Here is a 144,179-nt window from a genome sequence, read left to right as displayed (position 1 = left end):
TGGTATGTATCTCGCCCTTAGATTAACAAAATTCCTTTCCTCGTACTGTCCATCTCCTCTGGGCACAATTCTATAACTGAAGTCTGGAGTAGGGGCATAGAGGGAGGAGCCAGCTCACGCCCATTAAAAGGTCTTAAAGTGCCCATGTCTCCTGCGGAGCCCGTCTATACCCCATGGTCCTTACGGAGTCCCCAGCATCCTCTACGGACTAGGAGAAAAAGATTTACCGTTAAGTTTAAAATCTTATTTTATTTTTTAGACAACATATATACTTTCCATATACCACATGTAATCCAAATCTGAGCTGGTGAGGTAAAATCTGTGTGCTGATTTGACAGGGAATGAAACCAGTAGTAAAAAAAAAAAAAAAAAAAAAAATATATATATATATATATATATATATATATATATATGTGTGTATATATATATATATATATATATATATATATATATATATATATATTGGGATTTACCCCCACATGGGCTTATACCCCCCAATGGAGATAGCGCGGCAGAGCGTGTGCATCATCAGTCCCGCCTGCTGTTGCTGCTATCTGCACTTGAAGAGATGAACTAAATTGTGCAGGGAGAGGAACGAAATTCCCTTCCATGCTCTGTGCCTCTCCGGAGCCTGCACTCCAGAATGCCGGCCACATGACATTCTGGGGCACAATTGCGGCAGTGATGACCGCCACATCACTGCCGGATACGGGCACAATGAAGGGGCAGCATAGGGGACAGCAAGTTGCATGTGATGCGACCAAGCCAGGTAATGGACTCCTGGCATCGGTCGCACAACATGTGACCAAGCCAGGTAAGTGGTTAAATATTTCATAATAAATATCATTGTATACCATTGGTTGCATGCAGGGCCGGCTTTACCGTTAGGCAAACCTATGCAACTGTCTAACCCTTACCTTTGAATATACCAAACAAAATAATTATACTTTAGATTCCATTTGACTGAAGAAATGATTCTGTCCAACGGTGTCCCTAACTGGAAGTAGGTCTAATGTTTTAGAACTTATTGTACACAGTACTACTTGGTTACTGTACAGCAGACGTTGGAGAGTTGGGTTTTTATTCTAACATTTTATTACTATTCTGCAGGTTTTGAATTCTTTGAAGCCAGCGCAAAAGACAACATTAATGTGAAGCAGACATTTGAACGTTTGGTGGACATAATCTGTGAAAAGATGTCAGAGAGTTTGGACACAGCTGATCCTGCTGTTACTGGAGTCAAACAAGGACCCCAGCTCACTGACCAGCAGGCACCACCACACCAGGACTGTGCCTGCTAAAGAACATGCCTTCCCCTTGTACACCTACACACACACAATACAGCATTCCGCACCCCTGTCCCTTACACCTGTATAGTGGTGACCTCACCCTCACTTACCTTGAAACCTGCATATCATTCGAAGATGACTTTGTCTGTTACAAACTTTTTAGTTAGGATCTATGTAGCAAAGCGAGCGTTTAAACTGCGTGGTTGAATAATATAGTTTCAAAAATTAATTATATATAAATAAATAAATAAATATATATATATATCTATAGAGAGAGAAAGTTTAACAAAGTTGAGTGGGTATAGCCAGCAGAGAAATGATTGAAGAAATGCAATCTTAGTACAGTAGTTTTCCAATGCAAGCATAGACAAGAACATATACTGGAGTATTCACTGCACAAAAAATGGTGTGGAAACAAAAAAGAAACGTACTGTACTAAAATTGTTTTTTTGTTTTTTGTTTTTTTCAACCATTTCTATGACAGCACCCACCAGAGACTCTATAAATGCGTTCGCATGAAACTTGAATGTTCTCAGTTCACCCAGAGTTGCTTTTTGTGTGTGTGTGTGTGTGTGTGCGCATACAAACACTTCCATATCGTAAACCTTTCACCACTCCTTTTTATGTTAAGAATATTTATATCTATATATATAATTTATTTATTATACTTCTGTTTTCCTGTGTCTGAATCTGCAATACGTATGTGAGAATTTATCTTCCTATTTTAAAGGAGTGTCCTGTTCTAGGTTCCCGCCACAAGGAGGCAGCTGCTTATAGAGGAGTGCTGTGGCCATTAATAGTCCTTTTAATGTCCTGATTTTAGGCAGTGAGAAAAATATCCTTTGAAATAAATGTTCTAGTTCTATTTAATTTTTTCGATCTCCTAGAGTATATAATCACATAAATATATAGCAAATTGTATGTTAAATATTATAGGCTTTTTAAATCTGCATCTGAGTGCTGTGAATTTCCTCTGCGATTTTGTTGATGTAGTTAAATAGAACAAGTGAAAAGAGGATCATTTTGTTTTAACAATTGTATTTCTAAGAAGAGCCAGCTCTTTATAAAACCTCTTTAAAGGTGCAACACCTCCATTTTTTTTTCTTCTTTAAAATAGTTTTTCCATACACAAAGTCCAAGTGGAATGAGCGAGAGCATCAGAGTATTACAATATCCATCTGCCAGTATCACTGCAGATATCTGAAAGGAACGTGTCAGACTGGCTGAGTAATAAGAGCAGTGTATGCCAAAATGTACTTTTTGCTTATTTTTAAATATATTTTACTTTCTCTAGAGAATCAGTTTTCCTTTGTTTCATATTCAAGCTCATTGTATTATTATTACGTCTTTAATGATGGAAAATAAGGATTGGGGAGTGAGCTAAGCATGATAAATTGGATGGCAGTACTCTTGCCGCACTCTAATTGGGGGTAATCTGGAGCTTCAAGCATGGAGACACAAAACAATAATTGTGTGGGATTGGCTGGGATGAAACAAGCATTGTTAGTTGCACCTTTAACAGAAGTGGTTTACTTGATTTTTCCAAGTTAAGAATAAAAGTCTTCAGTCTGCTGTAAATGTCTTTTAGTATATTTTTTTGTTTATTAACTGGAGTGGTAAGTTATTTATAGTGAATGTCTAGGGGACTCCAGAAGTCAGAAGTTTAGAGTCCTCCCGGGAGGAGAACTCCCATCCCAGTTCCCACTTTCCTATGCACAGATTTGCACAATGACACAGTTTATCAGAATTTCTTTCAATTACGTCTTTCTGTGTTACCCGAGGTTCTGTGTTACCCCTGCACTTTCCGACTTTTTTTTAGATCGAATCTGGATTCGACCTATTGAAGTCCAGTGCTGTTTTTCCGACTTATCAGAAAACACGTGGATCGGCGGATTAGCTCACGGATACACATATTTTGACGAATTTGTGGGTGTTTCCGACAGGTTTTTGGCCCGTTTTTGATAATGCCGATTCAACTTTAAAAAAAAAAGTAGGATCGGCATTGTCAAAAACGGGCAAAAACCTTTCGGAAATTCCCGCAAATTGAATATTAAAGTGTCTGATCCGTCGGAGAGGATCCGACACTAAGTGAATATATACCGCAAAGTGAACATTTATGTTATGGTTAACTAGGTGCTTGTAATGATCTACTGAGCAGACAGGAATAAGTGAAATAGTCCTGTATGTTTGTTTCTGCACAAACAGAGGCTGGAGAATAAGCACAGCAATAAATAAATGGCTGTTCCAGGATAAAAGCTCTGATTGCAGTATTCAAAAACACACTAAGGTATGGCAGGATGTATATGAATCAGTCTCGGAATACAAGGAGGAGCTTGGCACTTAAAAGGTTAAGGGACAGATTTGTATAATATCCGTATGAGGAGAACTTCTCAGATCATAGTGCCTGAAAAACAATCCATGAGCAGCAAAGTACACATTGAGGAGAGGGGTATATAAAGTGTGTGGTGCAGGTGTTCAAAGTAGAGAAAGAGATTACCTCCTCCAGGTAAGTAGTGATTGTCCAGATATCGGCAGCACTTATGGTAACACTGGTACTGCACAGCTTAATTCAAAGTACAGGGATCCTAACAATTTAGCTTTAAATTTCTTAACTACAGTGCATCCGGAAAGTATTCACAGCGCTTCACTTTTTCCACATTTTGTTATGTTACAGCCTTATTCCAAGCTGGAATAAATTTATTTTTTCTCTCAAAATTCGACACACAATACCCCATAATGACAACGTGAAAAAGGTTTTTTTTTTTTTTAGATTTAAAAATAAAAAACTAAGAAATCACATGTACATAAGTATTCACAGCCTTTGCTCAATACTTTGTTGATGCACCTTTGGCAGCAATTAAAGCCTCAGGTCTTTTTGAATATAATGCCACAAGCTTGGCACACCTATTTCTCCTTCATCCACTAGGGGCCACTGGAGCGTAGTTACAATGGGGTTATAGTTAGCAGTAATTGGGAGCTGGCACTTTAAAATTCTTCACTCTGTGGCTAGCTCCTCCCCTACTATCTCCCCTCCAAGCCAGTCTTAGTTAGTGCCCGAGGTAGCTGGTTCACTTGGGTTTAGCTGAAGAATTTTTCTTTTTTCTTTATTATTTTAATTTTTCTTACTTACACTCACAGACTGGCAGCTCTGCCACTGCCAGTCTGCACCGCGGGAGCTGCCGGCGGGGTCCCATCGCAGCTGCGTGCGGCTCGGGATGGGCCCCGGCTGAGGGAGACACTGAGCTCTCCTGAGTTGGCGGACACCGCTGCGTGCGGCGCGTGTCGCGGCCACTCCTCCCAGCAGAAGATTCCGGCAGCATGGCAGCGGTAAGTAACAGTGGTCGGACACCGCTGCGTGCGGCGCGTGTTGGGACCACTCCGTCAACAGAGGCCGGACACCGCTGCGTGCGGCGCGTGTTGGAGCCACTCCGTCAACAGAGGCCGGACACCGCTGCGTGCGGCGTGTGTCGGGGCCATTCCATCTGCAAACAGTGGTGAGTAAACACCCCCCATTCACATGGATGTATGGTTTATCTATTACATTGCACATTTACTGGTGCAATGTGCTCTAAGTAATATATTTATCCCTTCAGTGTGCCACTGTATGATCGCAGGAGTCAGATTATAATCAGAGGCGCCTTTTCTGATTCAAATTTGGCGCCTTTAAGGGGTGGGCGGAGCTTCAGTGCGCTATGCACAGCGCCCGCTCTGTACGGCGGCTCAGCACTCCCTGCTCCCCGCCCGCGACACACATTGCCGGGGGGGATGCAGGGCACTCAAGACGGAGGGGATACAGGGCGCTCACCGCTCTGGGTAAGTTACAGGCTTCCGCGCTGTACAGCGGACTCAGCGCCCCGCTCCCCAGCCACTGTATTTCCCGCTCTGTACAGCGGGCTCCTGGCTCACGCTTTGCCGGCAAGGGATACACACTCACCACTTCGGGTAAGCTACAGGCTCCCGCGCTGCACAGCGGGCTCAGCGCCCCGCTCCCCAGCCACTGCATTTCCCGCTCCCTGCACGCATTGCCGGAGGGAGTTACAGGTCGCTCACCGCTTCGTAAGGAACTGAAGCGGGTTAGTTAAATTTTGAGGGCCAGCCTAATTCCGCTCTGCACAGCGGGCTCCCTGCTTCATTTCATATAATGGGTTGTGTGTTCTAATCATGTGTAAGACACTTGTAAAATAAATGAAAAAGAATTGTGAAGATAGCTGTAATGCTTTTACATTGCTGGAGGGAGAGTCAGGGAGCTTACTGCTTCATTTAATGTTTGTACTGGGATAATCCCACTTTACTCAGCGGGCTCCCCACTCCCCAGCACACACACACATGGATTGGAGCCTGCTCTATATCAGGGGCTCATGAATGCATTGGTGGCCATAATGGTGGAGCAGATTATGCATAGGAACCCAGGTTCACATATCACCCTCTACCCAATTGGCTTAATTATGTATATATATATAGATATGTGGGTATATATATATGTATGGGTTTATGTATGGGTGTGTGTGTGTGTGTATATATCTGTATATATATATGTATATATATGTATACTGTTACACTACCATATATAGTGGCAATGTTTTTATTATAAGACCTGGTTTCACATTAGCTCCGCCTTGCCACATAACTTTTCCCCCCGGCGTTTCTCGCAGACTACACGCCATTTTGGGAAACCAACGGAGCCTCCGAGAAACATGTATTGCATCTTCCTAATTTAGCAGTACTCTACATACAGGGCGGGTGTTACCTTCCCTTTATTATTCCTTTGTTTCACTTAATAATAATAATACTGGTAGTAATTTGGGGAATGTGTGTGGCATCAGACAGTCGCTGTAGCGGGTATCTGAAGGGACCAGGGTTTGAATCCAAAAAAAAAAAAAGCTCCTATAGTCTAGTGGCTAAGACTCCTGTCCCACAGCGCAGCGCTACTGGTTCAGGTCTCCGCTGCTCCAGAAAGTTTATTTGCATCGTGTCGGTCACTACACATTATAGGCAGACCTTACATAGGGCTGTGTTTATTTAACCCACCTTTTTCTCCTTTCGTTTGTCTCACCTGGGATAGTCAAAGAATTCCCTCTTAGGTGTGAAGTATGCGGTGGAGCCATCTGCTTAGCCCTCCACGCACCTACAGGACACTCCTGTTTGACAAGCTCAGATTATGCAGGTAATGTCACTGTTAACCAGAGACCTTGTACGTCATTTCACCTCTCCAGGTTTCTAAAAGAGCCTTGATAACCTTCCATGTTACACAACTCAGCAGTGGAAAGACCTCTCCGGGAGGTGGAGAAAGATGTCCAGGATACTGATGAGGTCCGTTTTCTGTGGAGTCTGAACCAGTGTCTCAGAATATCCAGGTGCATTATACAGCAGTTCGTCTGGTACTGCAGGTAAAGGAGGCGGGCACGTCAGGCCATCGGGGTTCGACGCCGATGATGAAATGACAGCTACTGGTCCAGTTTCGGATGAGCTGGGTAGGCTCCGGGGGGCAGCCGACAGACACCCGAATACACAATTTCAGGCATCAAACAATGTTTGTTTTCCTATCCTTTCCCCGCAGACGGCAGGAAATGGTATCAGGACCTCTCCAGGGTATACCCCTCGATGTATAGCCGGTCCAACAAGCTGTTTTTGTTCCTGAGGCAACCTTGCTCAGAGATCCATCGAAGACACATATGTGGCAGCTGGGTTCTACCTTGTCCGGAGCAGGTAGGTTGTGGAACAATTGTCCTCTAGGTTACAGGATGTTTCGCATCCGGATCAATTGATACTTTGGTACGGGTCAGAATAACGATTCTGCTTTATGTTCTTTGGAGGTCTCCACGTCTGCAGACTCGGAACCTGCATTTTCATTTGGGCTGTCTTAACCCGACGACCTCGGGGGCTGCGACAGTGACAGGTGAACATGAAATCCTACGGGGCAGATGGTTCAGAGGAAGGAACTTTCTGCAGGATTTCTTGAGCCATTGGAGGTAAGTCCACTTTGCTTTATCCTACTACTGCCCCAGCTCCAAGACAGACCTTTACCGGTCTTTCCTTTAGATTTTTCCTTGCCCTTTCAAGCTTTCGACTCCACATGGGCGATATCTCAGTCGCCAGGGGATCTCAGGGTAAAAGGCTGAAGCAGAGGTTTAACAGCCTCGGTCCAGTCTGATTTTAGGTCATCCTATACACCCACTACAGGTCAGACCTTCCTACCACCTGGAGGGTCCCAGGATAGGCGCATGTCAGTGGGAGAAGGCTTGGGCGGTTACAGTCTAGATTTTGGAGTACAACCGTCTCAGGAGTCCCTCGGCATGGGTCGGACGATTTACGATGACAAGAGTCATACTGCAGGCGGTGCTTCATATGCTCCTAACCGCAAAGGGTGTTGATTCCTGTTTTTCACATATCATTTGAATCGGGACAGTTCTCAGGTCTTTGTTTTCTTTTCACGTTTCGAAGCCAGTGGGCTTGGCCAGGCATATTCTGGCCTTAGACTCCTTTCAATCTGTGATTGCTAGTTTGAACAAGAAAGGGAGCTTTACGTGTCCCTTGTCTTCAGAGATGCCTGTTTACTGATTTCGGTTGGGTTTCCTCATCGGGCTTTTCTCAGATTCGCATTACAGGATTCTCATTTTCACTGTCGGTCCTTTCCTTTCGGTCTCGCTTCCGATCCCACAGGGTTCTGGAAGTTCGCAGAATAACTTTTTCAAAGGCAGGAGGTGACGTTGGTTCCCTAATGGGACAATCTACTTCTACTATCCCACTCTGTACATTAGGTGGCGTCTGAATATCCGGAGGATCCAGGAGCTTCTGGTTCGACACAGATCCAAGTTATGCTCCTCGTAGACGTTTTCACAACACGGTCCGTCAAAGGATTTTTCCTTCCTCGGCACCAGGTACTCTATTTCTTCAGTCAAGTTGTGACGCAATGAGTGGTCGCCTACATTCCCCTCTGAGCGGGGGACAGCAATCTTCTTTCCAGGTCAGGCCACCAGGTCAGACTCCTGGGTGAGGGAACATTCCCCAGAGTTTTGTCAACTGGTCTGCTGTGGGCGGAGATTCCGAATCGACCTCAGGCCGTTCTGACTGACTCTTTAACCCTTTACTACTCAGGGACGTGAGCTCTGGTGGCAGTAGCCGAGGATGCCCTCAGGGCTCCTGGGAGTTTTCTGGTTATTCTATCTTGCCTCCTTTTCTATTTTTACCTCACTTTCGGTAACACAGGAGGAGAATATGCGTGCTAGTCCTCTCGGTGGCTCTGGTGGGGCCACCCATGACTTGAAGATCCAGCCTGCACCTGTTGTCAGTAGAGGAGCATTGGCTCCTACCTAGACTGGACAATAGGGTCCTTTTACTTGTTCAATCGTGTGACTGTCCACGAGACCTCAGAAGGGAGGAGTTCCCTAGTTCGGTTAGGCCTACTGGGCCCTGATTTCAGAAGTCTGTTACCTTTCCTCGCTTTTGCCACTTTCGGAAAACTGTATGGGACATGATAAGGATAAAAGAGGGTTTTCCCCTTCTTTCGGTTACCATTCAGCCGTCATCTTTGGTTTCTCTGGGAGGTTTTGCTCCGCTGCGCTTAAAACCACATTGACCTGAAGTTTAGGTCTCTGCCTTTTTTCGGTTTTCTTCCAAAAGAGATTAGCCTGGTGGCCGTAAGTTTGGCCTCTCTTTCAGGGAGTACTCTATTGGCAACTCCCCCGGCTGACCTTAGGCCTCAGAGGTCGTTTCTTCCAAAGGGGATGTCCGTTTTTCATATAAATCTGACACTAGTGTTTTTCAGTTACTAGTTGACTGTTGTCAAGGCTCGCCGACTCTCTCTACAGAGGTCTTCGGCTATTCGACAAAGGGTTTTTCTTCTTTGTTAGGTACGATGCTCCCGTACTAAATAGCCGGGGTCCCAGCATATGCTGGGCTGTTGGATACATCTGATCATCAGACAGGCTTCTTGGCGGTGGCTCGGGAGCCTCCGTTTTTCCATTTCAACGCACTTTACGCGCGTTATGGGACCTTAGTGGGCAGCTGCCAGTGGGGTCTCCATGAATACTTTGTCGGGCGGCTACTTGGTTGGACCGACATTAGTTTTGTCAAATTCTACAAGTTTGACACTTTTGCGGCCTCTGCATCACAGTTTGGCCGAGCGGTTTTACAGGACTCTCAGCGCTCTCCCACCCGTTTTGGGAGCTCTGGGACGTCCCCATTGTAACTACGCTCCAGTGGCCCCTAGTGGATGAAGGAGAAATCAGGATTTTGGTACTTACCGATAAATCCCTTTCTCCGATTCCACAGGGGCCACTGGACGCCCGCCCAGCGCTGTTCCTCCTTGTTTTTTGCTTAACGGTTTGCAGATCACCATATGACTGCTTGTTGAGTTCGGGCTAGCCGGTTGGTTGTTAGGTTCTGTTCCAGGTTTAGTTTGTGTTATCCTGGTTTACAGGGCGTCATTAACCTCCTCTACCTTACGGTTTGGTTTTTTCCAGCTCTCCTCGGGCACAGTTTTACGTAGACTGGCTTGGAGGGGAGATAGTAGGGGAGGAGCTAGCCACAGAGTGAAGAATTTTAAAGTGCCAGCTCCCAATTACTGCCTACTATATCCCCATTGTAACTACGCTCCAGTGGCCCCTGTGGAATCGGAGAAAGGGATTTATCGGTAAGTACCAAAATCCTGATATTTGGGCAGTTTCGCCCATTTACTCTTTGCAGCACCTCTCAAGCTCCATCAGGTTGGATGGGAAGTGTCGGTGCACAGCCATTTTCAGATCTCTCCAGAGATGTTCAATCAGATTCAAGTCTGTTCTCAGTCTGGGCCTCTCAAGGACATTCAGCGTTGTCCTGAAGTTACTCCTTTGATATCTTGGCTGGGTGCTTAGGGTCGTTGTCTTGCTGAAAAATGAACCGTCGCCCCAGTCTGAGGTCAAGAGCGCTCTGGAGCAGGTTTTCATCCAGGATTAGGGAGGGTAATCCCGGGCCGTTTTTTCAATCCCGGGTTTGAAAAATGGTCAATCCTGGGATTGGCGTTGCCCTGTGTAGCCGCCCCTATCGCCCCGCACACATAACTTGCCATACACCGGGGGTGGACGGGTGGGACACTTCATCTGCTCTCTCCCAGCGGCGTGTGACGGCGCAACGTGACCTCTCGCTGCACATCACGCTGTGCTGTGGAGCCAGGAGGAGGAAGCTGGGCAGCATCTGAGCATCCTGAGGACGCTCAACGATGATCCCTGAATCCCCGGGATTGGAGCTTCCAATCCCTGAAATTGAATCCCAGCCATCTTTGACCCTAAATCCCGGGCACCCGCCGATCCCAATCCTGGGAGTGGCCTCCCTATCCAGGATGTCTCTGTACATTGCTGCATTCATCTTTCCCTCTATCCTGACTAGTCTTCCAGTTCCTGCCACTGAAAAACATCTCCACAACATAATGCTGCCACCACCATGCTTCACTGTAGGGATGGTATTGGCCTGGTGATGAGCGGTGCCTGGTTTCCACCAAACATGACGCCTGGCATACACGCCAAAGAGTTCGATCTTTGTCTCATCAGACCAGAGAATTTTGTTAATACATATAATTCACTATGTTCATTATGATACCTTCAGTAAATAATCGCAAATATAAAGAAGTTAAATCTTAATGAACAGGCTAAGACGATTCAATAACCATCTGAGATCCCGTTTAGTGCCCACATCATGACTCAAGTATAACCACTGACGACATTCTATTTGGTGCTGGTCAGAGGAATTAGCAATCAGGATTTATTATGAATATCAATGATAGAGAAAAATGCATGTTATAGGAAATGTGTAAGAAAATGCATTATTTTATAACCTTGGAAGTAGACATTACAAAAGAAAACAGGATTTTCAAGGGGAGGATAGATTTTATATATATGTTTTCAAATTGAATGTTCTTCATCGCCTTACACACAGGCCCCACACATCCTGTGCACCTACTATTTGGTCATCTAAATTTAAGTTGATGATCACATGAGGCATGTGTCTGGACTTTGCAGGTGAGTGCTGGGTAAGAGAACCAGGAGAAGTGGCAGATTGCCATTCTCTAACCTGGCAACATGTCTCTCAGAAACTGGGCCAAGAGGAGATTTAGGACCATCCCAGCAACTGTCCACACAAGCAACACAGAGTGTTTGGTATCCCTCATGGCACCTGTGTAGCTAATCTGACCCGCTTGCTCCCCCTAATATGAGATGAAACACAAAGAGTGCTTTCAGACGCTCCACTGTTTGACATGGGAGATATAGTCCGGACTGCAGGTTTCCTACAGCTGTAGAGACCAGGCAGATCAGACACAATGTTGCATTCTTATCGGCAGATCATACACAAGTAATTTTAGTGAATAAGTCATGAATGAAAGGTATATTCTTTACTACAGTATGTAAATTCTGAAGTCTCTATGGAGCAGTCATATTACAGTGGTTAAATAGAAAGTGTATATACCCTATTTTACGTGGCATGGCCTCAGGTGTAGGAATACTGTAGAGTTGTTATATTTAGGATTACTTGTTAAATTGAAATCTCCTGTGATCAAATCTACGGTCTCCAATTCATGAGTAAATTTTAAAAACATTTATAAAAAGTACTTAAGATCTGGGAAAACAAGTTAAGAATTGTAATTTTTTTATCCATTGCTTGTAATACGCCACAAGATGTATCAACCCATAGTCACCATATTCATAATTGTAGATAGCAATTGTTTACTTAGTAGAATGAGTATACGCCTCTTTTTTTTATGTAAGCAGCAGATACATTATTGTCTTCAGTTGTTTTAAATTGTAGCAGCAGAGCAATCAACTCAGTGGTTCTCAAACTCGGTCATCAGGATCCCAAGCAAGTCACATTTTCCAGGTCTCCTGGCAGGTGCACAGGTGTGTTGTTATCTCTGCCATTTAAAAGAGCCACATGTGACCTGGAAACATGACTGTTTGGGTTCCTGAGGACTGAGTTTAAAAACCACTGATCTGACCTAATGTACTGGTGGAAAAAGATAAGGTGCGCATTACTTTTTTCCTTTTGCTGCAGAATTTAGCCCCCTAATATTGCACACAATAAATACCAGAGAATTGGAGGTCAGGATACGGTCAGGTTGCTGTGGGTGAGTCACTTAAGTCACCACCCTATTCCCTGTCGATGCATATAAGAGAAATGATCTACAGGTCTGCAAAAAAATAAGATTTTACTTACCGATAAATCTATTTCTCGTAGTCCGTAGTGGATGCTGGGGACTCCGTCAGGACCATGGGGATTAGCGGCTCCGAAGGAGACAGGGCACAAAAATAAAGCTTTAGGATCAGGTGGTGTGCACTGGCTCCTCCCCCTATGACCCTCCTCCAAGCCTCAGTTAGGATACTGTGCCCGGACGAGCGTACACAATAAGGAAGGATTTTGAATCCCGGGTAAGACTCATACCAGCCACACCAATCACACCGTACAACTTGTGATCTGAACCCAGTTAACAGTATGACAACGTAGGAGCCTCTGAACAGACGGCTCACAACAATAACAACCCGATTTTTTTTTTTGTAACAATAACTATGTACAAGTATTGCAGACAATCCGCACTTGGGATGGGCGCCCAGCATCCACTACGGACTACGAGAAATAGATTTATCGGTAAGTAAAATCTTATTTTCTCTAACGTCCTAGTGGATGCTGGGGACTCCGTCAGGACCATGGGGATTATACCAAAGCTCCCAAACGGGCGGGAGAGTGCGGATGACTCTGCAGCACCGAATGAGAGAACTCCAGGTCCTCTTTAGCCAGGGTATCAAATTTGTAGAATTTTACAAACGTGTTCTCCCCCCGACCACGTAGTTGCTCGGCAGAGTTGTAATGCCGAGACCCCTCGGGCAGCCGCCCAGGATGAGCCCACCTTCCTTGTGGAATGGGCATTTACATATTTTGGCTGTGGCAGGCCTGCCACATAATGTGCAAGCTGAATTGTACTACACATCCAACTAGCAATCGTCTGCTTAGAAGCAAGAGCACCCAGTTTGTTGGGTGCATACAGGATAACAGCAAGTCAGTTTTCCTGACTCCAGCCGTCCTGGAAACCGATATTTTCAGGGCCCTGACAACATCTAGCAACTTGGAGTCCTCCAAGTCCCTAGTAGCCGCAGGTACCACAATAAGCTGGTTCAGGTGAAACACTGACACCACCTTAGGGAGAAACTGGGGACGAGTCCGCAGCTCTGCCCTGTCCGAATGGACAATCAGATATGGGCTTTTGTGAGACAAAGCCGCCAATTCTGACACTCGCCTGGCCGAGGCCAGGGCCAACATCATGGTCACTTTCCATGTGAGATATTTCAAATCCACAGATTTGAGCGGTTTAAACCAATGTGATTTGAGGAATCCCAGCACTACGTTGAGATCCCACAGTGCCACTGGAGGCACAAAAGGGGGTTGTATATGCAGTACTCCCTTGACAAACTTCTGGACTTCAGGAACTGAAGCCAATTTTTTCTGGAAGAAAATCGACAGGGCCGAAATTTGAACCTTAATGGACCCCAATCTGAGGCCCATAGACACTCCTGTTTTCAGGAAATGCAGGAATCGACCGAGTTGAAATTTCGTCGTGGAGCCTTCCTGGCCTCACACCACGCAACATATTTTCGCCACATGTGGTGATAATGTTGTGCGGTCACGTCCTTCCTGGCTTTGACCATGGTAGGAAAGACCTCTTCCGGAATGCCTTTTTCCCTTAGGATCCGGCGTTCAACCGCCATGCCGTCAAACGCAGCCGCGGTAAGTCTTGGAACAGACATGGTACGTGCTGAAGCAAGTCCCTTCTTAGCGGCAGAGGTCATGAGTCCTCTGTGAGTATCTCTTGAAGTTCCGGGTACCAAGTCCTTCTTGGCCAATCCGGAGCCACGAGTACAGTTCTTACTCCTCTACGTCTTATAATTCTCAATACCTTGGGTATGAGAAGCAGAGGAGGAAACACATACACCGACTGGTACGCCCACGGTGTTACCAGAACGTCCACAGCTATTGCCTGAAAGTCTCTTGACCTGGCGCAATACCTGTCCAGTTTTTTGTTCAGGCTGGACGCCATCATGTACACCTTTGGTCTTTCCCAACGGTTCACAATCATGTGGAAAACTTCCCGATGAAGTCCCCACTCTCCCGGGTGGAGGTCGTGTCTGCTGAGGAAGTCTACTTCCCAGTTGTCCACTCCCGGAATGAACACTGCTGACAGTGCTATCACATGATTTTCCGCCCAGCGAAAAATCCTTGCAGTTTTTGTCATTGCCCTCCTGCTTCTTGTGCCGCCCTGTCTGTTTACGTGGGCGACTGCCGTGATGTTGTCCCACTGGATCAATACCGGCTGACCTTAAAGCAGAGGTCTTGCTAAGCTTAGAGCATCATAAATTGCCCTTAGCTCCAGTATATTTATGTGGAGAAAAGTCTCCAGACTTGATCACACTCCCTGGAAATTTTTTCCCTGTGTGACTGCTCCCCAGCCTCTCAGGCTGGTCTCCGTGGTCACCAGCATCCAATCCTGAATGCCGAATCTGCGGCCCTCTAGAAGATGAGCACTCTGTAACCACCACAGGAGAGACACCCTTGTCCTTGGAGATAGGGTTATCCGCCGATGCATCTGAAGATGCGATCCGGACCATTTTTCCAGCAGATCCCACTGAAAAGTTCTTGCGTGAAATCTGCCGAATGGAATCGCTTCGTAAGAAGCCACCATTTTTCCCAGGACCCTTGTGCAATGATGCACTGACACTTTTCCTGGTTTTAGGAGGTTCCTGACTAGCTCGGATAACTCCCTGGCTTTCTCCTCCGGGAGAAACACCTTTTTCTGGACTGTGTCCAGAATCATCCCTAGGAACAGCAGACGTGTCGTCGGAAACAACTGCGGTTTTGGAATATTTAGAATCCACCCGTGCTGTCGTAGAACTACTTGAGATAGTGCTACTCCGACCTCCAACTGTTCTCTGGACCTTGCTCTTATCAGGAGGTCGTCCATTTTCTTCGAAGAAGAATCATCATTTCGGGCATTACCTTGGTAAAGACCCGGAGTGCCGTGGACAATCCAAACGGCAGCGTCTGAAACTGATAGTGACAGTTCTGTACCACGAACCTGAGATACCCTTGGTGAGAAGGGCAAATTTGGACATGGAGGTAAGCATCCCTGATGTCCCGGGACACCATATAGTCCCCTTCTTCCTGGTTCGCTATCACTGCTCTGAGTGACTCCATCTTGATTTGAACCTTTGTAAGTGTTCAAATATTTCAGATTTAGAATAGGTCTCACCGAGCCTTCTGGTTTCAGTACCACAATATAGTGTGGAATAATACCCCTTTCCTTGTTGTAGGAGGGGTACTTTGATTATCACCTGCTGGGAATACAGCTTGTGAATTGTTTCCAATACTGGCTCCCTGTCGGAGGGAGACGTTGGTAAAGCAGACTTCAGGAACCTGCGAGGGGAAATGTCTCGACTTTCCAATCTGTACCCCTGGGATACTACTTGTAGGATCCAGGGGTCCTGTACGGCTCCAGCGTCATGCTGAGAACTTGGCAGAAGCGGTGGAAGGCTTCTGTTCCTGGGAATGGGCTGCCTGCTGCAGTCTTCTTCCCTTTTCTCTATCCCTGGGCAGATATGCTTATGGGGACGAAAGGACTGAGGCTGAAAAGACGGTGTCTTTTTCTGCATAGATGTGACTTAGGGTAAAAACGGTGGATTTCCCAGCAGTTGCCGTGGCCACCAGGTCCGATGGACCGACCCCAAATAACTCCTCCCCTTTATACGGCAATACATCTTTGTGCCGTTTGGAATCTGCATCACCTGACCACTGTCGTGTCCATAAACATCTTATTGGCAGATATGGACATCGCACTTATTCTTGATGCCAGAGTACAAATATCCCCCTGTGCATCTCGCATATATAGAAATGCATTTTTTAAATGCTCTATAGTAAATAAATACTGTCCCTGTCAAGGGTATCAATATTTTCAGTCAGGGAATCCGACCAAGCCACCCCCGCGCTGCACATCCAGGCTGAGGCGATCGCTGGTCGCAGTATAACACCAGTATGTGTGTATATACTTTTTAGGATATTTTCCAGCCTCCTATCAGCTGGCTCCTTGAGGGCGGCCGTATCTGGAGACGGTACCGCCACTTGTTTTGATAAGCGTGTGAGCGCCTTATCCACCCTAAGGGGTGTTTCCCAACGCGCCCTAACTTCTGGCGGGAAAAGGTATACCGCCAATAATTTTCTATCTGGGGAACCCCGCGCCTCATCACACACTTCATTTAATTTATCTGATTCAGGAAAATCTATAGGTAGTTTTTCCACACCCCACATAATACCCTTTTTTGTGGTACTTGTAGTATCAGAAATATGTAACACCTCCTTCATTGCCCTTAACAAGTAACGTGTGGCCCTAAAGGAAAATACGTTTGTTTTTTTCACCGTCGACACTGGAGTCAGTGTCCGTGTCTGTGTCGACCGACTGAGGTAAAATGGGCATTATAACGTCCCTGACGGTGTTCTAGACGCCTGGACAGATACTAATATGTTTGCCGGCTGTCTCATGTCGTCAATCGACTTGCAGCGTGTTGACATTATCACGTAATTCCTTAAATAAGCCATCTATTCCGGTGTCGACTCCCTAGAGAGTGACATCACCATTACAGGCAATTTGCTCCGCCTCCCAACATCGTCCTCATACATGTCGACACACACGTACCGACACACAGCACACACACAGGGAATGCTCTGATAGAGGACAGGACCCACTAGTCCTTTGGGGAGACAGAGGGAGAGTTTGCCAGCACACACCAAAAACGCTATAATTATACAGGGACAACCTTTATATAAGTGCTTTTCCCTTATAGCATTTTAATATATGTAGTCATATCGCCAAATCAGTGCCACCCCTCTCTGTTTTAACCCTGTTTCTGTAGTGCAGTGCAGGGGAGAGCCTGGGAGCCTTCCCACCAGCATTTCTGTGAGGGAAAATGGCGGTGTGCTGAGGAGAATAGGCCCCGCCCCCTTTTCGGCGGGCTTCTTCTCCCGTTTTTCTGAGACCTGGCAGGGGTTAAATACATCCATATAGCCCCCAGGGGCTATATGTGATGTATTTTTAGCCATAAAAAATGTATTATACATTGCTGCCCAGGGCGCCCCCCCAGCGCCCTGCACCCTCCGTGACCGCTGTGTGAAGTGTGCTGACAACAATGGCGCACAGCTGAAGTGCTGTGCGCTACCTCAGGAAAACTGAAAAGTCTTCTGCCGCCTGCTTCTGGACCTCTTCCATCTTCGGCATCTGCAAGGGGGGTCGGCGGCGCGGCTTCGGGACGAACCCCAGGGTGAGACCTGTGTTCCGACTCCCTCTGGAGCTAATGGTGTCCAGTAGCCTAAGAAGCCAATCCATCCTGCACGCAGGTGAGTTCACTTCTCTCCCCTAAGCTCGATGCAGTGAGCCTGTTGCCAGCAGGACTCACTGAAAATAAAAAACCTAAAAACTTTTTCTAAGCAGCTCTTTAGGAGAGCCACCTAGATTGCACCCTGCTCGGACGGGCACAAAAACCTAACTGAGGCTTGGAGGAGGGTCATAGGGGGAGGAGCCAGTGCACACCATCTGATCCTAAAGCTTTATTTTTGTGCCCTGTCTCCTGCGGAGCCGCTAATCCCCATGGTCCTGACGGAGTCCCCAGCATCCACTAGGACGTTAGAGAAAAAAGAGTTGCTGTATCTCAGTGTGCTGGGCAAATTGAGTCCCCATCAGCATCAAATTGCTGAAAGCTACTGAGGTGCCTGCAAAACTCTGAGCTTTATATATACAGTAGTAATCACCGCAGCATTAACCACTTGGGATAATATATATATATTTTTTTAATCACATTATGTAAATAATTAATCCCTATGCCTAATTAATGCCTAATTCAGCATGGATCGTTATTCTGAGAAATTGCAGTTGTCTGCGAGTAGAAGGGCGCCGCCCTGACAGGAAAAAATAACGCCCCATGTAAAATTGCGACTGCATCACAGATCACTATCCGCTCGCAGATGCATACGCAGTTCCCGGAACATCAAAGAATCTTTGCCGTGTGAGTAGGTTGCCACGAATCTGCAACTGAGATGGCCTGGAAGTGATCTGCGCTTACGTCGGACCCTCCCCAAAAATGCCTACGTATTTTCTAACACACCCAAAAAAACAACAGGTTTCGCCACGGAAACACTGGATTCCTGTCGGTCAAACAGCAGCTACATTGCAATTATGATCTGTATGTCATTTCTGTCACTATTACCCCTCATGCGTGTGCAATGCGAACAAAACGCATGCGCAGTTGTTCGACAATCACTCAATTTGCAATTTCTCTGAATAGCGATTCATGCAGAGTTAGGCCCTCAGCCAGTTTGATTATACAATCTGTGCACAAGCATGGATATCCTTAAAACCTGGACTGTTAGGGTGCCTTAAGAACAGAGTTTTGGAAACTCTAGGCTAGAATAAGAATGAATTGGAAACCTATCATCCATTTTCAAGTGCTAATTCATTTGTAAGAGAACCAGATTGTGGAAGGTAAATGCACTCTGGCTCTCTGGGGGTATACAAAGACTTTGTTTGCTGTCAACAATAACTCATTTTGGGCAGATAAAAGAGAGCAAATCTAGTTTTCTGCTCAATGAGATAACAAATTGCGGTACATATTTTCCTCCTTTAAGATACAATGGTAGAAAAATCTCCCACCATCATTGTTTCTTGTGATAAGCTTTTCAAAGATATTCTAAATCACGATAATCCCCAAATTTCCTGATAACTGGATGAGGACTCAATCTCAGTTCACTCTATCAGGATAAATACTGTGCCTGCTCCATGTGGTGAGCATCTGATATTGTGGTAACCTACAATGTATGGTTCAGGTCAACACTAACGCTAGGTACACACCATGCCCGATTTCTCTGCCAACCCACAGATTTGCCAATAAAGCAGCAGATTGGTAAAGCTATACACGCTTCCCAATCAGTCGTTTGAGATCTCTGGCCAGACATCACAACTGGGCGTGCATTTAAATTTGGCCACCCAGTTGTGATGTCATTGTCCGTTCCTACGGCCTATGGGCCGGCTAGCTGTACACACAGCCAGATGTACCCGATATATTGGCTTTGGATGTGCTGCAGGGCTGACACAATAGGTCTGTAAACATCGTTCACAGACATATCTTCTGTACACATAGACAGATGCACTATGCGATATGTCGTTTGTCGGCTAAACAATTGTGTTTACCCAGCATTAGATGGTCAATGAAGTCAGACCCCTTAACGCTCTCTGGTATTCCAATAAAACTATAAATAGTTTGTTTCAATTATGAGTGAGATGACAAAGAATTCACCATATTTTTAGGATAACATCTTCATAGTCCTATGCTTTGTATCAGATGCTTGATACTAGAGTCCAAGTGTGAGACTAGCACATTAACGGAAGATTTGAAACCATCTATTTTATTCTCAATTTGTGCCATTAATATTAGTGTTTTCTCTTATACAGTTTCAGCTGCATTAGAGAGGAGCACACTTCCTGGAGAGAGTCTGCTAAAGAATCTGTGATGAGTAAGGGAGTCTCTGCAAGACACAGTCTGGGGAGTACTTTCTTTGATTTACCCATTTTATGGGGTTCTGTTCTTCCTAAGTCTTTGTCCGTAACACAGAAAACCAAGACAGCCAAACAGATTTCACCACCCTAGTCTATTTTGTGTAATTACATTATGAAATATTTGTAAAAAATATCTTGCGTAAATTAGATAATCAAACCTAATGGAGTATTAAATTTAGGGATAGAAGTATAGTATAGAGGCGAGCACTTAAAGTAGGATGGATAAAACTACAAGTCACAAGCTAGTGCAAGTCAAAATAACAATCTAAACAGTTAGGAAAAGAAAAAAAAAGAGAAAAACCAAGTAATAGTAGCCTTAATAGTCCCAAGTGGTACACAATGGACTCTTCCTACAGTCACTGTTTATTACTTTTCCTGTGCGAGAGAATTTACAGTAGTAGTAAGTTCCTTCTTTACACAAAAGTCTAAAGTAATATTATGTGTTGGAAATGTGTGCAGAGGTCATACAGACATACTTCCTGTTACACGTACACTGGTAGATGGAGTGGAGTGTGAGCGGAGTGGCCTGTCATACAGCCAGTGAGTGTATGTAGGTACTGGGTGGCAGTGCAGGATGCTGGAACAGGTAATCGCAGGTCTCCAAGGAGCCGAAACGTGTTGGTGAGGAAGACTTACCTGACAAACTACCCAGCCTTGGACTCTGATGGTGGATTCCTGTTCCCAGAAGGTACCAGAGAAACCTATATACCACAAATAAGATTTGGTGTATAATAAACACCGCTGTCTGAGGTACGCTGCCAGATTGTTGTTTTATCTTTTGCCTAAATAAAACTGTATTACACTATTTGGACCCTTCCCTGTTCCCAGTGGCGTAAGTTCGCCCCAGTCGCCCGGAGGCATGATAAATGTTGGTGCCCCCCCTACATACTGTATACACACACTTCAGATGTAGCTATCTGGCACTCCTGTTGAACAGTAGTAGCGTGCTCAGGTTCCTTTCCCAATAGTAATGTAGATACACATACAAAGTGGACGGCACTCCAAGTCAGTCATCACAATAAAATAGACACCAGCATACCTTTATAGCACACCTACAGTGCTCCCTCACCCACCAGCGTGTCACAATGTAGATGCTTTGGTGCAGTGGTGTGCCGATATACAGTATATATACACTGCTCAAAAAAATAAAGGGAACACTAAAATAACACATCCTAGATCTGAATGAATGAAATATTCTTATTAAATACAGGTTGAGTATCCCTTATCCAAAACGCTTGGGTCCAGACGTATTTTGGATATCGGATATTTCCGTATTTTGGAATAATTGCATACCATAATGAGATATCATGGTGATGGGACCCAAGTCTAAGCACAGAATGCATTTATGTTTCATATACACCTTATACACACATCCTGAAGGTAATTTTAGCCAATATTTTTAATAACTTTGTGCATTAAACAAAGTGTGTGTACATACACACAATTCATTTATGTTTTATATACACCTTATACACACAGCCTGAAGGTCATTTAATACAATATTTTTAATAACTTTGTGTATTAAACAATGTGTGTGTACATTGAGACATCAAAAAACAAAGATTTCACTATCTCACTCTCACTCAAAAAAGTCCGTATTTCGGAATATTCCGTATTTCGGAATATTTGGATATGGGATACTCAACCTGTACTTTGTTCTTTACATAGTTTAATGTGCTGACAACAAAATCACACAAAAATTATCAATGGAAATCAAATTTATTAACCCATGGAGGTCTGGATTTGGAGTCACCCTCAAAATTAAAGTGGAAAAACACACTACAGGCTGATCCAACTTTGATGTAATGTCCTTTAAAAACTCAAAATGAGGCTCAGTAGTGTGTGTGGCCTCCACGTGCCTGTATGACCTCCCTACAACCCACACAAGTGGCTCAGGTAGTGCAGCTCATCCAGGATGGCACATCAATGCGAGCTGTAGCAAGAAGGTTTGCTGTGTCTGTCAGCGCAGTGTCCAGAGCATGGAGGCGCTACCAGGAGACGTGGAGGAGGCCGTAGGAGGGCAACAACCCAGCAGCAGGACCGCTACCTCCGCCTTTGTGCAAGGAGGAACAGGAGGAGCACTGTCAGAGCCCTGCAAAATGACCTCCAGCAAGCCACAAATGTGCATGTGTCTACTCAAACGATCAGAAACAGACTCCATGAGGGTGGTATGAGGGCCCGACGCCCACAGGTGGGGGTTGTGCTTACAGCCCAACACCGTGCAGGATGTTTGGCATTTGCCAGAGAACACCAAGATTGGCAAATTTGCCACTGGCGCTCTGTGCTCTTTCACAGATGAAAGCAGGTTCTCACTGAGCACATGTGACAGACGTGACAGAGTCTGGAGACGCCAAGGAGAACGTTCTGCTGCCTGCAACATCCTCCAGCATGACCGGTTTGGCAGTGGGTCAGTAATGGTGTAGGGTGGCATTTCTTTGGGGGACCGCACAGCCCTCCATGTGCTCGCCAGAGGTAGACTGACTGCCATTAGGTACCGAGATGAGATCCTCAGACCCCTTGTGAGACCATATGCTGGTGCGGTTGGCCCTGGGTTCCTCCTAATGCAAGACAATGCTAGACCTCATGTGGCTGGAGTGTGTCAGCAGTTCCTGCAAGACAAAGGAATTGATGCTATGAACTGGCCCGCCCGTTTCCCAGACCTGAATCCAATTGAGCACATCTGGGACATCATGTCTAACTGCATCCACCAATGCCACGTTGCACCACAGACTGTCCAGGAGTTGGCGGATGCTTTAGTCCAGGTCTGGGAGGAGATCCCTCAGGAGACCATCCGCCACCTCATCAGGAGCATGCCCAGGCGTTGTAGGAGGGTCATACAGGCACGAGGAGGCCACAGACACTACTGAGCCTCATTTTGACTTGTTTTAAGGACATTACATCAAAGTTGGATCAGCCTGTAGTGTGTTTTTCCACTTAAAATTTGAGGGTGACTTCAAATCCAGACCTCCATGGGTTAATAAATTTGATTTCCATTGATAATGTTTGTGTAATTTTGTTATCAGCACATTCAACTATGTAAAGAACACAGTATTTAATAAGAATATTTCATTCATTCAGATCTAGGTTGTGTTATTTTAGTGTTCCCTTTATTTTTTTGAGCAGTGTATATATATATATATAAAAAACACACAAACGCCTTTCACTTAAACACACACACAAACGCCTCTTTCACTTAAACACACACACGCCTCTCACTTACTCACACCTCTTACTTACACATGCCTCCTTCGCTTAAACACACACGCCTCTCACTTACACACACGCCTCCCACTTACAAATGCTTCCTTCACTTAAACTCGCACACACACCTCCTTCATTTAAACTTACACACACACACGCTTCCTTAACTTATACTCACAAACATGCCTCTTTCACTTAAACACACACACAAACGCCTCTTTCACTTAAACACACACACGCCTCTCACTTACACTCACGCCTCTCACTTACACTCACGCCTCTTACTTACACATGCCTCCTTAGCTTAAACACACACACCTCCTTCATTTAAACACACACAGTCCTCACTTACACACACGCCTCTCACTTACACACACGTCTCTCACTTACACATGCTTCCTTCACTTAAACTCACACACACACACCTCCTTCATTTAAACTCACACACACACACACGCTTCCTTAACTTAAACTCACAGACATGCCTCTCGCACACACACACACACACACACACACACACACACACACACACACACACATGCCTTTCACTTAAACACACATATGCCTCTCTCACACATACACACACACACACACACACACTCACACACCTCTTTCACTTAAAAACACACACACGCACAAACAAAAACAAACACATGCTTCATTCACTTACACACACACCTCACGTAAACATGCACACATAAAACACAGTGCAGCCAACATTTATTAAAGACCCCCCAGCACCCCTCCCCTTTCCAACTACACACACCCCCACAGTGCAGCTTCAGCCCAACGGAGGAACAGAGAGCTTCACTCGGCCAGCTCATCTGGAAGGGCCTGGCAGGAGCTGCGTTCTGGAGCTCTCCCTAGCTGTAGCCACAGCCAGCTCTCTGTATATACTAGGAGGCAGCTTCCGTGTCACTGACACGAAAGCTCCTCGCAGAAAACGATCTTCAGGGTCAGGCAGCTGGAGACAATGGAGGAGATGTGCCCCCTTGAGGTCAGGAGCCCGGCGGCAGCCGACTCCACTGCCTCCCATAGTGTCGCCCCTGCCTGTTCCCCTTTTGTTCATATATGAAATATATTTCCTGTATGAGAGTCGTATAGAGGGAGAAACCTACAGTTTGAAATGTAAGAAATTGTTGGGCTACTTCGATATTTGCATATACTTCACTTTGAAGATTTCCTTCTATCGTCCTGGGAGACAGAAACATAAGACCACAAACGCGATTTGGTGTGAAATATATACCTTTCCCTAAGGTACGCTGCTAAATTTGTGTTTCCTTCCACTCTTACTATACAATATTACACTATTGGATCCCTCCTGTTCCTCTTTTTCATATCTGAGACACCATCTATGAATGAGAGGTGGAGGGAAGAGAAATTCACAGTTGTGAAACCTTGAAAGAATTGTTTGGCTACTTTGGAACTGTATAAACTCTGCGTTGAAGGTCTTCACCTATCGTGTTAGGAGACGTGAGAACTTTCTATATTTGTACTTCACCCGTACCACAATAAGAGTTCGCGCTAGACCTTATACTCTTTATAAATTCTATATTTTCTTGCCCTACAGGTGGGCAAAAAAGGTCTTAGCTGCACCAAACTTTTCCTATACTGTATAGCGCTGGACTTACTCAGCTGCTGCGATCACTTCAATCTTTTTGGTGCCGGAATTGATGTCAGACACCCGACCTGCAAACTCCTACGTTTTCCCAAACACTCCCAGAAAACGGTCAGTTGACACCCATAAACACCCTCTTTCTGTCAATCACCTTGCGTTTGGCTGTGCAAATGGAATCTTTGCTAAATCCATCGCCCAGCACTGAACCTCTTTGTACCCGTGCGACGCGCCTGCGCATTGTGGTGCATGCGCAGTTTTGCCATTTTTTTTACCTGATCGCTGCGCTGCGAAAATCGGCAGCGAGCGATCAACTCGAAATGACCCCCCAAATGTAGACAACAACCATTTTCAAGGACGTGTGTATCAGAGTCACACTGATAATTGTATTATTAGTCCCCACACAGCAGAGGCTCCATAATTATCATAGTTTCTGCCTCCAGTCATCTGGGAGCAGTGCTTGAATTAAAAACAAGCGGGGTATGGCACTTATCAACAAGAGATGTCGAAGCGAGCCCCTTAACAGTTCATGGCAAGCAGTCTGCCCTGCATTTTGTTCCCAGGGGAACTCATCATACCAACTGGATCATGCCAGCCTCAGATTGTTGTGGCCGGACTCTGGCGAGTATCCTCTCCACCATCCAGGTATCAGCTGCGAGAGAGAGAACAAACGCATCCGAAAAGATCAGATGATTTAATATTTTCTGTGTGGATAGGTATACTAGGAACGTGGCCAGTGGCGGAACTAGCGAGCGGTGGGCCCAGGTGCGACAAAATGCTTTGGGCCCCCCATCCCATCCAAGTCCACCCCCTCACCCCTGGAGAGGATCTGGTGAGGGGGACCTGCTCAGGGCCAGAGAAATGGATACCTAGCAACAGTGCCGTAACTAGACATTTTAGCACTGTGTGCAAGAAACGGCATCGGAGCCCCACCCCTGCATGGAAAACGGGCAGTGCGTGCCGTAGGCGCGCGCAAAAATACATAGTGGCGTGGCTTTGTGGGGAAGGGGTGTGGCCACAAAATAATACCAATTCATAAAACGGTGCACAGTAGTCTCCATTATTCAAATTACAACACACAGAAGCACCACTACACCAGGTAGAGACCCTTTTACACCTTACGGCGGACATATTCCTCTTTCTCTGACGTCCTAGTGGATGCTGGGAACTCCGTAAGGACCATGGGGAATAGACGGGCTCCGCAGGAGACTGGGCACTCTAAAAGAAAGATTAGGTACTATCTGGTGTGCACTGGCTCCTCCCTCTATGCCCCTCCTCCAGACCTCAGTTAGATTTCTGTGCCCGGCCGAGCTGGATGCACACTAGGGGCTCTCCTGAGCTCCTAGAAAGAAAGTATATGTTAGTTTTTTTATTTTACAGTGAGACCTGCTGGCAACAGGCTCACTGCAACGAGGGACTAAGGGGAGAAGAAGCGAACCTACCTGCTTGCAGCTAGCTTGGGCTTCTTAGGCTATTGGACACCATTAGCTCCAGAGGGATCGACCGCAGGACCCGTCCTTGGTGTTCGTTCCCGGAGCCGCGCCGCCGTCCCCCTTACAGAGCCAGAAGCATGAAGATGGTCCGGAAAATCGGCGGCAGAAGACTTCAGTCTTCACCAAGGTAGCGCACAGCACTGCAGCTGTGTGCCATTGCTCCTCATACACACTTCACACTCCGGTCACTGAGGGTGCAGGGCGCTGGGGGGGGGGCGCCCTGAGCAGCAATAAAAACACCTTGGCTGGCAAACTAATCACAATATATAGCCCCAGAGGCTATATATGTGATAATTACCCCTGCTAGAATCCATAAAAAAGCGGGAGAAAAGTCTGCGAAATAGGGGCGGAGCTATCTCCCTCGGCACACTGGCGCCATTTTCTCTTCACAGTGTAGCTGGAAGACAGCTCCCCAGGCTCTCCCCTGTAGTTTTCAGGCTCAAAGGGTTAAAAAGAGAGGGGGGGCACTAAATTTAGGCGCAATATTGTTTATACAAGCAGCTATTGGGGAAAATTCACTCAGTGATAGTGTTTATCCCTACATTATATAGCGCTCTGGTGTGTGCTGGCATACTCTCTCTCTGTCTCCCCAAAGGGCTGTGTGGGGTCCTGTCCTCAGTCAGAGCATTCCCTGTGTGTGTGCGGTGTGTCGGTACGGCTGTGTCGACATGTTGGATGAGGAGGCTTATGTGGAGGCGGAGCAGATGCCGATAAATGGGATGTCGCCCCCTGTGGGGCCGACACCAGAGTGGATGGATAGGTGGAAGGTATTAACCGACAGTGTCAACTCCTTACATAAAAGGCTGGATGACGTAACAGCTGTGGGACAGCCGGCTTCTAAGCCCGCGCCTGCCCAGGCGTCTCAAAGGCCATCAGGGGCTCAAAAAAACGCCCGTTACCTCAGATGGCAGACACAGATGTCGACACGGAGTCTGACTCCAGTGTCGACGAGGTTGAGACATATACACAATCCACTAGGAACATCCGTTGCATGATCTCGGCAATAAAAATTGTGTTACACATTTCTGACATTAACCCAAGTACCGCATAAAAGGGGTTTTATGTTTGGGGAGAAAAAGCAGCCGGTGTTTTGTTCCCCCATCAGATGAGTGAATGAAGTGTGTGAAGAAGCGTGGGTTCCCCCGATAAGAAACTGGTAATTTCAAAAAAATTACTGCTGGCGTACCCTTTCCCGCCAGAGGATAGGTCACGTTGGGAGATATCCCCTAGGGTGGATAAGGCGCTCACACGTTTGTCATAAAAGGTGGCACTGCCGTCTTAGGATACGGCCACTTTGAAGGAGCCTGCTGATAAAAAGCAGGAGGCTATCCTGAAGTCTGTATATACACACTCAGGTATTATACTGAGACCTGCAATTGGCTCAGCATGAATAGTGCTGCTGCAGCAGGGTCTGATACCCTGTCAGATAATATTAATACCCTAGACAGGGAGAATATGGTGCTAACATAGAGCATATTAAAGACGTAGTCTTATATATGAGGGATGCACAGAGGGATATTTGCCGGCTGGCGTCCAGAATTAATGCAAGGTCCATTCTGCCAGGAGGGTATTAGAGACCCGGCAGTGGACAGGTGATGTTGACTTTAAAAGGCACATGGAGATTATGCCTTATAAGGGTGAGGAATTGTTTGGGGATGGTCTCTGGGACCTTGTATCCACAGCAACAGCTGGGAAGAAAAATTTCTACCTCAGGTTTCCTCACACCCTAAGAAAGCACTGTATTATCGGGTACAGTCCTTTCGGCTTCAGAAAAGCAAGGGGGCCAAAGGCGCTTCCTTTCTGCACAAGGGAAGAAGGAAAAAGCTGCACAGACAGCCAGTTCCCAGGATCAAAAATCCTCCCCCGCTTCCTCTGAGTCCACAGCATGACGCTGGGGCTCCACAGACAGGTGCGGTGGGGGGCGCGTCTCGGGAACTTCAGGGACCAGTGGGCTTGCCCACAGGTGAATCACTGGGTTCTGCAAGTAGTATCACAGGGATACAAGCTGGAGTTCGAGGCGACTCCCCCTCGCCGTTACCTCACATCAGCCTTGCCTGCTGCCCTCGGATATAGGGAGTTAGTACTGGCGGCAATTCACAAGCTGTACTTCCAGCAGGTGAAATCAAGGTACCCCTCCTTCAACAAGGCCGGGGTTACTATTCCAAAAATGTTGTGGTACCGAAACCAGACGGTTCGGTGAGACCCATTGTAAAATTGAAATCCTTGAACACTTATATACGAAGGTTCAAGTTCAAAATGGAATCGCTCAGGGCGATTATTGCAAGCCTGGAGAATTTCAGGGTATCACTGGACATCAAGGATGCTTACCTGCATGTCCCTATTTACCCTCCTCACCAGGAGTACCTCAAAATTGTGGTACAGAATTGTCATTACCAATTCCAGACGTTGCCGTTGGTCTGTCCCCGGCACCGAGGGTATTTACCAAGGTAATGGCCGAAAGAATTATCCAGTACTTGGACAATCTCCTTATAAAGGCGAGGTCCAGGGAGCAGTTGTTTGTCAGAGTAGCACTATCTCGGGAAGTGCTACAACAGCACGGCTGGATTCTGAATATTCCAAAGTCGCAGCTGGTTCCTACGACGCATCTACTGTTCCTGGGGATGGTTCTGGACACAGAACAGAAAAAAGTGTTTCTCCCGCAGGAGAAAGCCAAGGAGCTGTCATCTCTAGTCAGAGGCCTCCTGAAACCAAAATAGGTGTCGGTGCATCACTGCACGCGAGTCCGGGAAAAAATGGTAGCTTCCTACGAAGCAGTTCCATTCGGCAGGTTCCATGCAAGAACTTTTCAGTGGGACCTCTTGGACGGGATCGCATCTTCAGATGCATCGGCTGATAACCCTGTCTCCAAGGACCAGGGTGTCTCTGCTGTGGTGGCTGCAGAGTGCTCATCTTCTAGAGGGCCGCAGATTCGGCATACAGGACTGGGTCCTGGTGATCACGGATGACAGCCTTCGAGGCTGGGGGGCAGTCACACAGGGAAAAAATTTCCAAGGACTTTGGTCAAGTCAGGAGTCGTCCCTACACATAAATATTCTGGAACTGAGGGCCATTTACAATACCCTAAGTCAGGCAAGACCTCTGCTTCAAAACCAGCCGGTACTGATCCAATCAGACAACATCACGGCAGTCGCCCATGTAAACCGACAGGGCGGCACAAGAAGCAGGATGGCGTGGCAGAAGCCACAAGGATTCTCCGATGGGCGGAAAATCACGTCTTAGCACTGTCAGCAGTGTTCATTCCGGGAGTGGACAACTGGGAAGCAGACTTCCTCAGCAGACACGACCTACACCCGGGAGAGTGGGGACTTCATCCAGAAGTCTTCAAACTGTTGGTAAACCGTTGGGAAAGGCCACAGGTGGACATGATGGCGTCCCGCCTCAACAAAAAGCTAAAGATATATTGCGCCAGGTCAAGGGACCCTCAGGCGATAGCTGTGGACGCTCTAGTGACACCGTGGGTGTACCAGTCGGTTTATGTGTTCCCTCCTCTGCCTCTCATACCAAAGGTACTGAGAATAATAAGAAGGCGAGGAGTAAGAACGATACTCGTGGTTCCGGATTGGCCAAGAAGAGCTTGGTACCCAGAACTTCAAGAAATGATATCAGAGGACCCATGGCCTCTACCGCTCAGACAGGATCTGTTACAGCAGGGGCCCTGTCTGTTCCAAGACTTCCCGCGGCTGCGTTTGACGGCATGGCGGTTGAATTCCGGATCCTAAAGGAAAAGGGCATTCCGGAGGAAGTCATTCCTACGCTGTTAAAAGCCAGGAAAGAAGTAACCGCAAACCATTATCACCGTATTTGGCGAAAATATGTTGCGTGGTGTGAGGCCAGGAAGGCCCCTACAGAGGAATTTCAGCTGGGTCGTTTTCTGCACTTCCTACAGTCGGGAGTGACTATGGGCCTAAAAATTGGGTTCCATTAAGGTCCAGATTTCGGCTCTGTCGATTTTCTTCCAGAAAGAACTGGCTTCACTGCCTGAAGTTCAGACATTTGTAAAGGGAGTGCTACATATTCAGCCCCTTTTGTGCCTCCTTTGGCACCTTGGGATCTCAACGTGGTGTTGAGTTTCCTGAAATCACATTGGTTTGAGCCACTTAAAACTGTGGATCTGAAATATCTCACGTGGAAAAAAGTGGTCATGTTATTGGCCTTGGCTTCGGCTAGGCGTGTGTCAGAATTGGCGGCTTTGTCATGTAAAAGCCCTTATCTGATTTTCCATATGGATAGGGCAGAATTGAGGACTCGTCCCCAGTTTCTCCCTAAGGTGGTATCAGCTTTTCACTTGAACCAACCTATTGTAGTGCCTGCGGCTACTAGGGGCTTGGAAGATTCCAAGTTACTGGACGTAGTCAGGGCCTTGAAAATTTATGTTTCCAGGACGGCTGGAGTCAGGAAAACTGACTCGCTTTTTATCCTGTAGGCACCCAACAAACTAGGTGCTCCTGCTTCTGAGCAGACTATTGCTCGCTGGATTTGTAGCACAATTCAGCTGGCGCATTCTGCGGCTGGATTGCCGCATCCTAAATCAGTAAAAGCCTATTCCACAAGGAAAGTGGGCTCATCTTGGGCGGCTGCCCGAGGGGTCTCGGCTTTACAATTTTGCCGAGCTGCAACTTGGTCAGGGGCAAACACGTTTGCTAAATTCTACAAATTTGATACCCTGGCTGAGGAGGACCTTGAGTTCTCTCATTCGGTGCTGCAGAGTCATCCGCACTCTCCCGCCCGTTTGGGAGCTTTGGTATAATCCCCATGGTCCTTACGGAGTTCCCAGCATCCACTAGGACGTCAGAGAAAATAAGATTTTACTCACCGGTAAATCTATTTCTCGTAGTCCGTAGTGGATGCTGGGCGCCCATCCCAAGTGCGGATTGTCTGCAATACTTGTATATAGTTATTGCTTAACTAAAGGGTTATTGTTGAGCCATCTGTTGAGAGGCTCAGTTATATTTCATACTGTTAACTGGGTATAGTATCACGAGTTATACGGTGTGATTGGTGTGGCTGGTATGAGTCTTACCCGGGATTCAAAATCCTTCCTTATTGTGTCAGCTCTTCCGGGCACAGTATCCTAACTGAGGTCTGGAGGAGGGGCATAGAGGGAGGAGCCAGTGCACACCAGATAGTACCTAATCTTTCTTTTAGAGTGCCCAGTCTCCTGCGGAGCCCGTCTATTCCCCATGGTCCTTACGGAGTTCCCAGCATCCACTATGGACTACGAGAAATAGATTTACCGGTGAGTAAAATCTTATTTTTTACACATTACAGCAGACAGCGTCCCCTTTTTACACATTACGGCAGATAGCGTCCCCCTTTTTACACATAACGGCAGACAGCGTGCCCTTTTTACACATAGCGGCAGACAGCGTGCCCTTGTTACATATTATGGCAGACAGCATCCCCCTTTTTACACATTGCGGCAGACAGTGTCCCCTTATTACACATTACGTCAGGCAGATTCCCCCTTTTTACACATCGCGTCAGGCAGATTCCCCCTTTTTACACATCGCGTCAGGCAGATTCCCCCTTTTTACACATCGCGTCAGGCAGATTCCCCCTTTTTACACATCATGTCAGGCAGATTCCCCCTTTTTACACATCGCGTCAGGCAGATCCCCCCTTTTTACACATCGCGGCAAGCAGATTCCCCCTTTTTACACATTGCGGCAGGCAGATTCCCCCTTTTTACACATTGCGGCAGACAGTCCCCCTTTTTGTAGAAAGAAAGAAAGAAAGAAAGAAAGAAAGAATGAATTATACTTACCCTCTCCGCTGGCTCAGGCTCCTCGGTGCAGCTTCTGATCACGATTCCCGGGCAGGAGAGAAGGAGGAGGAGGGAGGTGGAGGAGGGAGCCGCAGCAGCGCTGTTATTGGTGGAGGCGCTGCTGTCCCTCTGCTTCACTATAGGCTGTTCTCGGAAGACAGCCTATAGTGAAACAGAGGGACAGCAGCAGCAGCGCCTCAACCAGTAACAAAGCACTGCTGCGGCTCCCTCCTCCACCTTCTCCCCCCGTGCCGCTGCGCTGTTCTCTCCTGTCCGGGCGGCTGTGTGCTGCGGGCAACCGCACACAGCGGCATGTAATGAGTCAGTTTGACTCATTACATGCTTTGGGCCCCTGGACAGTGGCGGGCCCCAGTGCAACGCACTGGTTGCACTGGCGGTAGTTCCGCCTCTGAACGTGGCCATATACAATGTCTCATTCAGTGGAGGTCCAGTGTAGATTGATGGAAATCGAGCAGCAATTAATGGCTTGCACAGAGAAGAGTGTAAAAAAAACACCAAATAGCAGCACTGAGAGCTTGCTTATTACAATAAGAATAATGATTGCAAACCACTGATTAAATAGCCATGGATACACCAAAAAGTGATCTGATTTTTCTAGAACTGCGCACGTGTGGTGATTGACTAGCAATGGCGGATGCAGTGCAGATTTATTTGCAGATTAAGGGACAAGTAGTAAGCATTTGTAGGAGGTAACTGGGGTGGTTTCAAAGACACAGGCGTCTTTGCTTTCCACTCTCTGTTTAGTAATTTGCAATCACTGAATTGTGTGGTGTTAAGATTTAGTGATTGCAATCTATGAAGCGGACTCACGGGTGGCTGAGGTCCGATGGTTGACTGATGATGTGTGATCAGAGAGGCCGTCAGTGGGCATCTATGTACAAATCCCAGCAGCAGCATCATTAGCATATTTCCTCAGATCTGCTGTGTGCAAAAACTGCCACCTCTAAATCAGCACCATAGATTGCAATCACTGAATCTTAACCCAACAGAATTCAATGATTGTAAATTATTAAACAGTGAGTGAAAAGCAAAGCAATAGATGTTATAAGAAGCAGGGCAGTAGAGAGTCCGGCTGGGCCAAGGTACTTTTCAGGGGGTGTGGCCACACTGTAGCCCAGCATACAGCAACATGTGCTGGGCTAAGGAAAAGAGCTGCAGCTGCTGCTGCCAGGTAAGGAGGAGGGGGCCCGGGGCCCTCTCTGGGCCACTCCCAACAGACCTGGGCCTGGGTAATTTGTACCCTCTTCCCCCATTTCTCTCGGCACCACTGATGAGAAGTCGGGTTTCCTATCTTTCTAAGATACAAACATATTCAGTAAGTGCCCGAAACATACCTCCCAACATGACCCTCTCCAGGAGGGACAGAATGCTCTGCTTCTGGACTTCCCTCTTAACTTGTGATTTCCATCACCTGTGGTGAAACACCTTTCTTATCCATTAACCTGTTCAACACAGGTGATGGCAATCATAAATTAAGAGAAAAGTCCAGGAGTAGAGCATTATATCCCTCCTGGAGAGGGTCATGTTGGGAGGTATGCTGACATACTGCTCATGAATTAAGCAGGACATGGCTTGTCTCTTTGGCCTGTTTCAGATCTGATCGTAGCAGCATATTTGTTAGCAGATGGGCAGCCCCGCGCAACGCTATCGCTGGTGCTAGATTGGCATGCATGCAGGCCAATCTAGCGGGTCGCTCACTTCACCCGCTGGGTGAAGTGAGCAGCCCCCCGTCTCCCCACACACGCTCAGCACAGATCGCGCTGTGCTGAGCGGCGGGAGAGATGTGTGCTGAGCGGTTCGCTCAGTACACATCTCTCCTGCATCGGCCCGTCTATATGGGCCTTTAGTTTTGGGCGGGGTGTGTTCAAACTGAAATCTAAATTGCAGTGTACAAAATAAAGCAGACAGTATTTACCCTGCACAGAAACAATATAACCCACCCAAATCTAATTCTCTCTGCACATTACATCTGCCCCACCTGCAGTGCACATGGTTTTGCCCATTTGTTAACACATTTGCTGCTGAAATCAGGTATGAATTAGGCCCTTTGTGATATGTGGTATAAGGATGTTGGATGTCTGTAAAGTTGCATAGTATATAGCTACAGTGTAAAAGTGAGGACTCAATCCACTAGTTTAGTGTATATGTTTGGCCTTTTATTATACCCCTTTCACACTTCACAAATAACCCGGTATCGACCCGGCATATTGACGGGTCGACACGAGTCGGTGTGGTGTGAAAGGGTCATGGTCGAATTCCCGGGTCGCCTGATCCGGTAATTCAACCCGGGAATAAAGCAGTGTTATTCCCGGGTTGAATACCGGGTCAGTGGCAGCGTGAACGGGCTTCCGGGTCGATGCGGGGTCGGATGGGATTCGGCATTGGCGGTGTGAAAGGGGTATTAGATAACAACAAAGAACACCATTATACTATTTCAGCATACACCAGGATCATTATTGTAGGAGAAACAAGATTTTAATAGTTAAAAATGAGCTGAATAACTATATAAAACTGAAAATGCCCTCATAGCCTAAATATTGTTTCAACCAGAGGCAGTAATAAGTTAGAAGCAAGAAGAAGACCAGTACAGGAAACATAAAAATGCAATACAATTTATTTAATCTATCATCCACAAAAATTGACATGATTAATGCTAGTGCAATAAAAATACGGTGCTAATACATTCTGTGAAACATCTTAATGCTTGATAAAAAATCTTGACATTTCTCATCAGTCGGTCTTAAATTCTTTAGTTCATTGACCTGGATATGGGATCATTCACTAGCTGGCCAGAGCTAATTGTTAATTGTTCACCATCTGCCTAAATTCCCAAGAAAAATTAGAGTCAATTATTAAATGTTTAATTATGTGGGTTTGTTTAAAGCAATTCGGTCTCATACTTACCCTATGTTTGAGGTAGGAGAGGTAGATGTCCCAGCCCAGAGTTAGGACATTAACATACATTACTCTGTACTTTGTAGGTAGGAAGTAAAAGTTAATTAACTGAGCCGGTGGCCAGACGCACCATTCTGCCTGAAAATAACACAATTATGAAAGTAAAAAGTTGACAGATATGTCCAATACAGCATCATGCAGTTCCTTACTCACCTTATACATCTCCCAAAATTTTCCTTGAAATTCTTGCCAGGAACACCTTAGCGTTTGTCCTTCCATTGTGCCAAGACCTATTATTTATTAGAAGTGCAAGACTAGTCACAACAAATCCCTGCTTCCATCAGAAAAGTCTCAAAGATTAAAGAAAACCAATCGCCAGGTTATATATTGGCATTTTATGTACACATCACACAAAGCCTTGTGAACTATGAATGTATTCAATGAAAAGATTGGGCTGGGTATTTCATTATTCACTCTTAGGGGCCACCTTGCTACATACAGGTACTGGTAGCTGAGTGAGTTTTCAGTTCACAAGCAAATAGTTTTACAGGTGCACTCCTTAGCTAAATAAGGCCATGTAATATTACTACTATTTAACACGCCAAGGCACTATATGCGATGTATAAATTAACTGCAGTGCAGAATCCTATAACAGATTCTCTATAAATAACTTCTGAATATTAATTCAATTCTAAAGCTAATCTGTCACAGTAGGGTTGAAAAGTAAATCACTCCAGATCTATTGGAACAGACCATCGCTCCAATAGGCACATGTTGTAGAAGTGGCCCGACATGGTCAGCACAAGAGTATCGTCAGGGCTGCCATCAGAAATTGTGGGGCTTGGGACTGACAAAATAGGCAGGGCCCCCCACTAATAAAAATAAATATATTACATAGAAAAAGTAAAAAATTAAATAATAAGATTTTAAACCTACCGGTAAATCTTTTTCTCCTAGTCCGTAGAGGATGCTGGGGACTCCGTAAGGACCATGGTGAAAAGACGGGCTCCGCAGGAGACATGGGCTCTATAAAGAAACTTTAGAATGGGTGTGTACTGGCTCCTCCCTATATGCCCCTCCTCCAGACCTCAGTTAGAGAAACTGTGCCGAGGAGACGGACAGTACGAGGAAAGGATTTTTGTTAATCCAAGGGCAAGATACATACCAGCCCACACCATCCACACCGTATAACCTGGAATATACGAACCAGTCAACAGTATGAAACAGAACAGCATCAGTCAAAGACTGAACAAAACTGTAACATAACCCTTATGCAAGCAAATAACTATATACAAGTCTTGCAGAATGTTGTCCGCACTGGGACGGGCGCCCAGCATCCTCTACGGACTAGGAGAAAAAGATTTACCAGTAGGTTTAAAATCTTATTTTCTCTTACGTCCTAGAGGATGCTGGGGACTCCGTAAGGACCATGGGGATTATACCAAAGCTCCCAAACGGGCGGGAGAGTGCGGATGACTCTGCAGCACCGATTGAGCAAACATGAGGTCCTCCTCAGCCAGGGTATCAAACTTGTAGAATTTAGCAAAAGTGTTTGAACCCGACCAAGTCGCCGCTTGGCAAAGCTGTAATGCCGAGACGCCTCGGGCAGCCGCCCAAGAAGATCCCACCTTCCTAGTGGAATGGACCTTCACCAAATTAGGTAACTGCAATCCAGCCGTAGAATGAGCCTGCTGAATCGTGTTACAGATCCAGCGAGCAATAGTCTGCTTAGAAGCAGGAGCGCCAACCTTGTTGGCTGCATACAGGACAAACAGAGCTTCTGTTTTCCTAATTCGAGCCGTCCTGGCTACGTAAATTTTTAAGGCTCTGACTACATCAAGGGATTTGGAATCCTCCAAATCTCCCGTAGCCACAGGCACCACAATAGGTTGGTTCATATGAAAAGAGGAAACCACCTTAGGCAAAAACTGAGGACGAGTTCGCAACTCAGCTCTGTCCACAAGGAAAATCAGATAGGGGCTTTTGTGAGATAAAGCCGACAACTCAGACACTCGCCTTGCAGACGCCAAGGCCAACAACATAACCACTTTCCAAGTGAGATATTTTAATTACACGGTTTGAAGAGGCTCAAACCAATGAGACTTAAGGAACTGTAACACCACGTTAAGGTCACATGGTGCCACTGGGGGCACAAAAGGAGGCTGGATATGCAGCACTCCCTTCACAAAAGTCTGGACTTCTGGTAGAGAAGCCAATTCCATCTGAAAGAAAATAGACAGGCCCGAAATCTGTACCTTAATGGAACCTAATTTTAGGCCCAAATTCACTCCAGTCTGTAGGAAGTGGAGAAAACGGCCCAGATGGAATTCCTCCGAAGGAGCATTCTTGGTCTCACACCAAGACACATACTTTCTCCAGATACGGTGATAATGTTTCGCTGTCACCTCCTTCCTAGCCCTTATCAGAGTAGGAATGACCTCATCCGGAATGCCCTTTTCAGCTAGGATCCGGCGTTCAACCGCCATGCCATCAAACGCAGCCGCGGTAAGTCTTGGAACAGACAGGGCCCCTGTTGCAACAGGTCCTCTCTGAGAGGAAGAGGCCACAGATCTTCTGTGAGCATTTCCTGCAGCTCCGGATACTAGGCCCTTCGAGGCCAATCTGGAACAATGAGAATTGCCTGTACTCCTTTTCGTCTTATGATTCTCAATATTTTTGAGATAAGAGGAAGAGGAGGGAACACATAGACCGACTGGAACACCCACGGAGTCACCAGGGCGTCCACCGCTACTGCCTGAGGGTCCCTTGACCTGGCACAATACCTCGGGAGCTTATTGTTGAGGCGTGATGCCATCATGTCTATTTGAGGCAGTCCCCACTGACTTGCAATCTCTGCAAAGACTTCTTGATGAAGTCCCCACTCTCCTGGATGGAGATCGTGTCTGCTGAGGAAGTCTGCTTCCCAGTTGTCCACTCCCAGAATGAAGACTGCTGTCAGAGCGCTTACATGATTTTCCGCCCAGCGAAGAATTCTGGTGGCTTCTGCCATTGCCACTCTGCTCCTTGTTCCGCCATGGCGGTTTACATGAGCCACAGCCGTGACGTTGTCTGACTGAATCAGAACCGGTGGGTCGCGAAGAAAATTCTCTGCTTGACGTAGGCCGTTGTATATGGCCCTCAAATCCAGTACGTTGATGTGTAGACAAGCCTCCTGACTTGACCACAGACCCTGGAAGTTTCTTCCCTGTGTGACTGCTCCCCAGCCTCGGAGGCTCGCGTCCGTGGTCACCAGAACCCAGTCCTGAATGCCAAACCTGCGACCCTCTAGAAGGTGAGCACTCTGCAGCCACCACAAGAGAGATACCCTGGCCCTGGGGGACAGGCTGATGATCTGATGAATATGTAGATGTGACCCGGATCAGTTGTCCAGAAGGTCCCACTGAAAGGTCCTCGCATGGAACCTGCCGAATGGAATGGCCTTGTAAAACGCCACCATCTTTCCTAGAACTCGAGTGCATTGATGGACCGACACCCTTTGTGGCTTTAACAGGTCCCTGACCATGTTCTGGAGTTCCTGGGCTTTTTCCATCGGGAGAAAAACTCTTTTTCGTTCCGTATCCAGAATCATGCCTAAGAAAGGCAAATGGGTCGTTGGAACCAACTGTGACTTTGGTAGATTGAGAATCCAGCCGTGCTGTTGCAACACCCTCAGGGAGAGTGACACGCTGTTCAGCAACTGTTCTCTCGATCTCGCTTTTATTAGGAGATCGTCCAAGTATGGGATAATTGTGATATCCTGCTTGCGCAGGAGCACCATCATTTCCGCCATTACCTTGGTGAAAACCCTCGGGGCCGTGGAAAGCCCAAACGGCAACGTCTGAAAATAAGATTTTAAACCTACCGGTTAATCTATTTCTCCTAGTCCGTAGAGGATGCTGGGGACTCCGTAAGGACCATGGGGTATAGACGGGCTCCGCAGGAGATAGGGAACCTAAAAAGAACTTTGACTATGGGTGTGCACTGGCTCCTCCCTCTATGCCCCTCCTCCAGACCTCAGTTAGAGAACTGTGCCCAGAGGAGATGGACAATACAAGGCAGGATTTAGCAATCCAAGGGCAAGATTCATACCAGCCCACACCAATCATACCATGTAACCTGAAACATACATAACCAGTTAACAGTATGAACAAAAACAACAGTAACGGTCCAAGACCGATGTCAACTGTAACATAACCCTTATGTAAGCAACAACTATATACAAGTCTTGCAGAGTTTCCGCACTGGGACGGGTGCCCAGCATCCTCTACGGACTAGGAGAAATAGATTTACCGGTAGGTTTAAAATCTTATTTTCTCTTACGTCCTAGAGGATGCTAGGGACTCCGTAAGGACCATGGGGTTTATACCAAAGCATCCAATCGGGCGGGAGAGTGCGGACGACTCTGCAGCACCAACTGAGCAAACGCTAGGTCCTCATCAGCCAGGGTATCAAACTTGTAGAATTTAGCAAAAGTGTTTGACCCCGACCAAGTCGCCGCTCGGCAAAGTTGTAAAGCCGAGACGCCTCGGGCAGCTGCCCAAGAAGAGTCCACCTTCCTAGTGGAATGGGCCTTAACCGAATTTGGTACCGGCAATCCAGCCGTAGAGTGAGCCTGCTGAATCGTATTACAGATCCAGCGAGCAATAGTCTGCTTTGAAGCAGGAGCGCCAAGCTTATTGGCGCCTCTGTTTTCCTAATTCTAGCCGTCCTGGCTACATAAATTTTTAAGGCCCTGACTACGTCCAGGGATCTGGGTTGATTCATATGGAACGACGAAACCACTTTAGGCAAAAATTGCGGACGTGTCCTCAATTCAGCTCGATCCACATGAAAAATCAAGTAGGGGCTCTTGTGTGATAGAGCCGCCAATTCTGACACTCGCCTTGCTGATGCTAAGGCCAACAACATGACCACCTTCCAGGTAAGAAATTTCAACTCAACCTTGTTAAGCGGTTCAAACCAGTGTGATTTTAGGAACTGCAACACCACGTTCAGGTCCCATGGTGCCACTGGAGGCACAAAAGGGGGCTGGATGTGCAGCACTCCCTTTACAAACGTCTGGACTTCTGGAAGAGAAGCCAATTCCTTCTGAAAGAAAATAGAGAGGGCCGAAATCTGTACCTTAACCGAGCCTAATTTCAGGCCCATATCCACTCCTGTCTGTAGGAAGTGGAGAAGACGACCCAGATGAAAATCTTCCGTAGGTGCATTCTTGGTCTCACACCAAGACACATACTTTCGCCAGATACGGTGATAATGTTTTATCGTCACCTCCTTCCTAGCCTTTATTAAAGTAGGGATGACCTCTTCCGGAATCCCCTTTTTTGCTAGGATTCGGCGTTCAACCGCCATGCCGTCAAACGTAACCGCGGTAAGTCTTGAAATACACAGGGCCCCTGCTGCAACAGGTCTTCCCTCAGAGGAAGAGGCCAGGGGTCTCCTGTGAGCATCTCTTGTAGATCCGAGTACCAGGCCCTTCGAGGCCAGTCTGGGACAACGAGTATCGTCTGTACTCTTCTTCGTCTTATGATCCTCAACACTTTCGTGATGAGAGGAAGAGGAGGAAACACGTAGACCGATTCGAACACCCACGGTGTTACCAGTGCGTCTACTGCTACTGCCTGAGGGTCCCGAGACCTGGTTAAATACCTCCAAAGTTTTTTATTGATGCGTGACGCCATCATGTCTATTTGAGGAGTTCCCCAAAGACGTGTTACGTCTGCAAAGACTTCTTGATGAAGTCCCCACTCTCCTGGATGGAGATCATGTCTGCTGAGGAAGTCTGCTTCCCAGTTGTCCACTCCCGGAATGAAGACAGCCGACAGAGCGCTTACATGATTTTCCGCCCAGCGAAGGATCCTTGTGGCTTCCGCCATCGCGACTCTGCTTCTTGTCCCGCCTTGGCGGTTCACATGAGCCACTGCTGTGACATTGTCTGATTGAATCAGAACCGGAAGGTTTAGAAGAAAACTCTCCGCTTGTCGAAGGCCGTTGTAAATGGCCCTGAGTTCCAACACATAGATAGGACTCCTGGTCTGACCAAAGACCCTGAAAAGTCTTTCCCTGTGTGACCGCTCCCCATCCTCGGAGGCTCGCGTCCGTGGTAACCAGGATCCAGTCCTGAATCCCGAACCGGCGACCATCCAGCAGGTGAGCACTTTGCAACCACCACAGTAGGGACACTCTGGTTCCTGGGGACAGAGTTATTTTCCGATGTAAGTGCAGATGGGACCCGGATCACTTGTCCAGAAGGTCCCATTGAAAAGTCCTTGCATGGAACCTTCCGAAGGGAATGGCCTCGTAGGCCGCCACCATTTTCCCCAGAACTCGAGTGCATTGGTGAACTGACACCCTTTTCGGTTTTAGCAGGTCTCTGACCATGTTCTGGATGTCTTGGGCTTTCTCTATTGGGAGGAAGACCTTCATTTGTTCCGTATCCAGTATCATACCTAGGAACGGTAGTCGAGTTGTCGGAATCAACTGTGACTTCGGTAGATTTAGAATCCAACCGTGTTGCTGGAGCACTCTCAGAGAGAGCGCCACACTGCTCAGCAATTTCTCCCTTGATCTCGCTTTTATCAGGAGATCGTCCAAGTATGGGATAATTGTGACTCCATGCTTGCGCAGGACCACCATCATTTCCGCCATTATCTTGGTGAAAATCCTCGGGGCCGTGGAAAGTCCAAACGGCAACGTCTGAAATTGGTAATGACAATCCTGTACAGCGAATCTCAGGTATTCCTGATGGGGGGCATATATGGGGACATGAAGGTACGCATCCTTTATGTCCAGAGACACCATAAACTCCCCCTCTTCCATGTTGGCTATTATTGCTCTGAGAGATTCCATTTTGAATTTGAATCTTTTTATGTACAGGTTTAGGGATTTCAGATTCAAAATCGGTCTGACCGTACCGTCCGGTTTCGGGATCACAAATAGGGTTGAATAGTAACCTCTTCCCTGCTGGTGCAGGGGAACCTTGATTATCACTTGCTGTATACACAGCGTTTGAATTGCAGCAAACACTACATCCCTTTCCGATGTGGAAGCTGGTAGGGCCGATTTCAAAAAATCGGCTCGGGGGCACATCCTCGAATTCCAATTTGTAACCCTGAGAAACTATTTCCAACACCCAGGGATTCAGTTCCGAACTGACCCAGGCCTGACTGAAAAGTCGAAGACGTGCCCCCACCGGTGCGGACTCCCTCAGGGGAGTCCCAGCGTCATGCTGTGGTTTTTGGAGCAGCCGGGGAGGACTTTTGTTCCTGGGCACCTGCCGAAGCAGGTGCTCTCTTGCCTCTGCCCTTACCTCTGGCGAGGAAAGAGGATCCCCGACCTCTTTTGGACTTGTGCGACCGAAAGGACTGCATCTGATAGGGTGTTGCTTTCTTTTGCTGTTGGGGAATATATGGTAAAAAATTTGATTTACCTGCTGTAGCTGTGGAAACCAGGTCCGTCAGCCCATCCCCAAACAATACATCACCCTTATAGGGTAGTACTTCCATATGTTTTTTGGAATCCGCATCACCCGTCCATTGGCGAGTCCATAAGGATCTTCTCGCTGAGATAGACATGGCATTGGCCCTAGAAGCTAGCAATCCAATGTCCCTTTGAGCATCCCTCATAAATAAGACTGCGTCTTTTATATGGGCTAGAGTTAGGAATATAGTATCCTTATCCATAGTATCAAATTGATCTGTCAGCTCATCTGTCCAAGCTGCAATTGCGCTACACACCCATGCCGACGCAATCGTCGGTCTTAACACAGCACCCGTATGAGAATAAATACCCTTTAAGGTAGTTTCTTGCCTGCGATCTGCAGGGTCCTTAAGGGCCGCTGTGTCAGGAGACGGTAGCGCCACTTTCTTGGACAAGCGCGTCAGGGCCTTGTCCACAGTGGGAGGTGATTCCCAAATCTCCCTGTCCTGCTTAGGGAAAGGGTATGCCATAAAAATTCTTTTGGGGATCTGCGGTCTCTTATCCGGATTCTCCCAAGCTTTTCCAAAGAACTCATTTAATTCATGAGATGTGGGAAAATTAATAATCTGTTTCTTTTCCTTAAACATGTGTACCCTTGTGTCGGGGACCGAGGGTTCATCCACAATATGCAACACATCCCTTATTGCCACAATCATACACTGAATGGTTTTAGTCACCCTAGGGTGCAATTTTACTTCGTCATAGTCGACACTGGAATCAGAATCCGTGTCGGTAGTAGTGTCTTGTGTTAAGGGACGCTTTTGAGACCCCGACGGGCCATGTGAGTCGGTTCAATCTGATGATTGACCGCCTGATGTCCCCCTTAAACCAGCCTTATCAAGCCTTTTATGTAAAGATGCCACACTTGCATGCAACGTATGCCACATGTCCATCCAATCTGGAGTCGGCACAACCGACGGGGACACACCACTCATTTGCTCCACCTCCTCCTTGGAGAAGCCTTCCGCCTCAGACATGTCGACACACACGTACCGACACCCCCCACACACAGGGATTAACCTATAAGGGGACAAAACCCCAACCAGGTCCTAAGGAGAGACAGAGAAAGAGTATGCCAGCACACACCAGCGCTTAACAACACTGGAAAAAAAATATATATATCCAGATAGCGCTTTTTTATATATATATTATGTCAATTCCCACTCACTGCGTCGCCAAAGTGCCCCCCTCCTCTTTTTTCCAGCCTGTGTTCAGCAGGGGAGAGACCAGGGAGCCAGCGTTTTCTTTCTCATGCAGCTTCTGTGGAGAAAACGGCGCTGGTTAGTGCTGAGGATCAAGCCCCGCCCACCCGACTGCGGGCTTCGGTCCCAGTGATTTTTCAATAAAATGGCGGGGGATCAGCGATTTACTGCCTCCGCAGTCTAATCCCACTGTATTTGTGCCAAAATGTGAGGTTTATTGCTGCCCAGGGCGCCCCCCCCTGCGCCCTGCACCCTTCAGTGCTGCTCTGTGTGTGTGTGACTGGGAGCAATGGCGCGCAGCTTACCGCTGCACGCCTTACCTCATGAAGATCTGATGTCTTCTGCCGCCTAAGATGTCTTCTGTCTTCTCTATCCGCTTCTACCTTCGGCATCTGTGAGGAGGACGGCGGCGCGGCTCCGGGACGAACCCCAGGTGAGACCTGTGTTCCGACTCCCTCTGGAGCTAATGGTGTCCAGTAGCCTTAGAAGCAGTGCCCAACTTGACAAGCCAGCTCTGCTTCTCTCTCCTCGGTCCCACGATGCAGGGAGCCTGTTGCCAACAGGACTCCCTGAAAATAAAAAACCTAACAAAATTATTTTTCCACAGAAAACTCTGGAGAGCTCTCTGCAGTGCACCCATTCTCCTCTGGGCACAAGATCTAACTGAGGTCTGGAGGAGGGGCATAGAGGGAGGAGCCAGTGCACACCCATAGTCAAAGTTCTTTTTAGGTGCCCTATCTCCTGCGGAGCCCGTCTATACCCCATGGTCCTTACGGAGTCCCCAGCATCCTCTAGGACGTAAGAGAAAATAAGAATTTACTCACCGGTAATTCTATTTCTTGTAGTCCGTAGTGGATGCTGGGGACTCCGTAAGGACCATAGGGAATAGACGGGCTCCGCAGGAGACTGGGCACTCTAAAGAAAGATTAGGTACTATCTGGTGTGCACAAGCTCCTCCCTCTATGCCCCTCCTCCAGACCTCAGTTAGGGAAACTGTGCCCGGAAGAGCTGACATTACAAGGAAAGGATTTTGGAATCCAGGGTAAGACTCATACCAGCCACACCAATCACACCGCACAACTCGTGATAACCTTACCCAGTTAACAGTATGAACAACAACTGAGCATCACTCAACAGATGGCTCATAACAATAACCCTTTATTAAGCAATAACTATATACACGTATTGCAGAAAGTCCGCACTTGGGACGGGCGCCCAGCATCCACTACGGACTACGAGAAATAGAATTACCGGTGAGTAAATTCTTATTTTCTCTAACGTCATAGTGGATGCTGGGGACCCCGTAAGGACCATGGGGATTATACCAAAGCTCCCAAACGGGCGGGAGAGTGCGGATGACTCTGCAGCACCGAATGAGCAAACACAAGGTCCTCCTCAGCCAGGGTATCAAACTTGTAGAACTTTGCAAAAGTGTTTGAACCCGACCAAGTAGCCGCTCGGCAAAGCTGTAAAGCCGAGACCCCTCGGGCAGCCGCCCAAGAAGAGCCCACCTTCCTTGTGGAATGGGCTTTCACTGATTTTGGATGCAGCAATCCAGCCGCAGAATGAGCCAGCTGAATCGTGCTACAGATCCAGCGAGCAATAGTTTGCTTTGAAGCAGGAGCACCCAGCTTATTGGGTGCATACAGAATAAACAGCGAGTCAGTCTTCCTGACTCCAGCCGTTCTGGAAACATATATTTTCAAAGCCCGGACTACGTCCAGCAACTTGGAGTCCTCCAAGTCCCGAGTAGCCGCAGGGACCACAATAGGTTGGTTCAAATGAAATGATGGTACCACCTTTGGGAGAAATTGGGGACGAGTCCGCAATTCTGCACTGTCCATATGGAAGATCAAATAAGGGCTTTTACATGACAAAGCCGCCAATTCTGATACACGCCTCGCCGATGCTAAGGCCAACAGCATGACCACTTTCCACGTGAGATACTTTAGTTCCACGGTCTTAAGTGGTTCAAACCAGTGGGATTTCAGGAAATCCAACACAACGTTAAGATCCCAAGGTGCCACTGGTGGCACAAAAGGGGGCTGAATATGCAGCACTCCCTTTACAAACGTCTGAACCTCAGGCAGTGAAGCCAGTTCTTTTTGAAAGAAAATGGATAGGGCCGAAATCTGGACCTTTATGGACCCTAATTTCAGGCCCATAGTCACACCTGACTGTAGGAAGTGCAGAAATCGACCCAGCTGGAATTCCTCTGTAGGGGCCATCCTGGCCTCACACCAAGCAACATATCTTCGCCATATACGGTGATAATGCTTAGCTGTTACATCCTTCCTAGCCTTTATCAGCGTAGGAATCACTTCATCCGGGATGCCCTTTTCCGTTAGGATCCGGCGTTCAACCGCCATGCCGTCAAACGCAGCCGCAGTAAATCTTGGAACAGACAGGGCCCCTGTTGCAACAGGTCCTGTCTGAGAGGCAGAGGCCATGGGTCCTCTGTGATCATCTCTTGTAGTTCTGGGTACCAAGTCCTTCTTGGCCAATCCGGAACGATGAGTATTGTTCTCACTCCTCTTTTTCTTACTATTCTCAGTACCTTGGGTATGAGAGGAAGAGGAGGGAACACATATACCGACTGGAACACCCAGGGTGTCACTAGCGCGTCCACAGCTATCGCCTGAGGGTCCCTTGACCTGGCGCAATATCTTTTTAGCTTTTTGTTGAGGCGGGACGCCATCATGTCCACCTGTGGCAGTTCCCATCGATTTGCAATCTGTGTGAAGACTTCTTGATGAAGTCCCCACTCTCCCGGGTGGAGGTCGTGTCTGCTGAGGAAGTCTGCTTCCCAATTGTCCACTCCCGGAATGAACACTGCTGACTGTGCTTGTACGTGAATCTACGCCCAACGAAGAATCTCGCATGGAACCTGCCGAAGGGAATGGCTTCGTATGAGGCCACCATCTTTCCCAGGACTCGCGTGCAGTGATGCACCGACACCTGTTTTGGTTTTAGGAGGTCCCTGACCAGAGTCACTAACTCCTGGGCCTTCTCCTCCGGGAGAAACACCTTCTTCTGTTCTGTGTCCAGAATCATACCCAGGAAGGGCAGACGCGTCGTAGGAATCAGCTGCGACTTTGGAATATTCAGAATCCAGCCGTGCTGTTGCAACACTTCCTGAGAGTGTGCTACGCTGATCAACAACTGCTCCCTGGACCTCGCCCTTATGAGGAGATCGTCCAAGTACGGGATAACCGTAACTCCTTGCTTCCGAAGGAGTACCATCATTTCGGCCATTACCTTGGTAAATACTCTCGGTGCCGTGGACAGACCAAACGGCAACGTCTGGAATTGGTAATGCCAGTCCTGTACCACAAATCTGAGGTACTCCTGGTGAGGTGGATAAATGGGGACATGCAAGTAAGCATCCTTGATGTCCAGAGATATCATAAAATCCCCCTCTTCCAGGCTTGCAATGACCGCTCTGAGCGATTCCATTTTGAACTTGAATTTTTTCATATAAATGTTCAAGGATTTTAAATTCAGAATGGGTCTTACCGAACCGTCCGGTTTCGGTACCACAAACAGTGTGGAATAGTAACCCCTTCCCTGTTGAAGGAGGGGGACCATTATTATCACTTGCTGGAGGTACAGCTTGTGAATTGCCGCCAGGACTACCTCCCTTTCCGTGGGGGAAGCTGGCAAGGCTGATTTTAGGTAACGGTGAGGGGGAGTCACTTCGAACTCCAGCTTGTATCCCTGAGATACAATTTGTATAGCCCAAGGATCCACCTGTGAGCGAACCCACTGGTTGCTGAATTTTCGGAGACGCGCCCCCACCGCTCCTGGCTCAGCCTGTGGAGCCCCAGCGTCATGCGGTGGACTTAGTGGAAGCCGGGGAGGACTTTTGTTCCTGGGAACTAGCTGCATGGTGCAGCTTCTTTCCTCTACCCCTGCCTCTGGCAAGAAAGGATGCACCTCTGACCTTCTTGCTTCTCTGAGAACGAAAGGACTGCATTTGATAATACGGTGCTTTCTTAGGCTGTGAGGAAACCTGAGGCAAGAAAGTCGACTTTCCAGCTGTCGCTGTGGACACAAGGTCCGAGAGGCCGTCCCCAAACAATTCCTCACCCTTATAAGGCAAAACCTCCATGTGTTTTTTAGAATCGGCATCCCCTGTCCATTGCAGAGTCCATAAGACCCTCCTGGCAGAAATGGACATTGCATTAATTCTAGAGCCCAGCAGGCAAATGTCCCTCTGGGCATCCCGCATATATAAGACGGCGTCTTTTATATGTCCCAGGGTTAGCAAAACAGTATCCCTGTCCAGGGCTTCTATGTCCTCTGACAGAGTATCTGTCCATGCTGCTACAGCGCTACACATCCAGGCTGAAGCAATAGCTGGTCTCAGTAGAGTACCAGAGTGTGTATACACTGACTTCAAGATAGCTTCCTGCTTCCTATCCGCAGGATCCTTTAGGGCGGCCGTATCCTGAGACAGCAGGGCCACCTTCTTAGATAAGCGTGTCAGCGCCTTGTCTACCCTAGGGGAGGATTCCCAACGTAACCTGTCCGTTGGCGGGAAAGGGTACGCCAGCAGTAATTTTTTGGAAATCACCACTTTCTTATCAGGGGAACTCCACGCTTCTTCACATAACTCATTTAATTGATGTGACGGGGGAAAAGTCACTGCCTGCTTTTTCTCCCCAAACATATACACCCTCTTGTCAGGGACAGGGTTAACCTCTGAAATGTGCAATACATCTTTCATTGCAATAATCATGTAGCGGATGGCCTTGGTCATCTTAGGCTGTAATTGTGCCTCATCATCGTCGACACTGGAGTCGGACTCCGTGTCGGCATCTGTGTCAACCATCTGAGATAGTGGGCGTTTATGAGACCCTGACGGCCTCTGAGTCGCCTGGGCAGGCCCGGGTTGAGACCCCGGCTGTCCCAAGGCTGCAGCGTCATCAAACCTTTTATGCAAGGAGCTTACATTATCATTTAAGACCTTCCACATATCCATCCAATCAGGTGTCGGCCCCGACGGCGGCTACACCACATTTATCCGCACTTGCTCCGCCTCCACGTAACCCTCCTCATCAAACATGTCGACACAGCCGTACCGACACACAGCAGATACACAGGGAATGCTCTGACTGAGGACAGGACCCCACAAAGGCCTTTGGGGAGACAGAGAGAGAGTATGCCAGCACACACCACAGCGCTATATAACCCAGGGATATTCACTATAATAAGTGATTACCCAATAGCTGCCGATTTTATGTCTTTTGCGCCTAAATTTATGTGCCCCCCCTCTCTTTTTTACCCTTCTTGTACCTGGATACTGCAGGGGAGAGCCTGGGGAGCGTCCTTCCAGCGGAGCTGTGAAGAGAAAATGGCGCTGGTGTGCTGAGGAAGAAGGCCCCGCCCCCTCAGCGGCGGGCTTCTGTCCCGCTTCTGTGTGAAAAAAATGGCGGGGGTTTTTACATATATACAGTGCCTGACTGTATATATGTATGTTATGCCAAAAAGGTACTTCAATTGCTGCCCAGAGCGCCCCCCCCCCCCCCCCCCCAGCGCCCTGCACCCTACAGTGACCGGAGTGTGAAAGTGTGCTGGGAGCAATGGCGCACAGCTGCGGTGCTGTGCGCTACCTTAAATGAAGACAGGAGTCTTCAGCCGCCGTTTTCGCCGTCTTCAAGCTTCTGTTCTTCTGGCTCTGCGAGGGGGACGGCGGCGCGGCTCCGGGAACGGACGATCGAGGACAGATGCCTGTGTTTGAACCCTCTGGAGCTAATGGTGTCCAGTAGCCTAAGAAGCGCAACCTAGCTGTAGACAGGTAGGTTTGCTTCTCTCCCCTCAGTCCCTCGTAGCAGTGAGTCTGTTGCCAGCAGAAGCTCACTGAAAATAAAAAACCTAACAAATACTTTCTTTTACTAGCAGGCTCAGGAGAGCCCACTAGGAGCACCCAGCTCTGGCCGGGCACAGATTCTAACTGAGGTCTGGAGGAGGGGCATAGAGGGAGGAGCCAGTGCACACCAGATAGTACCTAATCTTTCTTTAGAGTGCCCAGTCTCCTGCGGAGCCCGTCTATTCCCCATGGTCCTTATGGAGTGCCCAGCATCCACTAGGACGTTAGAGAAATTGGTAATGACAATCCTGTACAGCAAATCTCAGGAACGCCTGATGAGAAGGATATATGGGGACATGAAGGTATGCATCCTTTATGTCCAGGGATACCATATAATCCCCCCCTTCAGGCTGGCGATGACCGCTCTGAGCGATTCCATCTTGAATTTGAACCTATTCAAGTATAGGTTTAAGGATTTTAAATTCAGAATGGGTCTGACCGAACCGTCCGGTTTCGGTACCACAAACATGGTTGAGTAGTACCCCGTCACCTGTTGAAGCAGGGGAACTTTGACCACCACTTGTTGAAGACACAGCTTTTGATTTGCATTTAAAACTACTTCCCTCTCCGGGGAAGAAGCTGGTAGGGCCGATTTGAAAAACCGGCGAGGAGGCACCTCTTCGAATTCCAGCTTGTAACCCTGGGAAACAATGTCTATTGCCCAGGGATCCACCTTTGATTGAATCCAGATGTGGCTGAAAAGTCGAAGACGTGCCCCCACTGGGGCGGACTCCCTCAGCGGAGCCCCAGCTTCATGTGGTGGATTTTGTAGAAGCCGGGGAGGACTTCTGTTCCTGGGAACTAGCTGTAGTTGGCAGCTTTTTACCCCTGCTCTTACCTCTGGCGAGAAAGGAAGATCCTCGTACTCTCTTGGATTTATGCGGCTGAAAGGACTGCATCTGATAATGTGGCATTTTCTTTTGCTGTGAGGAAACATAAGGTAAAAAGGTGGATTTACCTGCAGTAGCTGTGGAAACCAGGTCCGTGAGACCTTCCCCAAATAATTCCTCACCCTTGTAAGGCAAAACCTCCATGTGCTTCTTTGAGTCGGCATCACCCGTCCATGGTCAGGTCCACAGGGCTCGCCTAGCAGAAATCGCCATGGCGTTGGCTCTGGAACCCAGTAGGCCAGCGTCTCTCTGAGCATCTCTCATATATAGGATAGCATCCTTAATATGACCCAAGGTCAATAAAACGGTATCCTTATCCAGTGTATCAATTTCAGCAGACAAGGTATCTGTCCACGCTGCTACAGCGCTACAAACCCAAGCCGACGATATCGCCGGTCTGCGTAATGTACCAGTATGTGTGTAAATTGACTTCAACGTAGTCTCTTGCCTGTGATTAGCAGGATCCTTGAGGGTTGCGGTATCTTGAGACGGCAGCGCCACCTTTTTGGATAAGCACGTCAACGCTTTGTCCACCCTGGGAGAGGATTCCCACCGTATCCTGTCCTTAGCCGGGAAAGGATACGCCATAAGAATCCTTTTTGGAATCTGCAGTTTCTTGTCTGGAGTTTCCCAAGCCATTTCAAACAACTCATTTAGCTCATGTGAAGGGGGGAAAGTAACCTCAGGCTTCTTTTCTTTATACATGCACAGTCCGGGACCGAGGGGTCATCTGTGATATGCAACACATCTTTTATAGCAATAATCATATAATGAATACTTTTTGCCAATTTCGGCTGCAACCTTGCATCATCATAGTCGACACTGGAGTCAGAATCCGTGTCGGTATCAGTGTCTGCTACTTGGGATAGTGGGCGCTTTTGAGACCCAGAAGGGCCCTGTGACATAGTGAAAGGCAGGGATTGACTCCCTGTATTTCCCCTGGACTCCGCTTTGTCCAACCTTTTGTGTAATAAATTCACATTTGCATTTAAAACATTCCACATATCCAACCAATCAGGTGTCGGCGTTGCCGACGGAGACACCGCACTCATTTGCTCCACCTCCTCCCTAGAAGAGCCTTCCTCTTCAGACATGCCGACACACGCGTACCGACACCCCACACACTCAGGGAAATCTCTAATCTGGAGAAAGTTCCCCCAACCAGACCCTTTGGAGAGACAGAGAGAGAGTATGCCAGCACACACCCAGCGCCAATGACCCTGGAAACACAAGTCCCAGCTATATACAGCGCTTTTTTTTGTTTAATATATATATATATATATATATATATATATATATTTTGACTGTGCCCAAATTATGTGCGCCCCCCCCCTCCTTCAAAGCCCTCTGTCACCGTGTTCAGCAGGGGAGAGTCCGGGAAGCCAGCTTCTCAGCAGCGTGCTGTGGAGAAAATGGCGCTGGTTAGTGCTGTGGGATCAAGCTCCGCCCCCTCAGCGGCGGGCTTCGGTCTCGCTCAAAATACAAAAAAAACCTGGCGGGGGATTGTATATTATACTGCCATAGCTGAATATACCTGTAATGCCAGCCAAGAGGATTATTGCTGCCCAGGGCGCCCCCCCTGCGCCCTGCACCCACCTGTGCTGTGTGTGTGTGCGGGAGCAATGGCGCGCAGCGTTACCTCAGTGAAGATCCGAAGTCTTCTGCCGCCTGTGAAGTCTTCTTTCTTCGTATACTCACCCGGCTTCAATCTTCCGGCTCTGCAAGGAGGACGGCGGCGCAGCTCTGGGACGAACAGCAAGGGTGAGACCTGCGTTCCGATCTCTCTGGAGCTAATGGTGTCCAGTAGCCTAAGGAGCAGAGCCTATCATTTAAGTAGGTCTGCTTCTCTCTCCTCAGTCCCACGGCGCAGGGAGCCTGTTGCCAGCAGGACTCCCTGAAAATAAAAAACCTAACAAAATTCTTTATTACAAAGAAACTCAGGAGAGCTCCCCTGAAAGCACCCAGTCTCCTCTGGACACAGGATCTAACTGAGGTCTGGAGGAGGGGCATAGAGGGAGGAGCCGGTGCACACCCATTCTAAAGTTTCTTTATAGTGCCCATGTCTCCTGCGGAGCTGGTCTATTCCCCATGGTCCTTACGGAGTCCCCAGCATCCTCCAGGACGTAAGATAAATATATTTTAAAAATAAATAAATCCTGTGAACAGTAGCGGTGGCGCTTAATCATGCCTCCAATAGTAGCACCGCACCGCTTACACATAATGACCATACACACAGAGATACACACATACCCATACACACACAGATACACACCCTCAGATACACACATACCCATACACACACACAAACACACCTTCTCTCTCTTACTCTCCCTAACTTACCTATCACAGGAGCTGTTGCAGAGCATTCTCCTGTGACCTGTGGTAGCAGCCAGCCCGGTCCCGTGTAGCCCCGCCCCCTCCATTCTGGTAGCCCCGCACCTTTTGATACCCAAGTTCTGACACTCACAGGAGGGGGGGAGAGGATGCTGCAAACTTCAATTGAAAACGTCCCTCCCAAAATGGCCGCCGCCTCAGAGGAGACAGTTAATAAAGATACTAGAGGAGCCTCCTCTAGTATCTTTAATAACTGTATCCTATGAGGCAGCGGCCATTTTGGGAGGGACGCTTACAATTGATGCTTGCAGCGTCCTCTACCCCTCCTGTGACTGTCAGATCTCGGGCACGAAAAGGGGGCGGATGGCGGCATGAGCGGCCCGGGCCCTCTTTTCTCTGTTAGAGAGGCCGGGCCCGGAACTACTGTGCCTGCAGTACGCCCCTGATGGCGGGCCTGCAGAGATGGAATAACAGTATGAATGGGGACAATGCAGTGTACTCAGGGCTGGATTAAGGCTGGTGGGGGCCAGGGGCAACAAGGTGGTGGGGGCCCCCACTACTAAAATAGCTGACAAACGACCCTTCACTAACCCTCCCCCCTTGAAATGCACACACACACTGAAACAACACCACCACTACAAGGACAGCACAGCTCCGCTGTGTGCAGGGCCCCTGGGTCTGACCTCTATTGCAGGGAGAGGTGATGTGGGAGCGGGCAGTCCTCTGTTGCAGGGAGCCACGATGTAGAAGTGGGCAGCCCTCTGTTGCAGGGAGCCACGATGTGGGAGCGGGCAGCCCTCTGTTGCAGGGGGCCACGATGTAGGAGCGGGCAGCCCTCTGTTGCAGGGAGCTACGGTGTGGGAACGGGCAGCCCTCTGTTGCAGGGAGCCACGGTGTGGGAGCGGGCAGCCCTCTGTTGCAGGGAGCCGCGGTGTGGGAGCGGACAGCCCTCTGTTGCAGGGAACCGCGGTGTGGGAGCAGGCAGCCCTCTGTTGCAGGGAGCCACGATGTGGAGAGAGCAGCCCTCTGTTGCAGGGAGCCACGGTGTGGGAACGGGCAGCCCTCTGTTGCAGGCAGCCGTGGTGTGGAGAGAGCAGCCCTCTGTTGCAGGGAGCCGCGATGTGGAGAGAGCAGCCCTCTGTTGCAGGGAGCCTCGATGTGGGAGTGGGCAGCCCTCTATTGCAGAGAGCCGTGGTGTGGGAGCGGGCAGCCCTCTGTTGCAGGGAGCCACGATGTGGAGAGAGCAGCCCTCTGTTGCAGGGAGCCACGGTGTGGGAACGGGCAGCCCTCTGTTGCAGGCAGCCGTGGTGTGGAGAGAGCAGCCCTCTGTTGCAGGGAGCCGCGATGTGGAGAGAGCAGCCCTCTGTTGCAGGGAGCCTCGATGTGGGAGTGGGCAGCCCTCTGTTGCAGGGAGCCATGATGTGGGGGCAGGCAGCAGAGCAACGGAGGAGGAAGTAGCTGCAGCCAACTGCTGCAGGGAGTAGAATGTGGAGGTGGCAAGCGGAGCACCAGAGGAGGGACATGCTGCAGCGCACACACAGCAGCGGCCAACGGCACTTGACACCCACGGCTACAGTGGAAGCTGCGAGAAGCTGCAAACAGCTTTGTGTGGGGCACCGGGGACGCCCAACCCTGTTGCCTCTCCCTTAATCCGGCCATGAGTGTACTGAGTGCGGTAGGCTGCCTGTCATGTGGGGGTGGGGCCATGTGACAACACACAAAACAGGCCACACAGACACATAGGTCTACCAGGAATCTTCCTGGTGAGCCCTATGGCCAATCCGCCCCTGCAGGTTAGGCAATGCCTCACCTGCCAGACTTTTTACTCCAGAGTTTTGACTATGAAAATGATTAGGATAATACAAAGAAGATATTTATAATATATTCTTTGTATTTTTTTTATATACTTTATATAGTCAAAACTTGAGTATAACAGGAAAGACTCTGCCTCACCTCACCACACGTCACTAGATTCTACCTACCTTTTTATAGACAGTACTGGATAAAGGATAGCTAGAAGCTGACTGGTTACTTTAGGCAACTTATTCCCCTGTCCTTTTTAGAAGGTTTGATCCATCTTCCCTCTGAATCAAAAGTACCTGATTATATATTCTGATACAAAAATAGAATTAGAACAGAGTACTAGATGTGGGTGGACTGTGACTATAGTATCTGCTGTACCAGTATCTAAAAGTTATTTCTCTCCAACTCTGAGGCCATTCATTCATTTCTCTTTCTGACAGTATAACAGAGGAAAGACAGAAGCTCACATACAGTATACAGTGCCTTGCTAAAGTATTCACCACAGTTCGCTTTTTACCTATCTTGTTACATTACAACCTGTAATTTATTTATTTTTTTAATCTGAATTTTATGTGATGGATCTGCACAAAATAGTCTAAGTTGGTGAAGTGAAATGAAAAAAAATTATATAAAAAAAAGATTTTTTTATAAATAAAAATCTGAAATTGCCATGTGCATATGTATTCACCCCCTTTGCTATGAAGCCCCTCAAAAGTTCTGGTGCAACCAATTACCTTCAGAAGTCACATAATTAGTGAAATGAAGTCCACCTGTGTGCAATCTAAGTGTCACATGATCTGTCATAAACACACCTTTTCTAAAAGGCCCCAGAGGCTGCAACACCACTAAGCAAGAGGCATCACACCATGAAGACCAAGGAGCTCTCCAAACAAGTCAGGGACAAAGTTGACAAAGTCAGGGTTGGGTTATAAAAAAAATATCCAACTCTTTGATGATCCCCCGGAGCACCATCAAATCCATCATCTTCAAATGGAAAGAACATGGTACCACAAAAAAACCTACAATGTGAAGAAAGAAAAAGACAAAAAAACTCTTTTGGGAGCACTCTTTGTAATAATTCATAAATGTTACATGTCAGAAAACAGGTGAAAAAGTGGTAATGAATAAATTTAAAATTTAACTTTTATTCCATATAATTTTAAGATAGTGACATTAAGTTTGTACTGTCAATATACATGTTTGGAATCTTGATTTGACCAATGTACAATAAAATTAAAATTAGAAGGTGAAAATATGAGTTATTGAATATAGTACCCAATTGTACTCTGTTCTAAAGGTCTGTGCTAGTGAGTGAAAGATTTAGATGAGACAAAAGTGTGTGAAGAAATTCATCCAATGGAGAAAAATCCACAGTACCAGGTGTTCCCCGATTGGTCTCCCATCTAGGTACTGGCCAGGCCTGTCATGCTGAGCTTCCAAATTTATTGGGATCGGGCATATACAGGATAGTAAAACCGTGATCAATGAAATTGGATGAGGAAGCAGGGAAAAAGACCCACTTCTGCTGTCTGTACTTTGCCTTTGTCCAATTCCGAAGCTCAGCAGGACCTGTTTTCTGACATGTAACATTTATGAATTATTACAAAGAGTGCTCTCAAAAGAGTTTTTTTTGTCTTTTTCTTTCTTCACATTGTAGTCTAACCTACAAAATATTTGGGAGCACCGCCAAGGGGTAGCTGTTGTCGATTGTCTAATAATAGCGTTTACATTGGTTTATGATTAATTAATCTATATGTGATTGTTTGGTGCGGAACTATCAATTCTTAAAGTACCACTAAAAACCTGCCAAGAGAGGGCTGGCCACCAAAACTCACAGACCGGGCAAGAAGGGCATTAATCAGAGAGGCAGCACAGAGACCAAAAGGTAACCCTGAAGGAGCTGCAGAGTTCCACAGCAGAGACTGGTGTATCTGCGCATGTGACCACAATAAGCCGTACACTCCATAGAGCTGGCCTTTATGGAAGAGTGGCAAGAAAAAGCCATTACTTAGTGTTAAAAATAAGAAGGCACATTTGAGTTTGCCAAAAGGCATGTGGACGACTCCCCAAATGTATGGAGGAAGGTGCTCTGGTCAGATAAGACTAAAATTGAACTTTTCGGCCACCAAGGAAAACGCTATGGGGTATATGCAATTGCCAGCGAATCGCGGCAATTTTTCGCCCGTTTTTTAATTCGACACAATTCGACCATCGAATTCCGGCAGGTGGGTGCCAGAATTTAACATATTCAATAAAAAACGGATTCGACAGTCCCGCTGTCGAAAAACGGACGATTTGACGGATTTTGATTAGATTTTAAAAAATGTTAAAAAAACGGGAAAAAATGGGAAAAAACACGAAAAAAAATTGCGTGGGGTCCCCCCTCCTAAGCATAACCAGCCTCGGGCTCTTCGAGCCGGTCCTGGTTCTAAAAATCCGGGGGGAAAACTGACAGGGGATCCCCCGTATTTTTAAAACCAGCACCGGGCTCTGCGCCTGGTGCTGGTGCAAAAAATACGGGTGACAAAAAGGAGTAGGGGTCCCCCATATTTTTTACACCAGCATCGGGCTCCACTAGCTGGATAGATAATGCCACAGTCGGGGGTCACTTTTATACAGCGCCCTGCGGCCGTGGCATTAAATACGCAACTAGTCACCCCTGGCCGGGGTACCCTGGAGGAGTGGGGACCCCTTCAATCAAGGGGACCCCCCTCCAGCCACCCAAGGGCCAGGGGTGAAGCCCGAGGCTGTCCCCCCCCCATACAAGGGCTGCGGATGGGGGGCTGATAGCCTTTGGAAAAATTAAAGAATATTGTTTTTTCCAGTAGTACTACAAGTCCCAGCAAGCCTCCCCCGCAAGCTGGTACTTGGAGAACCACAAGTACCAGCATGCGGGAGAAAAACGGGCCCGCTGGTACCTGTAGTTCTACTGGAAAAAAAATACCCAAATAAAAACAGGACACAGACACCGTGAAAGTAAAAGTTCATTTCATACATGCCGACACACACATACTTACCTATGTTGACCCGCCGACTGCCACGTCTCCAATGTCGCCGACGATCCGGGGTACCTGTTAATAAAATTATACTCACCTGATCCAGTGTCCTGTGGTCTTTTATTATAATCCACGTACTTGGCAAAAAAAAAAAAACCGAACACCCGGACCAGGCGGACTGAAAGGCCTTTCCCCGAATGCAGAGACCCCCCATGACTCCTGTCACAGAAAGGTCCCTTCAGCCAATCAGGAAGCGCCACTTCGTGGCACTCACCTGATTGGCTCTGCGCGTCTAAGCTCAGACGCGCATTGCACAGCCCCCTCCATTACTTTCAATGGTGGGAACTTTGCGGTCAGCGGTGAGGTCACCCGCGGTCAGCGGCTGACCGCGGGTAATCCCACCGCTGACCGCAAAGTTCCCACCATTGAAACTAATGGAGGGAGCTGTGCGATGCGCTGTCTGCCAGCTCAGACGCGCATACAGCCAATCAGGAGAGTGCCACGAAGTGGCGCTTCCTGATTGGCTGAAGGGACCTTTCTGTGACAGGAGTCACGGGGGGTCTCTGCATTCGGGGAAAGGGGTCCCATGTGTAAACATGGGACCCCTTTCAGTCCGCCTGGTCCGGGTGTTCGTTTTTGTTTTTTTTGCCAAGTACGTGGATTATAATAAAAGACCACAGGACACTGGATCAGGTGAGTATAATTTTATTTTCAGGTACACCGTGGATTCTACTTGGACAAGTGGACAGAGGTCGGCGTGTGAACATAGGTAAGTATGTGTGTGTCGACATGTGTGAAATAAAGTTTTACTCTCACGGTGTGCGTGTCCTGTTTTTATTTGGGTATTTTTTTCCAGTAGAACTACAGGTACCAGCGGGCCCGTTTTTGTCCCGCATGCTGGTACTTGTGGTTCTCCAAGTACCAGCTTGCGGGGGAGGCTTGCTGGGACTTGTAGTACTACTGGAAAAAACAATATTCTTTCCATTTTCTCAAGGCTATCAGCCCCCCATCCGCAGCCCTTGGATGGGGGGGACAGCCTCGGGCTTCACCCCTGGCCCTTGGGTGGCTGGGGGGGGGACCCCTTGATTGAAGGGGTCCCCACTCCCCCAGGATACACCGGCCAGGGGTGACTAGTTGGATATTTAATGCCACGGCCGCAGGGCGCTGTATAAAAGTGACCCCCGGCTGTGGCATTATCTGTCCAGCTAGTGGAGCCCGATGCTGGTGTAAAAAATACGGGGGACCCCTACTCTTTTTGTCCCCCGTATTTTTTGCACCAGCACCAGGCGCAGAGCCCGGTGCTGGTTTTAAAAATACGGGGGATCCCCTGTCAGTTTTTCCCCCGGATTTTTAGAACCAGGACCGGCTCGAAGAGCCCGAGGCTGGTTATGCTTAGGAGGGGGGACCCCACGCATTTTTTTTCTTCAGATTTTTACCATTCCATTAAAAAAATAATAATAATAATAATATTTTTAAAAATATATAAATAATACTTGTGCCTCCAAAATAGACAAACCAAGTACCTAATCCCTTCTAATATAAATAGATATGCTATTACCAATTAAAAAAATACAAAAAAAAACATGTTTTAAATTTTTTTTATTAGATTCCGCCAGCAAAGTGTGGCGGATTGAAAATGACGAATTTACTGTCTAAAAGCACTGTTGTCGAATTTACAATCTTCAATTGAATATACTTTTGTCGAATTGCCGCATTTGTACCATTGCAGAAATGTCGAATTTGACAAATGTCGAATTTCGTAAAGTCGAATTTGGAAAGTCCGTTTTTTTGGCGAAAAGTACTGAATTGCATTGTCGAAATTTTTTTTTGCCGAAAATGTCCCGTTTTTCGACATTTTCGGGAATTCGACCGCAATTGCATATACCCCTATGTCTTGCGCAAACCAAACACATCCCAAGAGGTTCACCTTCCAGCAGGACAATGACCCGAAGCATACTGCTAAAGCAACACTCGAGTGGTTTAAGGAGAAACATTTAAATGTGTTGGAATGGCCTAATCAAAGGCCAGATCTCAATCCAATTGAGAATCTGTGGTCAGACTTGAAGATTGCTGTTCACAAGCAGAAACCATCCAACATGAAGGAGCTGGAGCAGTTTTGCCTTCAGGAATGGGCAAAAATCCCAGTGGCAAGATGTGGCAAGCTCATAGAGGTAAAAGGTGGCTCTACAAAGTACTGACTTTAGGGGGGTGAATAGTTATGCACGCTGAAGTTTTCTGTTATTTTGTCCTATTTGTTGTTTGCTTCACAAAAAAATAAATAAATCTTGCACTGTAAATTGATCTGCATGGAGAGACAGGATACAAGCCCATCTTTCCAAGGTGGATGACAGAACAGGCATGGGGGAACAAATAGAACATGTTCTGCAATCTGCTGTCCCTACTCTGTCACTCTTCTGGGTAACACCCCCATATGCACTATAGCAGCATTTCCCTATAGAGATGAATGATATCTCTCTGTGACTCTCCATATATTTTTGAGTTCAACTGTCACAAATGGAACAGAGAAACAAGTTAATTAATGCTCATGTGTAAAGGCCTTTAGCCAAGGTATTGATACTCATGAATATAGAATAGAATAGCATATGTGAACACTATACAGGTTGAGTATCCCATATCCAAATATTCCGAAATACGGAATCTTCTGAAATACGGACTTTTTTGAGTGAGACTGATATAGTGAAACCTTTGTTTTTTGATGGCTCAATGTACACAAACTTTGTTTAATACACAAAGTTATTAATAATATTGTATTAAATGACCTTCAGGCTGTGTGTATAAGGTGTATATGAAACATAAATGAATTGTGTGGATGTACACACACTTTGTTTAATGCACAAAGTTATAAAAAATATTGGCTAAAATGACCTTCAGGCTGTGTGTATAAGGTGTATATGTAACATAAATGCATTCTGTGCTTAGATTTAGGTCCCATCACCATGATATATCATTATGGTATGCAATTATTCCAAAATACGGGAAAATCCGATATCCAAAATACCTCTGGTCCCAAGCATTTTGGATAAGGGATACTCAACCTGTACACAAAACACAGGAACAACAGTTTTTTATGCAGTCAGTGTACACTGCAGAATATAAATATTTACCAATTACCAACTTACGTCTATAAATATTTCTTAGGCTGTAAGCTTGTTTGGCCATGGTCATATACACTGTCTGTTTCATGTCATAGTGTATGATACTTGTCTGTATCACAATCCCCTCAATGTACAGCACTGGTGCTTTATAAATAAAAGATAATATAAGTAAAATATCCCCATATATATGATGACTTCTTACATTGATCCATTTGACAGTAGTGGGATAATTTATTTCCATTACCATGTACTCACTTTTGTCTAAATATGTTTGCCAATATTGATGTTATTCACAGAGTAGCTAATCTGATATTTGTATATAGATTTTATTATTGTATGGATGCTGGCCAGCATATGACACCCTTCTCTCAGAGCTGCAGCACTATCATTTGTGTCTCCCAGAGCCATACAACTGATGTGTATAGCACTAATATAACATCAGTGGCGCACGCAGGGGAGGTTTCCGAGTACCTGGAAACCCCCCCTGATGAGCCGAGTTATCTTTTTGAGACGGAGACAGCTGTGTCTCCGTCTCGGCAAAAAAGCAGCGACCGCGGGTGCGGAGCTGCAGCAACTACAGAAAGCTAAAGGCAAGTACTCACGGCCCGATGCAGCTCTCTGCGTCTGCCCCTCTGCTCCCAGCCCACTGTGTACACTATATATAAGTTTTACTGTATATGTAAGTTTTAGTTTGTTTCTGTGTATATTTGTATGGTATGACAGTATGTATGTGGGTTTGTTTGTGCTTGTGTATGTATGTATGTACGTACGTACGTACGTGCGTTTGTTTGATTATATGTTTGTGTATGTATGTATTGTGTGTTAAATGTGTGTGTGTGTATATATATATATATATATATATATATATATATATATATATATATATACAAATTTTCCAGACACACCTGAGCCACAGGTGGGGAAGGCAACAGAAACTATATATATATATATATATATATATACATACATACATACAGTACATACATACATACATATACACATATACAGTTCAGATCAGATATGCAAGTGGTGATATCGGGACTCAATCTGCAGCAAAATAGATACAGTAGACGGCGGTGCTTACTATTTTCAAACTGTTTTCAAAGATACAAAAAAACAACCATACATGTTCTTACCTCTATAGGATAACATTCAGTGATCTCTATGCCGCTGTCCCTGCAAACGCTGTCCACTCCCGATGATGTCAGATATCACTGGGTGTTATCCTATAGAGGTAAGAACATGTATGGTTGCTTTTTTGTATGAAAACGGTTTGAAAATTAACTGAAACGTTGGAGTAAGCACCTCCGTCTACTGGATTTATTTTGCTGTAAATTACATCCTGAGAGTGCCACCCGCATATCTGAACTGTATTCTAGCCGACACCTGGGTATATATTTATGTATGGATGGAGTGCAGATTGTCTGGGACTAATATCTATCTATCTATCTATCTATCTATATATATATATATATACAACCTATATATATATATATGATGAATGGCACTCCTGACCAATACCACAGAATCAGAGGCAGGACGGCACTCATAGAGACTGGTAAATCATAGAAAATCAGTACAGGACGCTGTAGCTGTTTGACAACGTTTCAGAGTTACTGTAGACTCTGAAACGTCGACAAACAGCTACAGCGTGCTGTGCTGATTTTCTATGGTTTACCAGTCTCTATAAGTGCCGTTCTGTCTCCATATATATGTATGTGTGTGTATATATATATATATATATATATATATTACACATACATACACACCCAGCCACGGAAACACCCCTCGCTAAATCCTGCGTTTGCCCCTGAACATGAGGTGCTGCTAGAATAAACATGTCATAACTGTCTTCCTGCCCAGTTGCACTGTACAGTAGGGATGGACATCAGAAACCGATGTTTATCAACAATCAATGCTTTTATTCCGAAGGTAGTGGTTTTTCCATTCAATTGTGGCCTTCCGATGTTTGCCACCATGAAATGGTAATCATTTGATGGTGTTCCAATGGTGGCTTGTTTTTTGAATTCCTGTTAGCTATGCCTGCCCTGGCTCTTTCCTGGCTGCTGTGTCTGCATCAGGGGATCTCTATAGGTTCGTTCATTTTTATCACGTGAGAGATTGGTTGTTATCACCATGACAATGAGGGTTGTATATTGAGATAGCCAATCAGTGGCACTTCTTTAGAAAATAGGTATCATGTGACTACGATTATTAAAGGTGGGTACATTAAAATCAACTCAACTTAATACAGGTTGAACGCGATGGGCATTTTGCCTCTCTTCAACCTCGAATACTATGTTACTATGTTACTATCATGTGACCGGATCTAACTTTAATCCAAATGATAAAATAAAGGTTTTTCTGGTTTATAAACTTTGTTTTTAATTTAAAAATAATGATTATAGATGCTTTGCCTCCTTGCTGCTATTTGTGCAATATGAGACTATTTTATCCACATCATTATAATTGACAGTACACAGGTGTTAATTATGTGTCTTATTGCTACCCCTATCAGGGTGTTTAGCTCTCCAGCCTGGCGCCTACCTGCTCTACATCCCTTTGCTGAGCGGGTAGCGCCGGGCCTGCTCCCGGCCACAATTACTCCCTTCATCAGTGCAGCAGCCATGCTCATCTCCCCACAGCTGCCCTGTGAGCTCCTGTTCTCCCTGCTGGCAGCCCAAATTTCTCCAGTTCCACTCTGAAGCTCCTGTCATACAGCAACCCCCCACCACGCCAATACCCACTGTAGGTGCCCTGACCATTTTTCCCCAATTGCTTCCCCAATCAGGCCATTCCTCCAGCTGCAGCCTTGGCGTCAGCCACACTCCTGCACTGCTGCTACCCTGTCCATTCCCATTCCCCTATGCCGTGGCAGCCAGCCCATCCTGATATCTGCTCTAGTCCTCATTTGCCATTTCCCCATCACTTCCCCCCATATCTGTTGTTCCTAGAACTGCCCCATCACTTCCTTCCTCGCAGCTGCCCTGTCCACTCCTGTTCACCCTGCTGTGCCCTGCAGATCTCCTTTTCTCTAGAGCGCCTGTTGGCCAGCCCACACCAATGCCCATTGTAGCTGCCCTGATCACTTCTCCCAACTACTTTCCCAATCAGCCTATTCCCCCATACCAGCCTCAGTCAAACAAATCTGTGAATTAGCAGCTCCACCATTTAGTGAGTGACAGCAATCTCACTCCATAATGGTGCCGAAGCTGCAGTTACCCACAAGGTGTGATGGCATGCCATATCTGTATTGCGCAAGGAACACGTCCATTAAGGAGTCAGCCTTAATGATCAGAATTTCATTGCTTTTTAGAGATTGAGTTGAAAAGATTCTGTAGTTTTAGAAGATTTCAGATCATGTGTAAGAAGCCTTAATGGGACATGTGTAAGGCTTTTTGCCTATTGAATGTCATAGTTCTTTTCAATGAAAATTTTGAAGTTTACATTTACGTCACCCACTGTCCACCTACATTTCCCTCACATCACACCGGGTGCATATTAGCTTTTCCCTCACGCCAATGAGAATAGGATACACTGTAGGTGTGCAGGATAGCAATAAAAGTGTCATATTTGTGGGGTGTGCAGTACAAGGATGCCAGGACATTGAAAGCTGCCGCACATTGACAAAAGGACACGAGATCTGCAGAATGAGAGAACAGTACATGGGGAAGCATGGTTCTAGGTAGCCATTCCAAGTTTCAGCTCAGTGCATCAAATAACTTGATTTTTTTCTAATCTACTTAATGATGTTTGACTTCATTTCTGACAATGTAAGAGGACTCCACAATTTAGTATCTAGATAGAAAACAATGCTGTATCTTAAGTAGGAAAACAACACAAACAAAAAGGGAACATTTTACTGTACAGTGCAAAAAAGCAACATGACTTTACAGGGTGTTATAAAGGGAGGAAGCTTGGTGCAGAAAAATATAAAATTGCCAACATGCCATTCACCTCACGCAGTGGCAATGAAAGGCTCAGGCTTCGGCCTTTATTTCTGAGTGGTGGTTCTGCTGCCAGTGAGGCATCTTTTTCTGCCTCTCATGAGTCTAGAAGAGGTGTCAAATAAAACCACTAAGGGCAGTAGAACAAACTGTGCGTTCAGAACTATCACACATTCCTGAGGAGCGTTTAGGGATGTCCACGTTAGCTATGTGTAAGTCTGACATTTCTCACAATGTCCTCATAGAGATGCCTCTTTCACCTCCTTCCAACATTTCTGCACCATCTGCACATATGGGGAGCAGTACAAGTAAAGATGGCGATGAGGGCATAATAGAAATTGAGGATTCATGTGTGGAAATGGAACAGGATGAGGGGGAGATGTGTGTATTACTGCTATCTGACACTGAAGATGAGGATGTTGATGATGTTGTTTGTGTAAGTCAAGCACCAGTGGCTGCAGTTTTGCCTATGATAAAAAGAAAGCCATTGTGATGCCTGGGCATAAGACCAAAAAAGCCACCTCTTGGGTGTGGAATTATTTTTACCCAAATTCTGAAAAAGGTTTGTGAAGGCATCTGCTCCATTTGTGAGGCCAAAGTTGGTAGAGGTAGGGTCGTTAGCCATCTAGCCATGTCCTCCATGTTACGTCATTTGTGGCGAGTTCATGAAATTTGTTTCACAAGATTATAATGTAATTAACACCCTCATCATCAACCTTCTCATTAGTGATCGGAGGTAGTCCTTCCAAAAAACTGTCTAGTGGAGGCCCAAACAAAGCAAACTCTTCAGCCACAAAAGTGTCAGTCCTTGTCACTGAAGTGCTTGGTTTCTTAAACTGTGCATGTCCTTCTTAATATCCAACATAAGTGTGGGAGGGAGGGCCCAAGGACAATTCCATATTGCACCAACTTTCAATTCTGCCACTGCTGTGTGGCAATGTTGCATAGATGATCCATAAACTTCCACGTGTTTGTGCCGCTGCTCTGTCACTTAGTAACCAGCCAGGTAGCTGCAACCTTTGCCCAATAATGATGAAAACAATATTGTAAGCTGTGAGGTGCTCAAAATTAACTGGAAATGACTGGACATTAATGTTATTGAGGTAATAATACCCTAGAACAAAAGGCCCAAATTAAGTGATTTTAGCATTTTGTTTTAAATAAAAATCCAAAAATGGTCTGGTGCACATCTCTAATCCTGTGTGTGTGTGTGTGTGTGTGTGTGTGTGTGTGTGTGTGTGTGTGTGTGTGTGTGTGTGTGTGTACTTGTTTATATATCCTAATGGGGACAAGGGCCAGACAGCACACCAACACTGGCGGGACCTCCGACATGGTGGGGACCTAAAATGAGGTCCCCACGAGTCTGACCCTGGGAGGTGATAGGGGAGTCATGTCTCAACTACCCAGCATACAATTCTCGCAAGTCCCCGAGAATCACGTTTACCAGACTGGAATGGGTGTCGGTGTGTATGCAATGCAGAGTGTGTTTAAAGCATACAGTTCCCCAGCAGTGCTGGGGAGCATTCCCCGAATAATCTCCGGTGCTGCGGTGCCACGGGGGGGGGGGGGGGGCAGGGCGGCCTGCTTGCTCCGCGCCGGCGGGGGACTTGGACCGGGCGCCCTCGCTCTCCAGCCAAGTCCCGGCCGGGGGACTTGGCCGGAGGCACCCCGTCCGCCCGGCGCGTCAGCGCCTCCGAGCGCGGCGGAGCGCGGAAGGGGGGGTCCTTCCCTGGTCCGCCCGGGGGCCGACGTGGACTCCCTGGCCGGGCTTAATAGTCGGGGGCGGGTCCACCGGGAGGGGAGGAGGGGCCGGAAGGCAACCTCCCTCCCCGGGGCTTAAGCCTCGGGCCGTCCGGACGGGGGGAGCGAGTCCGGGCCTCGCCTCCTCCTCCTCGTACCGCCCAGCCCCAGCCGGGTCAACCCCCGGTCCGTCCGGCGGCTCCACGGCCTGGGCTTCCCGTCCAGCGGAGGACACCCCTCCTCTCGCCTGATCTTCACCCGGCGAGAGCCCGGGCTGCGGAAGCCGGCGGGAGCCCGGGTTGCTGAAGCCGGCGGGTGCCCGGGCCGCGGAAGCCGGCGGATGCCCGGGCTGCGGAAGCCGGCGAGAGCCCGGACTGTTCTTTTCTTCCATCCATCCATTATTTCATTTTCTATCTGTATGTATGGAGCCCGGGCTGCGGATGCCGGCGAGAGCCCGGGCTGGTTCTTCTCTTCCATCAATCCGTCCGTTATTTCATTTTCTGCCTGTATGTACGGAGCCCGGGCCGCGGAAGCCGGAGGGAGCCCGGGCCGCGGAAGCCGGCGGGTGCCCGGGCTGCGGAAGCCGGCGAGAGCCCGGGCTGGTCCATCCATCCATTATTTCATTTTCTATCTGTATGTACGGAGCCCGGGCCGCGGAAGCCGGAGGGAGCCCGGGCCGCGGAAGCCGGCGGGTGCCAGGGCTGCGGAAGCCGGCGAGAGCCCGGGCTGGTTCTTCTCTTCCATCCATCCGTCCGTTATTTCATTTTCTGCCTGTATGTACGGAGAACGGGCCGCGGAAGCCGGAGGGAGCCCGGGCTGTGGAAGCCGGCGAGAGCTCGGGCTGGTTCTTTTCTTCCATCCATCCATTATTTCATTTTCTATCTGTATGTATGGAGCCCGGGCTGCGGAAGCCGGCGAGAGCCCGGGCCGGGCTATTCTTCTCTTCCATCCATCCATCTGTGCATCCATTCATGCATCCATCCGTTCATTATTTCATTTTCTAACTGTAATGTAATTGAAATGATAATTAAAAAAAAATCTGTCTACATCTACTACCTACAGATACGGTAACGTATCTGTAGGTAGTAGATGTAGACACATTTTTTATTTTTTATTTATTTCTTTTTATCGTTTACAATTGTCTTGTCTTTACTGATCTCTTCCCTTTCCATTTTTGGAAGGACCCGTCTCTTTCCAAGAGCCCTCCGTGTCGCCAGGCGGCCAGCGGGGGGCGCCGCAGCGGGGACCGGGGGAGAAACGATCCGACCGACAGGCCAGGTAGTTCCTCCCTGGCTTTTTTTTTTTTTTGATAGAATTGTTTTTGTGGTATTCTTTTACCCCCCTTTTTTTCCCCTATTTTTTTTTTCTTTTCTTTTTTTTCCCTTTAATTTATTTCCCCCCACCAGGGGGCGCCGACGAGGGGAGACGCCTCCCCGCCGCCGCTGGCCCGGACACATCGCAAATTCACAACGGTGGATTATTTTATTATTTTTTTTTTACGCGGCCAGCAGGGGGCGCCGCGCGCGGACCTGCGTCCCGCTTACATTTGCCGGGCTTATATATTATTTATATTATTTCGGCCAAGTCAGCGGAGCTCGTGTGAGAAGGGCATTCGTCAGAAAAATCGCGGAGCCCGAAAACCGGGTCTGATATTAGTTCAATCCAGAGGGAAGGTTGCCCAAGTCCGCGGAGCTCAGGTGAGAAGGGCATTCGTCAGAAAAATCGCGGAGCCCGAAAACCGGGTCTGATATTAGTTCAATCCAGAGGGAAGGTTGCCCAAGTCCGCGGAGCTCAGGTGAGAAGGGCATTCGTCAGAAAAATCGCGGAGCCCGAAAACCGGGTCTGATATTAGTTCAATCCCGAGGGAAGGTTGCCCAAGTCCGCGGAGCTCAGGTGAGAAGGGCATTCGTCAGAAAAATCGCAGAGCCCGAAAACCGGGTCTGATATTAGTTCAATCCCGAGGGAAGGTTGCCCAAGTCCGCGGAGCTCAGGTGAGAAGGGCATTCGTCAGAAAAATCGCGGAGCCCGAAAACCGGGTCTGATATTAGTTCAATCCCGAGGGAAGGTTGCCCAAGTCCGCGGAGCTCAGGTGAGAAGGGCATTCGTCAGAAAATTTGCGGAGCCCGAAAACCGGGTCTGATATTAGTTTAATCCCGAGGGAAGGTTGCCCAAGTCCGCGGAGCTCAGGTGAAAAGGGCATTCGTCAGAAAATTTGCGGAGCTCGCAGCCGGGCTCTATACCTTCCCCCCTTGCCCATCGCAGCGCCCCCTGGTGGGCTTAATCCGGTACTACGATTTGTGGAAGTCTTGCCGATGAGTGGAGACTGGCACCCCTCGGGCCAGGACAGGCTTCCAGGAGCCTGGGGAAAATCGGAGCATGTGACGCAAAAGTGTCGCGCGCACCACCCGACACGTGACTCTAATAAGAACCACCTCTCCGGATGTGTAATAGGAAGCACGTGCTGGGGCCTGGGCCCTTGATTCCCTGAACCCTGTATTCACGGTGGGCGTGGTTAGACAGAAAGCGCGGGCTTGGTACGGTGTGTGCGCCACAAACCCCGGAAGTCCTGTGTCTGCTGGTCCCATTGAGGCAATGGACGGAACCGACAGCAGCGACGAAGACTATCTCCCTGACTCGTCAGAGTTGAGCAGCTCGGATGATAGTGGGGAGGAGACGTCTTTTCACGGCAGGCAGGATCTGGAAGTGTCCGGGGCTTGCTCCGCGGAGGCCGAACCAAGTCTCCATCCGTCCCGCGCAGTGTCGGTCCAGGTACTTACCCGAAAAGCAGATGGTTCGATTGCATGTAAAAAGAAAAATTTCTGCCTGTGGTGCGAGAGGCCATTCTCAAAAATTGCGAGACATGTGCAAGCTGTCCACCACAATGAGCATGAGGTAGCAAGGGCACTCAGCTTTCCGAAGCGCTCCAGGGAAAGGACAGTGCAGCTAGACCTGATTCGCACCCGGGGAAACTTTGCCCATAATGTCGGGGTTCTCCGTGAGGGCAGCGGAGTCCTCCTACCGTGCAAGCAGCCGGAAGAAGCAACGGCTCCCCAAGATTTCATGCACTGTGTAAAATGTAAAGGGCTATTCTCCAGGAAGCACCTGTGGCGCCATGTGAAGAGGTGCCCGCTCCGCAAAAGTGACAGCCCCAAACCTGGAAGAACCAGGGTGCAGGGTCTCTTCACTTACGCCACACCTCTCCCGAAGGATGTTGGCACCGGCCTCTGGAAGTTGCTGAGCGAAATGAATTATGATGATGTGGTACCGGTAATCAAAGGGGACCGCTGTATTATTCAGTTCGGTCAGCACCTCTACAACCGTCTGGGGTCTGATGTCAGCAAGCATGATTACATCCGTCAGAAGCTCAGAGAGGTGGGGCGGCTTCTGCTGAAGGCGATGAAGGTCACACCGTTGCGGTGTATGGAAGATTTCATTTGCCCACGGAATTTCCTGCAAGTGGTGCATGCTGTGAGGAGCCTGGCCGGTTACGATGACCGCACCAATACATATAAAATACCCTCGTTGGCTCTTAAGGTGGGACACAGCTTGCAGAAGATTTCTGCTATGGTGGAGTGTCAGGCATTGATGGAGGGCAGTGCCCTGACAGTGGAGCGTGCCCGAAACTTTCGGAAAATTTATGAGGCGAGGTGGAGCGAGCTCATCTCCACTGCTGCCCTGAAGACACTTCGAGAGATAAAATGGAATGCACCGCTGCTTCTGCCCTTCACTGATGATGTTAAGCGCTTGAACCTGTACCTCCTTGACCGTCAGCGAGAGTACATTGATGAGTTGTCCGCCCACCCTTCCAAAAAGCAGTGGTCCATGTTGGCCAAAGTTACCCTCAAGCAGCTGATTCTCTTCAACCGCAGGAGAGAAGGTGAGGTTTCCAAGATGCTGCTCTCCTCCTTCGATTTACGGCACACAGCCGATTTGCAGGGTGATGTGGCCCAGGCCCTGTCAGAGCTGGAGAAGGCACTCTGTCGTCACTTCTCCCGTATTGAGATTCCTGGGAAAAGAGGCAGGAAAGTCCCTGTCCTGTTATCCCCAAGCATGCAGAAAGCGATGGAGCTCCTCACAGAGAAGCGGACAGAATGTGGTGTGACCCCACACAATATCTACATGTTTGCTAGGCCAACAGCCATGTCCCATTATAGGGGATCCGACTGCATACGTCTCTACGCCCGGGAGTGTGGGGCCAAGCACCCCGAAGCATTATCTTCCACCCGCCTACGGAAGCATGTGGCTACACTTTCCAGGGTAGCCACATGCGCGACCTGAGCGATACAGAGATGGACCAGCTTGCTGATTTCCTTGGACATGATATCCGGGCATTATTACCGCCTCCCGGAGGGTACCCTTCAACTGGCCAAGTTGAGCAAGCTCTTTCTGGCTCTCGAGCAAGGGAGAATGGCTGAATTCTGGGGCCACAATCTGGAAAAGATCTCCATTGATCCAAACGGTAGGTATCACTTGACAGTGTGGCTCCAGGGACTGACTGTCTAAGTGGGCTGGTGTGATCGGTTTCCCTGTCCTTCTCTATCCACAGAGCCGATCCAGGTGGTGAGCGATGACTCTGGGGATGAGCCAGAGAGTCAAGATACTGAGGTTCCCATGGGGCACATGGAAAAAGAAGCCGGCAGCGTGGTGTTGGCGGCAGGTGGAGGTGCAGCTAAAGGTGGGTGTGACTGTCCATTCCATTTGAGATGCGTCCATGACTGGTGGTGGCGTTGCGTGGTGACTGACCTTTCTTCTCCCGCACAGGTGACAAAAGGGGTACCAAGCGCAATCCGTGGACCCCAGCAGAAGTGAAAGCTGTTGAACGTCACATGATTCGGTTCATTCGCTCATTCAAGGTGCCGGGCAAGAATGACTGTGATGCGTGCCTAAGGGCAGAACGACAAGCGCTGAAGGCTCGGAACTGGCTCTCGGTTAAGTTTTACATTAAGAACCGAATTACTGCTGAAATGAGAAAGAACCTTTCCTGAATAAAATGTATCTGCTGCTGAATACATGTTTCCTCTATCTCTAATTAACCCCGAAAATAAATCAGTTATGTGGGTGTCCTCATGAGGCATGTATTCCTGAATAGGTCCCCATGAGGAAGGTTCCAGACATAGGTCCCGATGCGGATAGAAAAACAAGTATGTGTGTGTGTGTGTGTGTGTGTGTGTGTATATATACATACACACACACACATATATAGTTTTAAAAAACAGTCCTATATAAGCTTAACTAGGACTCTAAACTTTAGCAAAGCCAACTTTGGCACGATGAAGGAAAGTTTAAGGGACATTAAATAGGAAAATATTGTTTCAAGGTAAAAATACTACAGAGAAATGGGAGGTATTAAAAACGCTGCTCGATAACTATACTCATAAATTTATTCCCTTGGGCAGCAAAAAAAGGAGTAAAAATTCCAAACCAATATGGCATAACAAAATGATTAAGAAACTAATGGCCAAACATTTTAGCTGCTCTTATTTCTTTTTTGCATATTTTGTTACAATCCTTATAGTACTGGAATGACTCCGCTTTTCCATCTGGTTTATATTTTTTGAATGCTCGTCTCTTATAAGGATTGTAACAAAAATAGGATTTTGGTTACCTACCGGTAAATCCTTTTCTCGTAGTCCGTAGAGGATGCTGGGGTCCACATTAGTACCATGGGGTATAGACGGGTCCACCAGGAGCCATTGGCACTTTAAGAGTTTGAGAGTGTGGGCTGGCTCCTCCCTCTATGCCCCTCTTACCAGACTCAGTCTAGAAACTGTGCCCGAGGAGACGGACATCTTTAAGAGAAGGATTTAACACAGATAGTGGCGAGATTCATACCAGCTCACACATACAAGGCACATCAAACTAACTAGCTTGAAAAACACAGCAACTGCTGAAACAGTACTTACCAAGTAACAATGCAGTACATGACTAAACAAAGATGTACTGAACCAGATAACGGTTGCAGGAAAACGAAGCGCTGGGCATGTAGGCTCCTGCAGAACTGATTGACTGAACTTCAGATCATCAGAGGCCAAAGTATTGAACTTGTAGAACTTAGCAAACGTGTTCGACCCCGACCAAGTTGCCGCTCTGCAAAGTTGTAACGCCAAGACACCTCGGGCAGCCGCCCAGGAAGACCCCACCTTACGAGTAGAGTGGGCCTTAACAGATTTTGGACACTGCAGTCCTGCCGTTGAATAAGCATGCTGGATAGTGAATCTAATCCAGCGAGATATAGTCTGCTTTGAAGCAGGACACCCAATTTTCTTGGGATCATACAGCACAAACAAAGAGTCCGATTTCCTGTGACAAGCAGTCCTCGTCATATAGATTCTCAAAGCCCTCACAACATCCAAGGACTTTGACGAAATAGAGGAGTCAGTAGCCACTGGCACCACAATAGGTTGGTTGAGATGAAATGTCAACACAACCTTTGGAAGAAACCGCTGACATATCCGGAGCTCAGCTCTATCTTCATGGAAGATCAAGTAAGGACTTTTACAAGACAAAGCCCCCAATTCTGACACACGTCTAGCAGAAGCTAAGGCCAACAACGTGACAGCCTTCCATGTAAGAAATTCGACCTCAACCTCCTGTAGAGGCTCAAACCAGTCTGACTGGATGAACTGCAACACCACGTTAAAGTCCCAAGGCACCGTAGGCGGTACAAAGGGAGGTTGAATGTGCAGAACTCTGTCAAAGTCGAAAAATATTGCAGTACACACATCACGTACAAACTACACACATATGGCCTCCGTGCGTGTACTTGTTCTGCCGTGCGTGCGCATATTCGCAATTTGCGTATGGTCGCTCCCGCGGTCCTGCGCATTAGCGCGTGGTATGAGTATTTACGGTAGAGTATGTGGACGCATGGAAAAGCTATCAAAACACATTACATATTTAATCCAAATAGTGCACAATGTACACATAATCTACCTGCACCACACCAGCAAGTTACAACAGTTTAAATGGTATCAGAACAAAGGGATTCACCTTTACAGGATAGGAGGGGACAGAACAAGGTTATAAGGTGGTGTTTGGTATCCAGCTGTAGGGTATTTTAAGGGTAACATTCCGGTGTTGGTTTGAAGAAGATCGCACGTTCCTGCGAATAGTTATGTGCAGGAGCAGAATATAGATATAAACTGTATTTACTGTACATTAAGTATGCGGCGGGAACCCAGAGGAGACCACCCACAAGTGCATCTGGAACAGACATCGCCCACCTATTCAAACCAACCTATGACCTCTCCTGTACTGTAAATGACCATCCCTGTGTCCAATGGACAAAGAGATTACAGTATCCATTGTGTTAAGTTTTGGAAGATTGTATAAAAGGAGCCAGCTGCAGGCCTGGTCACACAAGACTCTAAAAGTTATCTATCTAGATGACCGAGGACCAGACTGGGTAGCGCAACGAAAACCAAACACGTATGTACCATTGACTGTAGCCATTATTCTTTTGTATTGTATTGCTTTGTTATTGTAACCCCCTTACAGTAATAATATGTTGTGGTGTCGGAACCCGTCATTTTAAATACAATCTGGTGTCGTGTTTTCCTTTCCCTGCTAAGGTTTAAAGTGTATTACTATCGCATGCATAGCTGTTAAGGGTTCACGGTGTATCTTTGGGTGTGTACGCGCTGAGTGTACTTTGTACAGCCAGCGCGGCGTGTTTACGCAAAGTACGTACACTGTACGGGGCTCTGTACGCTAATGGTGTAATAGGTACGTAGGTTGAGGATTAAGTATAGCGCCCGCAGCGGTTCCATTTAAAGTGCATGAAATGTCTTTTTAAAGTGTTGCTTTTAGTCCTGTATGTAAATCAGCATTTACAACTCCCTTCAAAAAGGTCTGAACCTCAGGGAAGGCAGCAAATTGTTTCTGGAAGAAAATGGGCAGGGCTGAAATCTGGACCTTCACAGATCCCAACCTCAGGCCCATATCCACACCTGCTTGCAGGAAGAGGAGGAAACGTCCCAGTTAAAACTCCACCGTAGGAAACTTCTTGGACTCGCACCAAGAGACATATTTCTTCCAAATACGATGGTAATGCTTAGACGTTACCCCTTTCCTAGTCTGTATCAGGGTAGGAATGACCTTCTTCGAAATGCCCTTCCGAGCAAGTATCAGGCGCTCAACTTCCATGCCATGAAATGTAGCCGCGGTAAGTCTTGATAGGCGAACGGCCCCTGCTGCAGCAGGTCCTCCCGAAGAGGAAGAGGCCTCGGCTCTTCCTGCAAGAGATTCAGAAGGTCTGCGTACCAAGCCCACTTTGGCCAGTCTGTAGCACCAGGGTGTCCACTGACACTGCTTGTGGGTCCCTTGACCTGGAACAATAGCGTGGAAGCTTCTTGTTGAGACGAGAGGCAATCATATCTATTTAGGGTAACCCCCAAAGGTATGTTATTTCCTTGAACACCTCCGGATGGAGACCCCACTCCCCTGGATGGAGGTCGTGTCTGCTGAGGAAGTCTGCTTCCCAGTTGTCCACTCCTGGAATGAAGATTGCGGAGAGCGCCAACGCGTGTCTTTCTGCCCAGGGGATGATTCTTGTCACCTCTGACATTGCCGCTCTGCTCTTCGTTCCGCCCTGTTGGTTTATGAAAGCCACCATCGTTACATTGTCTGACTGTACTAAAATGGCCCGGCCTCTTAGAAGATGGGCCGCCTGAAGAAGACCGTTGTAGACGGCTCTTAGTTCCAGGAGGTTGATCGGCAGGCCGGCTTCCAGACTTGACCACGTTCCTTGGAAGGTTTCCCCTTGAGTGACTGCGCCCCAGCACCGAAGGCTCGCATCCATGGTTAGAAGGACCCAGTCCTGAATTCCGAACCTGCTGCCCTCCAGAAGGTGAGGCAATTGGAGCCACCAGAGGAGTGAAATCCTGGCCTTTGGCGACAGACGAATTCTCTAGTGCATGTGGAGATGAGATCCCGACCACTTGCCCAGGAGATCCAGTTGGAAGGCCCGAGCATGGAACCTCCCGTACTGGAGAGCCTCGTAAGAGGCCACCATCTTTCCCAAAAGGCGAATGCACTGATGAACCGACACCCGGGTTGGCTTCAGGACCATTGTTTATATCACCAACGCCTTTTCCTGCGGAAGAAACACCCTCTGCACTTCTGTGTCGAGGATCATCCCCAGAAAAGACAACCTCTGGGTTGATTCCAAATGTGATTTTGGAAGGTTCGGAATCCAACCGTGGAGTCTGAGTAGGTGGGTTGTGAGAACAATGGACTGCAACAGCTTCTCCTTGGACGATGCCTTTATCAGCAGATCGTCCAGATACGGAATGATGTTCACCCCTTGTTTGCGGAGGAGAATCATCATCTCTGCCATCACCTTGGTGAACACCCTCGGTGCTGTTGAGAGGCCGAATGGCAGGGCCTGGTACCGGAAATGACAGTCCAGTAATGCGAAACGGAGTTAAGCCTGATGCAGCAGCCAAATCGGAATGTGGAGGTATGCATCCTTGATATCCAGGGATACCAGGAATTCCTCCTCTTCCAAAACTGATATCACCGCCCGGAGAGACTCCATTTTGAACTTGAACTCCTGTAGAAAGGGGTTCAGTGATTTTAGGTTCAGAATGGGCCTGACCGAACCATCCGGTTTCGGTACCACGAAAAGGTTTGAATAGTAACCTGTGGTTTGCAAATGACAAGGAACTGGTACAATGACCTGTGCCTCCACCAACTTCTGGACGGCCTCTTGTAGGACAGTGCTGTCTGCCAGTAGAACTGGCAAGCCTGATTTGAAAAATCGGTGAGGTGGGAGATTCAGAAATTCCAGCCTGTATCCCTGGGACACAATATCTATCACCCAGGGATCCAGGCCGAACGATACCCAGACGTGACTGAACTGTCTGAGTCTCGCTCCCATTGGCCCCACCACCAGGCCGCGCAGTCCACCGTCATGCGGAGGACTTTAGCGTACCTGAAACAAGCTATTGTTCCTGGGAACCTGCAGCAGCAGGTTTCTTGGATTTAACGCGACCTCCCCTAAAGAAGGTATTGGACGTTTGGCCTTTCTAAGCTTGTTAGGCCAAAAGGACTGTGATGCTGATGAGGAGAAGGATTTTTTCGGAGCATGTGCAGCTGAGGGAAGAAACGCAGACTTATCCGCTGTATCTGTGGATATCAATGCATCCAAAGCTTCCCCAAAGAGAGTGTGTAGGGGACTCCACACTTTTCCTGGATTCCGCGTCGGCCGACCGCTGTCGCAGCCACAGTCCCCGACGAGCTGAAACAGACATGGAAGAGATTCCAGCAGCCATGGAACCCACCTTAAAACCTGCTGAATCGTGAATGTTATGCAAAAACAATTCAACATCAGCCTTATCCATCATATCCAAATCCTCAAGTAAGGTGCCTGACCACTTTACTATAGCTTTTGCAATCCATGCACTAAGCAATAGTGGGATGTACTATGGCCCCCGAAGCGGTGTACATTGATTTAAGTGTATAATCAATTTTACGATCAGCTGGCTCCTTTAAGGCGGTAGATCCCGGAACAGGTAAAACCACCTTTTTTGAGAGTCTGGACACAGATGCATCAACAATTAGCGGGTTTTCCCATTTTTTTTCTATTCTCCTCAGGGAAACGGAATGCCACCTCGACCCTTTTAGGGATCTGGAATTTTTTCTCAGGGTTTTCCCATGCTTTCTAAAATATAGCATTTAATTCCTTTGACGCAGGGAAGGTTAGCGAGGCTTTCTTATTTTCAGTGAAAAAGGCCTCCTCAATCTGCTCAGGTGTGATATCATTAATATTCAACAAATCCCTGATAGCCGCTATCATCAATTGCACCCCCTTTGCAAGAGAGGCAGACCCGCAACACATACCCATTACCGTCTGTGGTGTCAGAATCGGTATCCGTGTCATCTTGCATGACATGAACAAGCGCACACTTGTGGGGGTATATAGCGGAGCGTCATGAGGTACCAGAATCGGGCCATACTGCCATAGAGCTCTGTAATACCTTGGTTACAGATTCATTACTTGCAACCCTGTCTGAAATCTGAGAAATCCAAGATTTGATAGAGGAAAACCACTCAGGCTCCCTTGCTGGAATCTGTGCTAAACCAGTGCTATCCTGATTACATGGACATAGCTAAAGGAGACCACCAAACACTCCACACACACAGGGGAGGGCAGACAGAGTTTCCCCCCCAAGAATGGCAAGAGAGACACAGAGATTGGTGCCAACTCACACACAGCGCTTCTAACCAAAGGGAGACCCCTTGTCAGCGCTGACTGTGCACCTTAATAGGATACACAGTCGTATTGCAGCCTCCCCCCCCCCCCCCCCCTTCTACAACCCCCTGGTACCGTTTACAGATAGCTGGAGTTGCTGTGGAGGGACCTGTTTCTCCTGATCAGCGCCATTTTCCTGCCTGCACAGCGCTGAACGCTGCTGGCTCCGCTCTGAGGAGAAGCTCCGCCCCCAAAATGGCGCTGTCTTCTCGCTCTTCCACTGATTACACTGGCCTGAGGACTGAGTGCTGGCTGAGATCCGAGGACCCCGACAGGCTTTGGGACCAGTGTAGGGTGTAGCGCTGGCTCAGGGCGCCCCTCATAGCCCCGCACAATGTACCGCTGAGCCTCCCAGAGCGCAGTTAATACTGCGCTCCTACCCTGCTGCCGCCATCTTCACACCGACCCCCCGCTTGCTAGGGGGGTCGATGTCTCACTCGCCACCGATTCTTCAGCTCTGTAAGGGGGTTGGCGGTATGCTGCTGGGGCGAGCGATCCCCTGTGGCGGGGAGCGATCTGACCCCTCAGGAGCTCAGTGTCCTGTCAGCGGAGTAAGTGGCTCAGACCCCGCAGGGACACTACTCCCCCCCCTTAGTCCCACGAAGCAGGGAGGCTGTTGTCAGCAGCCTCCCTGTAAAATAATTAACTCTAAATAAAACTTTTCTAGGGAATCTCTGGAGAGCTACCCTAGCTGTGACCGACTCCTCCGGGCACATTTTCTAAACTGAGTCTGGTAGGAGGGGCATAGAAGGAGGAGCCAGCCCACACTCTCAAACTCTTAAAGTGCCAATGGCTCCTGGTGGATCTGTCTATACCCCATGGTACTAATGTGGACCCCAGCATCCTCTAGGACGTAAGAGAAATATGCAAAAAAGAAATAAGAGCAGCTAAAATTGAAACTGAAAAGCTAGAAGCAAAGGAAAGTAAATCAAACCACAAAAATTTTTTTTAAATACATCAACAGCAAAAGATTAATGAAGGAGAGTATAGACCCTTTAAAGGACAAGGTGGGCGTCTTAATCAAAAAGATGATAATGACATAGAGGAAAAAATAAGAATTTACTTACCGATAATTCTATTTCTCGGAGTCCGTAGTGGATGCTGGGGTTCCTGAAAGGACCATGGGGAATAGCGGCTCCGCAGGAGACAGGGCACAAAAAGTAAAGCTTTTCCAGATCAGGTGGTGTGCACTGGCTCCTCCCCCCATGACCCTCCTCCAGACTCCAGTTAGGTACCGTGCCCGGACGAGCGTACACAATAAGGGAGGATTTTGAATCCCGGGTAAGACTCATACCAGCCACACCAATCACACCGTACAACTTGTGATCTAAACCCAGTTAACAGTATGATAACAAAAGGAGCCTCTGAAAGACGGCTTCCTACAACAATAACCCGATTTTTGTAACAATAACTATGTACAAGTATTGCAGAATAATCCGCACTTGGGATGGGCGCCCAGCATCCACTACGGACTCCGAGAAATAGAATTATCGGTAAGTAAATTCTTATTTTCTCTATCGTCCTAGTGGATGCTGGGGTTCCTGAAAGGACCATGGGGATTATACCAAAGCTCCCAAACGGGCGGGAGAGTGCGGATGACTCTGCAGCACCGAATGAGAGAACTCCAGGTCCTCTTTTGCCAGGGTATCAAATTTGTAAAATTTTACAAACGTGTTCTCCCCCGACCACGTAGCTGCTCGGCAGAGTTGTAATGCCGAGACCCCTCGGGCAGCCGCCCAAGATGAGCCCACCGTCCTTGTGGAATGGGCATTTACATATTTTTTGCTGTGGCAAGCCTGCCACAGAATGTGCAAGCTGAATTGTACTACAAATCCAACGAGCAATAGTCTGCTTAGAAGCAGGAGCACCCAGCTTGTTGGGTGCATACAGGATAAACAGCAAGTCAGATTTCCTGACTCCAGCCGACCTGGAAACTATATTTTCAGGGTCCTGACAACATCCAGCAACTTGGAGTCCTCCAAGTCCCTAGTAGCCGCAGGCACCACAATAAGCTGGTTCAGGTGAAACGCTGACACCACCTTAGGGAGAAACTGGGGACGAGTCCACAGCTTTGCTCTGTCCGAATGGACAATCAGATATGGCTTTGTGAGATAAAGCCGCCAATTCTGACACTCGCCTGGCCGAGGCCAGGACCAACAGCATGGTCACTTTCCATGTGAGATATATCAAATCCACAGATTTGAGTTGTTTAAAACAATGTGATTTTAGGAATCCCAAACTACGTTGAGATCGCCCAGTGCCACTGGAGACATCAAAAAGGGGTTGTATATGCAGTACTCCCTTAACAACTTCTGGACTTCAGGAACTGAAGCCAATTTCTTTCTGGAAGAAAATCGACCGGTCGAAATTTGAACCTTAATGGACCCCAATTTGAGACCCATATACACTCCTGCTTGCAGGAAATGTAGGAATTAACCTAGTTGAAATTCTTCCGTGGAGCCTTCCTGGCCTCACACCATGGAACATATTTTCACCTAAGCGGTGATAATGTTGTGCGGTCACCTCCTTCCTGGCTCTGACCAGGGTAGGGATGACCTCTTCCGGAATGCCTTTTTCCCTTAGGATCCGGCGTTCACCCGCCCTGGCGTCAACGCAGCTGCGGTAAGTCATGGAACAGACATGATTCTTGCTGAATCAAGATCCTTTCTAGTATCTCTTGAAGTTCCGGGTACCAAGTTCTTCTTGGCCCAAACCGGAACCCCGAGTATAGTTCTTACTCCTCTCCTTCCTATCATTCTCCATACACTGGGTATGAAAGGCAGAGGAGGGAACACATACACCGACTGGTACACCCACGGTGTTACCAGAGCGTCCCAGCTATTGCCTGAGGGTCTCTAGACCTGGCGCTTCATGTGGGACGCCATCATAACCACCTTTGGTCTTTCCCAACGGTTTACAAACATGTGGAAACTTCCAGATGAAGTTCCCACTTTTCCGGGTGGAATTCATTTATGCTGAGGAAATCTTCCTAGTTGTCCACTCCCGGAATGAACACTGCTGACAGTGTTATCACATGATCTTTCGCCCAGCGAAGAATCCTTGCTGTCATTGCCCTCCTGCTTCTTGTGCCGCCCCGTCTATTTACGTGGGCGACTGCCATGATGATGTCCTACTGGATCAGCACCGGTTGACTTTGAAGCAGAGGTCTTCCTAGGCTCAGAGCATCGTAAATTGCCCTTAGCTCCAGTATATTCATGTGGAGAGAAATCTCCAGACTTGACCACACTTCCTTGGAAATTTCTTCCTTGTGTGACTGTTCCCCAGCCTCTCAGGCTGGCATCCGTGGTCACCAGAACACAGTCCTGAATGCTGAATGTGCTGCCCTCTAGAAGATGAGCACTCTGCAGCCCCCACAGAAGAGACACCCTTGTCCTTGGAGACAGGGTTATCCGCTGATGCATCTGAAGATGCGATCCGGACCATTCGTCCAGCAAATCCCCCTGAAAAGTTTTTGCGTGAGATCTGCCGAATGGAATCGCTTCGTAAGAAGCCACCATTTTTCCCAGGACTCCTGTGCATTGATGCACTGATACTGGATTTAGGAGGTTTCTGACTAGGTCGGATAACTCCCTGGCTTTCCCCTCCAGGAGAAATACCTCTTTCTGGACTATGCCCAGAATCATTCCTAGGAACAGCAGACGTATCATCGGAAAACAGCTGCGATTTTTGGAATATTTAGAATCCACTCGTGCTGTCGTAGAACTACTTTAGATAGTTCTTTTCCGACCTCCAACTGTTCTCTGGAAACTTGTCCCTTTCAGGATATCGTCCAAGTAAGGGATAATTTAGATGCCTTTCTTCTTTTAAGAATCATCTTTTCGGCCATTACCTTGGTAAAGGCCCGGGGTGCCGTGGATAATTCAACGGCAGCGTCTGAAACTGATATTGACAGTTCTGTATCACGAACCAGAGGTACCCTTGTTGAGAAGGGCAAATTTGGACATGGAGGTAATCCTTGATGTCCAAGGACACCATATAGTCCCCTTTTTTCCGGTTCTCTATCACTGCTCTGAGTGACTCCATCTTGATTTGAACCTTTTTATGTAAGTGTTCAAAGATTTCAGATTTAGACTATGTCTCACCAAGCCGTCTGGCTTCAGTACCACAATATAGTGTGGAGGACTAATACCCTTTTCCTTGTTGTAGGAGGGGTACTTTGATTATCACCTGCTGGAAATACAGCTTGTGAATTTTTTCCCAATACTGCCTCCTTGTCGGAGGGAGCCGTTGGTAAAGCAGGCTTCAGGAACCTGCGAGGAAAAAATGTCTCGACTCTCCAATCTGTACCCCTGGGATAATACTTGTATGATCTAGGGGTCAACTTGCGAGTGATCCCACTGCGCGCTGAGACTCTTGAGACTACCCCCCCACTGGTGGAGGGCTTCTTTTCCTGGGAAGGGGCTGCCTGCTGCAGTCTACTTCCCTTTCCTCTATGTCTGGGCAGATATGACTGGCCTTTTGCCCGCTTGCCCACATGGGAACGGAAGGATTGAGGCTGAAAAGACAGTGTCTTTTTCTGCTGAGATGTAACTTGGGGTAAAAAGGTTGGATTTCCCAGCTGTGGCCGTGGCCCCCAGGTCCGACGGACCGACCCCAAATAACTCCTTCCCTTTATACGGCAATACTTCCATGTGCCGTATGGGATCTGTATCACCTGACCACTGTCGTGTCCATGACATCTTCTGGGAGATATGGACAACGCACTTATCTTGATGCCAGAGTGCAAATATCCCTCTGTGCATCTCGCATACATATATATAGAATGCATCCTATTAAATGCTCTATATCAATAAAATATTTTTAGTCAGGGAATTCGACCAAGCCAACCCAGCACTGCATCTCCAGGCTGATGGCGATCGCTGGTCGCAGTATAACCACCGTCTGTGTGTATATACTTTTTAGGATATTTTTCCAGCTGCCTATCAGCTGGCTCCTTGAGGGCGGCCGTATTTGGAGACGGTAACGCCACTTGATAAGTGTGTGAGCGCCTTATCCACCCTAATGGGTGCTTCCCAACGCGCCCTAACTTCTGGCGGGAAAAGGTATAACGCCAATATTTGCTATCGGGGTAAACCCACGCATCATCACACACTTCATTTTATTTTATCTGATTCAGGAAAAACTACAGGTAGTTTTTTCACTTCCACATAATACCCTTTTCTGTGGTACTTGTAGTATCAGAAATATGTAACAGCTCCTTCATTGCCCTTAACGTGTGGCCCTAATGAGGAATACGTTTGTTTATTCACCGTCGACACTGGATTCAGTGTCCGTGTCTGTGTCTGTGTCGACCGACTGAGGTAAATGGGCGTTTTTTATAAAAAAACCCTGACGGTGTTTCTGAGACGCCTGGACCGTTACTAATTGTTTGTCGGTCGTCTCATGTCGTCAACCGACCTTGCAGCGTGTTGACATTCTCACGTAATTCCCTAAATAAGCCATCCATTCCGGTGTCGACTCCCTAGAGAGTGACATCACCATTACAGGCAATTTCTCCGCCTCCTCCAGCATCGTCCTCATACATGTCGACACACACGTACCGACACACAGCACACACACCTGGAATGCTCTGACAGAGGACAGGACCCCACTAGCCCTTTGGAGAGACAGAGGGAGAGTTTGCCAGCACACACCAAAAAACGCTATAATTACATAGGGACAACCTTATATAAGTGTTTCTCCCTAATAGTATCTTTATATATATATTTATATCGCCAATTTGTGCCCCCCCTCTCTGTTTAAACCCTGTTTCTGTAGTGCAGTGCAGGGGAGAGCCTGGGAGCCTTCTCTCCAGCCTTTCTGTGAGAGAAAAAATGGCGCTGTGTGCTGAGGAGATAGGCCCCGCCCCTTTTACGGCGGGCTCGTCTCCCGCTTTTTAGTGAAGTTTGGCAGGGGTTAAATATCTCCATATAGCCTCTGGGGGCTATATGTGAGGTATTTTTAGCCAGTATATAGGTTTACATTTGCCTCCCAGGGCGCCCCCCTCCCAGCGCCCTGCACCCTCAGTGACTGCGTGTGAAGTGTGCTGAGAGGAAACTGGCGCACAGCTGCAGTGCTGTGCGCTACCTTTAGAAGACTGTCAGAGTCTTCAGCCGCCGATTCTGGACCTCTTCTAACTTCAGCATCTGCAAGGGGGCCGGCGGCGCGGCTCCGGTGACCATCCAGGCTGTACCTGTGATCGTCCCTCTGGAGCTAATGTCCAGTAGCCAAGAAGCCAATCCATCCTGCACGCAGGTGAGTTCACTTCTTCTCCCCTCAGTCCCTCGTTGCAGTGATCCTGTTGCCAGCAGGACTCACTGTAAAATAAAAAACCTAAGCTAAACTTTCTCTAAGCAGCTCTTTAGGAGAGCCACCTAGATTGCACCCTTCTCGGCCGGGCACAAAAATCTAACTGGAGTCTGGAGGAGGGTCATGGGGGGAGGAGCCAGTGCACACCACCTGATCTGGAAAAGCTTTACTTTTTGTGCCCTGTCTCCTGCGGAGCCGCTATTCCCCATGGTCCTTTCAGGAACCCCAGCATCCACTAGGACGATAGAGAAACTAAATGAGTTTCCCATCAGTATTCACAATAGAGGGCCAGATGTTGGGATTATCAAATAACCTCAACAACGATAATGTCCCACTACTAAGTGCTTATTTAAGTGAGGAAGTAGTCAGTGACCGATTAAAAAAATTTAAGATTAACAAATCACCTGGTCCCGACGGAATTCACCCAAGGGTCCTCATGGAGCTACACACTATATTAGCAAGACCCCTATATTTGATTTTCGTTGACTCACTTACATCAGGCATGGTTATCAAAGATTGGCGTATAGCGGATGTAGTGACGATATTCAAGAAGGAAAGTAAATCTGAACCAGGTAACTATAGACCAGTTAGTTTTACATCTATAGTGGGGAAAGTACTGGAAGGTATTTTACAGGATAGTATACAGAAGTTCCTTGAAGCCAATAAGGTTATTAATTAGAACCAACATGGGTTTGTGAAGGATAGATCAGTCAAACAAATTTACTAGGCTTTTATGAAACAGTTTTGCGTGAACCTAGATCAGGGTAAGGAGGTGTATGTAATCTTTTTAGACTTTGCTAAAGCTTTCGACACAGTACCGTACATGAGACTTATCTATAAGTTACAAGAACTGGGGCTAGGAAGCACAATATGCACTTGGGTTAGAAATTCTTTGGATAATAGGGAGCAGCGCATTGTGGTAAATGGAACTTTTTCAAATTGGACTGAAGTACTTAGTGGTGAGCCTCAGGGGTCTCTACTTGGACCACTATTGTTCAACATTTTCATAAATGATCTAGCAGTAGGTCTAGAGAGCATGGTGGCAATTTTTGCAGACCATACTAAATTGTGTACGGTTATAAATTTGGTGGGGGATGCTGAGTCTCTTCAGAATGATTTATTTAAACTGGAAGCATGGACAGCAAAAATAAGAATTTACTTACCGATAATTCTATTTCTCGTAGTCCGTAGTGGATGCTGGGGACTCCGTCAGGACCATGGGGAATAGCGGCTCCGCAGGAGACAGGGCACAAAAGTAAAAGCTTTAGGATCAGGTGGTGTGCACTGGCTCCTCCCCCTATGACCCTCCTCCAAGCCTCAGTTAGGATACTGTGCCCGGACGAGCGTACACAATAAGGAAGGATTTTGAATCCCGGGTAAGACTCATACCAGCCACACCAATCACACTGTACAACCTGTGATCTGAACCCAGTTAACAGCATGATAACAGCGGAGCCTCTGAAAAGATGGCTCACAACAATAATAACCCGATTTTTGTAACAATAACTATGTACAAGTATTGCAGACAATCCGCACTTGGGATGGGCGCCCAGCATCCATTACGGACTACGAGAAATAGAATTATCGGTAAGTAAATTCTTATTTTCTCTGACGTCCTAAGTGGATGCTGGGGACTCCGTCAGGACCATGGGGATTATACCAAAGCTCCCAAACGGGCGGGAGAGTGCGGATGACTCTGCAGCACCGAGTGAGAGAACTCCAGATCCTCCTCAGCCAGGGTGTGCCCCTGGCCAAGTAGCAGCTCGGCAAAGTTGTAAAGCCGAGACCCCTCGGGCAGCCGCCCAAGATGAGCCCACCTTCCTTGTGGAATGGGCATTTACATATTTTGGCTGTGGCAGGCCTGCCACAGAATGTGCAAGCTGAATTGTACTACACATCCAACTAGCAATCGTCTGCTTAGAAGCAAGAGCACCCAGTTTGTTGGGTGCATACAGGATAACAGCAAGTCAGTTTTCCTGACTCCAGCCGTCCTGGAAACCTATATTTTCAGGGCCCTGACAACATCTAGCAACTTGGAGTCCTCCAAGTCCCTAGTAGCCGCAGGTACCACAATAAGCTGGTTCAGGTGAAACGCTGACACCACCTTAGGGAGAAACTGGGGACGAGTCCGCAGCTCTGCCCTGTCCGAATGGACAATCAGATATGGGCTTTTGTGAGACAAAGCCGCCAATTCGGACACTTGCCTGGCCGAGGCCAGGGCCAACATCATGGTCACTTTCCATGTGAGATATTTCAAATCCACAGATTTGAGCGGTTTAAACCAATGTGATTTGAGGAATCCCAGAACTACGTTGAGATCCCACAGTGCCACTGGAGGCACAAAAGGGGGTTGTATATGCAGTACTCCCTTGACAAACTTCTGGACTTCAGGAACTGAAGCCAATTCTTTCTGGAAGAAAATCGACAGGGCCGAAATTTGAACCTTAATGGACCCCAATTTGAGGCCCATAGACACTCCTGTTTGCAGGAAATGCAGGAATCGACCGAGTTGAAATTTCTTCGTGGGGCCTTCCTGGCCTCACACCACGCAACATATTTTCGCCACATGTGGTGATAATGTTGTGCGGTCACCTCCTTCCTGGCTTTGACCACGGTAGGAATGACCTCTTCCGGAATGCCTTTTTCCCTTAGGATCCGGCGTTCAACCGCCATGCCGTCAAACGCAGCCGCGGTAAGTCTTGGAACAGACATGGTACTTGCTGAAGCAAGTCCCTTCTTAGCGGCAGAGGCCATGAGTCCTCTGTGAGCATCTCTTGAAGTTCCGGGTACCAAGTCCTTCTTGGCCAATCCGGAGCCACGAGTATAGTTCTTACTCCTCTACGTCTTATAATTCTCAGTACCTTATGTATGAGAAGCAGAGGAGGGAACAAAGACTTCCCGATGAAGTCCCCACTCTCCCGGGTGGAGGTCGTGCTGAGGAAGTCTGCTTCCCAGTTGTCCACTCCCGGAATGAACACTGCTGACAATGCTATCACATGATTTTCCGCCCAGCGAAGAATCCTTGCAGTTTCTGCCATTGCCCTCCTGCTTCTTGTGCCGCCATGTCTGTTTACGTGGGCGACTGCCGTGATGTTGTCCCACTGGATCAATACCGGCTGACCTTGAAGCAGAGGTCTTGCTAAGCTTAGAGCATTGTAAATTGCTCTTAGCTCCAGTATATTTATGTGGAGAGAAGTCTCCAGACTTGATCACACTCCCTGGAAATTTTTTCCTTGTGTGACTGCTCCCCAGCCTTTCAGGCTGGCATCCGTGGTCACCAGGACCCAGTCCTGAATGCCGAATCTGTGGCCCTTTAGTAGATGAGCACTCTGCAGCCACCACAGAAGAGACACCCTTGTCCTTGGAGACAGGGTTATCCGCTGATGCATCTGAAGATGCGATCCGGACCATTTTTCCAGCAGATCCCACTGAAAAGTTCTTGCGTGAAATCTGCCGAATGGAATCGCTTCGTAAGAAGCCACCATTTTTCCCAGGACCCTTGTGCAATGATGCACTGACACTTTTCCTGGTTTTAGGAGGTTCCTGACTAGCTCGGATAACTCCCTGGCTTTCTCCTCCGGGAGAAACACCTTTTTCTGGACTGTGTCCAGAATCATCCCTAGGAACAGCAGACGTGTCGTCGGAGATAGCTGCGATTTTGGAATATTTAGAATCCACCCGTGCTGTCGTAGAACTACTTGAGATAGTGCTACTCCGACCTCCAACTGTTCTCTGGACCTTGCCCTTATCAGGAGATCGTCCAAGTAAGGGATAATTAAGATGCCTTTTCTTTGAAGAAGAATCATCATTTCGGCCATTACCTTGGTAAAGACCCGGGGTGCCGTGGACAATCCAAACGGCAGCGTCTGAAACTGATAGTGACAGTTTTGTACCACGAACCTGAGGTACCCTTGGTGAGAAGGGCAAATTGGGACATGGAGGTAAGCATCCTTGATGTCCCGGGACACCATATAGTCCCCTTCTTCCTGGTTCGCTATCACTGCTCTGAGTGACTCCATCTTGATTTGAACTTTTGTATGTAAGTGTTCAAATATTTCAGATTTAGAATAGGTCTCACCGAGCCGTCTGGCTTCAGTACCACAATATAGTGTGGAATAATACCCCTTTCCTTGTTGTAGGAGGGGTACTTTGATTATCACCTGCTGGGAATACAGCTTGTGAATTGTTTCCAATACTGCCTCCCTGTCGGAGGGAGACGTTGGTAAAGCAGACTTCAGGAACCTGCGAGGGGGAGACGTCTCGAATTTCCAATCTGTACCCCTGGGATACTACTTGTAGGATCCAGGGGTCCACTTGCGAGTGAGCCCACTGCGCGCTGAAACTCTTGAGACGACCCCCCACCGCACCTGAGTCCGCTTGTACGGCCCCAGCGTCATGCTGAGGACTTGGCAAAAGCGGTGGAGGGCTTCTGTTCCTGGGAATGGGCTGCCTGCTGCAGTCTTCTTCCCTTTCCTCTATCCCTGGGCAGATATGACTGACCTTTTGCCTGCTTGCCCTTATGGGGACGAAAGGACTGAGGCTGAAAAGACGGTGTCTTTTTCTGCTGAGATGTGACTTGGGGTAAAAAAGGTGGATTTTCCAGCTGTTGCCGTGGCCACCAGGTCCGATGGACCGACCCCAAATAACTCCTCCCCTTTATACGGCAATACTTCCATGTGCCGTTTGGAATCTGCATCACCTGACCACTGTCGTGTCCATAAACATCTTCTGGCAGATATGGACATCGCACTTACTCTTGATGCCAGAGTGCAAATATCCCTCTGTGCATCTCGCATATATAGAAATGCATCCTTTAAATGCTCTATAGTCAATAAAATACTGTCCCTGTCAAGGGTATCAATATTTTCAGTCAGGGAATCCGACCAAGCCACCCCAGCGCTGCACATCCAGGCTGAGGCGATCGCTGGTCGCAGTATAACACCAGTATGTGTGTATATACTTTTTAGGATATTTTCCAGCCTCCTATCAGCTGGCTCCTTGAGGGCGGCCGTATCTGGAGACGGTAACGCCACTTGTTTTGATAAGCGTGTGAGCGCCTTATCCACCCTAAGGGGTGTTTCCCAACGCGCCCTAACTTCTGGCGGGAAAGGGTATAACGCCAATAATTTTCTATCGGGGGAAACCCACGCATCATCACACACTTCATTTAATTTATCTGATTCAGGAAAAACTACAGGTAGTTTTTTCACACCCCACATAATACCCTCTTTTGTGGTACTTGTAGTATCAGAAATATGTAACACCTCCTTCATTGCCCTTAACATGTAACGTGTGGCCCAAATGGAAAATACGTTTGTTTCTTCACCGTCGACACTGGAGTCAGTGTCCGTGTCTGTGTCGACCGACTGAGGTAAATGGGCGTTTTAAAGCCCCTGACGGTGTTTGAGACGCCTGGACAGGTACTAATTGGTTTGCCGGCCGTCTCATGTCGCCAACCGACCTTGCAGCGTGTTGATATTATCACGTAATTCCCTAAATAAGCCATCCATTCCGGTGTCGACTCCCTAGAGAGTGACATCACCATTACAGGCAATTTGCTCCGCCTCCTCACCAACATCGTCCTCATACATGTCGACACACACGTACCGACACACAGCACACACACAGGGAATGCTCTGATAGAGGACAGGACCCCACTAGCCCTTTGGGGAGACAGAGGGAGAGTTTGCCAGCACACACCAAAACGCTATATTATACAGGGACAACCTTATATAAGTGTTTTCCCTTATAGCATCTTAATATATAATAATATCGCCAAATAAGTGCCCCCCCTCTCTGTTTTAACCCTGTTTCTGTAGTGCAGTGCAGGGGAGAGCCTGGGAGCCTTCCTAGCAGCGGAGCTGTGTAGGAAAATGGCACTGTGTGCTGAGGAGAATAGGCCCCGCCCCCTTTTCGGCGGGCTTCTTCTCCCGTTTTTCTGACAACCTGGCAGGGGTTAAATACATCCATATAGCCCCAGGGGCTATATGTGATGTATTTTTAGCCAGCATAGGTACTTTCATTGCTGCCCAGGGCGCCCCCCCAAGCGCCCTGCACCCTCAGTGACTGTTGGTGTGAAGTGTGCTGAGAGCAATGGCGCACAGCTGCAGTGCTGTGCGCTACCTCATGAAGACTGAGAAGTCTTCAGCCGCCGATTTCTGGACCTCTTCTCTCTTCAGCATCTGCAAGGGGGTCGGCGGCGCGGCTCCGGTGACCCATCCAGGCTGTACCTGTGATCGTCCCTCTGGAGCTAGTGTCCAGTAGCCTAAGAAGCCAATCCATCCTGCACGCAGGTGAGTTCACTTCTTCTCCCCTAAGTCCCTCGTTGCAGTGAGCCTGTTGCCAGCAGGACTCACTGAAAATAAAAAACCTAACAAAACTTTTACTCTAAGCAGCTCTTTAGGAGAGCCACCTAGATTGCACCCTTCTCGGCCGGGCACAAAAACCTAACTGAGGCTTGGAGGAGGGTCATAGGGGGAGGAGCCAGTGCACACCACCTGATCCTAAAGTTTTTACTTTTGTGCCCTGTCTCCTGCGGAGCCGCTATTCCCCATGGTCCTGACGGAGTCCCCAGCATCCACTTAGGACGTCAGAGAAATGGAGAATGAGGTTTAACACAGACAAGTGTAAGGTAATGCTCTTTGGTAGCAAGGATAAAAATACCACCTACACACTAAATGGGTTAAAATTAGGGGATTCTGTACTGGAAAAGGACTTAGGTGTTCACATAGATAGCAAACTAAGCAGCAGTACCCAAAGTAAGATTGCAGCAAAAAAGGCAAACAAGGTATTAGCATGCATAAAACGGGGAATTGATGCAAGGGATGAGAGTTTTATACTTCCATTTTATAAATCCCTCATGAGGCCACATCTTGAATACTGTGCACAATATTGGGCATCATACTACAAAAAGGATACCCTGGAACTAGGAAAGGTTTAGAGGCGAGCAACCAAACTGATTAAGGGGATGGAGACGTTGGAATACGAGGAAAGGCTTGCTAGGCTAGGCATGTTTACATTGGAAAAGAGGTGATTAAGAGGGGACATGATTAATATTTACAGACATATAAGGGGACAATATACAGCGCTTGCGGAGGATCTGTATTTGGTAAGATCGACACAGGGGACATGTGGACACCCGCTTAGGTTAAAGGAGATTCGCACACAGAGGCGAAATGGTTTCTTCACAGTAAGGACAATACGAGTTTGAAATTCCCTGCCTGACAGAGTAGTAATAGCAGACTCGGTCAACACTTTTAAGAATGGGCTAGATAAATTCCAAATGGATAAGGATATACAGGGTTATGGTCGGTAGATCACGCTCTATAGTTAACAAAAGAGGATTAAACACAACGGCCGACATTCACAACAAATAACTTTAGTCCTAAAAATAATACAGAGTTGAACTCGATGGACAAATTGTCTTTTTTCAGCCTCAAAAACTATGGGGTAGATGTATTAACCTGGAGAAGGCATAAGGAAGTGATAAACCAGTGATAAAGCAGTGTTAAGTGCAAGGTGATAACGCACCAGCCAATTAGCTCCTAACTGTTAATTTACATATGGGAGCTGATTGGCTGGAGTGTTTGTCACCTTGCATTTATCACTGCCTTACGACTTCTCCAGGTTAATACATCTACCCCTATGTTACTATAACACACAGTATATATATGTATATATATATACACATACATACATACATACATACATGCATACATATACACACACACACACACACACACACACACAACAGGAGGTGCGGCACATATATATTACCCCCAAATACCAGAGAGCATCAGGACGACTCCCATATACTACAGAGTGCGTCAGTGACCCCCGCATACCACAGAAAGCATCAGTGACCCCCGTATACCCCAGAGAGCATCACTGACCCCTGTGGAAAAAGAAAACATCAGTGACTCCTGTATACCACAGAGAGCATCAGTGATGTCAGTATACTGCAGAGCATCGGTAGCCCCCGTATATTACAGACAGCATCAGTGACCCCCATATACCACAGAGAGCATTAGGGATGGCCATCGACCATTGATGATTCAAAATCATTAATGGTCTATGACCGATGTTAACTACTTTTACCATCGATGGGGGAGAACCAGATTTTTTTTTTATGTTTCAGGGTGTCAGGGACACAGAGCATAGCTCCGTCCCCGACACCCGTGAGCCCTTCCCCCGGGCCCTGGTTGGCCTGCGATTCACTCAATATTAAAGTAAGGGTGACCATTGATGGTCAAAATCATCGATGGTTCCCTTTCAGATGGTTTCCGTCTATCAAGGTTATCCATCGATGGTAACCATCGATGGATAACCCACTGATGGCCTACTGTACAGGCTGTTACAGTCATCGTTACTATGTATCCAACCAAATGCAGCAGCACCTCCTATTACAGCAGTCACATCAGATAAGGGGCCCTGGCCAATTCATTACATTATTACCATCCCAAATAAACATTAAATTGTTTTTGCCTATTTGTAAACTGACAGACCACAGCAAGTAATAATTTCCAGAGAGTTAATAGGTAAAGTTAAATTATTGCTATTTTGTATAATGTATTTACATTTTATTATTATTTATTATAATGTACTTTAAATAATAGGATTTTAATACCTACCGGTAAATCCTTTTCTCTTAGTCCGTAGAGGATGCTGGGGATGCTTCAAGAACCATGGGGTATAGACGGGATCCGCAGGAGACATGGGCACACTATGAGACTTTAAATGGGTGTGAACTGGCTCCTTCCTCTATGCCCCTCCTCCAGACTCCAGTTATAGGAACTGTGCCCAGGGAGACGGACATTTAGAGGAAAAGGATTTATTTAATTATTTTAAACTAAGGTGAGATACATACCAGCTCACACCACTAACACGCCGTACAACATGGCATTCAACAACAACAACGCATGCAACAGCATGACCAACAACAGTCACAGATTGACTGAACTCAACGCAACATGAGCGTAACTATAACCAAACTGCAGGTACAGCCCGCACTGGGACGGGCACCCAGCATCCTCTACGGACTAAGAGAAAAGGATTTACCGGTAGGTATTAAAATCCTATTTTCTCATACGTCCTAGAGGATGCTGGGGATGCTTCAAGAACCATGGGGTTTATACCAAAGCTCTAGAACGGGCGGGAGAGTGCGGATGACTGCAGCACCGATTGACCAAACAAGAGGTCCTCCTCAGCCAGGGTATCAAACCTGTAAAACTTCGCAAAGGTGTTTGAACCCGACCAAGTAGCAGCTCGGCAAAGTTGTAACGCCGAGACTCCCCAGGCAGCCGCCCAGGATGAGCCCACCTTTCTGGTAGAATGGGCTTTCACCGATTTCGGTAACGGCAATCCTGCCGTAGAATGAGCCTGCTGAATTGTATTACAAATCCAGCGCGCAATAGTCTGCTTGGAAGCAGGAGCCCCAATCTTGTTGGGAGCCCACAGGACAAACAGAGCCTCCGTTTTCCTAATATGCGCCGTTCTGGCGACATAGATCTTCAAAGCTCTGACCACATCCAGAGACTTTGACTCCGCCAAGGCGTCAGTGGCCACTGGCACCACGATTGGCTGGTTAACATGAAATGATGAAACCACTTTTGGCAGAAATTGCTGACGAGTTCTCAACTTCGCTCTATCAGCATGGAAAATCAAATAGGGGCTTTTGTGAGACAAAGCCGCCAACTCAGACACTCGCCTTGCAGACGCCAAGGCCAACAACATGACCACTTTCCAAGTAAGGAATTTTAACTCAACCTTGCGCAAAGGTTCAAACCAATGTGATTGCAAGAATTGCAACACCACATTAAGGTCCCATGGTGCCACTGGGGGCACAAAGGGAGGTTGGATGTGCAGCACGCCTTTTACGAAGGTCTGAACTTCTGGAAGGGAGGCCAATTCTTTTTGAAAAAAGATCGACAAGGCTGAAATCTGTACTTTAATAGAGCCTAACTTTAGGCCCGCATCCACACCTGCTTGTAGGAAATGGAGCAAACGCCCCAGGTGAAATTCTTCAGTAGGAGCCTTCTGGGATTCACACCAAGACACATATTTTCTCCAAATACGGTGGTAATGCTTTGCCGTTACTAAGTGTAGGAATGACTTCACTGGGAATACCCTTTCGGGCTAAGATTTCGCGTTCAACCGCCATGCCGTCAAACGCAGCCGCGGTGAGTCCTGATACACGCACGGCCCCTGTTGTAACAGGTCCTCCCGAAGAGGAAGAGGCCAGGGATCTTCTATGAGCAACTCCTGAAGATCTGGATACCAGGCCCTTTTTGGCCAATCCAGAACAATGAGGATCGCCTGAACCCTTGTTCTTCTTATAATTTTTATCACCTTTGGAATGAGTGGAAGTGGAGGGAACACATAGACCGACTGAAACACCCACGGTGTCACTAGGGCGTCCACCGCTATCGCTTGAGGGTCCCTTGACCTGGAACAATATCTCTGAAGTTTTTTGTTGAGGCGGGACGCCATCATGTCCACTTGAGGAACTCCCCAACAACTTGTCACTTCTGCAAAAACCTCTTGATGAAGACCCCACTCTCCTGGATGGAGATCGTGTCTGCTGAGGAAGTCTGCTTACCAGTTGTCCACTCCTGGAATGAAGACCGCTGACAGAGCGCTGGCATGTCTTTCCGCCCAGCGAAGAATCTTCGTGGCCTCGGCCATCGCCGCTCTGCTTTTAGTTCCGCCTTGGCGGTTTATGTACACAACTGCTGTCACGTTGTCTGACTGAATCAAGACCGGCAGACCTCGAAGAAGATGTTCTGCTTGCAGTATGCCGTTGTAGATGGCTCTTAATTCCAGAATGTATATGTGTAGACAAGCTTCCTGGCTTGATCACTTTCCCTGAAAGTTTCTTCCCTGTGTGACTGCTCCCCAGCCTCGGAGGCTTGCATCTGTGGTCACCAGGATCCAATCCTGAATCCCGAACCTGCGTCCCTCCAGAAGGTGAGAACTGTGCAGCCACTATAGAAGGGAAATTCTGGTCCTGGGAGATAGAATTATTTTCCGGTGCATGTCCAGGTGAGACCCGGACCACTGGTCCAGCAGGTTCCACTGAAACACCCTGGCATGGAACCTGCCATACGGAATGGCCTCGTAGGCCGCCACCATCTTCCCCAGCAACCGAGTGCAGTGAAGAACTGACACCTTTGCCGGTTTCAGAATCTGTTTTACCATGTTCTGTATTTCCAGAGCTTTTTCCACAGGAAGAAAAACTCTTTGTAATTCTGTATCCAGAATCATACCCAGGAACGACAGCCGTGTCGTTGGATCCAACTGTGATTTTGTCAAATTTAAGAGCCAACCGTGTTGTAGCAGAATCGTCAGTGAAAGAGCAACATTCTTCAACAATTGCTCCTTGGACCTCGCCTTTATGAGGAGATCGTCCAAGTACGGGATAATTGTGATTCCCTGCTTGCGCAGGAGAACCATCATTTCCGCCATTACTTTGGTGAAAATCCTCGGAGCCGTGGACAGACCAAACGAGAACGTCTGAAATTGGTAATGACAATCCTGCACAGCAAATCTCAGGTAAGCCTGATGTGGAGGATATATGGGGACATGTAAGTAGGCATCCTTTATGTCGACCGACACCATAAAATCCCCCTCCTCCAGACTGGAGATCACTGCTTGGAGAGATTCCATCTTGAATTTGAATTTTTTTCGAAAGAAATTGAGGGATTTTAGGTTCAGAATCGGTCTGACTGAGCCATCCGGCTTCGGGAATACGAACAGGCTCGAATAAAACCCTTCCCCCTGTTGAGACGGGGGTACCATGACAATCACTTGATTTTGACACAAGTTTAGTATCGAAGTGCTTACTGTCTCCCTTTCTGGAAGAGAAGCTGGCAAGGCCGATTTGAAAAATCGGTGAGGGGGCAAGTCTTGAAACTCTAAATTGTACCCCCAGGTTACTATGTCTACTATCCAAGGATCCAGGTCCGAGTGCACCCAGACCTGACTGAAGAGTTTGAGACGTGCCCCCACTGGCGCGGACTCCCGCAACGGAGCCCCAGCGTCATGCGGTGGATTTGGTAGAAGCCGGAGAGGACTTCTGCTCCTGAGAAATTGCCACAGCCTGTGACCTTTTTCCCCGTCCTCTCCCCCTCGCAGCAAGGAAGGAGGACCCACTTCCTTTTTTGAATTTATTGGTCCGAAAGGCCTGCATCTGATAGTGAGGCAATTTCTTCTGCTGTGCAGGGACATAAGGTAAAAAATAAGATTTTACTCACCAGTAAATCTATTTCTCGTAGTCCGTAGTGGATGCTGGGGACTCCGTAAGGACCATGGGGAATAGACGGCTCCGCAGGAGACTGGGCACATCTAAAGAAAGCTTTAGGACTATCTGGTGTGCACTGGCTCCTCCCCCTATGACCCTCCTCCAAGCCTCAGTTAGGACACTGTGCCCGGAAGAGCTGACACAATAAGGAAGGATTTTGAATCCCGGGTAAGACTCATACTAGCCACACCAATCACACCATATAACTCGTGATAGGAACCCCGGTTAACAGTATGATAACAATGGAACCTCTGAATAGATGGTTCGCAATAACAACCTGATTTGTGTAACAATAACTATTTACAAGTATTGCAGACAATCCGCACTAGGGATGGGCGCCCAGCATCCACTACGGACTACGAGAAATAGATTTACCGGTGAGTAAAATCTTATTTTCTCTGACGTCCTAGTGGATGCTGGGGACTCCGTAAGGACCATGGGGATTATACCAAAGCTCCCAAACGAACGGGAGAGTGCGGATGACTCTGCAGCACCGAATGAGAGAACTCAAGGTCCTTCTCAGCCAGGGTATCAAATTTGTCGAATTTTGCAACGTGTTTGCCCCTGACCAAGTAGCAGCTCGGCCAAGTTGTAAAGCCGAGACCCCTCGGGCAGCCGCCCAAGATGAGCCCCCTTCCATGTGGAATGGGCTTTTACAGATTTAGGCTGCGGTAGTCCCACCGCAGAATGCGCAAGCTGAATAGTGCTACAAATCCAGCGCGCTATAGTCTGCTTAGAAGCAGGAGCACCCAGCATGTTGGGTGCATCTAGGATAAACGCGAGTCAGTTTTCCTGACGCCAGCCGTCCTGGAAATATAATTTTTCATGGCCCTGACTACGTCCAGTAACTTGGAATCCTCCAGGTCCCTAGTAGCCGCAGGCACCACAATAGGTTGGTACAAGTGAAAACCTGATACCACCTTCGGGAGAAAGTGAGGACGAGTCCTCAACTCTGCCCTATCCATATGGAAAGTCAGGTAAGGGCTTTTTTTTTTTTTTTTATGACAAAGCCGCCAATTCTGACACATGCCTGGCCGAAGCCAGAGCCAACACATGACCACTTTTCATGTGAGATATTTCAAATCCACGGTTTTAAGTGGCTCAAACCAATGTGATTCCAGGAACTTCAAAACCACATTGAGATCCCAAGGTGCCACTGGGGCACAAAAAAGGAGCTGAATATGCAGCACTCCCTTACAACGTCTGAACTTCACGCTGACATCCTTCCTGGCTTTGATCAGGATAAGAATGACTTCCTCCGGAATGCCTTTTTCACTCAGGATCCGGTGTTCAACCGCCATGCCGTCAATGCAGCCGCGGTAAGTCTTTGAACAGACAGGGCCCCTGCTGCAGCAGATCCTGTCTGAGTGGCAGAGGCCATGGGTCCTCTGAGATCAACTCCTGAAGTTCCAGGTACCAAGCCCTTCTTGGCCAATCCGGAACAATGAGTATAGTTCTTACTCCTATTTTCCTTATTATCCTCAGTACCTTGGGTATGAGAGGGAGAGGAGGGAACACATAAACCGACTGGTACACCCGCGGTGTCACTAGAGCGTCCACAGCGATCGCCTGAGGTTCCCTTGACCTGGCGCAATATCTTTTTTATTGAGGCGGGACGCCCTCATGTCCACCTGTGGTCTTTCCCAACGGTTTACCAGCATTTGGAAGACTTCTGGATGAAGTCCCTATTCTCCCGGGTGGAGTCTGCTGCGGAAGTCTGCTTCCCAGTTGTCCACTCCCGGAATGAACACTGCTGCCAGTGCTACCACATGATTTTCCGCCCAACGGGGAATCCTTGTGGCTTCTGCCATCGCCCACCTGCTTCTTGTGCCGCCCTGCCTGTTTACATGGGCGAGCGCCGTGATGTTGTCTGATTGGATCAGTACGGCTGGTGAAGCAGGGGCCTTGTTTTGCTTAGGGCCTTGTAAATGGCTCTTATCTCCAGAAAATTTAGGTTAAGTGAAAACTCCTGTTTGGACCATAGTCCTTGGGATTTTATTCCCTGTGTGACTGCACCCCAGCCCCGAAGGCTGGCATCCGTGGTCCCCAGGACCCAGTCCTGTATTCCGAATCTGCGGCCCTCTAGTAGATGAACCCTCTGCAGCCACCACCGCAGCGACACCCTGGTTCTTGCCGACCGGGTTATCCGCTGCTGTATCTGGAGATGGGACCCGGACCATTTGTCCAACAGGTCCCACTGGAAAATTGGAAGAAACACTTTTTTCTGGTCTGTTTCCAGAATCATTCCCAGGAACAGAAGACGTGTCGTCGGGACCAGCTGTGACTTTGGAATTGAGAATCCAGTCCTGCTGTTGCAGCACTTCCCGAGAAAGTGCTACCCCCTTACCAACTGTTCCTTGGACCTCGCCTTTATCAGGAGATCGTCCAAATACGGGATAATTAAAACTCCCTTCTTGCGAAGGAGTATCATCATTTCGGTCATTACCCATGGTAAAGACCCTCGGTGCCGTGGATAATCCAAACGGCAGCGTCTGGAACTGATAGTGACAGTCCGGTACCACAATCTTGAGGTACTCCTGGTGAGGAGGGTAAATGGGGACATGCAGGTAAGTATCCTTGATGTCCAGAGAGACCCTGTAATCCCCCTCATCCAGGATCGCAATAATCGCCCTGAGCGATTCCATCTTGAACTTAAATCTTTTGTTATATGTGTTCAAGGATTTTAAATTTAAGATGGGTCTCACCGAACCGTCCGGTTTCGATACCACAAACATTGTGGAAAAGTAACCCTTTTCCTGCCGAAGGAGGGGTACCTTGATAATCACTTGCTGTGAATACAGTTTTTTGGATAGCCACCAACACTGCCTCCCTGCCAGAGGGAGTTGCCGGTAAGGCAGATTTTAGGAAACGGCGGGGGAGAGACGTCTCGAATTCCAGACTGTACCCCTGAGATACTGTTTGAAGAACCCAGGGATCCACCTGTGAGAGAGCCCACTGTGCGCTGAAATTTCTGAGACGGGCCCCCACCGTACCCAGGTCCGCCTGAGCAGCCTCAGCGTCATGCTGTGGACTTACCGGACACAGGGGAGGACTTCTGCTCCCGGGAACTAGCTGTGTGCTGCAGCTTTTTCCTTCTACCTTTTCCTCTTGGCAGAAAAGATGAGCCTCTAGCCCTCTACTTTTCTGGGGCCGAAGGGACTGTACCTGATAATACAGTGCTTACTTTTGCTGTGGGGTAGCTTGTGGCAAAAGTTTTGATTTCCCAGCCGTAGCTGTGGAAACGAGGTCTGAAAGACCATCCCCAAACAGTTCCACCCCCTTCTAGGGCAAACTTCCATGTGCCGTTTTGAATCGGCATCGCCCGACCATTGCAGAGTCCATAACCCCCGTCTGGCGGCAATGGTTTTACATAGCGCTTATTAGTGATGCCAGTCGGCAAATATCCCTCTGTGCATCACGCATGTATAAGACAGCGTCTTTTATATGCTCTATTTTCAGCAAAATATTGTCCCTATCTATAGTATGAATATTATCCGACAGGGAATCTGACCACGCAGCTGCCACACTGCACATCCATGCCGAGGCAATAGCAGGTCTCAATATAATGCCCGTGTGTGTGTATATAGCTTTAAGGGTAGTTTTCTGCTTTCTATCAGCAGGTCCTTCAGGGCGGCCGTATCCGTGACGGTAGTGCCACCTTTTTTAATAAGCGTGTAACCGCTTTATCTACCCTAGGGGTTATTTCCCAACGTGACCTATCCTCTGGCGGAAAAGGGTACGCTGCTTAGAAATTATCAATTTCTTATCGGGGGAAGTCCACGCTTCCTCACACACCTCATATCAATTCCTCAGATGCAGGAAAACTACTGGTAGTTTTCTGTCACCAAACATAATACCCTTTTTTGTGGTATCTGGGGTATTATCAGAAATGTGTAATACATTTTTCATTGCCTCAATCATGTAACGGGTGGCCCTATTGGAAGGTACACTAGTCTCATCGTCGTCGACACTGGAGTCGGTATCCGTGTCAACATCTGTGTCTGCCATCTGAGGTAGCGGGCGTTTTAGAGCCCCTGATGACATGTGAGACGCTTGGACAGGCACAAGCTGAGCAGCCGGCTGTCCTATGTCGTCAAACCTTTTATGTAAGGAGTTGACACTGTCACGTAATTCCTTCCATAAGTCCATCCACACCGGTGTCGACCCCGCAGGGGGTGACATCCCATTCACAGGCATTTGCTCCGCCTCCACATCATTATCCTCATCATACATGTCGACACAGCAGTACCGACACACAGCACACACACAGGAAATGCTCTGACAGAGGACAGGACCCCACAAAGCCCTTTGGGGAGACAGAGGGAGAGTATGCCAGCACACACCAGAGCGCTATATATCACAGGGATATCACCTATAGAGAGTGTTTTCCCTTATAGCTGCATAATATATATATACTGCGCCTAATTTGTGCCCCCCCTCTCTTTTTAACCCTTTTCTGTAGTGCAGGACTGCAGGGGAGAGCCAGGGAGCGATCCCTCCAGCAGAGCTGTGAGGGAAAATGGCGCCAGTGTGCTGAGGGAGATGGCTCCGCCCCTTTTTCGGCGGGCTTTCTCCCGCTATTGTAAAAGTTCTGTCAGGGGTTAATAAACACCTATATACCCCCTGGGGCTATATATGGTGTCAGTTCGCCAGCCAAGGTGTTAATATTGCTGCTCAGGGCCCCCCCCCCCCCCCAGCGCCCTGCACCCATCAGTGTCCCGCAGTGTGTGGTGTGCATGAGGAGCAATGGCGCACAGCTGCAGTGCTGTGCGCTACCTTGGAGAAGACAGAAGTCTTCAGCCGCCGATTTTTCGGACCACCTTCTTGCTTCTGGCTCTGTAAGGGGGACGGCGGCGCGGCTCCGGGAACGGACGACGAGGTCGGGTCCTGTGTTCGATCCCTCTGGAGCTAATGGTGTCCAGTAGCCTAAGCCCAAGCTACCACCACTTAGGTAGGTTCGCTTCTTCTCCCCTTAGTCCCTCGGTGCAGTGAGCCTGTTGCCAGCAGGTCTCACTGAAAATAAAAAACCTAACATATACTTTCTTCCTAGGAGCTCAGGAGAGCCCCTAGTGTGCATCCAGCTCAGCCGGGCACAGAAATCTAACTGAGGCTTGGAGGAGGGTCATAGGGGGAGGAGCCAGTGCACACCAGATAGTCCTAAAGCTTTCTTTAGATGTGCCCAGTCTCCTGCGGAGCCGTCTATTCCCCATGGTCCTTACGGAGTCCCCAGCATCCACTAGGACGTCAGAGAAATGAAGACTTACCCGCGGTAGCCGTAGACACCAGGTCAGTGAGGCCATCGCCAAACAAGACACTACCGTTAAAAGGAAGACACTCCATCGCCTTCTTAGAGTCAGCATCAGCATTCCATTGATGTATCCACAATGCTCTCCTTGCTGCGACCGCCATGGCATTGGCCCTTGAACCCAAAAGGCCAATATCCCTTACAGCTTCTTTTAAATATGCTGCAGCGTCCCTGATGTGACCCAGAGTCAAAAGCACACTATCCCTGTCTAGGGTATCTACCTCAGATGACAAGTTATCTGCCCACGTTTCAATAGCGCTACTCACCCATGCCGCAGCAACGGCAGGCCTGTAGTGAACCTGTAGTGACATAAATGGATTTCAGTGTATTTTCCTGCTTACGATCCGCAGGATCCTTTAGGGCTGCCGTGTCAGGAGACGGAAGCGCCACCTTTTTGGATAGACGCGATAAAGCTTTGTCTACCGTGGGGATTGACTCCCATCTTTCGCTGTCCCAAGAAGGGAACGGATATGCCACTGGAATTCTTTTGGGAACCTGTATCTTTTTGTCAAGATTTTCCCAAGCCTTTTCAAAAAGCGCGTTCAGTTGATGAGAGGGAGGAAACGTTACCTCAGGTTTCTTTCCTTTAAACATACAGACCCTAGTATCAGGAACAGCAGGGTCCTCAGTGATATGTAATACATCTTTTATCGCCACAATCATGTACTGAATACTCTTTGCCAGCTTTGGATGTAATCTGGCATCACTATAGTCGACACTGGAATAAGAGTCCGTGTCGGTATCCGTATCTGCTATCTGGGCAAATGCACGTTTCTGTGACCTCGAAGGGGTCTGGGCCTGTGACAAAGCATCTTCCATGGATTTTCTCCATGTTTGGTTCTTAGACTCAGATTTATCAAATCTCTTAGTAAACTTAGTCACGTTTGCGTTTAAAACACTCAACATATTCACCCGATCATCCGTCGGCGGTGCCGACACGGTCACTCTCACATTATTTTCTGTCCCCACTACAGCCTCCTCCTGGGAAGAGCATTCAGCATCAGACATGTCGACACACGCCAACCGACACGCACAACCACACTGGGGCTATAGAAGTCAGACCCACAATAAAGCCTGCAAGAGGGACACAGAGAGAGTTCTGCCAGCTCACACCAAGCGCCTATCCCGGTACTGAGGCCAGTAAAATGACTGCCCAGACCTGTTAGCGCTATATATATATATATATATATATATATATATAATTATTTGTGCCCCCCCCCCCCTTTTGCACTGTGTTACTTGTACAGCAGTGTGGAGGACAGGGCCAGCGTCTCTGCAGCTTCTGAGGAGAGAAAATGGCGCTGGTCAGAGCTGTATGGGCTAAGCCCCGCCCACTACATGGCGCACTTCAGTCCCGCTTAAAAATATGTTTATACTGGCGGGGGTCCCTTAACTAGTGCCCGGGGCACTTTTAGAACTCCATGCCAGTCTGATTTGAGGTATTCAGCATGGAGTTATTGAGGGGCACTGTTATAACTCCATGCCAGTCTGATTTGAGGTATTCAGCATTAAGTTATACCCCCCTGCGCCCTGCAGTGCTGTGTTATGTGTGGAAGCATGGCGCGCTGCGCGGTACCGCTTCTGCAGTCACTGAAGTCTTCTGATCTTCTCATACTCACCTGGCTCCTATCTTCTGGCTTTGTGAGGGGGGTGACGGCGCGGCTCCGGGAACAAGCAGCTAGGCGTACCGTAGTGATCGAACCCTCTGGAGATAATGGTGTCCAGTAGCCTAAGAAGCAGAGCCCTTGAACTCTTAAGAAGTAGGTCTGCTTCTCTCCCCTCACTCCCACGATGCAGGGAGCCTGTAGCCAGCAGGTCTCCCTGAAAATAGCAAACCTAATAAAGTCTTTTTCAGATAAACTCTGGAGAGCTCCTCGGTGTGCATCCAGTCTCACTGGGCACAGAATCTAACTGGAGTCTGGAGGAGGGGCATAGAGGGAGGAGCCAGTTCACACCCATTCAAAGTCTTATAGTGTGCCCATGTCTCCTGCGGATCCCGTCTATACCCCATGGTTCTTGAAGCATCCCCAGCATCCTCTAGGACGTATGAGAAAAATAAGAATTTACTTACCGATAATTCTATTTCTCGTAGTCCGTAGTGGATGCTGGGGACTCCGTAAGGACCATGGGGAATAGCGGCTCCGCAGGAGACTGGGCACATCTAAAGAAAGCTTTAGGACTATCTGGTGTGCACTGGCTCCTCCCCCTATGACCCTCCTCCAAGCCTCAGTTAGGATACTAAGCCCGGACGAGCGTACACAATAAGGAAGGATCTTGAATCCCGGGTAAGACTCATACCAGCCACACCAATCACACCGTACAACTTGTGATCTGAACCCAGTTAACAGCATGATAACAGAGGAGCCTCTAGAAAAGATGGCTCACTACAGCAATAACCCGATTTTTTTTTGGTAACAATAACTATGTACCAGTATTGCAGACAATCCGCACTTGGGATGGGCGCCCAGCATCCACTACGGACTACGAGAAATAGAATTATCGGTAAGTAAATTCTTATTTTCTCTAACGTCCTAAGTGGATGCTGGGGACTCCGTAAGGACCATGGGGATTATACCAAAGCTCCCAAACGGGCGGGAGAGTGCGGATGACTCTGCAGCACCAAATGAGAGAACTCCAGGTCCTCCTCAGCCAGGGTATCAATTTTGTAGAATTTTACAAACGTATTTGCTCCTGACCAAGTAGCTGCTCGGCAAAGTTGTAAAGCCGAGACCCCTCGGGCAGCCGCCCAAGATGAGCCCACCTTCCTTGTGGAGTGGGCATTTACAGATTTTTGGCTGTGGCAGGCCTGCCACCGAATGTGCAAGCTGAATTGTACTACAAATCCAACGAGCAATAGTCTGCTTAGAAGCAGGAGCACCCAGCTTGTTGGGTGCATACAGGATAAACAGCGAGTGAGATTTTCTGACTCCAGCCGTCCTGGAAACATATATTTTCAGGGCCCTGACAACGTCTAGCAACTTGGAGTCCTCCAAGTCCCTAGTAGCCGCAGGCACCACAATAGGTTGGTTCAGGTGAAACGCTGAAACCACCTTAGGGAGAAACTGAGGACGAGTCCTCAATTCCGCCCTGTCCGAATGGAAAATCAGATAAGGGCTTTTACAGGATAAAGCCGCCAATTCTGACACGCGCCTGGCCCAGGCCAGGGCTAACAGCATGACCACTTTCCATGTGAGATATTTTAACTCCACAGATTTAATTGGTTCAAACCAATGTGACTTTTGGAACCCAAAAACTACATTGAGATCCCCAAAGTGCCACTGAAGGCACAAAAGGAGGCTGTATATGCAGTACCCCTTTTACAAACGTCTGAACTTCAGGGACTGAAGCTAGTTCTTTTTGGAAGAAAATTGACAGGGCCGAAATTTGAACCTTAATGGACCCCAATTTCAGGCCCATAGACACTCCTGTTTGCAGGAAATGTAGGAAACGACCCAGTTGAATTTCCTCCGTCGGGCCTTACTGGCCTCGCAACACGCAACATATTTTCGCCAAATGCGGTGATAATGTTTTGCGGTTACATCCTTCCTGGCTTTGATCAGGATAGGGATGACTTCATCCGGAATGCCTTTTCAGGATCCGGCGTTCAACCGCCATGCCGTCAAACGCAGCCGTGGTAAGTCTTGGAACAGACAGGGTCCTTGCTGGAGCAGGTCCCTTCTTAGAGGTAGAGGCCACGGATCCTCCGTGAGCATCTCTTGAAGTTCCGGTTACCAAGTCCTTCTTGGCTAATCCGGAGCCACGAATATAGTGCTTACTCCTCTCCATCTTATCAATCTCAGTACCTTGGGTATGAGAGACAGAGGAGGGAACACATACACTGACTGGTATACCCACGGTGTTACCAGAACGTCTACAGCTATTGCCTGAGGGTCCCTTGACCTGGCGCAATACCTGTCGAGTTTTTCCCAACGGTTTATAATCATGTGGAAGACTTCTGGGTGAAGTCCCCACTCTCCCGGGTGGAGGTCGTGCTGAGGAAGTCTGCTTCCCAGTTGTCCACTCCCGGAATGAATACTGCTGACAGTGCTATCACATGATTTTCCGCCCAGCGAAGAATCCTTGCAGCTTCTGCCATTTCCCTCCTGCTTCTTGTGCCACCCTGTCTGTTTACGTGGGTGACTGCCGTGATGTTGTCCGACTGGATCAACACCGGCTGACCTTGAAGCAGAGGTCTTGCTAAGCTTAGAGCATTGTAAATGGCCCTTAGCTTCAGGATATTTATGTGAAGTGATGTCTCCAGACTTGACCATAAGCCCTGGATATTCCTTCCCTGTGTGACTGCTCCCCAGCCTCGCAGGCTGGCATCCGTGGTCACCAGGACCCAGTCCTGAATGCCGAATCTGCGGCCCTCTAGAAGATGAGCACTCTGCAACCACCACAGGAGGGACACCCTTGTCCTTGGTGACAGGGTTATCCGCTGATGCATCTGAAGATGCGACCCGGACCATTTGTCCAGCAGGTCCCACTGGAAAGTTCTTGCGTGGAATCTGCCGAATGGGATTGCTTCTTAGGAAGCCACCATTTTACCCAGAACCCTTGTGCATTGATGCACTGAGACTTGGCTCGGTTTTAGGAGGTTCCTGACTAGCTCGGATAACTCCCTGGCTTTCTCCTCCGGGAGAAAAGCCTTTTTCTGGACTGTGTCCAGGATCATCCCTAGGAACAGAAGACAAGTCGTCGGAACCAGCTGCGATTTTGGAATATTGAGAATCCAATCGTGCTGCCGCAACACTACCTGAAATAGTGCTACACCGACCTCCAACTGTTCCCTGGATCTTACCCTTATCAGGGAATCGTCCAAGTAAAGGATAACTAAAATTCCCTTCCTTCGAAGGAATATCATCATTTCGGCCATTACCTTGGTAAAGACCCGGGGTGCCGTGGACCATCCATACGGCAGCGTCTGAACTGATAGTGACAGTTCTGTACCATAAACCTGAGGTACCCTTGATGAGAAGGGTAAATTTTGACATGAAGGTAAGCATCCTTGATGTCCCGAGACATCATGTAGTCCCCTTCTTCCAGGTTCGCAATCACTGCTCTGAGTGACTCAATCTTGAATTTGAACCTCTGTATGTAAGTGTTCAAAGATTTTAGATTTAGAATCGGTCTCACCGAGCCGTCCGGCTTCGGTACCACAACAGTGTGGAATAATACCCCGTTCCCTGTTGCAGGAGGGGTACCTTGTTATCACCTGCTGGGAATACAGCTTGTGAATGGCTTCCAAAACAGTCTCCCTGTCAGAAGGAGACATCGGTAAAGCCGACTTTAGGAAACGGCGAGGGGGAGACGTCTCGAATTCTAATTTGTACCCCTGAGATATCACCTGAAGGATCCAGGGGTCTACTTGCGAGTGAGCCCACTGCGCGCTGAAATTCATTGAGACGGGCCCCCCACCGTGCCTGATTCTGCTTGTAAAGCCCCAGCGTCATACTGAGGGCTTGGCAGAGGCGGGAGAGGGTTTCTGTTCCTGGGAACTGGCTGATTTCTGCAGCCTTTTTCCTTTCCCTCTGTCACGGGGCAGAAATGAGGAATCTTTTGCCCGCTTGTCCACGAAAAGACTGCGCCTGATAATACGGCGTCTTTTCATGTTGAGAGGCGACCTGGGGTACAAACGTGGATTTCCCAGCTGTTGCCGTGGCCACCAGGTCTGAAAGACCGACCCCAAATAACTCCTCCCTTTAATAAGGCAATACTTCCAAATGCCGTTTGGAATACGCATCACCTGACCACTGACGTGTCCATAACCCTCTACTGGTAGAAATGGACAACGCACTTTGACTTGATGCCAGTCGGCAAATATTCCGCTGTGCATCACGCATATATAGAAATGCATCTTTTAAATGCTCTATAGGCAAAAATATACTGTCCCTATCTAGGGTATCAATATTTTCAGTCAGGGAATCCGACCACGCCAACCCAGCACTGCACATCCAGGCTGAGGCGATTGCTGGTCGCAGTATAACACCAGTATGTGTGTAAATACATTTTAGGATACCCTCCTGCTTTCTATCAGCAGGATCCTTAAGGGCGGCCATCTCAGGAGAGGGTAGAGCCCTTACAAGCGTGTGAGCGCTTTATCCACCCTAGGGGGTGTTTCCCAACGCACCCTAGCCTCTGGCGGGAAAGGATATAATGCCAATAACATTTTAGAAATTATCAGTTGTTATCGGGGGAAAACCACGCATCATCACACACCTCATTTAATTTCTCAGATTCAGGAAAACTACAGGTAGTTTTTCCTCACCGAACATAATACCCCTTTTTGGTGGTACTCGTATTATCAGAAATGTGTAAAAACATTTTTCATTGCCTCAATCATGTAACGTGTGGCCCTACTGGAAGTCACATTTGTCTCTTCACTGTCGACACTGGAGTCAGTATCCGTGTCGGCGTCTATATCTGCCATCTGAGGTAACGGGCGCTTTAGAGCCCCTGACGGCCTATGAGACGTCTGGACAGGCACATGCTGAGTAGCCGGCGGTCTCATGTCAACCACTGTCTTTTATACAGAGCTGACACTGTCATTTAATTCCTTCCAACAGTTCATCCACTCAGGTGTCGACCCCCTAGGGGGTGACATCACTATTACAGGCAATCTGCTCCGTCTCCACTCATTTTTCTCCTCATACATGTCGACACAAATGTACCGACATACAGCACACACACAGGGAATGCTCTGATAGAGGACAGGACCCCACTAGCCCTTTGGGGAGACAGAGGGAGAGTTTGCCAGCACACACCAGAGCGCTATATATATACAGGGATAACCTTATATAAGTGTTTTTCCCCTTATAGCTGCTGTATCTTTAATACTGCGCGTAATTAGTGCCCCCCCTCTCTTTTTTAACCCTTTCTGTAGTGTAGTGACTGCAGGGGAGAGACAGGGAGCTTCCCTCCAACGGAGCTGTGAGGGAAAATGGCGCCAGTGTGCTGAGGAGATAGGCTCCGCCCCCTTATCGGCAGCCTTATCTCCCGTTTTTCTATGTAGTTTTGGCAGGGGTTAAATGCATCCATATAGCCCAGGAGCTATATGTGATGCATTTTTTTGCCATCCAAGGTGTTTATTATTGCGTCTCAGGGCGCCCCCCCCCCAGCGCCCTGCACCCTCAGTGACCGGAGTGTGAAGTGTGCTGAGAGCAATGGCGCACAGCTGCAGTGCTGTGCGCTACCTTGTTGAAGACAGGACGTCTTCTGCCGCCGATTTTCCGGACCTCTTCTGCCTTCTGGCTCTGTAAGGGGGCTGGCGGCGCGGCTCTGGGACCCATCCAGGCTGGGCCTGTGATCGTCCCTCTGGAGCTAATGTCCAGTAGCCTAAGAAGCCCAATCCACTCTGCACGCAGGTGAGTTTGCTTCTTCTCCCCTTAGTCCCTCGATGCAGTGAGCCTGTTGCCAGCAGGTCTCACTGAAAATAAAAAACCTAAACTAAAACTTTCACTAAGAAGCTCAGGAGAGCCCCTAGTGTGCACCCTTCTCGTTCGGGCACAAAGATCTAACTGAGGCTTGGAGGAGGGTCATAGGGGGAGGAGCCAGTGCACACCAGATAGTCCTAAAGCTTTCTTTAGATGTGCCCAGTCTCCTGCGGAGCCGCTATTCCCCATGGTCCTTACGGAGTCCCCAGCATCCACTTAGGACGTTAGAGAAATGTTATTATTATTTATTATAATGTACTTTAAATAACAGCTTTGCCCATTTACTGTAGTTTAAGACATTTTATGTAAATTTTCTAAAAAATACTGCTGTGGATACACCATTTCCCCTGCTAATTCTGAGGCCATCCTCACTGCACATCTTTCTCAAGATGTATGTACTATGGGGGTAATTGAGACCTGATCGCTAGGGTGCGTTTTTTGCATCCCAGCCATCAGTTTGTGCATTCTCTGCACTGCCCAGGACTTACTCAGCCGCTGCGACGTAATGCTGCTGATTGGGGCCGGAGCTGACGTCAGACACCCTCCCTCAAAACGCCTGGTCCCTCCTAAGTTTCTCCGGACACTCCTGTAAAACGGTCGGTTGCCACCCACAAATGGCCACTTCCTGTCAATCACCTTGCGATCACCTGTGCGATGGCATTTTTTCGCACCATCCCGTCGCTAGACACTGATACCGGTGCAGTCGTCCGACGCGCCAGCGCATTGCATACGCATGCGCAGTTCAGATCTGATCACTCGCTGTGCGAAAATGCACAGCGGCGATCAGGTCTGAATTACCCCCTATGAACTTTGTATATTTGAAGTATTTTAATGTAGAGGGAGAAAGGGGATATGGGAAACTTGAGCACAGGTGGTGAAATATGATACGACACTGAATGAATTGGAAAAAACCACAGTAGTTTAGAATTTAATCCTTCATTGAAGGATACTATAGCAGTAACTCATGTGGAGGTGCACCCCTGAGAGTGAACACTAGTATACCAAAAAAGAAAAAAGAAGAGGAAAAGACTCTAACGAGAGTCTTTTCCTCTTCTTTTTTGGTATATTTGAAGTATTGACAGATTAAAGAACACAGGGGATTGCTTTGCTCCACACTAGCATCCAGCAGATTAGCCGAGTTCCGTAACCTGGATATACACAGTATGACTTATTATTGTGTTTGACGCTGTACATCTTTGTCATAGGTGCCAGAGCACCATGCCATGCCACTTTTGTGTACCATTACAAGCAAACATCTATTTTTTCTTGAATAAATCAGTAGGCTCGTGTACACACTGAACTTTCTATGTACATTACATCCAGGGAAAAGCTGCATTATAAATTCCATCCTTTCTCAAAAGAAAAAAAAGAAAAATATTGTTTTTGTAGTTAGAATTGTCACTTGGATAATGCTGCTTCAAAATGTTCAAGTTAAAATATCTGTTAAAGATTTTGTAACGTTAGGTCTAAAAAAGCTGTTTTACTTTCTATGTAAGCTATAAACAAACTCAAGCTGCCCATATGCATCTTTCACCAGCTTGGCCAACAAAGTAGAAGAACCCAGTCACCGGAAGTGAATTGAATGTGCCTTGATAAGAATTTAATGCTGTATCTCGTGCCACTTTTACTATACAGGCAGACAAACGGTGTATTAAGAAAAATAATGTAACACCACTGAGAAATAGTTGAAGGCTCCAAATCAGTTTTACAGTTTTGGGTTTTGTTTTTTTAGACATTTGAAAAAGTTGTGCAAGCTTACCCATGAAAAACAATGAACTCAGAACTGGCGACACCAGGATTTGTTCCAATAAAACTTTCTTCACTACCAGCTGTACGGTTGCGCCAGGTAATAATCGGTCAAGCCAAATATACCAGTAATGGTCCAGTGGGCCTAAGCAGCTACCAATGACCAACATCCTGCCTGGGAAATAATACAAATAAATGTGTCAGACTATTAGATTTTTTTACATTTTAATATGTACTGCAATGGCAATGAAAATTAGTTAAAATTGGTTCCTTTAAAGGGGTTAGCACCAGAGAAGAATTAAGAGTCCAATATCAAAGTATAAACAGAAAAATGACAAAGCGCCAGGTTTACCCAGTAAAAATCCCTTTACCTAGCAGTTGTGTCAGAGAGGGGAATACTCAACCCATTAAAAGAAAACACAAATTAGAAACAATTCAATGACACATGCACTTGTAAAGTATTAAAAAGACAGATTCAATTTGTTAAAAAAATAATAATATCATATACCACACAGTCAGAAAACATACTAAAAACCCACAACATATAAAGTGCTATATAGTATGAGCTTTTATATAAAACACCACTCCCCAGGATGCTAATTCAAGGATTTGTCCATATAGCAGCTAATACTAATCACTTTAATGCTGATTATGATGGTTCACTTGTGACTACAGCACTGCAGTTTTATAACAGCCGAAGCTGGTTTATGGGATTTCAATAATAGTTTGAATGACCGCCTCAGAGAAACCTTTTGCTCTCAGGAGTGATGCTTCAAGAGCCATGCCGTCAAAGCCAGTCTGGCCAGGTAGACACAAGGGCCCTAAACGACGAGGTCTGGGCGTTGCGGAAGTATAAGAGGACGCTCTATCGAGAGACCCTGCAGGTCTGAGAACCAATGCCGTCTGGGCCACGCTGGAGCGACTAGAAGTAGTATTCCTCTTTCTTGCTTGAACTTCCGTATTACCCTGGACTGGAGGGAACACGTATGGCAGCCGAAAGTACCATGGAATTGCCAGTGCATTCACGAACGCTGCTTGAGGATCCATTGTCCTTGCTCCAAGACCTGAACCTTGTGATTGTGTCGAGATGCCATAAGGTCTACATGTGGTAGGCCCCACTTGTCCACTAGGAGTTGAAAGATTTCGGGATGAAGACTCCACTCTCCAGCGTGAACGTCCTGATGACTGAGGAAGTCCGCTTCCCAGTTGAGGACTCCCGGAATGAACACTGCCGATAAGGCTGGTAGATGGCGTTCCGCCCATTGGAGGATTTTTGACACTTCCATCATTGCCATGCGACTTTGTGTGCCGCCTTGATGATTTACGTACTCCACAGTGGTGCGTTGTCTGATTGTACTTGAACAGGCCTGTTTTGTACCAGAGGCAGGGCCAGTGTCATCGCATTGAACACTGCCCGCAATTCCAGAATGTTTATCGGGAGGATAGATTCCTCCCTGGTCCACCAACCCTGGAAAGAGTGTTGCTCCAACACCACGCCCCAACCTCGCAGACTGGCAGCCGTTGCCAGAAGGACCCAGTTGGAGATCCAGAAGGGATGGCCCCTGCTCAACTGTTGGTCCTGTAGCCACCAGCTCAGACAGACAGACGAACCTGCGGAGTCAAGGAAATCATTTGAGACCTGATCCGATGAGGCATGTCGTCCCACTTGGAAAGGATTAACCTCTGCAGAGGGCGGGAATGAAATTGAGCGTTCTCTACCATGTCGAAAGACAGCACCATTAGGCCTAGTACTTGCATCGCCGAGTTTATCGACACTCTCTGGCGAGAGAGGAAGTATCTGATCTTGTTCTGAAGTTTCAGGACATTCTCTGGAGACAGGAACAGTCTTTGGTTGTGTGTGTCCAGCAGCGCCCCCAGGTGCATCATGCTCCGAGCAGGGACCAGCGAGGACTTCTTCCAATTGATGAGCCACCCGTGGGCTTGTAGGAATTGGACCGACATCTCCAGTTGACTGAGGAGGACATCTTGGGAGTTCGCCAGAAACAGCAAGTCGTCCAGATATGGCAGGATTCCCGATTCCCTGCTGACGGAGGAAAGCCGTCATCACGGCCATGACCTTGGTGAAAATCCGAGGTGCTGTGGCCAGTCCAAATGGCTGAGCCTGGAATTGAAAATGAAGGTTGCCAATAGCAAACCGCAGATACTGCTGATGCGAAATGGCAATAGGTATGTGCAGGTAAGCATCCTGTATGTCCAGGGATACCATATAGTCCTCGGGTTCCATGGCCAGCTTAATAGAGCGCAGGGTTTCCATAATACGGAATTTGGACACTCTCACAAACTTGTTCAATGATTTGAGGTTGAGGATAGGCCGGAAAGACCCATTTGGTTTCGGAACTAGAAACAGGGTCGAATAGTATCCCCTGCCTCTCTGGGACAGAGGTACCGACACTACCACTCCTGTTTCCAGGAGGGATTGTACAACCAGGTGTAGAGCTTGCGCTTTCAATGGATCCGAGGGGATTTCCGTTGAACAGAACCAGCGAGGAGGTTGTGTCTCTTGAAAGAGATTGCGTACCCGTGAGAGACAACTCCCGCACGCAGGATTCTGAAGTGGACTTTAACCAGGCCTGGGCGAACTGCAGAAGTTGGCCTCCCACCCTGGGGTGCCCCAGGGGGAGGCCCGCCCTGTCATGCAGCAGGCTTGTCTTTGTCACAACTGAGGGCTGGTGCTGACCTGAGGAGGCCTCAGTTGTAGGGGCTGAGGTGTACTTAAACCTGGGAGGCAGTATGGGATTCTTGGACATGCAGGGAACCTTGTAGCACCGATGCCCGAAGGCGTGACCAAGACAACAGTGTAAAAGTCAATGTGTTTTTATAATGCACAGTTCAGATTATACATCGGCAGTTGGTAGGAATAGCAGTGCTCAGCAATATGAACTAATAGCATAGAAGTAGTACACAGTTCCTAGAATGCAGCAGTGGTTAGGATGCTGCTAGGTGTGGTATCAACACAATACAGTCTTGGAACACCTGGAGATGGTAAGTCCATAACCAACACCCATTCGCTGAATAAATGGAAAAAATAGGAACTGACCAGCAGATGACACACTGGAAGCTGGAGGTACTGATGATACACTGTAATGAGGTGAGCACCTATGAACTGCCGGGGATGCTGGGTGGAACCGGCCCAGGTGGTGAGGGTGCTACGGAACGCACCGATGATGAGAAAGTTCGATGATGGGAGCACCGATGGCGAACTGTGGCAAGGTACTGAAACACTGATGTAGCAGAAGGCAAATGGTGAAACACTGATGGAGCTGGAGATCGATGGCGGAACACCGATGTAGCTAGTGATCGATGATGGAACACCGATGGTGACTGGAAATCGATGGCGGAACACCGATAGTTACTGGAGATCGATGGCGGAACACCGATGCTGACTGGAGATTGATGGCGGAACACCGATGGTTACTGGCAGGGCAGAGCACCGCTGGAAGCTGGAAGCCGGTGTCGGGTAACTGCCGGTCACAGGATGCAATGCTGGGACACTGCAGAGTCAGGCTGCACCGCAAGGTGGTAGCTGGTGCAGGTCTCTAGTGGAGCTGAACACAGGAGTTGGAATACCTGGAACAACAGCAGAACAACCACAAGCAGGAGAGACTTGTATCACAGGGTTTGACAACTGAAGCACTGACACCTAAGCAGCCTTAATGCAGGATATTTATACCAGCTGGGAAGCAGGTATTGGCTGGACAATTAAGCAGAGTCCAGAGTGCAGCTGCTGGATAATTAGGTAGAGACCAGAGTGCAGCTGATAGGCTGAAAAGTAACATGTGATGTAAACAAACATGGCTGCGCCCATGTTTGAATTTGGAGGGAAAGACTGTTTGTAACTTGCATGAGAGTTTTAACCATGATGCTGCCAGAATCACAATGAAGAGACTTGAGGCAATGGGATGCAGCATGCTGCACGCAGACAGCGCAGATGGAATCCAGGCTTGGAACGCTGGGACAGTCTCAGGAGGCATTTGAAAGGTAAATACAGATGAGAAATTACCCGGATCGTGACAGTCTTGTTTGGAAGCAGGCTGACGGGTGGCCCAGTATTGTTATATTTAGGCTTAGTGGTTTTGGAAGCATGAGCCTGTCACGGATACGCTTGACCCTTTGTTTTCCCTGGAGCTCGAAAGGAACGAAAGGTGGTGATTTTAGCCTGTGGAGCAGAAGGATTAGTACTTGGGAAACATGCAGACTTGACCATCGCCAAGTCAGGGAGCACCACCAAGGTCTTTTGGAGTCCAGGTCCACCTTCCAGAACCTCAACCACATAATTCGACGAGCCAGGATAGATGTAGTAGATGCCTTGGCCGCCATTACATCTGCATCAGAGGCCACCTCCTGAATATAATGGGAGGCTGTGGTAATAATAAGACAAATATTGTCTGGCAGTGACAGAAAAATCCTGGGGCAGCTCATCTTCAATTGCCTGAACCCATGCTTCAATTCCTTTTGCAGCCCCAGAGGCTGCCATAGTGGGTCTATGCACAGCACCGGTAAGAATGTAAATAGACTTCAGGCAACCCTCCACATGCTTATCCGTCGGTTCCTTCAGCGAGGTGACGGTGGTGACAGGCAGAGTCGAGGACACCACAAGATGGGTGACATGAGAGTCCACCGGCAGCGGAGTCTCCCATTTGTTACTCAACTCTGCAGGGATAGGATAACACGCTAGCATCTTCTTGGACACGTAAAACTTATTTTCTGGAGACGCCCCGGATTCCTGACGTATGTCAATTAAATGGTCAGAGTGTGGTAAGACTACCTTAGCAACCTTCTGACGTTTGAATTTATCAGGTTTCTTAGACGTAGAAGTAGTTTCAGCGTCATCCTCCATTTGGAGAATCAGCTTAATAGCCTCCACTAGGTATGGAACATCAACCTGTGTTATAGAATCCTCATCAGAAGCAACTGTATCAGTGTCTGACAGATCAGTATATTCCCCATCTTCATCAGAATTATCCAAAATATTAGTGGATTGGGAGGAAGAAATGGCCCGCTTAGAGGACCCCTTGGCCCCGTTCAAGGGGCGAGGGGAAGGTTGAGCAATCAAAGAGTGATATAATTTTTGCACCTGAGTAGATAGTGAATCTGCCCATGGCGGGTTCACCACAGGGATAATATGGGGCTGTAATGGCACAGGAGGGCCCACAGGGAGCGTGAGATGCAATACCAGTGTAGATAGCATATTTGAAAATGCTTCCTAGAGTGGTTCCTGAGCGGACACAGGTGCTGCGGGCTGGCTGGGAGATGTATGACACATAGTGCCTGTACCAGTAGCTAAAACTTCCCCCTCAGGTAAATCCATGGTGCAAGCACTGCATGATGCAGGAGCGTCCGCGGATTTCCCGCCCTGTGTAGCAGACATCATAAAGAATGTAGCCTTAGAGCGCGACAGTACAATATAGCCAGACAAATATAATACCTGCAAATAACCCCGTGTTATGTGACAGTAAATACCGAGCACAAACAGAGGATTTGAGCAGTATGACATGACTGAAATACACAGAGAAAAATACAAAATAGTAAATCCTGTGTAGTAGTATATATATATATATTCATATATATACACACACACTGCTTAAAAAAATAAAGGGAACACTTAAACAACACAATGTAACTCCAAGTCACTCACGCTTCTGTGAAATCAAACTGTCCACTTAGGAAGCAACACTGATTGACAATCAATTTCACATGCTGTTGTGCAAATGGATTAGACAACAGGTGGGAATTATAGGCAATTAGCAAGACACCCCCAATAAAGGAGTTGTTCTGCAGGTGGTGACCACAGACCGCTTCTCAGCTCCTATGCTTTCTGGCTGATGTTTTGGTCACTTTTGAAAGCTGGCGGTGCTTTCACTCTAGTAGTAGCATGAGACGGAGACTACAACCCACACAAGTGGCTCAGGTAGTGCAGCTCATCCTGGATGGCACATCAATGCGAGCTGTGGCAAGAAGGTTTGCTCTGTCTGTCAGCGTAGTGTCCAGAGCATGGAGGCGCTACCAGGAGACAGGCCAGTACATCAGGAGATGTGGAGGAGGCCGTAGGAGGGCAACAACCCAACAGCAGGACCGCTACCTCCACCTTTGTGCAAGGAGGAACAGGAAGAGCACTGCCAGAGCCCTGCAAAATGACCTCCAGCAAATCACAAATGTGCATGTGTCTACTCAAACGATCAGAAACAGACTCCATGAGGGCCCGACGTCCACAGGTGGGGGTTGTGCTTACAGCCCAACACCGTGCAGGACGTTTGGCATTTGCCAGAGAACACCAAGATTGGCAAATTCGCCACTGGCGCCCTGTGCTCTTCACAAATGAAAGCAGGTTCTCACTGAGCACATGTGACAGACGTGACAGAGTCTGGAGACGCCAAGGAGAACGTTCTGCTGCATGCAACATCCTCCAGCATGACCAGTTTGGCAGTGGGTCAGTAATGATGTGGGATGGCATTTCTTTGGGGGGCCGCACAGCCCTCCATGTGCTCGCCAGAGGTAGCCTGACTGCCATTAGGTACCGAGATGAGATCCTCAGACCCCTTGTGAGACCATATGCTGGTGCGGTTGGCCCTGGGTTCCTCCTAATGCAAGACAATGCTAGACCTCATGTGGCTGGAGTGTGTCAGCAGTTCCAGCAAGACGAATGCATTGATGCTATGGACTGGCCCGCCCGTTCCCCAGACCTGAATCCAATTGAGTACATCTGGGACATCATGTCTCGCTCCATCCACCAACTCCACGTTGCACCACAGACTGTCCAGGAGTTGGCGGATGCTTTAGTCCAGGTCTGGGAGGAGATCCCTCAGGAGACCATCCGCCACCTCATCAGGAGCATGTCCAGGCATTGTAGGGAGGTCATACAGGCACGTTGAGGCCGCACACACTACTGAGCCTCATTTTGACTTGTTTTAAGGACATTACATCAAAGTTGGATCAGCCTGTAGTGTGTTTTTCCACTTTAATTTTGAGTGTGTCTCCAAATCCAGACCTCCATGGGTTATTAATTTGATTTCCATTGATAATTTGTGTGTGATTTTGTTGTCAGCACATTCAACTATGTAAAGAACAAAGTATTTAATAAGAATATTTCATTCATTCAGATCTAGGATGCGTTATTTTAGTGTTCCATTTATTTTTTGAGCAGTGTATGTGTGTGTGTATATATATATATATATATATATATATATATATATGAGACCCTGACGCACCTAGCCTCCCAGGGTACAAAATATAGTGATAGCGAGTAGTGTGATACACATGAATGGAATCCACACAACAGCTCCAGGCACAAACAGTCACATGTACAATGCTGACGTTATTACATTTAAACAATAAATCTGCACTGGACTAGTAATTTACATATTACTATGTATGAGCACAGATATAACAATGCACAGTAGATACTGGATGTATATCACAGAATACTTGTACTAAGTATTCAGATAGCAGTACACTTGTTTTTAACTTACACTATCTAAAATGACATGTAGAATACTTAAGTGTCTGTAAAAGCACAGCGCTGAGGAGACAAAGCCCTGCAGTCCCAGAGATCAGCCCAGCTAGCAGTGAAGATGGCGCCAAAATCTCAGTCAGGGAGCGCTAATAGGCAAAATTTATAGCCATTAGCATAATTAATTCTCATAAATACATCACTTAAGTTGGATTATACTATTGTTAATATTCCGCCCCTATTAATCTTGGAATTTAACCAATATTTGAATATTGGAAATTAGGGGCAATTATCTGTAGTTCCACTCTCAGGCTATTACATATACCCATATGCCTGGACATAGAGATTTATTTTAAGAGATGAAATAAAAGTTATATTTAGAATTAACAAATATTACAAAAGAGTGCGCCACACATTAAGCTCCTTTGTTTAATGTAGTACCCACTAGTGGTCTACATTAATCACCTTTAGAAATATATACTGCAACCACAGCTTAGTGGCGCACCTCCAACCTGTTACTATTTTTGGGCCCTTTCTTTAAGGCCAAATAATTCTTTTATTGGTTGGTTTCCCCTCAAGTTATCGACAATTGTTGAATAAGTGCCTGTGCATTGTCCTTTGGACCTTGTTGTCTCTCTCTAGAGAGTAGTAGAGGCCTTGGCTGCCAGGATACCGGCATCAGAAGCAGCCTCTTTAATATAACGAGAAGCTGTGACAATATAAGACAAGCATTGTCTAGCATGGTCAGAGGAGATTTCAGCATCTAACTCCAAGGCCCATGCTTCAATGGCCTCTGCAGCTCAAGTAGCTGAAATAGTGGGCCTTTGTGCAGCACCCGTGAGGATGTAAATCGCTTTCAGACAACCCTCCACACGTTTATCCGTAGGCTCTTTTAGAGACGTGACGGTTGTGACCGGTAGAGCTGAGGAAACCACCATCCTAGCCACATGTGAGTCCACTGGAGGAGGCGTTTCCCAATTCTTAGACAGCTCCGGCGCGAGGGGATAGCGAGCCAGCATTTTCTTTTGAGGCACAAACTTCATACCCGGGTTTTCCCAGGGTTCCTGACGTATATCAATTAGGTGGTCAGAGTGAGGTAAAACTTGTTTAATCACCTTCTGACGCTTGAACCTATCTGGTTTCTTAGGAGGAACGGATGGCTCGGGATCATCCGTAATCTGTAAAATTAACTTAATAGCCTCCAAAAGATCAGGAACATCCACATGTGGACCACCCTCCCCATCAGCCGTATCTGAGTCAGAACCTGTGGGGTCAGTGTAAGTGCCGTCTTCATCCGACGAGGTGTCAGTGACAGCAGTGGATTGTGAGGAGACAAGCGCTCGCTTAGAGGACCCCTTGGACGTAGGCGAGCGACGGTCAGACTTTTTAGTAGTCAGGGACTGGTTCAACTTCTTTATTTGAGCAGATAAATCGTCCGCCCACGGCGGGTTAGCTGCAGGGACCACAAACGGTTGCACCGACATTGGGGGTCCCATAGGGGGTGTTAGTTTATGAACTAGCGTATGCAGAAGTGTGGAAAAAGCGGCCCACGGCGGGTCAATATTTGCCCCCGTTGCCACCGGGGCAAGGAGCCCCCACAACCAAGCCCAAAGCTGCTATATTCTCCTCATAGGTATCTGCGGCTTCAGCAACACCGGCAGTGTGTTCAGCCCCAGAACCGTTACCCTCAGAAGCAGACATGATATAACTTGCAGTATCAGGTAACACAGTACAATTTGTCAGCAGCACAATGGGGGTAATTCCAAGTTGATCGCAGCAGGAAATTTTTTAGCAATTGGGCAAAACCATGTGCACTGCAGGGGAGGCAAATATAACATGTGCAGAGAGAGAGAGAGATTTGGGTGGGGTGTGTTCAATCTGCAATCTAAATTGCAGTGTAAAAATAAAACAGCCAGTATTGACCCTGCACAGAAATAAAATAACCCACCCAAATCTAACTCTCTCTGCAAATGTTATATCTGCCCCCCCTGCAGTGCACATGGTTTTGCCCAATTGCTAACTTTCTTGCTACTGCGATCAACTCAGAATTACCCCCAATACCTCTAGCCCAAACCCCTGCGCAGTGTAGTCAGCAGAGATAAAGGAGAGATATGGTGACTAAATCACAGAGAAAAATACGTAATACAGTATATCTTTGTGAAAATCCTATATTAGATAAAACCTGACGCACCAAGCCCCCTCAGGTTATAGAATATAGGGATAGCAAGTTGAGTGAAAGACACGAGATGGACACCACTCAGCTATCAATGCACACACAAATAGTCACAGTTTGTACAATGCAGAGGTTATTACTAACAATAATACTGCACTGGACTAGCTTACACAGTTATATAACAATAGATATAACAGTACACAGTAAGAACTGGATGTATATCACAGGGTAATTGTACTAGGAAACCCTGAATAAGTGCACTCTTTCTTAACTAACACTGACTAAAAAAAAAAGGCAGGTAGAATACTTAAGTGTCTTGTAAAGTCTCACCACTGACAACCAGGCAGCTTTACATAGGAGGATTTGCCCAAGCATTCCCAGGAACAGTGAGCTGAGGGATAATGGCGCCGCAGACACTGCCAGGGAGTGAGGGAGAGACAGATATGCCGCTCCAGGGCGGGAACATTTGCAGAAAATGGCGCCCTGTGGCTGGGGGAGGGGCTTCAGGTCCAAGCTCTATCCCCCTGCTGGCAAAACCACCGGGTACTGCGGGCTCTAATAAAACGGTTTATAGAGAAAACCTGACCTGTCCCATGCCCTGGTGATCTAGTGGGATCGCCTGTACTGCCACAGTGTCCACCGCCAGCGCGCGCGGCCCGCCTCCCACTGACCGAAGCCGGATCGCGATAAAGACCGGGTCCCGCAAGTGGGACCCACTTACCACCTCCCGAACCGCGGCCACGCGATCCCGGAGAGCCCCCGTCGTGTGTGCCTGACAAGAAGAAAACCGGAGCCTCCTGCTGTAGTTACCCGGCAACCAGGGCTCGGGAGTGTACAGCGCCGCTTGGGAGAGCCGGAGCTGCAGCCGTGAATGTCCACTGACATGTAACACTGCTGCTGCCCTTGAAGTCTTCACTTTTTTCCTCAGAAAAAAAGCTCTTCTTAGGGCTGCCTGGAGCAGCCCCTCTGTTAAGTGCCTGCTACTGCAGCACCAACTACAAAACTGAGATCCTGTGCAGGGAGGCGGGGTGATATAGGAGGCGGCGCTATGCATTCTGGGAACAGTCAAAGCTTTGAGCCTGTTGGTGCCTCAGATCAAGATCCTACTCTACACCCCATTGTCCATTCCTTGTGGAGTCCAGTGTACCCCGCAGCAGAAAAGGAGAATTCACTTTTGGGTGGTATTAGATACTGTCTGTGCTCCCTATGATGCTCTCACCTTCAAGCTCCTGCAGGGAGTGTGTAGTCAGTGAACAATAAATGAAGAAAAAAAACTGAGCCACTAGAAGACTCCAACTATCTGTCACTCATGCTAACAAGGCCTTACGACAGGAAGGGCAAGTGTTGTAGCGAGAGGAGCTAGAACAGTATACAGAAGATGTCTGCAGACCCATGAACCAGAAATGTTTGCTATTTTTAGCTATCCCTGAAAACAGTTACTTAATGAACTAATTAAAATCAAGGACTTAAAAATATTTACCTGTTCTCAGCCAGTCTCTTTTTTTCTCTGGATCTTTCCTGATCTCTCGTGTCTGCTGAATAGTGTCTCCAATACTCAGAAGTATCCCAGAACTTACTGTGTTAGTTATAAGCAAATTCTGGCCATTGAACATCTTCCGCCAATAACCCGCAAAACGATTCAGTATGATACTACCCTGGGGAGTCATTGCTTTCACGTGGCTGCAGGTAATGGGAGCAGTCAGGCATTGAACAGAAAGCTGTATGGTTACACACCTGGAGGGAAAAATAAAACGCTTTATTCTCTATTAGAAAATCCTTGGAAAGGGCAGATCTAGAAAGGTATACATTGTTACTAGATATGCATAGTACATACAGTTCCATCACCGGACTCCTCAAATAAACCAATGTCATTATTTCCACCCTTCTACAACACTCATGAGAGTGTAAATATATTGCTATTTAGAGGGGAGTGTAATAGTCTCCAATTTTTGAAAACTGGTGTGATTGTAATAGATTGTGAATGGGCTCAGTCACCAGAAACTTGCCACAAATAGAAGATGCCCGTCCGTTGCATTTTTTAATGTTAAAGATACAAGTTGCCAGATTTTAACTAGCTGGAAATGAAAAAAGTTGGCAAACTTAAGGGGTCTCTGTGACTGACAAATGCAGCTATCTTGGCTGGCACATCTGGAAGAATGCTTACAAAAAATAGGAATTTAATACCTACCAGTAATTCCTTTTCTCCTAGTCGACAGTGGATACTGGGGTTCTGTACTTTAGTACCATGGGGTACAGATTGGGTCCACTGGAGCCTGGCACTTTAAAAACCTTTAGTGTGTGTATGTGTCTGCTGGCCCCTCCTCTCTATGCCCCTCCTACCAGACTCAGTCTAGGAAAACTGTGCCCTAAGAGACGGACATACCACGAGAGAAGAAAACAGGTACAACAGCGGTGAGGCACAAAGCCAACACACAACTATAATCAAAAGGAGGGCGCTAACCAGAACAGAGGATAGCAACACCAACCTAACCAGGATAGCACAGCTATCCCAACAACAGAAAAAAAGACCGCAACTGTGGGCCAACCAAATACTCAGGTAAGCAGGAATCGAAGCACTGAGGTGGGCGCCCAGTATCCACTACGGACTAGGAGAAAAGGAATTACTGGTAGGTATTAAATTCCTATTTTCTCTTACGTCCTAGTGGATACTGGGGTTCTGTACTTTAGTACGATGGGGAAGTCCCAAAGCTCCCAAACGGGTGGTAGAGTGCTGAGACCCCTGTAAAACCGCCTGACCAAACTGAAGGTCATCCTTGGCCAAGATGTCGAACCGATAGAACTTAACAAAAGTGTTCGAACCAGACCAAGTAGCAGCTCGGCACAACTGTAAGGCCGAGACACCCCAGGCAGCCGCCCAGGAAAAGCCCACAGATCTCGTTGAGTGGGCCTGAATAGATGTCGGCAAAGGCAGAGCCGCCGAAGTATAGGCCTGGTTGAATGGTCAACCTGAGCCAACGAGCATTCGATTGCTTAGAAGCCAGTCCGAATGAAGAAAAGACAGAACCACATTGAGATCCCAGGGAGTCGTAGGAGGCACAAAGGGCGATTGCATATGGCAAGTTGTTTGCCATATAACACATAACATGGCATGTTGTTTCTGGAAGAAAATAGAGAGCGCCGAAATCTGGACTTTGATGGAGCCTAACCGGAGGCCCATATCCACTCCCGCTTGCAGGAAAAGTAGAAAACAACTAATTCTAAATTCCACGGGAGACACCTTTCTACTTTCACACCAGTAAAACAAACTTTTTCAAGATACGATGATAATGTTTTGACGTCACCATCTTCCTGGCTTGGACCATGGTGGAAATAACCCGGGAGGGAAGACCTTTTCTTGCTAGAATCTCCCTCTCAACTTCCAAGCCGTCAAATGTAGCTGCTGTAAGTCTGGATAGACGAACAGACCTTGTTGCAGACCTTGTTGAAGATCATCCTTTTCTAGTGGTAGAGGTTAGGGATCCTCCAGAGCCATGGTTAGGAGGTCCGAGTACCACGCCCATCGAGGCCAATCCGGGACAATTAGAATTGCTTGAACGCTTTCCCTTCTTAATCTTTTTAGAACCCTTGGGATTAGAGGGAACAGGTATACAAACTGGTACGTCCAAGGCGTCGTCAGAGCGGCTACTGCTACAGCTTGCCGATCCCTCGTTCTGGAACGGTAACGGTATAGCTTCTTGTTAAGATGAGAAGCCATCAGACCTATCTGCGGACAGCCCCACCGGTGAATTTACTGTTGATACACCTGAGGATGTTCGCCCCATTCCCCCAGATGGAGGTCGTGTCTGCCGAGGAAGTCTGCTTCCCAGTTGTCCACTCCTATATGAATATGGCTGAGATGGCCCTTGCACTGGCCTCCGCCCAGAGGAGGATTTTGGACACTTCTCGCATCGCCGCTCTGCTTCTTGTTCCCCCTTGTCGATTTATGTACGCCACCGCCGTGGCATTGTCTGATTAAACCTGGATCGCCCGATCCTTCAGGAGATGGGAAGCTTGCAGAAGGGCACTGCAGAGCAGATTCCTGACAGGACCATATCCCCTGGAACTGGTCCCCAACCGCGGAGGCTGGCATCTGTTGTCAGTACAATCCACAAGTGGATATTGAAATTCCTGTCTTCTACCAGGTGAGGAACTTGTAGCCACCATAATAGAGAAATCCGGGCTTTCGGAGTGAAGGTCACTTCCTGATGCATGTGCAGGTGAGACCCCGACCATTTGTCCAACAGATCCAGCTGAAATGGCCGGGCATGAAATCTGACATACTGGATTGCCTCGTAAGCAGCAACCATCCTGCCCAGCAAGCGTATGCCAAGATGGATGGATACCTTGTGAGGACGGAGCACTGAGCGGACCATAGCCTGGATACCCCAAGCCTTGTCCATCAGAAATACCTTCTGAGATACAGTATCCAGTATCATTCCCAGGAACTGAAGATGCTGAGTGGGTTCCAGGTGAGATTTCTGGAAATTTAGGATCCACCTATGATCCGTAAGCAGGCGAGTCGTCAGATCGATGCTGTGCAATAGACGCTCCCTGGACATAGCCTTTATCAGGAGATCGCCCAAGTAGGGGACTATGTTGACTCCCATTATGCGCAGTTGAAGCATCATCTCTACCATGACTTTGGTGAAGACCCTCAGAGCTGTGGACAGGCCAAAGGGCAAGGCCTGAAACTGGATATGGCCGTCCAAGATGACGAACCTGAGGTAAGCCTGATGAGTGGGCCACATGGGAATGTGTAGGTAAGCATCTTTGACATCCAGTGATACCAGGAATTTCCCCTCCTTCAGACCGGACACCACTGCCCGCAGGGATTCCCTCCTGAATTTGAACACCCGCAGATACGGTTAAGAGACTTCAAGTTCAAGCTGGGCTGCACCGAACCGTCTGGTTTTGGAACGTCAAAAAGACTGGAGTAAAACCCCTGTTGCGTAACAGAGGAGGTACTGGGACCATCACCCCTGTCTGCAAAAGTTTTTGAATAGCCTCTTGCAATGTAACTCTTGCTGCAGGTAAAGCTGGCAAGCTCGATTTGAAAAATCTGTGAGGAGGAAGTGCTTGAAATTCCAGCCGGTAACCCTGGGAAATGAGTTCACTCACCCCAGGATCCCAGCAGGACTTTGCCCACACGTGGGCGAAGTGTTGAAGGTGAGCACCCACCTGAAAGTCGCCTTGCCGCTGGGGCAAACCGTCGCGCGGCAGGGGATCCGGTGGTCTGGTCCAGAGAGGCAGCAGCTGCCGGTTTACGGGACTTACCACGAGATCCTCTTGGAGTGGTGGAGACTCCCCGGCCCCTGCCTCTGAATCTTGTCACACGAAAGAACTGTGTAAGAACGTCTAGCAGGTTGGCGCAGCCGACGGCAGATAGGGCCATTGCCTGGGATATCCATTTATTTAATTTGTCCCCAAACAAAGCATCACCTGTAAAGGGAAGATTTTCCATACCCCTTTTTGAATCAGCGTCCGCTGACCATTAACGTAACCACAGAGCTCTGCGTGCCGAAACAGCCATAGCAGTAGTGCGACCATTTATCTTGCACAATTCCTTAATAGCCTCGCCCATAAAATTAGCAGCATCCTGAATGTGTTGCAGCAGAGAAATGACCTCATCCTGGGGCAGATTGTCTAATTCGTTAATAATCTGATCGGACCACTTGATCGGACCATTGCCCTAGAAATAGAAATCCACCGACAGACTATTGTGGGGCGCTGTGCAACGCCCGCTGCCATTTAAATTGCCTTGAGAGTGGTCTCAATTTAACGGTCATCCGACTTTTTTAGAGATATAGCCCCTGGCACCGGCAGTAACAATTTCTTAGTCTGGACACAGACGTATCGACTGACAGGGGTTTTTCCCATACCTTCCTGTCCTCCTCTCGGAGGGGAAAAATAGCTAAAAACCTCTGAGGAATTTTACATTTCTTATCAGGATTTAACCACGCTTCCTTGGCCAGGGAGTTTAACTCCTTGGACACAGGAAAAGTTGCTGAGGTTTTTGGTTTAACATTAAAGTACAACTCCTCATCTGGTTCTGCCTCCTGATCCGGTATGTGAAAAGCCTCTCTTACAGCAAAAATTAGAGTCTGCACTCCTTGTGACAGATAGCGGTCCTCATCCATATCATCATCATCCACAACAGGCTGGTCAGAATCAGAATCAGACTGGAGCACCTGTGGCAGTGAGCGCTTATGTGAAACCAATAGAGGGGGCTGAGAAGCCTTTCTGGTATCTGCTGTTTTAGCCATACAACCAATAGACTATTTTAAGACCTGTCTCTCCTTTTTAGCTGCAGCTACTGTAATTCTGAATTGACATTCTGAATCATGGTCTTAAAATTATCTAACCAGTCAGGTGCCTGTGAACTCTGTCCCTGTGGAGATAAGGAACATTGTTCACACATGAGGGACCCCGCTGATGAAGTGGTAGAGTTACAAGCAGCACACATGACCATGTTCACAGACATATTTACACTACTGAAAATACAGCGCAGCTCACTAAAAACACCTCCACACAGACCCTAGAGAACGCCTGGAGTGACACTGAGGAAACGGATATCAGCACACAAACACAGCACAATGTGTGAATATAAAAGTGTACAACCTGTGTAAGTGCGGCGGCGCTGTCGCTAGAGAGCTCCCCCCCCTGCTATAACCCCCTGGTACCAGGACAGAAGCCTGTAACAGCATGGGTCCCTGGAGGAGCAGCGTTCATGAAGCCTGGGTGATCCGCAGCAGCAGGAAATGGCGCCTTCCCGCCTCTGGTCCAGCTCCGGGAAGCACCGCCCCTTCAATGGCGTGCGGTCCCTGTAGCTAGTTTATCATACTGGCCATGGTAAAACACATTAAACCATAACAGTACACACAAAGCCTTTTCTGACAGTGAGCACTGCTGATGAGAGCCAGTTTTGTCCGCGGCGGGCACCGCATCTCGTGGCCCATGACCGCCGCGCGACATGCCGCCAAAACTGCACCGGGGACCTGCTAACCAGGACCCTGGCGTAACACTCACCACACCTTGATCTTCGGCATCTGTGAGAGGGTGGCGGCTAGCTGCCAGCGTGGGCACACATACTAACGATGTGTGATCAGCACCTCAGGAGCTCAGTGTCCTGTCAACTGGGATTACAAACCATTAACCCTCAGGAGGTTGGTTCGGTCTCCCCTCTAAGTCCCACGAAGCAGGTAGCCTGGTTGCCAACCAGGGCTACCTGAAAATAACAAAATAGGATTCCGTAGAGGATGCTGGCGTCCACATTAGTACCATGGGGTATAGATGGGTCCACCAGGAGCCATTGGCACTTTAAGAGTTTGAGAGTGTGGGCTGGCTCCTCCTTCTATGCCCCTCCCACCAGACTCAGTCTAGAAACTGTGCCCGAGGAGACGACATACTTCGAGAGAAGGACTTAACACAGATAGTGGTGAGATTCATACCAGCTCATACATACAAGGCACGTCAAGCCAACTAGCTTGAACTACTGTTATTTACGAGGGGACTGGTGATAATGTGGAATCACTATGGGTTGAGATCACTAGTGGGGGCACTGAAATAAAGAAACTAGTCATTGGCACGTGCTACAAGCAACCAGATATATGTTATGCACACCAGTGCCAGCAGGAAAGTACTGGTGTCAGAACTGTTATGCACTCCAGTGTCTGCAGGAATGTACTGGTGTTTGAACTGTTATGCAAAACAGATGGACTCACAGACAAACTGGGGGATATGACATAACGTACACAGAAGGTGATAGGGTAACAAAATACACACAAAGTGAACAGAGAAGCCCAGAGGCTAAGGAACTGGGTATCTCCCTTGTATTAGAACTGCTAAGATGGAAAAAGCAAGATGTTGTGTTTTAATACATAGAGTACCCGAAATGCTGTTGCTAAGGGCAACAGCAAAACCCTAAAGGGTTACCAACGGGTGTGGCAGTAAACTCCTTGGTCAGAGATGGAATGATAGACACAAGGAGAATCTCCACAATCCTAATTCTCACTTGCAGTGCACAGGTTTTAGCTTACTGCCACTAAACTGACCCCTGACACCTAGCACAGTGAGACAGGATTAGACAGGCAAGTCTTAGAATACAGCCGCAAACTTGCTAAGTTCACAGAGTAGAAACAGAACCCCAGCAAGCTAAACGACTGACTCCAGTCTTACTGCTAGGTCTGGATTGGCAGAGTGTAATACCAAATTCCCAGGCCTATTTGCAGTAAGCAACAAACAAATACAAAGCTACACAGTACTGGCTAACGTTCATGAACTGACTAAACAACAAAGATTCAGCAGCATCTGCTTACCCTGAAAAGAGGCCTTATAAAGCAGGTGCTGTCCACGCCCCACTCAGACCTCACAGACTGTGAGCACAAAAACCAGCACCGGATCCCCTGCCGTGCACAGAGCCTATAACCACTGCACAGCAAAAGACCCGAACCGGAGTATCAGCTGCGCTCAGGTTACTCCACTAGCACTTGTCTCCCGGTTGCCATGACGACGTGGCAGCACAGGGCAGGAGACCCTAACAGTACCCCCCCTCTGACGAGGGGTCAAAGAACCCCTACCACCGGGTTTATCGGGGAACTGCGAGAAGAAAGAGCGTATCAGTCTGGGGGCATGAAGATCACAACTGCGCACCCACGACCGCTCCTCCGGGCCATACCCCTTCCAGTGCACCAAAAATGACAGCCGACCCCGAACCACCTTGGAGTCAAGAATCCTTTCAACAACAAACTCCCTCTGGCCACGTATCAGAAGAGGGGAAGGTCTTCCACTGGTAGAAGGATTACTAATCGCCCGTTTTAAAAGGGAACAATGAAATGTTTTATTGATACCCAAAGAACGGGGCAGATCTAACTGAAATGCCACCGGATTGATAACCCTGGTGATCTTATAAGGGCCGATGAACCGGGGCCCTAACTTATGAGATGGCTGTCTCAACTTCAAATTCTTGGTAGACAACCAGACGAAGTCTCCTAATTTGAAGCTGCAGGGTCTTTTCCGCTTATCAAAAACCCTTTTGGTCACTAATGACACAGACACAAGGGCTTTCTTCACTTTCCGCCAAATACCTCTAAGGACCGAAACCACAGAGGAACCACCAGCCGTGGAGTCCACGGGGTCAAAAGAATTGGCCTTAGGATGATGCCCATACACACAAAGGAAGGGAGAGATCCCTGTAGCAGAGTGAGCCGCGTTGTTATAGGCAAACTCCGCCATGGACAGATGAGCAACCCAGTCAGTCTGACACTTGGAGACATAACACCTGAGGAACTGCTCCAAGGACTGGTTCACCCTTTCAGTCTGCCCATTAGACTGCGGATGGTAGCCTGACGACAAGCTGACAGAAATCTGGAGATCGGAACAAAATGCCCTCCAGAATTTGGCCACAAACTGGGATCCACGGTCAGAGACCACATCAAGTGGCAACCCGTGGAGACGCACAACATGCAGCATAAATAATTCAGACAGGCGTCTGGCTGATGGCAGCCCAACCAGTGGAACGAAGTGCGCCATCTTCGAAAACCTGTCAACGACAACCCAGATGGCTGTCATCCCCGAGGATTTGGGCAAGTCCACCACAAAATCCATTGAAATGTGGGTCCATGGCTTAGATGGGATAGAGAGTGGATGTAATGGGCCAACAGGAACCCCTCTAGGAGTCTTATTTCGGGCACAGATGTCACATGCCGAACCCACTGATCCACATCCTTAGCCACCGAGGGCCACCACACCGCCCTAGATAGCAACTCCCGAGTTCTGGCAATACCCGGGTGACCTGCCGACTTCTTGGCATGGAATTCCAGGAACACTCGCTGTCTTAACCTAGGAGGCACAAACAAAAGACCTACCGGAAGGTCTGGAGGAGCCTGCTCCTGTGCTCTAAGGACTAATGATAAGAGGTCCTGGGTAATGCCCACTTTAATACATGATGGGGAAACAATGGGCAACGGCTCCTCGGTGGTCTCCTGGATTGGAGCAAAACTCCGCGAGAGCGCATCAGCCTTGATGTTTTTTGACCCAGGGCGATATGTTATCAAAAAATTAAAGCGAGCAAAAAACAAAGCCCATCGTGCCTGCCTGGCATTGAGACGCTTCGCTGACTCTAAATATGCCAGATTCTTATGGTCAGTGAGAATTGAGACCACAAACTTAGCCCCCTCAAGCCAGTGTCTCCACTCCTCGAGTGCATCCTTAATAGCCAACAATTCCCGGTTACCCACGTCATAATTCATCTCGGCAGGCTAAAATTTACGGGAAAAGTAAGCACAGGGATGAAGGCGATTATCAGACACTCCCATCTGAGAAAGCACTGCCCCAATACCCATCTCAGAGGCATCCACCTCCACCACAAAAGGACGCTCTGGATCTGGGTGTCGCAGCACCTTGGCCGAAACAAATGCCCTTTTGAGACGGGCAAAAGCCGCTTTAGCCTCACAAGACCAGTGAGCAACATCCGCCCCTTTCTTAGTGAGTGCCACCAAGGGCGCCACTATAGACGAAAATCCAGCGATAAATCGTCTATAAAAATTCGCAAAGCCCAGGAAACGCTGAAGCGCCTTCAAACTAGTGGGCTGCACCCAATCCAGGACTGCCTGTACCTTGGAACCCTCCATTTGGAAACCTTCTGGGGAGATAATATATCCTAGAAATGCGATTTGCTGAACTTCAAATTCGCACTTCTCCAGCTTCGCCCCAAGCCGGTGGTCTCTGAGTTTCTGGAGGACTAAACGTACATGCTTCCGATGTTCCTCCAGGGAATGGGAGAAGATTAGGATGTCATCTAAGTATACAACTAAGAATCTATCCAAATATTCCCTGAGCACATCATTCATGAAATCCTGGAAGACTGCCGGGGCATTACAGAGCCCAAAAGGCATCACCAAATATTCATAATGCCCTGAGTGGGTATTAAAGGCAGTCTTCCATTCATCCCCCTCTCTTATTCGGATTAGATTGTACGCACCGCGTAGGTCAATCTTAGAAAAAATGGTGGCAGTACGAAGCTGGTCAAACAAGACCGAAATGAGAGGCAGTGGGTATGAGTTTTTAATCGTGATACGGTTCAATTCCCTGAAGTCGATGCAGGGTCGCAACGAACCGTCCTTTTTACCCACGAAGAAGAACCCCGACCCAACTGGAGACTGTGAAGGTCTGATAAATCCCTTAGCCAAGTTCTCCTGAATGTACTCTGCCATAGCCTGAGTCTCAGGACGTGACAGGGAGTACAACCTGCTCTTGGGAAGCTTAGCATTTGGCAACAAATCAATGGCACAGTCATAGGGGCGATGGGGAGGTAGTACCTCTGCAACTTTTTTGGAGAACACGTCCGCAAAATCTGCATAACACCCTGGCAATCCTGGCAAACTTAGCTGCGAGAGCCTGACTGGAAGGCTCAAGCAACTCCTGAAACAATCAGTACCCCAACTAAGAATCTCCCCAGAGACCCAGTCAAATTGAGGATTGTGGGCCCTTAACCAGGGTAACCCCAACACCAATGGGGCAAAAGTACAGACAGTCACATAAAAGGACAATTTTTCAGAGTGTGTGGCTCCAATAAACAAAGAAATCTGGCTAGTGCAAGAGGTAATTTTACCTTGGGATAATGGTTCCCCGTTTAACCCACAAATCTCAATTTCCGATGCCAAGGGTACTAAGGGAACAGAGTGTTTCAGGGCGAATTGGCGGTCCATAAAAACCCCGTCGGCCCCACTGTCCACAAAGGCCTCAGTCTTGACAGTTTGACCGAGGATCTTCAAGGTCACCGGAATGATAAAAGTCTTCTTGGGAAATTCTGACTTCTGGCCTGACAGGATATTTCCCATCACCCTCAGGCCCTGAAGTTTTCCGGCTTTTCTGGGCATGATACTACCACATGACCTTTATTCCCACAGTACAAACACAACCCCTGCTGTCTCCTCCGCATCTTCTCACGCGAGGAGAGGCGGGTAGCCCCAATCTGCATAGGCTCCTCAGAAAATTCCTCAGAGTCTGAGGTTCCCTTGGGAAGGAAGGAAATCTCAGTCTCCCTTTCAAGCCTACGCTCTCTCAGCCGTCTATCCACCCGGATGGATAACTGCATGAGCTGATCCAAGCTATCAGGCAAGGGATATTGTACCAGTTGGTCCTTTATCTGGTTAGAAAGACCTCTTCGTTACTGGTGTCTCAGGGCTGGGTCATTCCACTGGGTATCATGGGCCAACCTCCGAATCTCCGTACAGTAAACCTCAACTGGCCTTCGCCCTTGCTTAAGGATCGAAATCTGAGCCTCGGCTGAGGCCGTCTTGTCAGGGTCATCATACAACATGCCCAGTGCCGTAAAAAAAGCATCAACACTTTTAAGCGACGGACAGTCAGGCTGCAACCCATATGCCCAGATCTGTGGGTCTCCTTGTAGCAAGGAAATCACTATGCCCACCCGCTGAATCTCCGACCCAGAAGACTGAGGCCTAAGCCGGAAGTATAGCTTGCAGCTCTCCTTGAAACAAAAGAACTGCGAGCGATCTCCAGAAAAACGATCCGGGAGATTTACTTTCGGCTCCTTAACCCCTGCAGGTGCTGCTGCTGCGGGAGCTCCGCCAGCAGCCTGGGAGGTGTGCATTTTAATGGACAAATCATTAAATTGTCGAGTCAGGACCTGCACCTGATCGACCACCTGTTGCAACGTATTTTGAGGGGTATGCTCCATATTCCCACAAAATTTCAACAGGAGTATTAGGCTGCTGAATATGTTATTTACGAGGGGACTGGTGATAATGTGGAATCACTATGGGTTGAGATCACTAGTGGGGGCACTGAAATAAAGAAACTAGTCATTGGCACGTGCTACAAGCAACCAGATATATGTTATGCACACCAGTGCCAGCAGGAAAGTACTGGTGTCAGAACTGTTATGCACTCCAGTGTCTGCAGGAATGTACTGGTGTTTGAACTGTTATGCAAAACAGATGGACTCACAGACAAACTGGGGGATATGACATAACGTACACAGAAGGTGATAGGGTAACAAAATACACACAAAGTGAACAGAGAAGCCCAGAGGCTAAGGAACTGGGTATCTCCCTTGTATTAGAACTGCTAAGATGGAAAAAGCAAGATGTTGTGTTTTAATACATAGAGTACCCGAAATGCTGTTGCTAAGGGCAACAGCAAAACCCTAAAGGGTTACCAACGGGTGTGGCAGTAAACTCCTTGGTCAGAGATGGAATGATAGACACAAGGAGAATCTCCACAATCCTAATTCTCACTTGCAGTGCACAGGTTTTAGCTTACTGCCACTAAACTGACCCCTGACACCTAGCACAGTGAGACAGGATTAGACAGGCAAGTCTTAGAATACAGCCGCAAACTTGCTAAGTTCACAGAGTAGAAACAGAACCCCAGCAAGCTAAACGACTGACTCCAGTCTTACTGCTAGGTCTGGATTGGCAGAGTGTAATACCAAATTCCCAGGCCTATTTGCAGTAAGCAACAAACAAATACAAAGCTACACAGTACTGGCTAACGTTCATGAACTGACTAAACAACAAAGATTCAGCAGCATCTGCTTACCCTGAAAAGAGGCCTTATAAAGCAGGTGCTGTCCACGCCCCACTCAGACCTCACAGACTGTGAGCACAAAAACCAGCACCGGATCCCCTGCCGTGCACAGAGCCTATAACCACTGCACAGCAAAAGACCCGAACCGGAGTATCAGCTGCGCTCAGGTTACTCCACTAGCACTTGTCTCCCGGTTGCCATGACGACGTGGCAGCACAGGGCAGGAGACCCTAACAACTACTCAGCAACAGCTGAAACATTACTTACCAAGTAACAATGCAGTACTCAACTAAAACGAAGTTGAACTGAATCAAATAACAATTGCAGGAAAACGAAGCGCTGAGCGGGCGCCCAGCATCCTCTACAGACTACGAGAAAAGGATTTTCTGGTAGGTACCAAAATCCTATATTCTCTTACGTCCTAGAGGATGCTGGGGTCCACATTAGTATCATGGGGACGTACCAAAGCTCCCAGAACGGGAGGGAGAGCACGGAGGCTCCTGCAGAACTGATTGGCCTTTGATGATCTGAAGTTCAGTCAAAGTATCGACCTTGTAGAACTTTGCAAACATGTTCGACCCAGACCAACTTGCGGCTCAGCAAAGTTGCACTGCCGAGACACCCCAGGCAGCCGCCCAGGAACACCCCACCTTACGAGTAGAGTGGGCCTTAACAGATTTTGGACACGGCAGTCCTAATCTAATCCTAACCTAATCCAGCGAGAAATAGTCTGCTTAGAAGTAGGACACCCAATTTTCTTGGGATCATATAGGACAAACATAGAGTCCGACTTCCTATGACGAGAAGTTCTCTTCACATAAATCTTCAGAGCCCTCACGACATCCAAGGACTATGAAGTAATTGAGGAGTCAGTAGCCACTGGCACCACAATAGGTTGGTTGATATGATATGCCAACACAACTTTTGGAAGAAATTGCTGACGAGTCCGGGGCTCAGCTCTATCTTCGTGGAAGATCAAGTAAGGGCTTTTACAGGATAAAGTCCCCAGCTCGGAGATACGTCTAGCAGAAGCTAAGGCCAACAAAGTGACCGCCTTCCATGTAAAAAATTTGAGCTCCACCTCCTGTAGAGGCTCAAACCAATCCGACTGGAGGAACTGCAACACAACGTTAAGGTCCCATGGCGCCGTAGGCGGTACAAAGGGAGGTTGGATATGCAGAACTCCCTTCAAAAAGGTCTGAACCTCAGGAAGGGCAGCCAATTGTTTCTGAAAGAAAATGGATAGGGCTGAGATCTGGACCTTCACAGATCCCAACCTAAGACCCATATCCACTCCTGCTTGCAGGAAGAGGTGGAAACGTCCCAGTTGAAATTCCACCACAGGAAACTTCTTGGACTCACACCAAGAAACATATTTCTTCCAAATATGATGGTAATGTTTTGACGTTACCCCTTTCCTAGCCTGTATGAGGGTAGGAATAACCTTCTTCGGAATACCTTTCCGAGCAAGAATCAGGCACTCAACTTCCATGCCGTCAAACGTAGCCATGGTAAGTCTTCATAGGCGAACGGCCCCTGCTGCAGCAGGTCCTCCCGAAGAGGAAGAGGCCTCGGCTCTTCTTGCAGTAGATTCAGAAGGTCCACGTACCAAGCCCTTCTTGGCCAATGTGGGGCAATGAGGATCGCTTGAACCCTTGTTCTCCTTATGAGCTTTAGGATTCTTGGGATGAGTGGTAGTGGTGTAAACACGTACACTGACTGGAACACCCACGGAGACACCAGGGCGTCCACTGCCACTGCCTGTGGGTCCCTCGACCTGGAACAATAACGCTGAAGCTTCTTGTTGAGACGAGAGGCCATCATGTCTATTTGGGGCAATCCCCAAAGATCTGTTATTTCCTTGAAAACCTCCAGATGGAGTCCCCACTCTCCTGGATGGAGATCGTGTCTGCTGAGGAAGTCTGCTACCCAGGTGTCTACTCCAGGAATGAAGATTGCTGACAGCGCTAACGCGTGTTTTTCTGTCCAGAGGAGTATTCTTGTCACCTCTGACATTGCCGCTCTGCTCTTCGTTCCGCCCTGTCAGTTTATGTAAGCCACTGTTGTTACATTGTCCGACTGCACTTGGATGGCCCGATTTCTCAGAAGAAGGGCCGCCTGAAGAAGACCGTTGTAGACGGCTCTTAGTTCCAAGATGTTGATGGGCAGGCCGGCTTCCAGGCTTGACCACCGTCCTTGGAAGGTTACTCTTTGAGTGACTGCTCCCCAGCCCCTGAGGCTCGCATCTGTTGTTAGTAGGACCCATTCCTGAATCCCTAACCTGCGGCCTTCTAGGAGGTGAGGCAATTGGAGCCACCAGAGGAGAGAAATCCTTGTCCTTGGCGACAGACGAATTCTCTGATGAATGTGGAGGTGAGATCCCGACCACTTGTCCAGGAGATGCAGTTGGAAGGGCCGAGCAAGGAACCTCCTGTACTGGAGAGCCTCGTAGGAGGCCACCATCTTTCCCAATAGGCGAATGCATTGATGAACCGACACCCGGGGTGGCTTCAAGACATCCCAGACCATGGATTGGATCACCAACGCCTTGTCCCGCGGAAGAAACTCCCGCTGCACTTCTGTATCCAGGATCATTCCCAGAACTGACAATCTCAGGGTTGGTTCCAAATGTGACTTTGGAAAATTCAGAATCCACCCGTGACTCTGGAGCAGTCGCGTTGTGAGAACAATGGACTGTAGCAGCTTCTCCTTGGACGATGCCTTTAACAGGAGATCGTCCAGATAAGGAATGATGTTCACACACTGCTTGCGAGAGTAGCATCATCATTTCCACCATCACCTTGGTAAACACCCTTGGTGCTGTGAGAGGCCGAATGGCAGGGCCTGGAACTGAAAATGACAGTCCAGCAATGCGAAGCGGAGATAAGCCTGATGCGGCAGCCAAATCGGAATGTGAAGGTACGCATCCTTGATATCCAGTGATACCAGGAATTCACCCTCTTCCAGACCTAATATCACCGCCCTGAGAGACTCCATCTTGAACTTGAACTCCTTTATAAAGGGGTTCAATGATTTTAGGTTCAGAATGGGCCTGACCGAACCATCCGGTTCGAATAGTAATCCTTTGTCAGCATGTGAGGTGGTACCGGCACAATGACCTGTGCCTCCACCAGCTTTTGGACAACGTCTTGAAACACTGTGCTGTCCTCCAACAGAGTTGGTAAGCCCGACTTGAAAAAACGATGAGGAGGGAGACTTTGAAATTACAGCCTGTATCCCTGAGACACAATATCTACTACCCAGGGATCCAGGCCGGACGATACCCAGACATGACAGAACTGTCTGAGTCTCGCTCCCACAGGCCCCACCTCCAGGCCGTGCCGTCCACCGTCATGCGGAGGACTTTGGGGTACCTGAAGCAGGCTTGTGTTCCTGGGACCCTGCAGCGGCAGGTTTCTTGGACTTAACCTTACCTCCCCTAAAGAAGGTATTGGATGATCTGGCCTTTCTAGGCTTGTTAGGCCGAAAGGACTGCTGTGCAGCTGATGAGAATTATTTCTTCGGAGCAGGTGCTGCTGAGGGAAGAAACTGAGACTTACCCGCTGTAGCGGTGGATATCCATGCGTCTAGAGCTTCACCAAAGAGTGACTGACTTGTATATGGTAGCGACTCCACACTTCTGGATTCCGCGTAGGCCGACCACTGGCGGAGCCACAGTCCCCGACGAGCTGAAACAGACATGGAAGAAATTCCCGCAGCCATGGAACACAGGTGTTTCATGGATTCTACCATAAAACCTGCTGAATCATGAATGTTGCGTAAATACAATGCAACGTAATCCCTATCCATCGTATCCAAATCCTCAATTAAGGTAGCCGACCACTTAACTATTGCCTTTGCAATCCATGCACTAGCAATAGTGAGACGTAATATGGCCCCCGAAGCAGTGTACATTGATTTAAGTCTATTATCAATCTTCCTATCTGCCAGCTCCTTTAAGGTGGTAGATCCCGGTACAGGTAAAACCACCTTTTTTGAGAGTCTGGACACAGATGTGTCAACAATCGGCGGGTTTTCCCACCTTTTCCTATCCTCCTCAGGGAAAGGAAAAGCCACCAGAATCCTCTTAGGGATCTGAACCTTTTCAGGGTTTACCCATGCTTTTTCAAATATAGCATTCAGCTCTTTTGACGTAGGGAAGGTTAGAGAGACTTTCTTATTTTCAGTGAAAAAAGCCTCCTCAACCAGCTCAGGTGTGGTATCATTAACATTTAACACATCCCTGATAGCCTCTATCAACAATTGCACCCCCCTTGCAAGAGATGCGGACCCCCGCAACACATCCCCATCACAATCTGTAGTGTCAGAATCGGTATCCGTGTTGTCTTGTGTGACATGCACAAGCGCACGTTTGTGGGGGTATATAGCGGGGTGTCCTGAGGTACCAGACTCAGGCCATACTGCCATAGAGCTCTGTAATACCTGTGTTGCAGATTCATTACTAGCAACCCTGTCTGAAATCTGAGAAATCCAAGTTTTGATAGAGGAAAACCACTCTGGTTCCCTTGCTGGTATCTGTGCTAAACCAGTGCTAACCTGATTACATGGAATGGGATCATCCTGGGAGGATAAATCCTCTGCAGCATATGACACAGTGTCCCTGGACATAGCTAAAGGTGACCACCAAACACACCACACACACACAGGTGGGGGTAGACAGAGTTTCCCCCCCAAGAATGGCAAGAGAGAGACAGAGATTGGAGCCAACCCACACACAGCGCTTTTTAGCAAGGAGAAACCCCTTATCAGCGCTGACTGTGCTCCTTAATAGGATACACAGTCTAATTACAGCATCCCCTCCCTTCTACAACCCCCTGGTACCGTGTACAGTAAGCTGGAGTTGCTGTTGAGGGACCTGAATCTTCCTCTCAGCGCTTGCTGGCAGGAAAATGGCGCTGGAACGCTGCTGGGTCCGCTCTGAGAAGCTCCGTCCCCCTTAATGGCGCTGTCTTCCCGCTCTTCAAGTGATTGTACTGACCTGAGGAAAGTTGCTGGCTGAGATCCCTGGACCCCGACAGGCTTGCTGACCAGTGTGGGGGGTAAGCGCTGGCCAGGGCTCCCCTCACAGCGCTGTACTATGTGCCTCTGGTACCATCCGGGAGCGCAGTTAATACCGCGCTCCCTCCCCATTGCCGCCATCTTCACACCGGCCCCCCGCTTGTTAGGGGGGTCGGTGACTAACTCACCACTCTCTTCAGCTCTGTAAGGGAACGGCAACATGCTGCTGGGGCGAGCGGTTCCCCTGCGGTGGAGACCGATCAGACCCCTCTGGAGCTCAGTGTCCAGTCAGCGGAGTCAGTGGATCAGACCCCGCAGGGCGGACACTGCATCCCCCCTTAGTCCCTCGCTTCAGGCAGGCTGTTGCCAACAGCCTCCTCTAAAAAAATAAACTCTAAAAACAAACTTTACTAGAAAATCTCAAGAGAGCTCTCCTAGCTGTGACCGGCTCCTCCGGGCACATTTTCTAAACTGAGTCTGGTGGGAGGGGCATAGAGGGAGGAGCGAGCCCACACTCTCAAACTCTTAAAGTGGCAATGGCTCCTGGTGGACCCGTCTATACCCCATGGTACTAATGAAATAAAGGAAACTCTCTGGAGCTCCAGAGAAATGCACCCGACTCCTTGGGCACATTTTTCTAAACCGAGTCTGGTAGGAGGGGCATAGAGGGGAGGAGCCAGCACACACATACACACACTAAACGTTTTTAAAGTGCTAGGCTCCAGTGGACCCGAGTTATACCCCATGGTACTAAAGTACAGAACCCCAGTATCCACTAGGACGTAAGAGAAAAAACATTACAACTGCACAGGATTCTGCAGGTCCGTTGGGACCATGAAGCAGCAGAACACTAGCAGTGTCCTGACAGCTCTGTTATAGGGATGAACATCTAAGAACGGCCCATATGAAAGATGGATCTTCATGTCAGATACAAGGCGATTTTTTTTTATTGATCCCTACAATACAAGCCAAGTACAGCTTCCACTGGGGCAGTGATGGTGCCACCACCTAGGTCCAGTGCGTTTAGCAGCGGCTATTCTCACACATTTTAAGTCACAGCCCGACAAAAATCATTACAGTTTATCTACAAAATTTACCTGAAGTCATGTCATGTGACTATCCTGATTTGCGTGCTTCAAATGGGGCAGGGCTTCAGTTGAAAAGGGCGGTGTTACACCATTAAAGGATTTTTGTGGTGGATAGGAGGCAGGGCTTATTCTAACCTGAATTAACATTTATAAATGAAGGGGGCTATGGTAAAGACCAAGGAAAATACAAGTTAATTAAATTAGCTTGTTTTATTTTGTTGACTATAACAATCATGGTTCAGCCAATGGGTATAGGGTCCCAATTATCATTAAATATTTACAGCTTATTCCCCGAAAACACCTGTTTTTGTGGGGTAACCGCAAAAATGTACTATCACCCCCATGTATGGAGAGACAGCAGACACAATATCTCCAATGTCTGCTGTGATCCTGACATTAGGGGTCATTCCGAGTTGATCGCTAGCTGCCGTTTTGTTTGCTGCGCAGCGATCATTTCAAAAAACGGCAAAACTACGCATGCGTATGGGCCGCAATGCGCAAGCACAGCGTAAGGGTACAAAGATCATTGTTGTTCTGCACTGCTTCTAGCGACGATTCCATTCGCACAGCTGATCGCAAGGAGATTGACAGGAAGTGGGAGTTTATCGGTGTCAACTGACCGTTTTCTGGGTGTGTTTGGAAAAACGCGGGCGTGTCCAGGCGTTTGCAGGATGGGTATCTGATGTCAATTCCGGGACCTTCGTCGCAGCAATCATCGCGCAGGATAAGTAACTACAAGGCTGGTCTTGTTTTGCACAAAATGTATTTGCACAGGCGTTCGCACTCTTGCAAAGCGAAAATACACTCCCCTGTGGGCGGTGACTATGCGTTTGCACGGCTGCTAAAAGTAGCCAGCTAGCAATCAGCTCTGAATGATGGCCATAAGCCATAAGTTTCTATGGAGGATGCAATGCTGCCAGATTTACGAAGCTTTGGAATGTTAACCATTCTCGATCGGCCCCCACAGATAACGCCATCTGAATATTGTGTTAGGCTGGGTACACACTTGCCGATGTGCATCAGATACTGTATATCGTCCACACCAGCGGATCGGATGATATATCTTATACATCGGCAAGTATGTATACTTTATATCGTTAACAATGCACGCTCCCTTGGGTCGTTAATGAGGTACAATATCTTTAGTTTTCAACTTGAAATATAAAGATATTGTACAAGACAGCATGCACCTGGATGTGGGAGCATGCCGTCACTGACGAGATGCAAACAATATTGTGCAGTGTGTATGAACGATATTGTTTGCGGGAGGATCTTGCGCAATGTCACTGACATCAGCAAGTGTGTACCTAGCCTTAAGGGGCCCACACGTCACTGAACGTTATCGTTGAACAATAACATTCAGTGTGTACGTACTAGATCGTTCAACGATATAGTCATCCATCGCCACCGTTGGCTAGTGTGTGCCCGCCTTTAGCCCGTTGTAGCCGGAGGGCTACAGATCGTGGAAGTAACTCCCTAGTTGGTACAGTATTGTTACAGTAAACATGTGGAGTCAGTTCCAGCCTGAGAACATGCCATGTTACCTTTTCTGAAGGAAGACTGTGCTCCTGGGTAGTGAGCCCCAATAGCGCGTCAGCTCTGCGCGCACAGCAAGGTGATCTATATTTACTACATTTCCTGTCTGTGAAATCTAGTAACAAAATCAATAGATTTCATAATCTCCCCAGTCCATAAATAGCAACATTCACTGGGCTCGGAGTAACGGGAGCCTGAGGCTCTGTGCAATAACGACGTCGCGACTGATAGTACTAACTGGATGTATGTACAGTATGCAGTGTATACCGCTGACAGCAGCGCGCTCACCCCCCTGCAGCAGCACCAGGCGCGCACACAGCGCCAGCAGCATATACTGTAGTGTAGGTGCCTCCCCGTGCGCTGTAGCGCCAGCAGTATGACAGATCACACAGGAGGAGAAACACACGGCGTCAGTCACTACCCCGCTGCACGCTATACCAGGCTTCCTGATGTGTGGCTGTCACCACCAGAGCCGGCGACACACGGGTGATAGTAATAATAATAACAACAACCCGTGTGGGGAGCTGCAGATCACGTGGCTGCTCCCCGCTATAGGAAGAAGAGCTCCGGTACCCACCAGTCGCCCGTTTCAGGAAGTGACGGGAGATTGTAGGCACCCATTTTTAATTAGATCACATGCCCACACACCCCAGACACCACTGCGGCGGCCGCTGTACACTCTGGCGGTGCCGCGCTAGGCTGTTGCTGCCAGGCGGCCTCCGCTCCTTCACTACCAGTGTAGTGTGATTGATCTGTGCCTACTTACTGCGATCCACGGGCGATGTATGTTAATGCCGATAGGTGGCGCCGGTGCGCTGTGACATGCTCCTTCAACTGACCTCTAGGAAATCTGTGGGTCCTCGCTGAAGGCTAGGGGAGATTTATCAAAGCGTGGAGAGATAAAATAGCAAATAATCAGCTTCTAACTGTCGTGTTACAGTCTGTGTTATAAAATGACAGGAGCTGTGTTGGCTGGTACTTCATTCAGCTCTCTCCAAGTTTTGATGTATTGTGTTATGGGGGTGTGGTATGGAAGGTAGATAGTAACTTGCAGTGCCGTAACTAGGCATTTTAGCGCTGTGTGCAAGAAACGATAGTGGCGCCCCCCCCCCCCAATGTAAGATAGGGGCAGTGCGCGCCGTAGGCGTGCAAAAAATTTGTTATAGGGGCGTGGCTTAATGGGGAAGGGGCGTGGCCACAAAATAATAGCAATTCATACTACGGTGCACAGTAGTCTACATTATTCAAATTACGCTGCACAGTAGCGCCCCTTTTATACATTACAATAGACAGCGTCCCCCTTTTTACACATTACAGCAGCCAGTCCCCCTTTTTACACATTGCGGCAGCTAGTCCCCCTTTTTACACATTGCGGCAGCCAGGCCCCCTTTTTACACATTGCGGCACCCAGGCCCCCTTTTTACACATTATGGCAGCCAGTCCACCTTTTTACACATTGCGGCATCCAGGCCCCCTTTTTACACATTACGGCAGCCAGTCCCCCTTTTTACACATTGCGGCAGCCAGTCCCCCTTTTTACACATTGCGGCATCCAGGCCCCCTTTTTACACATTGCGGCAGCCAGTCCCCATTTTTACACATTGCGGCATCCAGGACCCCTTTTTACACATTGCGGCAGACGGGACCCCATATTACACATTGCGGCAGCCGGGACCCCATTTTACACATTGCGGCAGCCGGGACCCCATTTTACACATTGCGGCAGTCGGGACCCCTTTTTACACATTGCGGCAGCCGGGACCCCATTTTACACATTGCGGCAGACGAGACCCCATTTTACACATTGCGGCAGCCGGGACCCCATTTTACACATTGCGGCAGACGAGACCCCATTTTACACATTGCGGCAGACGAGACCCCATTTTACACATTGCGGCAGACGGTGTCCGAGAGAGAGAGAGGGGGGGGGGGGATATACTTACCTTCTCCCCGCTGACAGGCTCCTCGTGCAGCTCCCTCTCGGTGCAGGCTGTGTGAGGTGAGAAGGAGGAGGAGGGAGGGGGAGCAGCAGCAGCGCTATTTGATTGGTAGTAAGCGCCGCTGCAGCATCCCCCTCTCCTCCTGTATTGGTTGCCTGGCGCTGCTGTGGATGCTGGGGAACCGCATCCCAGCATCCTTAGCAGCGCCGGGCAGCCAATACAGGAGGAGAGGGGGATGCTGCAGCGGCGCTTACTACCAATCAAATAGCGCTGCTGCGGCTCACTGCTCCCCCTCCTTCCTCCTCCTTCTCTCCGCTGCCCGGCGCTGGTCCTCTTCTCCCTACACAGCGGGGCGCACGGCGCAGACTTCGGCGGCATGTAATGAGTCAATTTGACTCATTACATGCCGCTGGCCGTTGCGCCCTCAGGGCAACTGCGCTGTGTGCCAAGCCCCCTTGGCACACACGTAGTTACGGCCCTGGTAACTTGGTCAACAGTGCCTAGGTCGACCACTATTGGTCGACAGTAACTAGGTCGACAGGGTTCCTAGGTTGACAGGGTCTTTAGGTTGCAATGAGTTTTTTTGGTGTCGTTTTCTTCGTAGAGTGACCAGGTACCCCAATTAGTGCACCGTGTCCGCTCGCCATACTTTGGGCAAGGTTAGCGTTCCAATCGTAGTTCACGTGGATCGTTAAGTATGCAAAGGTTCAAAAAAAGATAAAAATCATGAAAAACTCATGTCGACCTTTTGACCTGTCGACCTAGAAACCC

At 48.1% G+C, this 144,179-nt stretch overlaps 2 protein-coding genes across 6 annotated transcripts in view; one reads left to right on the top strand and one right to left on the bottom strand.

Moving 5' to 3' along the window:
- Positions 1-2,867, top strand: part of RAB3A (RAB3A, member RAS oncogene family) — a 162,081-nt gene extending 159,214 nt beyond the window's left edge. Inside the window, exon 5 of the mRNA XM_063916132.1 lies at positions 1,111-2,867. Coding sequence (XP_063772202.1) covers positions 1,111-1,301 — 191 coding nt within the window. The 3' untranslated portion in view covers positions 1,302-2,867. The remainder of the gene's footprint in view (positions 1-1,110) is intronic.
- A 31,743-nt stretch (positions 2,868-34,610) lies between these two features.
- Positions 34,611-142,328, bottom strand: LOC134909324 (mpv17-like protein 2). Of its 5 annotated transcripts, none has more exons than XM_063916124.1 (6): positions 142,235-142,328; positions 121,755-122,008; positions 110,647-110,808; positions 35,123-35,199; positions 34,919-35,047; positions 34,611-34,835 (listed from the first exon to the last, which is right to left on the bottom strand). In XM_063916124.1, the coding sequence occupies exons 2-6, from the start codon at positions 121,939-121,941 to the stop codon at positions 34,764-34,766; spliced, it is 627 nt and encodes a 208-aa protein (XP_063772194.1). In that variant the 5' UTR covers positions 121,942-122,008; positions 142,235-142,328; the 3' UTR covers positions 34,611-34,763. The 5 variants fall into 5 exon arrangements, with proteins under 5 accessions (XP_063772194.1, XP_063772159.1, XP_063772179.1 ...); XM_063916089.1 differs by lacking the exon at positions 142,235-142,328 and adding an exon at positions 142,046-142,193; XM_063916109.1 differs by lacking the exon at positions 142,235-142,328 and adding an exon at positions 141,757-141,998.
- Between the last annotated feature and the right edge of the window lie 1,851 nt (positions 142,329-144,179).

This window comes from Pseudophryne corroboree, chromosome 1, assembly GCF_028390025.1.
Source record: "Pseudophryne corroboree isolate aPseCor3 chromosome 1, aPseCor3.hap2, whole genome shotgun sequence".
Taxonomy (NCBI): domain Eukaryota; kingdom Metazoa; phylum Chordata; class Amphibia; order Anura; family Myobatrachidae; genus Pseudophryne; species Pseudophryne corroboree.
Note: the sequence above shows the minus strand (reverse complement) of the source record. Positions and strands in the feature narration are given on the sequence as shown.

Excerpts from the sequence above, each read along its gene's own strand:
- LOC134909324 (XM_063916089.1), bottom strand. The coding sequence starts at position 142,089 with ATGGGTGCCTACAATCTCCCGTCACTTCCTGAAACGGGCGACTG. Across the intron at positions 122,009-142,045 it reads CTTCCTGAAACGGGCGACTG|GTGTGTAACCATACAGCTTT; the intron begins GTGGGTACCGGA and ends TTTTCCCTCCAG. Across the intron at positions 35,200-110,646 it reads GAGTTCATTGTTTTTCATGG|GTCTTGGCACAATGGAAGGA; the intron begins GTAAGCTTGCAC and ends AATAAATAATAG.